Here is a 142572-nt window from a genome sequence, read left to right as displayed (position 1 = left end):
CCACAGCACAGGCCCCCCCCCCAGCTGGCCCTCTGGGGCCTCATTTTCTGCTTTGTTCTGTTTGTCCTCCCCGCCTCCAGAGGCCAAGAAGTGAGAACGCGGTCAATGGAGGGAAGCAGGAGAAGGGCAGAAAGATACCCCTCAAAGAACTCGCAGGCTCTGAGCAGCGGCCGGGACGCTGGGAACCCGGGGGAAGGTTCCAAGTTCAGAGGGAAACAGTCTTCAGGCCAGAATTCCTCTCCACTGCTGCTCAAGGACCAGAGAGTCACCAAGGCGCCCTCCTCCACCTAAGGCCTGCTTCCCCCCACCTCCCCACGAAGCCACTGGAGGACAAACCCCTGAGGAAGGAGAGGTCGAGAAGGAGGCAAGGAGGCAGGGCAGGTACTCAACCAGCAGGGTGGCCTCTGGGCCCAAGGTGGTGGCGGAAAGGCCCTGAGAGGAGGCCTCTGGAAAGGAGGTGAGGGCAGAGGAGGGAACAGGAGGGATGTAGGGCGTCTCAGAGGCGTGGGGAACAGTAGTGGGGTGTGGCAAGGGCCCCGTGCACAGAGTGTCCTCTCACGGGGATTGTTGGCCTTCTAGAGGGAGAAGTGTGTAGTCAAAAGTATTTACGTGGTGCACTGTGCACGTGTGTGTGTGTGTGTGTGTGTTTAACTTTCAGATTCTATTTCGGAATAATTTACTCAACATGAAAACGTGTAAATGTTATCATTTTGTTTAATCATACGCTGGGAGTGATGGTGCCTTACAGGGAGTGGGGGTGGGGGGGAAGACAGGTAGGTAGCACCACTCACAAAACGGGGTTCAGGAGTCACCACCGGGGTCAATGGCTGCGGGCAGCCCCTCGGTGTGTTGACCTGGGTCCTTCAATTCTGATGTTTCCCTGTGTTATTTCTTTCCTCACTTCCCTTCTCCATTTAAAGACTTCTAGGATCGGGGCGCCTGGGTGGCTCAGTCGGTCAAGCGTCTGACTTCGGCTCAGGTCATGATCTCATGGTTCGTGAGTTTGAGCCCCGCGTCGGGCTCTGTGCTGATAGGCAGAGCCTGCTTGGGACTCTCTCTCTTCCTCTCTGAGATTTTATATAGACTCTCTGAAGGTTTATTCTGCTCTCTTTTTTGTTTGCTTTAACTCAGAGTTCCCCTTTTTTCCTATATTGGTCGATTTCTTTTGGTCTTTGACTTTTGTGTCAGGCACATATTTGGAGTTGGGGCCTCCGGGTGCCGACGGAAGGTTCTGTGATGGGTGACCCGGAGGTCGGCTCGTTAGGGAGCCCCGCTGTCAGTCTCTGCAGATGACAGTCCTGTGCCCCAAATGACCTGGCCTCCCTGCTGGGCAAGGGGATGGAGCCCCCTTCCAAGGACAGCTCCCTCTTACACTTTCCTGGGGCTGTTGTAACAAGTCAGCACAAACTTGGTGACTTAAAACAACAGAAACCTATTTTCTCACGGTTCTGGAGGCCAGAAGTTTGAGATAATGGTGTGCACAGGGCTGGGCTCCAGCCAGAGGCTCCGGTGGGGGGGTCCTTCCTTGCCTCTTGCCTCTTCCAGGGCTCCGGGTATTCCTTGGTTCGTGGTTACACCAGTCCCTTCTCTGCCTCCATTTCCTCCTCCTCTCCCCGTGTCTTCTGTTTTTGATCCTTTGCGAGGGCGCTGTTCATCGCCACCCACCAGGTCTCATGTCATAGTCCTTAACTTAGTCATATCTGCAAAGATCTGTTTCCAAATAGAGTCACATTCCGAGGTTCTGGGGCTTAGGAGGTGGACTTATCTTTTGGGGGGGGTACCACCATTCAACGCACTATACTCTCCCAACTCCCTACACATCTCCTTTTCCAACAGAAATCCCTGTAGAGTGAGTTCTCTGCAGAGATTTGTGGGAAAAGACGAGAGGATTCAGGCCCCTCTGGGTCTGCAGGGAGCCATCTTGCTCTGTGTCACTGAACGGAAGGATAATAAAGTGTACGAAGGAGGGATCTCTCAATTTGTATTTATTTTTTATTATTTTTTAAATGTTTACTTATTGAGAGAGAGAGACAGAGACAGAGACAGAACATGAGTGGGGGAAGGGCAGAAAGAGAGAGGGAGACACGGAATCCAAAGCAGGTTCCAGGCTCTGGGCTGTCAGCACAGAGCCCGATGTGGGGCTCGAACCCACAAGCCAGGAGATCATGACCTGAGCCGAAGTCGGATGCTTAACCAACTGAGCCACCCGGACGCTCCTCAGTTTGTATTTATTTAATGGGTATTTACATTCTGTGTGGCACCAAAGGGGTACAGTGGCAGACTGGCTTCTCCTGGGTGCCTTTCTATGGTTCCCCTTTGGATGATGCTGGTGCCTGAATCCTTCTCCAGGCTCAAAGACTCTTGGCTGGACCTTGACATTGGCCTTGCTCCCTCCTGAGCTGCCTTCCTCTGGGTCGGCTAGTTGTCTGGCCATCGAGCAATGCCTAGATACTCTCTTGAAATTCTCCTTGAAACCCCGACCCCCGTGATGAGGCACAAATTCATTGCCCTTTCAAGGTGGACATTTCAACAGAGTCGAATCTTATTCCAGAGAAGGCGCCAGCATGATAATTTTAAGGCATGTCTGGTGAGTCAGAGAGGGTCATTTTAGGCAGGTAAGTACTCCTTATAGTAATAAAAAAACACACATGAACCCTTAAAAGGAATGGTAAAAATAAAAGGACAGAAACTGGGTACAGAAAGGAAAGGGGTGGGGGAGAGTGTACCAGAAACCCTGCATTATTCCTCAGAAGTGCTGACATTTTCTGTTTGGGGCCTGTTGCCTAGCGAAATTCCACAACTGGAGCGTCATTCCTGCTGGATCCAGGCTGGTCCAGAAACCTCATGAGACCAACGGCTTCTACTATTTTAATATGTGGGTCAATGGAAAACAGTTGGAAATCTGGTAGTTGGTGAAAATTTCACTGGCCGGGCCCCCTGTTTGAATAGACGCCTTTATAATTCAGTTAGTGCTCTCATAAATTACACCAAGAGGTAGTTAGAACGTTTAGGTTGGGCTTTTGGGGGGGCGGGGGAGTACAGCTGGGAGGGAGCCGAAAGACGGGGGCCCGCACCTCCCTCCCCACGAGGAGCCTCTGTTTGTCATTTGGACCTTCTGCAAAGCAGACTTGAAGGCAGGAGGCCTGCGGGACGTGTTTGGTCCCAAGGGATATTTGTTCCCACATTTGAAAATTCGAGGTCCCACCAAAAGTGTAGTTTGCAGCCTCTCTTGAAATGCTGGAAAATTCTGGTCGCTGTGGGCTGACACCCTTCGAGGAAGCGGGGTGTTCTCTTCAGTGGCTCCCACCTCGAATTAACTATGCCAAACTGGGCTCCGGGGAAGGCTCGGTGGGAGGGTGGAGTCTGAGAGAGGGAGGCCAGCATCTAGGACCCCCGAACTTGTCTCTGGGAGGTATATACACGCACACATACAACCCCCCACTCCAAACCTGTGTGTGTGTGTGTGTGTGTGTGTGTGTGTCTGTCTGTCCATCCATCTGGCAGTCTTAACTGGTATAACTGGAGCCAGTCTGGGAGTCTGGACTCAGATGTATGGACCCCCTTGGGGTTGGGAGAGCAGAAGCTGACCTCCTTAACCCTTGTGGCATTCCAGACCAGAATTCCAGGCTGGGGAAGGAAGGACATGGCCAGCCCTGAGCAGCTGGGACTCCGCCTGAACCCTTTAAGGCTCCAGAAGGCTAAGGATACCTTGATCAGTACCTCTACTGAGGAAACATCCCAGTGAAGTTTGTATATAACTGGTTTTGAGAACCCACATGCTATATTTAATTAAATGATAAATTGGTTAATAGAATATAAGGTAATATAATAAATATAAAATAAAATTATATGTTTATATATTCACACATATTCTATTTATTATATAATATTCTATTTTATATGTGATTATATATGCTGTTTATAATATTTTGTAATTTATATACTCACTTTTCATAAAGCAATTGAGATTCCTTACGACCACACGCAACCCTTTATAAAAGATAATTAAAGTACGAGAAAAGGAGAGATCCGCTGGGGAAAGGGTTACAAGATCGAGATCAAGAGAAATAAAATTTTTTTGAAAATTGGGGGCGCCTGGGTGGCTCAGTCGGTTAAGCGTCATGTCACGATCTCATGGCTCATGAGTTCGAGCCCTGCATCGGGCTCACTGCTCTCCTCGCAGAGCCGGGTTCAGATCCTCTGTCCCCCAATCTCCCTGCCCTTCCCCACTCCCTCTTTCTCTCTCTCTCTCTCTGAAAAATAAAATAGAACATTAAAAAAAAAAAGAAAGTTGGTTATAGATGGAACTGATCACTTGGCCTCTGAGACAAAATTCTTGAAGTGTCAGTCTGTAGAACACGGTCTTTGTGACGCCTTTTTGTAGCCAAGCCCCAAAGATGTTGGAAACAGGGTGAAGACGGCATTTCGGGGGCCTGGCCAGTGGGGTCCCAGGAGGTGGGCCCTGCCCGCCAGTGAGAGCGACGGGCCACGGGCCGCATCGCCTGGGGGCCTCTGCCATTCTGCGCTCTTGGACGGCCTGAAGAACCAAGGACAGGGCACATCGCGGCATTGCAGATTCCTTTTATCAGTTTGGGATGAGTGAAGGTGGTCTTTTAAAACCCACATGTGTCATCGGGATGTCGGTGTAACCGTAGCTGCCATAACTCGGAGTCAACAGAGTGACACGGTGTTAAGGCCCTGCTGTCGACCTTGTTCCGGGTCCGGCCCCTCCTTGCCCACTAAGGGCTGCTGTGGTGTTTCTTCGTAAATAACACCATCACGTGCCCAGAGCATACATTACGCGGATCGATTCCAATTGTCTTAGACACCACTAACTTAAAAAGCAGCTGTGTCACCAAAATAATCCCAATTATAGACTTGCTTTTTTGTCTTTTTCTTTTCCTGCCGTTGTATTTTAAATTCTTCCAGGGCTGGGGCTGGGGCTGGGGCTGTTTGCTGTGCCGAGACATCAGCCCCTAGGCTGTGCCGACAAACAGTAAATGCCCAGTGAACACTGAAGAGTTAATACTGCGTTGTTCTGACGCACCCGTGCGAACCCCTTTCCTCAAGGATCCCTTGGTGAGGGAACTCAGCAGCTGTCATGGCTGGAGAAGGACGCCGGTTCCCTTGGCACCTTCTGTGGGTTTGGGAGGAAGGCTGGCTTCCATCGGGCCAGCCGGACGCCGCCCACCTGGGGATGCGATTCCGGGGATCTTGGGAGGAAGCCGCCCCGCCTTTGCCCACCTTCTCACCCAGCAAAGATAGCCCCTGAGGGTCATAATGGGATGAAGGAGGGCGGAGAGGGAAGCTTCTGGAAGGCACTCCCAGGTCTTTGGAGTCATTGTTAAGTTCTAGTGGCCTGACAGAGATGCCTCTTGAGGACTGGTCCCACTGCAGGGCCTCATGGCTTCCCTCCTGGGGGGATGCGGGGAGACAGCAGGGACAGCCAGCAGGGGCTGTGAGAGCCTCCAATCACGGCTGGTGCAGCAGCATGACCGTCGCGGGCATCGTGAGCCACTGCAGCCGCTCCAGACCTGCCACCTCCCTGCCGTTCCAGCCACACAGGAGTGCTTACAGCTCCGTGCACCCGCCGAGCAGTTCCAGACCCCGCACTCCTCTCGCTGTCCTCTCTGCTGGAGAGGCCCTCTCCCCGACTGCCTCCCCCTGTGGACAACTTGCTCTCCTCGCTGCAGACCCTGTGCACCTGTGCAGTATCTTCTCCTCCGGGAAGGCTTTCTATGGCCCCACCGTCTTGGCTGCTGGTCAAGGGTGCAGGTCCCCAGAAGCGACTGAGTTAGACATTCAGGGGTGAGAGGTGGCATTGGAGGGGAGCTAACGTTTTTAATAAGTTCCCAGGCGATTCTGACTGGCAGCCGTGTTTCCAATCACTGCTCTGCTCGGAGCAGCCTGCAAAGGCCATGTGGATTTATGTACTTATTTCTGGGGTAAGCTTCATCTGTGCTTTGTGCTTTCTCCCTGGAAATAAACGTTCGGCCTCAGATGCAGGCTAAGAAAATGCCCAATGCATGTGCCTAACGTGAAAAATAGGTACACGGCTGGTTTGACCGCGATGTTCTCTAGGGAGAGGACTGAATGGGTAGCGGGTGTGTGATACATGGCTCCGGAAAGGTCGCCTACACGTCTCAGAGTGAACAACCGACTCTCAAAGGTGCTTCCTGTAGGCTGGGGTTTGCCCCAACCTCTTCCTGTGTTCACACACACACACACACACACAACCTGCACAACAACTGTGTCCCTAATTTATAGAGGAGGAAACGGAGTCTGGAGAGGTTAAGGACCTGGCCCAGGTAAATCTCTGCAGCTGGGATTTCATGCAGATACCTTGGCTCACAGCTGTTTTGGGTCTGGCTCCCTGCATGTGGGTTCAGTGACGCCCCTGGAGCACACGTAGGGGCTGCTCTGGAGTGCTTTGGACCCCTGCCTCCATCACCCTCTGGCTTTGGGGCTCCCCTCTGGAGGGGGCACGGCTCCCAGCATTTCTGGGCAGGTGACTCCCATTCATCGGGGACAAGCCTGCAGAGATGCTGCAGGTGACAACCTTTATGAGCTGTGGCTGCTGCTTTTTGGATGATGGGCTTTCCCTGGGATCCCAGGGGCTGGGTGGAAAGCCTGACGGTGTGGCTGTCAGAGCCCTTTGCCCTAAGCACTCTGCAGAAATGTACCCCATCCCTATAGATCTAAGCAATTGTGCGCTGGGAATTCTTCTGGAATTTTTCCTGGGCTCCAGCACCTTGGCCGCGGCAGCCACCGACAGGTCCGATCGCCAGCTACCTGGAGGGGATCCTTCCCTTGCGAATGAGAAGGTGACAGAAGGGTGTCCTGAGAATCTGTAAGCCTCCCTTGGTGCTGAGAGCCACATACATTTGTCTGTGTTTTGATTCTCTGGCTCCTGGCAGGTCCCGACAGGTAAAAACCCTCAGGGGTGGCTTGCTGGTGTGAAGGACGAATGGATGAGCGGATGAATAAATGAATGAAGCAGTGAATGAGTGGATGAATGCATGAAGCAGTGAATGAGCGGATGAGTGAATGAATGAACGAAGCAGTGAATGAGCAGATGAGTGAATGAATGAACGAAGCAGTGAATGAGCGGATGAATGAAGCAGTGAATGAGTGCATGAGTGAATGAATGCATGAAGCAGTGAATGAGCAGATGAATGAATGAATGAACAAAACAGTGAATGAGCGGATGAGTGAATGAATGAACGAAGCAGTGAATGAGCGGATGAGTGATGAATGAACGAAGCAGTGAATGAGCAGATGAATGAAGCAGTGAATGAGAGGATGAGTGAATGAATGCATGAAGCAGTGAATGAGCAGATGAATGAATGAATGAACAAAACAGTGAATGAGCGGATGAGTGAATGAATGAACGAAACAGTGAATGAGTGGATGAGTGAATGAATGCCTGAAGCAGTGAATGAGTGCATGAGTGAATGAGTGCATGAGTGAATGAATGCATGAAGCAGTGAATGAGCGGATAAATGAATGCATGAAGCCTTGAATGAGCAGATGAGTGAAGGAATGAATGAAACAGTGAATGAATGCATGAAGGAATGAATGAGTGGATGAGTGAATGAATGAACGAAGCAGTGAATGAGCGGATGAGTGAATGAATGAATGAGGCAGTGAATGAGTGGATGAATGAATGAATGAAGCAGGGAATGAGTGGATGAATTAATGAATGAAGCAGTGAACGAGTGGATGAATGAATGAATTAATGAAGCAATGAATGAGTGGATTAATGAATGCCTGAAGCAGCGAATGAGTGGATGAGTGAATGAATGCATGAAGCAGTGAATGAGCAGATGAAAGAAGCAGTGAATGAGTGCATGAGCGAATGAATGCATGAAGCAGTGAATGAGCGGATGAGTGAATGAATGCACGAAGCAGTGAATGAATGAATGAATGAAGTGGTGAATGAATGGATGAATGAAGCAGTGAATGAGTGCATGAGTGAATGAATGCACGAAGCAGTGAATGAGCGGATGAGTGAATGATGAACGAGGCAGCGATGCCCCCATCCTGTTGCCACCGGTCTCCCCGGCCGTGCGGCTGCTGGGAGTCCTGCTGGGGACTTCGACACCTCCATTTCCGCCCCTTCTCCGTCTGTCCGGGAAACGGGCTTGCAGCCCACCCCCTGCCTCTGCTTGGCTGGTAGCGTCGACCTCCGTCTCCGGTGCTTCTCCAGGATGCGCCTGCGGCAGCCGGGCGAGGAGCCTCCGCTCGGGGCCGGAGAGGTCAGGCGAGGGGAGGGCGCGGTGGGGACCCACTGGCACGGTCACCGTTACTGGGCACAGCACCTAGTCTGTCGCAAACAGTGGAAAAAGGACTTCACCGTTGCTTGTACACCATGAATCAGCGGCCGCCCTTGCTGACGGCGTCCTCGGTGAGTCTCCCATTACCGAGCCCTCGGAGGAGGGCTGGGATGGCAGCCCGAGAGGGCGTGGCGGTGCCACTGCCATGAATGGCTGGCTGGCAGCCTGCCGGCTCCTCTCGGGACGCCTCGTCCACCCCGGCTCGGTGCCCGGCCCCTCCCGGTCTGTGGCTGCGGTGGCCGGGCTGGAGGTGAGCTGGCTCCCCACGCCTGCTTCCACCCTTACTCACTGCCGCGTCATCTTCCGGGAGCGTCCCCACCCACCTGTCACCTTCCTCCCCGTCACCTCCCACCTCTATCCGCCTTCCCCGCGGAGGGTGCCTGGCACCTTCTCCCCCGGTGCTCACCCTCCCCTCCCAGGCCTGTCCGTCAGCAGCGAGCCGGGTCCCTTGGCCAGGGCACAGAGGTGACGACAGGGAACGTTGAACACAAACCCACCGGGGTGCCGTGGGGGGGGGGGGGGGGCGCCCTGTCGGGTGCTAAGAGGAGGTGATAGTTGCAGGTGTTCTGGGCAGAGAAGAAGGGAGAGGTAAAGGCACACTTCCAGGCAGGGAGAGCAGTAAGAGAGGCTCTGAAACGCCAAGGCTGCTTTCCTGTCACTTCTGCTAGACCGTCCTGCAGCCTTGAGAACTCCCTCACAGACTCTTGTCAACCAACCTCCACGGCAGCCCTGCGGGACCGGAAAGATGGGCGAATGACTCTCATTTTACCACAGAGAGAACTGGAGCTCAGAGACAGTAACCGGCTCAGAGTCCACGGCCACAGTGGTGGAGACGGGTGCCTACGGTCCGAGTCCCCTCGTCCGGTCCTCTGGTTCTTGCTGGCCCCTTACTTCTTGATTGCTTGGTCACTACAGGACCGGTTCTATCCTTTCCTATCCCATCCCATCCCATCCCATCCCATCCCATCCCATCCCATCCTATTCTATTCTATTCTATCCCATTCCATTCCATTCCATTCCAGTTGGTTTTTTTGAGGACAGAATATTTTTTTTTAATTCATTCATTTATTTTAAGAGGGCAAGGGGCAGAGAGAGAGAATTCCAAGCAGGCTCCACACTGTCAGTGCAGAGCCTGACGTGGGCTTGAACTCACAAACCCTGAGATCATGATCTGAGCCAAAATCAAGAGTTGGACGCTTACCTAACTGTGCCACCCAGATGCCTCTATTCTATTCTATTCTATTCTATTCTTTTTTTATGAGAGAGAGAGAATCTTGTTTTTTTTTTTTTTAAATCTTTTAAAAATCTTTCCTATAAGTGGAATCATACAATACATGGTCTTTTGTGATTGGCTTCTTTCACTTAGCATAATGTTTTCAAGCTTGAGGGGCGCCTGGGTGGCTCATTCGGTTAAATGTCCAACTTTGGCTCAGGTCGTGATCTTGTGACTCGTGGGTGTGAGCCCCGCGTCAGGCTCTGTGCTGACAGCTTGGAGCCCGGAGCCTGCCTCGGATTCCGTGTCTCCCTCTCTCTCTGCCCCTCCCCCGCTTGTGCTCTCTCTCTCTCTGTCTCTCAAAAATAAATAAATGTCAAAAAATATTTTCAGGCTTCATCCATGTGGTAGCTTGTATCAATCCTTCATTCCTTTTTAAAAGGGTTTTATTTATTTATTTTTGAGAGTGGGAGAGGAGCAGAGACGGGGGAGAGAGAGAATCCCAAGCAGACTCCACACTGCCAGTGCAGAGTCCAACCCGGGGCTCAAACCCACGACCTGTGAGATTGTGACCTGAGCTGAAATCAAGAGTCCGTTGCTTAACTGACTGAGCCACCCGGGCACTCCACCTTCCTTCCTTTTTAATGTTGAATAATCCATTGTATGCGAAGACCACATTTTATTATCTACTCGTTGGTTGGATTGTTTTTGCTTTCTGGATACTATGAATAGTGAACATTTTGTGTGGATGTATGTTTTCATTTCTTTCTGACATAGGGCTAGGAGTGGAGTTGCTGGCTCATAGGGTGGGTAACTCTATGTTCAAGCTTTTGAGGGGATGCCAGACTGTCTTCCCAAGCACTCAGCAAAGTGGTGATGTTTCATTCCCACCAGAAGCGCATGAACATTTCACGTTTTCCACGTTCTCACTTCCTGTCTAAGCCATCCTTGTGGATGTGAAGCGGCATCTCACTGTGGTTTTGATTTACATTTCCAAAATGACTAATGATGTTGGGTCTTTTCATACGCTTATTGGCAATTTGCATGCGTTCTTTGGAGAAATGCCTATTCAGATACTTTGCCGTTTTTTTAAAAATTGAATTTTCTTTTTATTGTTGAATCATGAGGTCATTATATATTCTAGATACAAATCCTAGTTAGATATATGATTTGCAAATATTTTCTCCCATTCTGTGGGATGGGTTTCCACTTAAAGGTGTTTGTTTTTCAAAGCATGAAGGTGTTTTCAAATCTTTTTTTAAAGATTTTATTTTTAAGTCATCTCTACACCGAATATGGGGCTTGAACTTACAACCCTGAGATCAAGAGTCACATACTTTACAGAATGAAGCAGCCAGGAGCTCCTCAAGGCACAATAACTTTTATATTTGATGAAGTTCAATTTATTTTGCTGTTGTTCTTATTCTTTTAGCGTCATATCTAAAAACCATTGCCTAATCCAGGTTGTTAAGATTTATCCCTAGTTTTTTTTTTTTTTTTCTAAGAGTTTTATAGTTTTAACTCTTACATTTAAGTCTTTGGTTCATTTTGAGTTAGCTTTTGTAATATGATGTGTTACGATGGGAGGTAAGGGTCAAATTTAATTCTTTTGGATGTAGATATCCTGTTTCCTGACACCAGTGATTGAAAAGATGACTCTTTTCCCTTGAAATTATTTTGGTACCTTTGTTGAAAATCAATTGAACATAAATGTATGGGTTTATTTCTGTACCCCATTCTGTTCTATTAATCGATATGTCTATCCTTATGCAAGTTCCATACCATTTGATTACTGGTGTTTTGTAGTTAGTTTTACAGTCAGGAAGAGTTTTACAATCCAGGTTTGTGCTACTTTTTCAAGATTGTGTTGACTGTTCCAGATCCCTTGCAAATATCTATGAATTTTAGAATCAGTTTGTCAACTTCTACAAAGAAGTCATCCAGGATTCTGATAGGGATTGCACTGAATCTGTAGATCAGATTGGGGAGTAGTGCCTCTTTAACAATATTAAGTCTTCCAATCCATGAACATGGGATGCCTTTCCATTTATTTAATTCTTCTTTGATTTATTTCAACAATGTTTTGTTGTTTTCAGAGTATAAGTTTTGCACTCCCTTTGATACATTTATTTTTAAATATTTTATTATTTTTGTTGCTGTCTTTAGGGTTTTCTACTTAGGTAATCATGTCATTTGTAAACAAAGATAGTTTTACTTTTTTGGTCTCAATTTGTATATCTTGTATTTCCTTTTCTTATCTTATTAGAACTAGCTATCACTTTCATGAGATGTTGAATAGGAATGGTGAGAGAGGACTTCCTTGCCTTGTTCATGATCTTACCGGCAAAGTGTCTAGTTTCTCACTACAGATTATGATGTAAACAGTAGATTTTCTGTAGTTTCACATTATTTATAGTTTGTTGAGAGTTTTTTTTTATCACAAAGGCTGTTGAGTTTTGTATAATATTTTCTCTACATAAATTGGTATGACAATGTGATTCTCTTCTCTAGCCTATGGATTTTCAAATGTTGAACATGTTTGCATTTCTGAAATAAAGCCTGTTTTATCATAGCGCATAATTCTTTTTATATATTGTGTTGGGAATTCTTCATCTATGTTCAGGAGAGATACTGGTCTGTAGTTTTCTTTTCTTGCAATGTCTTTATCTAGTTTTGATATTAGGGTCAAATTGACTCAATATAATGAGCTCCAAAGTACTTTCTCTGCTTCTATTTTGTGGAAAAATTTGTGGAGAAATGGCATCATTTCTTCCTTAAATGTTTGGTAGAATTCAACAGTAAAACTATCTGGGACTAGTATCTTCTTTTCTGGAACAATATTAAGTATTGAGTTCATTTCCTTAATAGATATAGGCCTGGTTAGATTATTTCTTTCTTTCTATGGAAGTTTAGTAGTTTGTGTTTTTCAAGAATTGGTCCATTTTACCTAAGTTATCAAATCCGTGGGCATGGAGATGCTCAAAGTATTCCTTCATTATTTTTGTAATGTCCATGAGATCATTCCTGATGGCACCTCTTTCATTTCTGATATTGGTAATTTGTGTATTCTCTCTTTTTCACGGTTATCTTGTCTAGAAATTTACACATTTTATTCATTTATTCAAAGAACCAGCTTTTGTTTTGATTTTCCTTGAGTTTTTTTTTTTTTTCAAATTTCATCAATTTCTGCCCCAGTTTATAGTATTTATTTTCTCCTGTACTGAAAAAGAAAATTAAGTTGCTCTTATTCATTTAATTTCCTGTGGTGGAAACTCAGATGATTGATTTTACATCTTTCTTCTTTTCTAATACAGGCATTTAGAAGAACACATTTCCCTCTAAATACTGTGTTTTACTGCATTGCACAAATTTTTTATAAATTATATTTTCACTTCCATTTAGTTCAAAACATTTTTAATTCCTCTTGATGCTTCTTTGACCTATGTGTTTTTTAAGAAGTATGTTTAATCTCTAAATTTTTGAAGGTTTTCTAGAAAATTTTCTGTTATTGATGTGCAGTTTAGTTCCATACTTGGTACGATTTCTATTCTTTTAAATTTGCTATGGTATATTTATGGCCCAAATAAATGTGGTCTATCTTTGTGAATATTCCATGTGAGCTTGAGAACAATATTTCTTCTGTTGTTTGATGGAATATTTTTAACATATCAATGAGATCAAGTTAATTGATAGTGATGTTCATCTGTATCTTCACTGATTTCTATTACCTACATCTTATTGATTATCTGTTTAAGTGATTTATCAATTACTGAAAAAGGGGCTGTAGTCTTTAATTATGATAGGGGATTTAGTTTTTCTCCTTGCATTTCTATTAGTTTTTGCCTAACGTATTTTGATGCACTGCTGTTGGGTGCATACATGTTAAGGATTGTTATCTCTTCTGGGAGAACTGGGTCTTTTATCATGTAATGTCCCTCTTTATCCCTGAAAATTTTCTTTGTGTTGAAGTCTACTTTGTCTGAAATTAAGATAGGTATCCCAACTTTCTTTTTGTAAATGTTAGCATGATATATCTTTCTCTGTTCTTTTACTGTCCATTTATCTGGATCTCTATATTTAAATTGGGATTCTTACAGAAAACATATTGTTTGGTTATTTTTCAATTCACTCTGACAATTGCTATCTTTACTTGGCACACGTAGACTATTTCTATTTTTTTAAATGTTTATTCATTTTTTGAGAGAAAGAGATATAGAGTGAGTGGGGGAGGGGCAGAGAGCGAGGGAGACACAGGATCTGAAGCAGGCTCCAGGCTCCAAGCTGTCAGCACAGAGCCTGATAGGAGGCTAGAACTCACGAGCCATGAGACCTTGACCTGGCCGAAGTTGGATGCTTAACCTACTAGGAGCCACCCAGGTGCTCCTAGATTATTCCTATTTTAAGTGATTATTGACAAAGATGGATTAATGTCTACCACGTTTTTAACTGTCTTCTATTTATTGTACTTGTTCTTTGTTCTCTTCCTCTCCCTTTTATGCTTTAAAAGCATATGCTTTTATGCTCCCTTTATGGCTTTAAATGAGCATTTTATATAACTTAATTTTCTCTCTTCCCTCAAGATATCAATTATACTATATAAAAAACAAACTTAGTGGCTGTTCTAGAGTTTGTCATGCAAATTTGCAAATAATTGGCCCAATTTCAATGAACACTAAACTGTTTCACAGACAGTGGAAGTGTCTGATTTCCAATCCTTCCCTCCTGCACCTTACAACTTTGCTGTCGTGTGTTTCATAACCATAGGCCATAACCATCTCATCCATTGTTGCTATTATTATTTTGAGCAACTATCAACTATATCCATGAAGAGTAAGAACAATAACAGATTTTGTTTTACCTTCATGCATTCCCTCTTTGATGCTTTTCCTTTCTTTATGAAGATCCACGTTTCCAATATCCTGGCCTTCTCAAGCCCAAGGGCTAAGGTCAGGCTGGCACGGGAAAAGTGTTAAGAAAGTCAGGTGCTACGGAGACCGAGGGATGGGCAGGGAGGGCAGGAGGTGATGGACTCCACTGGGGCCTTGGGGTCATGCTTGTTTTGGTTGAGTGGGTTAAGGACTCTGACAACCCCCAGAGTCCAATAGGGCTGTTCAGCAGCCTTTGCTAGAAGTTCTCACCAGTTTAGGACAAACTCATGCTTATTTTGGGGCTGATTGGAGAAGAGAATTTTTCCCTCGACCCTGCACTTATTCTGCCCTCAAATTTTGCACATCAAACTTGGATAACATACATGCTCATCATCTTGGAGGCTTGTGACCCCGAAGAACATTCTTAAAATTTGTATGGAAACTTCAAGTTGTTCTAATCTTGGATATGAATCCAGGGCTGGCAAGCTAGCAAGGATGGGCAAAGGAAACGTCTCTCTTCCCCCTTGAGGCTTGCAGAGATGTGACTCAGAGCCACTTAAGTGATGTGGGTGACATGAGGAAAAGTCAAGGTTGATTTGTTATGTGGAAGAAAAATCTCATTACAGTATATCTTCCGACAAAGACCAAAAATAGTGAAAACTGCCTACATTTTGAGGCTGAAAATAGACAGACTAGAGAAAAACTTGATGTTCTTTTCAGGAAGATTGTGGTTAGGGGTGAGAGAATAGAGCAGCCCCTAGGGGGAACCACAGAAAAATGAGAAGGGCGTTAAGGGAGACCCTGTGACTTGCAGGGCTGGGGAACCAGGAGGCTGAGTTCTGGAGCTGGCTGTGGTGCCAGCTCGTCCTGTGCCTGAGGAGTCATGATCTTTTCCTGCCTTGGTTTCCTCATCTGTAATGTGACGAGTTCGTACTAGATGCTCTCTCAGGGAGCCTTCGATTCTCAAATTCTCTACTTCTCTGGATTGACACATTCTGACACAGTATGAGTTTCTCTTCTTTTGTTGCACCAGCAGCTGGAACGGACTCATGGGGAACGAGAGGCGTCTATTGGACTGAAGGGCAAGCTGAGTTAACATTTCTCTCCTTTGCCGACTCACAACATCCAATTAAACCATGAGAGAAGTGGTTTTGGTTGGCAAAGCGTGTGTTCCCTTGGTAGGTGTTGAGGAAGCGGGCGTCCTTCGGGTCTCTTACAGAATCAATCAGGGCAGACGTCGTGGTGTGTGAAGAGAAGGGAGAAGTGAGGAGCATCGGGAAAGTTATGAATGGAGAAGGAAAGCAAAAGCCAGGGCTGGGCTCTTGGTACCGTCTGCCTGTCCCAGTCCCAGGTGCCTTTAGGGCTGAACTCTGGACCCAGCTGTCTTTCTTCATATCCTCACCTTGCCGTGATGTTCAGGGCTCAACTGTCTGGGTTCACACCTCTTCCCTGCCATTTATTAGAAGGGTGAGCGTGGGCAAATGTCTTACCTGCCCCAAGCCTTGCTTCCCTCACCTGTAGACGCCAGAGGTGCCAGGGGTACCTGCTGGAGTTGCAGTGAGGTTAGGTGAGGCAAAACATGTGATGCCCTTGGCATTGGGCCTCCATTTGATGGCGGTCATTATCACTTGAGGGTGATGGCAGACGTCTCTACCAGAGTGCTCAGAGAGCCTATGGCAGATGAGGCTTCCTGACCTTGGGCGCCCCCATCCAGGGACCAGGCTCCCCCACAGAGACTCAGAAGGCTGAGAAAAGGATGAAGGCTCAGGGAGGCTCCTGATGGTAGACGAAGAGTTGGCATCATTGGGTGGTGACCAACACCAAGATCAAAACCAAGCTTCAAACTGGGCCTAAGACCTGAAACTCAGCCTGCCTTACGTCCTCCATTAACAGGGCAGAGCAGAACAGTCAGGACTGTGTCTTTATAGAAGACTCCCAGCTGTGCTGAGGGCCCAGGAGAAGCTTCTGGCACTGAGAGGGAAAGTTGCTTTGGGAGGAGGTAAGAAAGGGGCTCAAGTCAAAGGGATGCCTTAACCCCCCCAGAATGGCCAGGAAGGACCACTGTGCCTTTGAGTCGCAGAAGCCGTGAGAGCCAAAGTACAGATGTCACTGGAGCCAAGTGGTAGGGCATGTGGGAGGGTCTGGTTGGCACAGCCTCCCTGGGATCCAGAAGCTCAAGCGTGGGGACTGGCACTGAACGTTGATGAGCTCTGAGTTGGTTTGCAACTCTACATCCTAACTCCCTTGCAGATGGATGGCATCCATGTCTGAGGAGTGGTGGGTCATGACAGGATAACTCCTTGACCTGTCTTCCCTTCGGGGCTCTTAAATATATATGGGATATATGTACATATTGTAAAACACAAATTAAATCAAAAGTTGCTGATCTGGAAAGTTACTATGACATAGAGTGACTGGTAATATCATGTGACAAACCAGGGAGAATCATTTAAAAAATTTTTTTTAATGTTTATTTATTTTTGAGAGAGAGACTGAGTGTGAGCCGGGGAGGGCCAGAGAGAGAGGGCGGGGGGAGACACAGAATCCGAAGCAGGCTCCAGGCTCCGAGCTGTCAGCACAGAGCCCCACGCAGGGCTCGAATCCACAAACCGCGAGACCATGACCTGAGCTGAAGTTTGTTGCTTAACCGACGGAGCCACCCAGGCGCCCCCAAGGGAGAATCATTTTTCAGTAAATAAGTTCTTTTTTTAAAAATTATTTGTTTTGAGAGATAGAGGGCGAGTGAGCGGTGGAGGGGAGAGAGAGAGAGAGAGAGAGAATCCCAAGCAGGCTCCAGGCTGACAGTGCAGAGCCCGATGCGGGGGCACGAACTATGAGATCGTGGCCTGATCGAATCAAGAGTCGGATGTTTGACTGACTGAGCCACCCAGGCTCCCCCAGTAAATAAGTTCTTTCATTGGAAGCTTTCAAAGAGCTCACCAGAACAGGAGGTGCACAGAAAATGTGACGGGTAGCATTTGACTTCGAGGAACACGAAGCCGGACACATTTAAGGAGAAGGGGGCATACGGGCAGATAGAACACTTTTATCTTAGGGAATGGTCTTCAGCCGTCTTTGCAGTACGTAACTGTTGCAGTTACTACTAATCTAGTCTATTCAGCAGCTGTGTTATGATAACAACCCATCCTCAGATCCCAGTGGCTTTCGACACTGAACGCTTATTTCTTCATCATGTTGCATAAAGGTGGCCATGGGTGGCTTGCCGAGGCTCGGTGCCACACGTATTGCAGTCTGGATGAACCTAACCTGGAGAAACGGCAATTTTGGACCCACCGGTTTTGCAGCAGAAGAGAATGTTTGGGTGTTGCAAAACACACCGATGCGTTTCCGTTCTACCTTAGCTACTCATGCCTAGCTCGTCACCCCCCGACAGTGGGGTGGGGGTTACAATCTGCGTGAGAGCAGGTGCTATAAGTCAACGGCAATGGGAGGGAATATACACTCTTCTCGTGGAGAAGAGAATGAATATCGGCGGGGAAAACGATACACTCTGATAGACCCAGCAGTTTTCCTCTCTTCCTTGTAGACAAGGGAAAAAGAGGAGACTACTGGAAATTTCAGACTGACTTTGCTTATGGCGGAATGAGGGGATCATTAGCTGGAATCCTTAAGTCAAATGCAGTGTGTCCTCTTCTCTAAGCAGCAACAGTTTCTTGGAACGCAGAAATGGCCGTTCGTTTGGAATTAATGAAGACCAGATATTTTTAGCCATGTTTAGAAATGGAACTCTTCCCTAAATAAGCGCTTTGTCTCAGAAGGATGATCGAAACCCTTCTGGAAGGCCTAATGGCATGGCTGGCACGTCTCTGTCCATGTCAGTGTCAGGCACGGTTTGCAAACCGCGTCGCTGTCCTGTGCACACCACGCGCCCCGCCGGTGTCCCCAGTAGCCACTCCACACACCTGCTTCAGACGAGCCTGAAGTTCGCTTATCGGTTTGTAGTAAGGTTGGAATCTGTTTCACGAAACACAGTCTGTTTGAATCGGGACAGAGACTCGGTGGCAGAGGAAGCGAGGAGAGGAAAGTCTTTTCAATGAAGATTCTCCCCGCTTCAGCCTCCTAGAGGGCAAATCCCCGAAGCTGAGACATCAGGTCACAGTAAAGCATTCCTTGGCTGTGTTCAGGTTGTCTCTCACGATTACCTGCTTCTGTTTTGCAGGGCATTATGGGCTTCAAGAAAGGGTGCCAAGCCTTCTTCTCCTTTTCCTTCCTCTCTTCTTTTTTTTTTTTTTAATGTAAAAACATTTTTTGATGTTTATTTATTTTTGAGAGAGAGAGACAGAGACAGAGACAGAGCATGAGTGGGGTGGGGGGGCAGAGAGAGGGAGACAGAATCCGAGGCAGGCTCCAGGCTCCAGGCTCCAGACTCCGAGCCGTCAGCACAGAGCCCAACACGGAACTCGAACCCACGAACCGTGAGATCATGACCCGAGCCGGAGTCGGACGCTTCACTGACTGAGCCATCCAGGTACCCCCCCTTGTTTGTAATGATGAAAACAAAACAACTATGTTTACATAAATTTATGCCTGGAAGTTTATTTTTTAATTTTATACATTTGAGAGAATCAGAGAAAGTGTGAGTGGGGACGGGGCATAGAGAGAGGGAGAGAGAATCACAAGCAGGCTCTGTGTTGGTAGCGCAGAGCCCGATGCGGGGCTTGAACTCACGAAACCGCGAGATCATCACTGGAGCCGAAACCAAGAGTCGGACGCTTAACCGACTGACTCTCCCAGACGCCCCTGTTGCCTGGAAGTTTTAAACTCTAAGCCAAAAGATCCCTTTCTCCAAACTGAAAAATCGTGCTTCAGGACGCATCAACTCGATGCTGTGGTTAGGAACCCCCTCCTGCTTCTGCCCTCTCACCGTGTTCAGAAAATTTGGAAGCTAAATCTTTTTTTTTTTTTTTTAATTTTTTTTTCAACGTTTTTTATTTTTATTTTTGGGACAGAGAGAGACAGAGCATGAACGGGGGAGGGGCAGAGAGAGAGGGAGACACAGAATCGGAAACAGGCTCCAGGCTCCGAGCCATCGGCCCAGAGCCTGACGCGGGGCTCGAACTCCCGGACCGAGAGATCGTGACCTGGCTGAAGTCGGATGCTTAACTGACAGCGCCACCCAGGCACCCCGGAAGCTAAATCTTAAACCCAGAGCTAAGTTATTTGATTTTCTTTCTGATTTTGTTTTTTTTTATTATTATTTTTTTAAAAAAGGATGTACTTTTTTTTATAAATTAAAGTTCAGCTACCCTCTGTCCCACCCTTCCTGAAACCATTTTAACTCATCGTGTTCTTTCTCGTTCTTCGTTCCTCCATCTATCTGTGTGCGATGACTGTACTGTTCTCAGTGTTTTCAGGACCAAGTTCTGACCTCCTGCTGCAGACGTAAGTGCGTAGCTCCCTTACCCACGCCATCCCCTTCCCCCGGTTGGTAATCATGTCATGTGATTTGGTTCAACAAGTCTTCCATTATTATGAGAGTTATAATGGCCTCTTCTTTGGTTTGCTTCTCTGAGGGCTGATGCGTCTTTCCTCCCCAAGCTTCTTTCAATAACCATCAAACACTTCACTCATCTATGTGTTTTGTAAGTTCCTGGGACCTCCCTTTGGGAGACCCCCCACACTCTCGCTCTGGTCCTGGCCGGCTGGTTTCCAGATGGGCTGCACAAGCTGCTGTCCCTCATCATCTACTTGGAAATGTCCTTTTTCCTGCATCTTCTGTTAGATCCTGCCTCCCGGAGCCCTAGTTTCCCTCTTTCTTGGTTTTCTTTCTCCACAAGGTAGAGCACATCCTTTAGCAGACTCCTGATAAAGGTACCGGGAAATAAGTATTTGAGATCTGGCCTAATGGTGTCTTTACTCTGCCCTTGTACTCGATTAATAGCTGGTCGTGTGTAGCATTCTAGGAGGGAGACATTTACTCTCGCAGATGTTTGAAGGCATCACCTTGTTTCCAACGTTGCTTCTGAGCATGGTTGACAAGTCTTCCGATCCCTAATGCTTTGTATAAAACTCCCCCCTTTTGTTCGTTTTAGCTCTCAGTAAGCTTTTAGGATCTTTTCTCTTTATCAGTGTTTGTGAGATGTCACCATAAGGTGCCTTGACGAGGGTCCTTCTTCATTCACCATTTCATTGTTCAGTCCCTCCGATTCAGGGATTTTTTTTTTTTTTAATTACTAATCTGATAATTTCCTCCCTTTGGTTTTCTGTTCTTTCATGTTGTGATTCTGTTCCTCAGATGTTGGACCTCCTGGATGGGCCTGTAGTTTTCTTGTCTTTCCTGTTTTATTTTCCTTCTCTTTGATTTTTGGTTGTACTTTCTGAGGGATTTCCTCTAGTTAACGTGCCAACATCTTATATTGATTGTTTTTGAAGTTTATTTTGAGAGCGAGAGAGAAAGAGAGAGAGAGGGAGGGAGGAAGCACTCCTGCACACAAGCAGGGCAGTGGCAGAGAGAGAGGGAGGCAGAGAGAATCCTAAGCACTGCCAGGATGCAGGGCTCGAACTCATGAACTTCGAGATCATGACCTGAGCCAAGAGTTGGATCAAGCGTCGGATGCTTAACCGACTGAGCCACCCAGGCGCCCTTCGATTTCTTTTAGTTTTGCTATGACATTTTCCCCAGATTTTTTGCAAATAAAAATTGTATATATTCATGGTGTACAACATGATGTATACATTTGAAAAGATGACCACAATTAGGCTAACTAACACATCCATCACCGAACGTAGTTACCACTGTGTGTGTGTGTGTGTGTGTGTGTGTGTGTGTGCGTGTGTGTGCATGGTGACAATACTTAAGACCAACTCTCTAGCAAATTTCAAGAGTAGTAGACAGTGTTAGTGGCTATCGTCACCATGCCATACCTCGAGTCGAATCCCTGGGACTTATCTTAAAACCAAGTCTGTGCCCTTTGACCAACATCTCCCCACATCTCCGATCCCCTCAGCCTCTGGTTGCCATTGTTTTATTCTCTGCTTTTCTGAGTCTGGCCTTTTTAGAGTTCACAGAGAAGTGAGATTTGTTGTGGTGTTTATAACTTCTGAAAGATTTCTTGTTCAGTAAATAGTCTCATTTCAAAACAAAACACTTTTTCTTGTTCTATGGACGCAACATATATATTTTTTTGCTTTCTGTGAGTATTCATTATTACCCCTTGAAAAGTTTCCTCTGCTCCCTGCATTATCTCTGTTTCCTCTAAGTTCCTTAATTAAATAACTAATTAATTTCTGCTTATTATTTAAGTTTCTGCTTCTGGGGTGCCTGGATGGCTCAGTCGGTGAGGCGTCCAACTCGTGATTTCGGCTCAGGTCAGGATCTCACGGTTTGTGGGATTCAGCCCCTCGTCGGGCTCTGTGCTGACAGCATGGAGCCTTCTTGGGATTCTGTTGCCCTCTCTCTCTGCCCCTCCCCTCCCCTCTCTCTCAAAAATAAAAATTAAAAAAAAGTTTCTGTGTCTTACTCCTGAGTTTCCCTAGAGGCCTTGACTGGTTGTCCAAATTTAAGAACGTGACAATCTAGTTGGAAGCTCTATGTTCACAGGTGGGGCTTGTCGAATAATGAGCTTCACGGGAGACTGAGGACTTACCTGTTTCCTGAGGGACTCTATATATTAGCATCTGAACATATTTCCTTTGGGTCCCTGAGTTTCTCAGTGGAGTCGCTTTCTGGTATCTGCTGGGACGGTGTTACGGGTTGAAATGTGTCTCCCAAAAAAAGGCATGGTCAAGTCCTAGTCCCCAGCACTCAGAACGTGATCTTTGGAAGTGGAGTTGCTGCAGGTGTGATAGGTTAGGAGGAGGGCGCACTGGACAGGGTGGGCCGCTAGTCCAAAGTGACTGGTGTCCTTGTAAGATAGACATGTACAGGGACAGGCCATGTGACAACAGAGACAGAGACTGGAGGAACACTTGCCGTCTCTGGAACCTGGGAGAAGAAAAGCAGGATCCCCTCCTGGAGGCTCGAGAGGGAGGGTGGCCATGTGGACACCTTGATTTTGAACTTCCAGCCTCTAAGACTGAGAGACGTTAAACTTCTGGTGTTTGGGGCCTGCTGTCTGTGGCTCCTTGTGACGGTAGTCCCAGGACACAGTTCCAGAGAGTACAGACTGCTGACCGCTGCTTGCTGTGGAGGCTGAGGAGCCAGCGGCTCGGAAGGGACACGTCCTCAGGACAGTGAAGATCATACTCAGTGGCCCTCGTCCCTTCCGTCGTCACTGTAGGGTCTCACTTTGCCCTATTCTTTTTATTTTTTTTTTTAATAATTTATCGTCAAGTTAGCTAACATACAGCGTATGCAGGATGCCCTCGATTTCAGGGGTAGATTCCCGTGATTCATCGCGTCCATACAACACCCAGGGCTCATCCCAACAAGTGCCCTCCTCAATGCCCATCACCCACTTTCCCCTTTCCCTTGCCCGCCCTCGGTTTGTTCTCTGTAGTTAAGACTCTCTTATGGTTTGCTTCCCTCTCTGTTTGAAGCTATTTTTCCCCTTCCCCTCCCCCATGGTCTTCTGCGAAGTTTCTCAAGATCCACAGATGAGTGAAAACATATGATCTCTGTCTTTCTCTGACTGCCTTATTTCACTTAGCACAATACCCTCCAGTTCCATCCACGTTGCTGCAAATGGCAGGATTTCATTCTTTCCCATTGCCAAGTAGTAGTCCGTTTCGCCCGATTCTGCGCCCCGTGTCCCCAGGACCTGCAGTTTCTTTGCTTCCATGGCTCTTGGACGTAACCTCCTGGTTCCTCTGGAGTGAGGAAGGGGTGATCCTCACGGGGCTGCCGTCTGGGCACCTGCGTCTTTTGCACTCAGACTCCCAGCTAATCCTTGTGTTTTCAGCCTCAGCCCACTCCTGAAAAGTATCCTGTTCATGAGCGACCCACAACCACATGTCAAACGTCCTGTCCTCAAGTTCCTCAGCTGAAGGGAATCTGCCAGGCTTCTGGGAACCCCCCGGGTCTCCCCCACAGAATTGAGGGTGCCCTCTTCTGCCCCCCTCCCCCAGTGTCTACTCCATGCATTCTCCCAGACCTCTTCCTTTGGCTTCCATCTCACTTGGGGTTTATGCAGGGAGGTCCTGGAGGGACGTGTCCGTGTCTGATGCAGCTGGGCATCACCTCTACTTCCTGGCCCAACATTTTCACAGAAGAGCCCCTCAGCACACATGTGTGGAATAAATGAAGGAATTGAGATTGCTAAAAAAAAAAAAAAAAAAAAAAAAAAAAGAACCAATCCACCCATCCTTTCTAAATGGAAATTTATATTTCAAAGTTTAAAAAAATGAGTCAAGATTGGAACTTTGGTGTAGTCTGATAATTGTAAAACCAAACATCTCCTTGCTCAGAGTTTTGAATTCCAATCAACTGCGAAAGTTTCTTGGCTCGTCTCACGTTTGGGTTTGACATCCTTAAAATTAATCGGCTGAGCATGGTTTATAGCTCACAAAATTCTGGGAAGAATGCTATATTTTTCACTGGGCAATTTTACACAGATTTTCCTAGAGCCAGCTCAATGCTGGCGATCTTTTCACTCCCCCCAGACGGAGGGGTCTAACATGCTCCCCCAAAGTTACCTGTTCAAGCTAAATAGAAAACTCTTGGGGCGCCTGGGTGGCGCAGTCGGTTAAGCGTCCGACTTCAGCCAGGTCACGATCTCGCGGTCCGGGAGTTCGAGCCCCGCGTCGGGCTCTGGGCTGATGGCTCGGAGCCTGGAGCCTGTTTCCGATTCTGTGTCTCCCTCTCTCTCTGCCCCTCCCCCGTTCATGCTCTGTCTCTCTCTGTCCCAAAAATAAATAAACGTTGAAAAAAAAATTAAAAAAAAAAAAAAATAGAAAACTCTTTCTGGAGGGTGTTTCTTCGCAAGAATGCACATTGTTTCAAGGTATTTCCTGGGCACTGAAAGTCAAAGACTTGCTGGAGGACTCAACGATCTGCCTCATGTCTCGCTGGGCAGATGCTTTAGTGAATGTCTAATTTCTATTTTTGGCTTTTGGGTCCATGTGCCATGAGCGACAAAGACTTCACTTCCTCTCTGTTTGATTCAAAAACGGTTTTAAGAAAAATCACGGGAAATCAGGATGGGGCACATTTTGACTACTAGCAGAAGTCGTCATGGAACGACCTTGGTAAAGATGCAGTGGGCCAGACTGATCGGCTAGCCCGGGACTCACATTACAAAGTCACCCTGTGGGGGCACCTGGGTGGCTCAGTAGGTTGAGCATCAGATTTCGGCTCAGGGTAATGATCTCATGGTTCATGGGTTCGAGCCCTGCGTTGGGCTCCGTGCTGGCAGCTCGGATTCTGTCTCTCTTTCTCTCTCTCTCTGCTCCTTCCCTGTTCATGCTCTGTCTCTCAAAAAATAAATAAACGTTAAAAAAAAAAAAAAGAAAGTCGCCCTGTGAACCGTTTTTATTTCTGCATCAGGCAGGACTCCTTTGATTACAAGTGTGGGAAACCTGACTCAAATTAGTGTAAAAAATGAATAACTTTTGGCTCACATCATCAAAGGGAAAGTTGAGACGGATGGGGTGGGACCAAACTGTGGGGTAGACTTGTTTTCAGGACATCTGGAACCGGGAAGCTGATGGCACCCTCCCTCTCTATCTCTCCCCTCTGCTTTGCTCTCTCGGGCTGGCTTTCTCCAATGGCTGCAAAACGGTGGCTCCTGGGCTCATAGCAGAGAAAGCCTGAGACTGGCTGGCTCTGGGCACAAGCTGGAACCCCCTGAGAAGAGCTCAGTTTCCACCTCCCGTGTCCTATAGCCCAGCCCTGGATCAGCCAGTGGAGGTGGTGCTGGAAAGTTCTGCAGGAAAACGACAGCTCTCTTTTGAAGCACGTGATGAGAGGGCGCATGGTGAGAGCACATGATGAAGAACACAGGGTTTTCCTTCCTAGCCTCACAGCCTGGTGCTCTCTAGTCATTGGAGGTGAGATGTCTTTTCTCTTTAGACCCTCAAAAATTGTTGCAACAGCGTCGTTTCAGCAGTGGGTTGGAGCAGCGGGAGGGTCGCGTCAATACGCCGGAGTCAGGTGCCTCGGGAGCGCGGCGGCAGGGGGGAGCCAGCCCAGCACCTCTTTTCTATCATTGCCCTTGAGCTCGGGGTTGGGTGGGGCTGAATCTGGAGCATCAGACGTTTATGGCCTGGGGCCGGGAAAGAAGTGGAGGCTAGAAATCAGGTAGAGGCGACTGTGGTTGAGAGAGCCCTGGCTCCTGGAGGGTCGGGGCTAGACCTGTCCTGATGTCGCCCTGCACAACTGCCACGCGGTCTGTAGGCGAGGAAACTGGGCAGCAGAAAGCCGAGCTGACTGGTCCAGACCTGTGGGGCGTTAGCGGCACAGAAGGCACTAGGGCGTCATTCTCACTTCCCGCTACGCCGCTTGAGGAGGCTTGAAACCGGCTCGGGGTGGACGGAGGAAGCCCAGCTACCGTCCGGCCGTGGGGTCAGTGGGAACCTCAAATCCTCGTCTTTAGTCGGTCTCACCATCCTTCTTCTCTTGAAATAATACAGCTGCGTCCCTGGAGCATTTGACGTTAAGCTGCCTCTGGAACCTCACGCACCCCCTGTCCAAGAAAGTAAACTCCAGCCCCGTGGGCAAATCTGAGCATCTAACGACAGGCTCTTGCCCTGAGCTTCGAAAGTGCGAGCTGTGCAGGCAAGCCGGGAAGCCTGGACACTCTCCCTCCATCCACCCTAAGTCCCTTCTAGGAATCTGATTTTTATCTTTTTAAAAAAATTTTTAAAAATGTTTATTTATCCTTTTGAAAGAGAAAGAGTGTGAGTGGGGGAGGGGCAGAGAGCGAGAAGACACAGAATCCGAAGCAGCTCCAGGCTCTGAGCTGTCAGCACAGATCCCGACATGGGGCTCGAACCCATGAACTGCATGATCGTGACCTGAACCAAAGCCGGACGCCCAACCGACTGAGCCACCCAGGAGCCTCCTGATTTTTATCTTAAAGGCAGAAATGCTTGTTAACTTTCCTTTTTGTCCCTTTTCAGTGCTTTCTAAGCATTGGCAAGAGCATTTAATGCGCAGGACTATCTGTCCTGAGGAACGCTCACTTCTCTGGCCGGGGAAGAGGTGCTCCCAGGAGAGTTTTGACGGGAAATGCTCGTCGACTGTGTGCCCTGACCCCCCACCAAGGAAGATGCAACTGTTTGCCCCTCTAGTTGATGTCTTTGTGGAGGTGCATGTGGAGCCGATGACAATGTGATCATCTTTTCATTTTAGGGATCTCGTGATCTTAACATCAGGGCAAATTATGCCCAAGTGGGACTCCGCCTATAATGCTGTAGTCTTCCTGTCTGCTTGTTGTTCGCCGAATCTATTGATGCTTCTGGGAAGATCCTTTTGGTCTCAAGCAATATCCTTGGGGCTGAGGAGTTGAGGGCGTGGGCTGTGACCCAGAAAAGGCCTTTGCAAGTGTGGAAGGCAGTGAGGCACCTTGTGACTTGCCAGGGGATCAGGAGATCATCTCTCAACCGGGGACAAAGGTCACGGTGATGGGCTTCCCTCAATTCCCCAGGTGTTAGCCCAACACGTTTCTTAAAAAAAATTTTTTTTAAGTTTGTTTATTTTTGACAGAGAGAGAGAGAGAGAGAGAGAGGGGGAGTGTGAGCCTGGAAGGGGCAGAGAGAGAGAGGGAGACACAGAATCCGAAGCAGGTTCCAGGCTCTGAGCGGTCAGCACAGAGCCCAAAGTGGGACTCGAATCCACAAACCGTGAGATCATAACCTGAGTTGAAGTTGGACGCTTAACGGACTGAGTCCCCCAGGCACCCCAGCCCGTCACGTTTCTGAACATTCCCACAAACGAAATGGGTCTCCATGTCAACTGAGATACAGCATTTACCACCTCAGGGTCACGTCCATTGTGTTATTTACCCTTTCTTCTCCGTCGGCATGGACTTACTACGTTGAATTAAAATGGTTTTTGAGGGGAAATCATTTCACATTAAAAAAAGAAAAGAATTACAATTCTACTTAAGGGCATTCTTCCACATTATATTACCACATAGATGCGATGGTGAGAGTCATTATAATAGTCTGGACCTCTGGGCAGATTTTACGTGTTTGCTGGTTTGATGGGGACTGCAAACGGCAGATGGAACCGATCAGAAGAAATGCCATGGGAGAGGTACCAACAGAACAGTAAGAGAGGCCGTCTTTTCAAGAGAAGAGGCTCAAAGCCCGAGAGGCAACCAGGACCAGGAGTCCTGTGTGTGACTGAGCTGGAGACGAAGTAAATACAATATGGCATCTTCAGTCCCGTGTGGGTCCAGCAGTATTTCTTCTTTGTGTCTGTCACACGATACACATAAACACAGCTGTTGGAACTGAAAGAAACTTCAGAGCTGATGTACTAGGTCTGTACTGGTCGGGGGTCTGGACAGGGAAAAGAAGCACTTCTAGCTGTTATGGGCAGAAAGGGTTCCATTGTGGGGAAATTTGGGAGGGTCAGTGGAGTAGGCTTGGGGCTGGGCCTCCGGGAATGATTCCCAGGACTCCCTAGTCTCTCCCCTGGCCCTTTCTGGAAGGTGGGGACACAGGGGCTTCCCTGGAGAGCCTGTGTGGCCACCACCTGGGGTAGGAACGGACAGGGGTTGGGGAGGGACGTGGACACATCTTTGCCTATTGCCTGGAGGCTGGAATGTGGACTCTGTGATGCCCAGCCCAGCTGCCCCTGCACCCCCACCACCCCTTGGCACCTGGGAAGCTGGAGTTTCCTTTAGAATTCTGTCTACCCTCCACACTCTGACATTTCCCGAGGAGACAGCTCCCAGCAGCCAAGGACAAGCCTCCAAAATGGGTGCGGGTGTGAGCCATTAACGGCTGACACCCGCTTTGGCTGAGGTGGGGGCCCCAGGCCACGAAGGGTCTGGAGGAGGCTCCCTAGCACCCGCATACTCTGCTTGCCAGCAGAAAGTCTCCGGTGTGCATCCCTCCATTTTTCCCACGTCACACCAGAACATCCACATGGGGAAGCCTAGCTCCCACCCAGAGCCCTAGAAACTAGCAAACCTGGGAATGGGACGTGCAGCTCTCTAACTTGTGCCGAAAGGTATGGGGAGAGGTGCCGAGGTCAGTCCAACGCGACCTTCAGTGGGAAACTGAACTGAGAGCTTCTGTGGCTTATGAGGTCCCTCAGGTGGCCGGGACCCAAGACCCTCGATGTTCGGGTCAGTGCTGACATTTGAGATGGTTTCCTCCTGGGACCAGGTGGGGGAGAGCAACTTAGACATTTCAGTGACAATCATAAATCCCAGTGATTAAGGGAGGAAAAAAAAAACTCATGGAGCCTGGGTTGAGTTGCCATCACCTGCCACCAGCTTCTAGAAGTTTCTCTAGTCACAAGCAGTGTTGGAAAGGGTCTAGATCACCTGAAAGTAATGTAACCTTGCGTGTCAACTATGCCTCAATAAAAAAAACAAAAAGAAAAGAACCCCCACGAATTCCTAAGACCAAGCAATATTTGAAAGGAAATGGTTGTATTCTTTTAAAATTTTTTTTAATGTTTTTATTTATTTTTGAGACAGAGAGAGACAGACCACGAGCAGGGGAGGGGCGGAGAGAGAGGGAGACACAGAATCCGAAGCAGGCTCTGGGCTCCGAGCTGTCGGCACAGAGCCCCACGCAGGGCTCGAACTCACGAACCGCGAGATCATGAGATGAGCTGCAGTGGGACGCTTACCCTACTGAGTCCCCCCCAGGCGCTCCGGAAGTAGTTGCATTCTTAATTGCAAAGAGAGAGTGCTGAAAGGGAACGTCTAGGACAGGCTTGTCCGGTTAACCTCTGCGGGGCCACACTGCTTGGGACAGGAAGTCTTAATCTGAGGTTGCCTTATTTGCAGCAGGTGATGGCCTTGGACCCAGGGTTCCCCCCAGTGCTGAACTTGCAGACACCAACCAATGAAGTGCAGCCAATGTCCTCGCAGCATGGGGCCCGGTCCGCGGCTGCCCTGTGCGGTGGGGTCGCAGGTGGGAGCACCGGCGTCCCACGGGTAATGCGGTGGCCACGCTGAGCCTCTGCTCATTTCTTATTCATCTACAGGCGCTGGGCAGGGAATTGCCACAACCAGGCCCCCATCTCTGTCCCCTAGGCTGACATTCTGCCAGCTGAACCCTAAGCTGCGGAGGAGAGAGGCTGGCTGTGTGCATGGAGGTCTCTGTTCTTGGTTGCCTCGTGGAAGATTTCCATGAGGATCTGGGCTCGAATACAGGCAACCAGAAGGAAAGTAGCAATTGCACAGCTGCTTATGAAGGACAGTACACTCTCAAGGTGGGAGAGAGGGCAGGTCCAGAAGTGGCCACTGCCCTGAGGCTACAGGGGTCTTTTCTTTTTATGGAGGTGGGGGTCTTGGGCCACAGGATGGAGTGATGTCTACTGGGGGCTCCTGCCAATCATGAGGGAGAGTTTTGGACCCTACAAGGTTTGCACTGCCTCCCTCCCGGCAGCCTTCCCCCATGGAGGGGGCAGACTGAAATACAAATGCATTATAATGAACCTCGGGGGTCACCCTGGGGCAGAAGTTCAAGAGATGAGCACAGGTTTTGCACCTGTGGCTCCTGGTCTGCCAGCCCCCTGGGGTGTTACAAGCCTCAAGGCCATGATGTTGAAAGCCACAAAGGCAAGATGTTGTACCCTCAGGCTTGTAAAGTGTCGCCCCGGGTATCACAGCCCAGGCCTCCCAGCTCCTGTCTAAACTGCCTACTCTTAAGAGGAGACAGGCTTGGTTTCCTCCAACTGTCTCCCCCTCTTCCCTACATTTAAAGGGGATAATCTGTGGAGAGGAGTTAATGATATCTTTACTCTCTACACTTGGCTGGACTAAGATCTCAAAGTCATAAGTATCTGTTAGACGTTTCTTCATCTTTCCCGTTAATCTCACAAAGAGCCCCATGATGCAGAGCAGGGGAGGCTTGGGGGTGTTGGAGGCCAGGGTTTGGGCTGAGCCCTGCTCTGGCCCCCAGGGTTTTCTCACCTATAAAAGGAGGCCATAATCTCGCCTGACAACAAGAAAAAGTAACAAATATCTATTTAAAGGTGGGGGGTGGTGGTGATGTTTGAGATAACGGAGGTAATGTGTATTAAAGAGTAGTGAAATGTGCAAGGGGCGGCTGGGTGGAGGGTGGTGATGTCGGGGTAACCCACATAATATGTATCAAAGTGTAGTGAAATGTGCAAAGCCTGGCAAGTTGTTTCTCAAGAATTTTCTTGCAGCTCTGAGCAAGGAAAGCGCCCTGTGTCCCCTCGGATGTGTCCTAGAGTGGCACCATCGGCCGCAGAGTCAGAACCATTATGTGGAGAACTTTTAAAAAAGAAGTCGTCCCATTTTCTTGCCTTTTCACTGGCGAACAGAGCTTTGCTCAGCAGAAGGCGGGGTGGGGGGGGGAGAGATGTTGATTGCTGGGTTTTCTATTTGAAAGGGAAGTTATTAGGAGAAGTCCCGATTCAGAAACTTCAAGGAGAAACGGGAGGGCGTGGTGAGGGTGGAGGGGGGAGATTGCATTTCCTGTTTGCCTTCCAGATGGTGTTGGAAAACACTGCAGGAAAACCATGGATACCCACGGAAAGAAAAAAAAAATTCCAAAACTCATTCTCTTTGCCACCAGGGGCCCAGCCCTAAAGGTGACGAGTACAAGAGGTGGATTTCTTTTCAAGAGTCATCGTTTGCGGGAGTCCAGCTAGAGGCTTGTAGGGTGAAGACCGCGTTGGGAGGGCAACATCAGCCTGCAGCAGGGGCCAGAAGCAACAGAGCTCAGAGAGTCTGGTTTTCATTTACAGTTGGGTCAGGCCCTGCGGTGGGGAGGGGGAGAGGAGGGGTCGGGAGGAGGGGAGGGGAGGAGGAGGGGGAGGAGGAGGAGCTGGAGAGAGCCCTGACTGTATCCCTGGATCCGGTCCAGTTCGGAGCTCAGTCTTCCACTGAGGGCCGCCGAGTTCTCCTGCACTCCAGCCTCCAGCGAGGACCCGGAGGGCTTTTTCCTCCTCCGCCCGGAGCCCCTCTCCGGCAGAAAGGAGAGCAGACACAGTGAGCGGGAGAAACATGCATCGGATTCGACCATAAGTGAACGCGGGAGCCCAGGGACACACACGTCTTCAGGTTCGCTCAGGGTGAGTGCGATTGCCCCTCTGCTTTCCCGAGTCTGCGGGCAAGAAGGAAATGCTTTAAACCCAGGGATCGTCTCCAGGAGGCTCTCCTGTTCACTTGAGTCCGTTTTCTGGACGCCTTCTCCGTCTCTGGAAGATTCTGCTGAGTTGCCTTTCTGGCTTGGTGGCCCCTGGGTTTCTCCAGCTTGGGTAGGGCCGCAGCTTGCCCGAGAGCTCTGGGCTGCCGTCGGGTGGCGCCGCGGGCTTTCTCTGCCTGTCCCTCGCCACCACCCCCCCCCAACTGTGGTGGTGCCGGGCTCGCTGCCGTCTGTTTTTGACGGCACTCGGTGGGGACCTGCTCTGTTTTTTTTCTTCTTTATTTAATTAATTAATTATTTATCTTTAGCATGAAATTTATCGTCAGATCGGTTTCCATACAGCACCCAGTGCTCTGTGAGCAGACGTGTCTTGGCTAGAGGATTCAAGAGCTACCTGTTGAGCAGTTCTCTGGGGGAGATTCTCTCTGAATTTTCCCAGCTGGGGGTGTCGGGGGCGGGGGGGGGTGCTTTCCGCCTGGGGCCTGGCGTGGGCGGGGGCTGGTGGAGCACATCTGTGGCCTTCGGGGGTGATGTTGGTGCCCAGGCTCGGGGCGAGTCAAGAGTTCCCCAGCCGGTGCCACCGGGCCGACCTCTTTTGAGGAACCTGAGGTCACTATTGCAGTCTTTACCCTTGGGGGTTGCAGAAAGGAGCTGCTGAGGTCGAGGTCGGAGGAGGAGAAAGCATTTGGTGTCTGGGCTGTGTGCCCACTGGATAAGGCAGGCCTCCGGGGGCCGTGGGCCCGGCCCGTGGTGCCCACATGTGCTGCGGGTGCCAGATTGGGACGCCCAGAGGCCTGTTCCCTGGCCGGGAGGGCGGGACGTGGGTCCTCGCTCGCCCACGATGGAAAGTGTCTCCTGAGAGCTGCCAGCCAGCTTTGGGGACCTGTTTCAAGAGCCTGGTGTGTTAGAAAGTGGGCCGGGGTTGAAGCATGGGTGGGGTTCCTGGGCAGGCCCAGGGGAATACTGGGTCTGGGGTGGGGGGAGTGTAGAACAAAAATCAGCAGCTCACAGCCTAGCCCCAGGAGCAAACTTAGAGGCTGGTCCAGACACCCAGACTGGCCTGAGTGTAGCGCTGTGCCCTGCACCCAGAGGGAGCACAGGGGTGCTGACCCGTGCCCGCCCCTCCTTGCCCTGCACACAGCTATCCCCACACGACAGCTGTAGGATCCGAGAGCCGCAAAGGTGCTCGGAGCTCATGTGGGCAGATTTTTCCCCTGCCTGGGATCCCCCAACCTCCCAGGGCATCCATTCTTAACAGTTGCGAAGCCTGAACAGAAATGGCTTCAAAAACCAAACATTCTTTGTTCCTAACCAGCGTTCTATTGGAAAGCAGTTAGCTGTTGGACCGTGTACCAGAACTTCTGAGTTCTTTGCTGGGCGAAAGGTAATGGCAGAGATTCTTGGTTGGAAGCCACTGAGGTGTGGCCTGCTGGTTTTAAAGATGCAGAATCAGGGGCGGGGGCCCTGAGGTGCCAAATTATTGCTTACAGAGGCCACAGAGCCAGTACGTGGTGGAGATGGTGGGTAAAAGCATCACCATTTCAGGAAAGCAGATGTCCGAGCAATGGAGGATCCCAAACTCACTTAACATCTGAACTGGAACGGGCTCTTTGATTTGTTTTCCCCAGAGGATAGTGTCCTTCTGTCCTGTTCTGTTCTAAGTAATGGGACAATGGGTTTAGGCCCCCTAAGGCTCTCCCAGCCCAGCGGAGGGAGAAGGAGGTGCTAGGAGCTGGCAGGGACGTTGGCCGTACGACCTGAGAGCCTGAGGAGGCCTCCTTCATTCAGGTCACCTCTGGGGCTGGGGCCCAGAGGGGTGGGAACTGTATTTTACTTGGTTCTTAATGTGGGCTCCTTGCTGAGGGTGAAGGCACGGGGATGGGGAGGTGAGGGGCTTTTGTAGGAACTCTACGTATAGGAATGGCCGTGTGATCTTGACCGTCTTTGTGGAGGCCAGGGATTGTATTGCCGTGAGGCTGAGTTTTCTCTTTTCCTACTCCAGCAGGGAGATAGCCATTAAGAAGACACTGGGTGGAGAACAAGACCTGGGAGGGGATGGCACACAGCAAGGTGGGGAGGTGTGGTCATCCTGCTTTTTTCTTAGGGGGGAATTGGAGGGTGTGGCCTGAGAAACCTCTAGACAGTTAGCCTGTGGCCCAGGCTCTTCTATTTCCTGGGAGGAAGTGTGCCCCTCTCCACCATGCCGTGGCTGTCCGCTGATGGCCTGTATGGCAAATGTCCAAACGAGGGGTCGTAAGGACCTGTTTGATACCAAATCTTTCTGAACAGAAAGGTCTTTTCTTTCTGCACCTCCCTTTATAACAAAGTGTTTAGCATTCATATATCTGACTCTGTCCTCAGGAGCCCCTTTTGTCCTTTTTTTGTTGCTTAGAACCTAACACGTCACTGGTGATAAAGCAGGAGGAAACATCTCTAATCGATGATCAGTGATTGATTCCTATGAGGCTCCCCCTCCGACCGTAGTTTGGGGTTAGGAGGCCACAGAGGCCACCGCTGTATGCCAGCTTGAAACCAGTCTTCTGTCCCTTTTGAGAGTCGGAGAGGGTTCCCGCCCTGGGAGCTTGCTCAGCGTGTTTGGACAACCAGATGAAGTATGGTCCCTCCCAGCAGCCTGTACCACCCGCCACTGTTATGTGAAATTCCACATTTAGGGTTTAAAAGTCACCGACAAGCCACAAATTCTGCCCCGTGTGACCGTCTCGCAAGGCATGCTGATGGCCTCAGCCTACACTTGTGTTTGACCATTGGTTTTGTCACTGTTCTCTTTGGAACAACCTGGGGATCTGTTATCTTTTGGAGAAGAATCCCAGGCTGTTTCCCCATCTGAGTGGGACACGGTGAGGCAGTCCCTTAGGGTTTATGTGCCACGGCTGCGTAAACATCCACTGCCGGAGGCGTGACCTGACATTAAAAAAAAAAAAATCCTATTAGTAGCTCTAGCCGAGGAAACGAAAGCCTTACTTAATTCAAATTTTAAAGCAGGGAAGCATCAAAAAGTTCCTGTACATTCAGACAGCTTTGAGCAAGACAAGGACGGTTCTCTTCATTCCCCACACTTCCAGACATGGCTTCTGTCTTTCCAGTGTGAAAATTCTGGAAGGTTCTATGCTTTAAAGAAAAGATGCTCTTGGCTCTCTCTGCAGCATGGGCAATGGCCCCCGACACCTCACACTCAGCACACACTGTGTCCTGATTGACAAAGGGGGGGGTCTCTTCATGATGTTAATCTTTGGAAGCACAGTTTTTAACACCTTCTGGTCTCCTGGGTCTGTTCTGGGAGGAAGACGAAATTGTGGCTTAGCACATTCACCCGGGTGTAGCCTTTCCTGAAAATGCAGTGTGGTTTTCTTTCCTCTAGAGGGCGGTGTATCTTTCCGAGCCCCAGAAAAATCTCGCAAGGGGTGGGAGTCCTTCAGGGTGGGGTTTCTGGGTTTGCAAGGGTTGATAGACATCTCAACAGGGTTCATGGGTAACTTTACACTGTTTAAACACGTATATTTTTAAATGTGCCCGTAATGTCTGAAGTAGATATAAATTTAGAATTTTATTTTATTTTTTTTTTCTGTGCTCAGGTATTGAAGTGAGATTATGCATTGAAACGAGGCATTCTGTACTCTAAAATAATTTCATTACAAGGGCACTAACCATATAAGAACTTACAAAGGAAACATTTTACCCACATCTCCTAAGAAAAGTTTAAATTAACAGTAAGTTGTTTCAGAACCCAAGTGAATTTGCATGTTCATGCCTTAATGTGTCCACATAGAATTTTTGAACGTAAAACAGGCAGTAATAATGTTAAGGTAGTAAACTGATCCAGTAACTCTCAGACTTTTCATTATCCGCCCTTTGCTGCTTCCCCCCAAAGGGTGACTTGTTTGAACATATTTTAAAAAATGCACACAGACTACGATAATTATGAACGTCCCATTTTAAATCTTGGTTAATAAAAAAAAACCACGTATATTATTGACTCTCAGACTTCTCGTTTGCCGAGCTATCCACTGTTAGGATCCCGAAGGACAGGATCCCAGCTCCGAGAGGAGGACCTTAACCTTGTGCTCTGTCCATCTGTTCTCCTATTCATTCAAGCTGGATAAGCCTTGCTGTACTCATGGCATGGAGCTTTGGGGTTGAGGGAGGGCACAAGGGTGACTGAGACATAGACCCTGCCCTCTGGTTGGCAAATATGTGATTGCCATTGGGCTATTTTAAATATCATAAAATAGGGCCTCTGGGTGGCTCAGTAGGTTAAGCACCCGACTTCAGCTCGGGTCATGATCGCACAGTCCGTGAGTTCGAGCCCCGCGTCGGGCTCTGTGCCGACAGCTCAGAGCCTGGAGCCTGGAGCCTGGAGCCTGGAGCCTGCTTCAGATTCTGTGTCTCCTTCTCTCTCTGTCCCTCCCCCGCTCGCACTCTGTCTCTCTCGAAAATAAAATAAAAACATAAAAAATTAAAAAATAAATAAATATCAAAAAATTACCACCTTGGTGGATACTTTCTCCACACCCTTGATATTTCAGATGAAGGAATGGGGCACAGAGAGGTGAATTACTGGTCTGAGGTCACAGTGCTAATAGTAGAGTGAAATCAGAATTTCTGGGCACCCCTGCCCACGGTGATGCACGCCCGTCAGCAGGTGTCCGGGACCAGGAATATCCAGGGAGTAAAAGTTGTTAGAGAATATTCTAGAACATCATGTGGAGAAAGGCACTTCTTCCCATTGACCCGTCTTCCGTGGAGTAGCATATTATCACAAGTTTAGTTGGCAGAGGGGTAATTGTTACTTTAAAAAAAATCTGGAAAGAAAACGGAGAGGAGAAAAGTAAGACAAACATGTAAAGTCCTGCCAAACCCTTTCCCAAAGGCAAATTATTAATCTTTTGGAGGGGTCTGGCTGCGTCTAGCATAGCATAATCCCTGCCGTCCTCCTGAATTCGAAGACTCAGGAAATAACCGGGAAACATTTGCGGGTTAACAGCGGCCAGGGGAAAGCACAGTAGGAAACGGTTCGGTAACATTTCCCCAGTGTGTGCTGTACATTTAGTTTTCATGGACCCAGAGCATCGAGAGTTGGCCGCTGGACGGAAGAGCCCCCCGGGTGAGTTTAATTTGAAAATTAAAAATCGAACAACAGCTGGAGATGACTCAGGTCTCAAGGGAAGCCATTCCAGGAAACTGGTTTTTCTCTTCTGGAATCTTCATCAGTTGATTCAGCAGCCGGGGGCCAGCCGCAAGAGCAAGTGCCAGCTCAGCTGAGGCCCACAGATTGCCCAATGTGTCCCTGGGGGACTCTGTGTTTCTCGTGGGGGCAGCAGGATCCCCATCACTGGTCCCGCCCAGGGAAACAGAGGAGAGGAAATAGTCTCCGAACCTTGTCTGTCAGAGCATCAGCAGTTAGCCTTATTTTACGCCTAAGATAAGTGAGCCTGGAGAGATCAGCTGATCATTACTGATAGAGAGGAAAGGAAGTAGGAGTTTTCCAGGCTCTTACACTAAATCTGGTGTTGAGGATGTCATATCAGACGTCTCAGCTTAAGGATTTAAAAAGTCTATTTTAAGTGACTTTCTCTTCTAGACTTGATCGTGAGTCGGAGTAGAAAACAAACAATGTTGAACTTTTCCTTTCAATCTGAGAGCGCTTTAGCCACTTCGAATAACCCAGCAATGGAACGCCATGGGTTTGGAGAGGCCAGTAGCCCCAAAAGTCCGTGGCCAAGAAAGGAAGAGGCGGATGGAACCCGGCACCACGCTTCACGGGGCTGGAATGAGATGGGTGTTTGCACAATTTCTTCTGAAGCAATTTCTAAGGCATTCTCTTCCTTAATGTTAAATCCAACCTAGTCTCTGCTCAACGTTTATAATTAGCAGTATAAATGGAGAAGTCTCGTCTGGCTGCCTTCTATGTTTGCATGGTGGTGCCTAGCTCTCCCATCTACAGCAGATGTAGAACCTTCTGCTTCACGGTTATTGCCTTGGACCCTAGGAATATGTCTTCAAATACATTTCCAAGTATCTGGCACTTAATCTGAAGGATCTTCATGCTGCCTTTATGGGGGGGAAGGACGTGAACCCTGATGGCGCTCAGCACATGCTTGCACGTGACCTCCATGAGGGAGGAGGCTGCTTGCAAGGGGATGTCCAAACCCCCTCCCGCTTCCTTTCTTGCTCTGTTTAGAATTGTTTAAATATTTTTTCAAATTTATTTTTGAGAGACAGAGAACGAGTGGGGGAGGGGCTGAGAGAGAGGGAGACACAGAGTCTGAAGCAGGCTCCAGGCTCCGAGCTGTCAGCACCGAGCCCGACACGGGCCTCGAACCCGTGAACCATGAGATCGTGACCTGGAGTCGAAGCTGGTCGCCCAGCCGACTGAGCCACCCAGGCGCCCCTGCCTTGCTCTGTTCAAACACAGGAGCTGCGGAACTGGTATCGTTTTACTTGATTTTGCCAGGAGGGGCCAGACATCAAAGATCTTGAGTTGGCTCTTCAGTGTCTGGCAAGGACACTGTGGGTGGCAGTGAGGCCAGGCCAAAACACATAATCAGAAGAGTTAAAATTTTGCTATCACAGGAAACGTGTTCAGAGCCTGGGTCAACCAGATAATTGTTTGCAGACGTGGATGCGTGGCTGATAATTCTCTTCTCTGGTGCATTTTCATAGAATGGAAAGAAGAGGTTCAAGAGGTTGTAAGATAAACAGTGAAAAAAAAACCACCTCCTGACTTAGAGGGGCCTTCTTAGTGTTCTCCAAATCGCTTGAGGATCCCCCAAAGCTCTTTCAAATGGCAGGCATATAGTAAATTCTATCCTCTTCCTTCTCTGGGAGCCTAATGAATCCTTTCAGTTTTCTCCCTGGGGACAAGGATGGGGACTCCTTTCCCAGGATTCAGGCAAGAAGGGAAGGGGAGTAAGGGAAAGAGAGAGAACCAGGGTGGCAGCCAGCTCAAGGTCCCTGGGGTTTCCTGAAGTGTGAGTCACAGCAGATAGGACGCACTCCCGCCCCCGCGTCCTACACTGCTGTAGCTCCCCTGTGAAACGGGACACCAGGAGTTAACAGAAGTCCTAGGACTCGGTAGGAGCACCAGCCTGATTTTAAAAAGCGGTAGTCGGAGAGGACGGAATAACTGCCCTCAAAATGGAGCCTCTGGAACTCTGGAAGTATTTAAGCCTTTGTTTCAAAATGATTTCCTTGTGTGCATGTGTGTGTCTCTTTCTTAAAAAAGCTTCCCAGACATGGAAAATGAAACAGCTTTTGAGTAGACTTTAATGAAAACTAATTTCACGGGGTTGCTAAATAGCTCGGGAGAGTCTTTGGAGTATGACCGAATACGATTGCAAGTTGGAGGTCCGGGGAAAGCAATCTTTGTAACAAGAGCTATCTTTTTAAGTTTCAAATGGGCAGCTACACAAAGGAAAAAGGCACCTGGAATCCTTTTCAGAATGAGGCGGAGTGAAAAAAGGAATTACTAATGCTCAATAGAAAGATGAGAGTGAGAACTTAATGAAATTCTATTATTGAATCTGTTGCCCTTTGGACACAGACTCTATGACCCAAAGGAGCACCTCACTCCACCCAACCCAAGGGGCTCAAGCAGCCGGTTGGGACTTTTTTTCATATTTAAAAGAATGGCAACAGTCAAATGGATTCTGTCGACACAGAATCTGTTACCAGAGAAGTCTATTTTTGACCAACCCAAAGGGATGGGGAGTTTCCTTGAGATCTGGGCCAGGCCTGGCTCAGTCTCTCCGGGTTTCCTGGGGTCCTTTCCATGGGCTTTGCAAATGTGGACTTTGGTTAGGATTCTGGGTCTATCTTGTTGCATCCATGTGGCCTTGGGCACATCGCTTTGCCTCGCCTGGTTTTAGTTTCCCAGCTATAAAATGGGGTCAGGGTAGGGGGGAAGCAGCCACTGGGCCATTGGGAGGAGGGCATGAAATCCTACCGTGAGACAGACGCACAGTAAACCTTACTTGTGCTCTCTTGTCTCCATTTCCTGGGGGGTGGGGAGAGGCTGGCGCAGAGAGGGGTGGGTAATGAGGGCGTGGCTGCCTCCTTCCCCCTCTTTGAAATGAGCAAGCTCGGTGATCACCGGGGGAGACGACGACATTTGATGTCTTTCAAAAACTTCAGTTTTAAAAATTGGGACTCCATGGCATGATAAATAGAATAGATTTAATTGCAAACGAAAATATTAACAAATACTCAACAGCTGGGCCAGGAACACTTGAGCCACGAGACTGGCTCCCAAGCGTGATGGCAAGAAAAAGTTTTCCCACCTGGGAATTCAGCTCAGCCAAGCCACGTGAGCTCATCGGTCACGAGCAGAGCTTGGATAACTCCTTACCGTGGCACAAGCATCGTCTCCAGAGTGGGAAGAGCTTTTCCCTTCTGCCCTCGCTGCCCTCCTCTCCCCACCCTTCCCTTCCCTTCCCTTCCCTTCCCTTCCCTTCCCTTCCCTTCCCTTCCCTTCCCTTCCCTTCCCTTCTCTTCCGTAACTGGGCACATTTTGGAAAAGAGAATTCCTATGCGCTGTACTTTGTGTCTCAATTGGGTAGCACTTTGTTTAGGGGGCTTCTTACCCTTAAAGATTAATATCTTGGAAATAAACATTTTTACATGTCACTTTCAACCAACTTAAAATTCCTTTTCCTTAGAGAACGGGTGAAGTAAGTAATGCCTCCGGAAGATATTACAGATTTCATCCCATTTCCATTTAGATGTTACGAGCTTTATCAAAGATGAGAAAACTATATTTTAGAATTTCTCAGTAGAGGGTCCACTCAATGTTTACCCTATGAGAGGACTGGTGGATTCCAAGAAGTCAGATGTGAGGCCCTGTGAGATACAGAGATGGTTAAAACGCCATTAGCAAACTGCTGACCACACAACACATCCCATGGGTCCAGGTTGCCTGCAGGGGCCTGTGGCTCGCCCGTCCAGCACCCAGCAGTGGGTGGGCAGATCTTTGTCTCACGTCCTGTTTTTCTCGTCATGCATTACACAGTCTAGTGCTTTCCAACGAGGCCCTGTGATACTCTCTCGCTCTAATTCTTGAACAGAAGTACTCCTTAGAATGTTGCATCTTGTGCATGGATCAAATCTTTCAAACCATTGATCTGGACTCCCCAGATGATTTGCATCAAAATTTTTTGTGGAAACGGTACTGCTTACACTTTAGGGGGGAGGTAGAATGGACGCTTTTAGAGTCACACGCGAATGTGGATCCTACATGTACACAGATAGGGTTTTGTACACGTTTGTGGGAGGTTGACAGACCCGTGGATCCCATATTTAAAAAAAAGTTCTCTACCAATTGTAATATTACAGGTTTTTTTTTTTTTGAAAGGACTTTATATTTTGAAAGAATCCAGTAAAATTTAAATAGTGTGGACAATTTTCCTACAAAACAGTTTTCTAGTAGGATGCTTACTGCTTATAGGAAAATCCAGTGTTTGCTGTAATCAGGAGACTCATGAATAGCATGTATACAATGTACTTTTACATTGTTCTAAAGCGTGTATTCTCAATTTATTGAGAACACACATACACAAATGACAGACATTGCCTTTACTTCCTCCCCCTGCCCCCAAAACTCAGGAATAGGCCTAGCAGAGTGTGGGGGAGGGAAAGTATGGCTGGATGGAAAGATCTGGAAGATTCCCAGGGTGGAGCATGGGCTTGAGGGATCTCTAGAGCGCGGAGGCGGTGATGGTGGGGCTGTGTTAGAGGGTCATCCTCGGTAGAGAAAACAGACCGACCAGCCAAGCAGTGCCTGTGGGGACTGTCCTGAGCACCAGCCAGGACTCAACTAGGACTTGGGGACATCGTGGAACCAAAGCACTGGGCACTGGGGACTGCCCTTCTCGGTTGTATCAATCCGTGTCTAACGTGTGTTCACCGTTTCTAGCCAAGGTGGTTGGGCTGTGCCTTTGAAATGTTGCCATTCTCACCACTCGCTGTCACCTTCTCGTAAGAGAGAAAGATGTCCTCTTGATGACTGGCCTTCCCATCATCGTTAGAACATGTCCTTGGCAGCTGATATATTTCCAAGAGAAAGCTGGATCGACAGGTGGTTCTATTTTAGCTGCCGAGAATGTCTTCAGGCTCTCAGAATTGGAGTCACAGGGTGGTCTCGTCACAGGTGATACTTTCTGTTGACTTTCCTTGGAAATGCAAAGGCACAGTGGATCTTGGAATCTCCTCTCTTGTTTATGGTTTTATTTTTCTCGAGTCCTCCAACTTTTGGCAGGCTGGCCTAGGGCCCACGCTCTGTGTCTTGCTGTTCCTCCCAGCTGGGCCACAAGATTTGGACTCCAGCTTCTCCCTCTGGGCCTGACCCCTGGCAGGCACGACCGTGGGCCTGAGCTCTGGTTTTCTTTGTGCCCCCTGCACCCATGTGCTTAGGTGGCAGACTGCATAAGGGGCTGTCTCTTTGTTCCCCTTGGCCCTCGATGCCGTCTCGCTGAGCAGTTCAGCCGGGCATTGGTCCTATGCCAAGGCCGCATCACTAATCAGTCAGACTTCCCTCTGCTATTGTGAGTTGTGTTGTTCTGTACGACAGCATTGACAATACCAGACCGTCCTTAACGTTGGCTTCATTAGCAATGTGGGTGGGGAAGGCGGAGCTCCTGCCTTGCACAGCGGACAGCTGTGAAGAGAATCTCTGGGCCCATGGAGTGCCTAGGGGCAAGAGGAAGGTCACGCTAGAAGGTCAAGCAGGTGCCAAAGCTTAGGCCTTAGGTGGAGCTCATTTCATAGCTCAGCTGGGACTTAGGGCAGAGATAATTTTCGCACCAGGTCTCAGTGTTACATCAGATTTTTTTTTTTTTTTAAGTTTAGAGAGACACAGAGTGTAAGCTGGGGAGAGGGGTAGAGGGAGAGAGAGAATGCCAAGCAGGCTCCATGCTTAGCACAGAGCCGGATGTGGGGCTCAATCCCACGAACTGTGAGATCGTGCCCTGGGCCGAAACAAGAGTCAGATGCTTAACCGACTGAGCCACCCAGGAGCCCCTGTTACCTGTTTCTGATCGTTGGCTGTGTCCCGGAAGTGGAGTCTCGCGGTATGTGTCTTTTTGGAACTGGCTCATTTCATTTATCCTAGCGTCCTCAGGGTTCATCCACGTTGTAGGGATATGATAGGATTCCCTTCTTTTTAAAGGCTGCATGAGATTTCATTGTATGCGTACATCGTCTTTATCCGTATCCATTCACCCATCGATGGGCATTCATGTTGTTTCCACCGCTTGGCTGTTGTGACTTGTGCTGCAGTGAATTGGGGTGTTGATGTATTTCTTTGCAATCCTGTTTCATTTATTTTGGCTATATGCCCAGAAGTGAGATTGCTAGTTTATACAGGAATTCTATTTTTGATTTTTTGAGGAAGCTCCATGTAGTTTTCTCTAGTGGCTGCATTGTTTTACATTCCCACCAACAGGGCACAAAGGTTCCAATTTTTCTGCCTCCTCATCGATAATTCTTGTTTACTATTTTTTTTTCATAGCCGTCATTCTAATGGGTGTGAGGTGATAGCTCATCGTGGTTTTGATTTATTTGCATTTCTCTGATGATTAATGATGTTGAGTATCTTTTCATATGCTTAACGGCCATTTGTGTATCTTCTTTGGAGAAATGTCTGTTCAAGCCCTTTTCCCATTTTTATTTTATTTATTTATTTTTATTTATTTTTTTGAGAGAGAGAGAGAGCGCGCGCGCGCACATGAGTGGGGGAGGGGCAGAGGGAGAGATGGATTCTTAAGCAGGTTCCATGCTCAGTGCAGAGCCTGACGCGGGGCTGGATCCCACGACCCTGGGATTGTGGCCTTAGCCGAAATCAAGAGTCAAGACGCTCAACCCGCAGAGCCACCGAGGCGCCCCTGGCCCTCTTCCCATTTTTAAGTCAGATTATTTTGTTGTTGTTGAGTTGTGGGAGTTCTTTATATATTCTGGATTTGAACCCTCATCAGATATATGGTTTGTGAATATTTTCTCCCATTCTGCAGGTTGCCCCTTTCACTCTGTTGGTAGTTTCCTCTGCCGCACAGAAGTTTTATACATTTGCTACAATCCCATTTGTCTGTTCTTGCTTTTGTAGCCTGTGCTGTTGGTGTCATATCCGAGAAATCATTGCCAAATCCACCATCATGCGGACTTTTCTATTTTCTTCTAGGAGTTTTATAGTTTCAGGTCTTACATTTCGATCTCTGACCCCATTTTGAGTTCATTTTTGTGAGTATTATAAAGGAAGCGTCTAATTTTGTTCTTTTGCACGTGGAGATGCACTTTTCGCAGCACCATTTGTTGAAGAGACTAGTCTTTCTTACTGTGTCGCCTGAACACCCTTATGAAGGATCATTTGGCCATATAAGTGAGGTGAGAGTTACTTCTGGCATCTCTGTTTTACTCTATTGGCCTACATGCCTGTCTTTATATTCTATTACCATACTGTTGTGATTACCATAGCTTTGTAATATGTTTTGAAATCAGGAAACGTGAAACCTCCAGCTATATTTTTCTTTCTTAATTTCTCAAGATCACTGTGGCTCTCTGGCTCTTTTGAACTTCCAAATGATTTTAGGATGTTTCCCCCCGGATTTCTACAAAAAAGGCCATTGGAATTTTGACAGAGGAGGGTGCCTTCTGGTTTGGGGTGAGGAGAGGGTTTTGTTTGCGGGGCAAAGATCTGCCCATCTGAACATGAGCGTGGCTGGTTGGAAGTCACGCTTGCGGCCACCAGCTGGTGCGTGGGGACGGGAGACCGCGCCACCAGGCGGCCCGCCCTCAGGTCTGGCTTCACAGGCTTGTTAATTCAACGGCCCTGGGCTTCTCATTCTGAGATTGGTGGTTGGCACACAGCAGGATTTTGCTGGGAAAAAAGTGCTAAACGGGAACAAGGGCGGGGCGCCTGGGTGGCTCAGTCGGTTAAGCGTCGACTTCAGCTCAGGTCATGATCTCACAGTCCGTGAGTTCGAGCCCCGCGTCGGGCTCTGTGCCGACAGCTCAGCACATGCTCTGTCTCTGTCTCAAAAATAAATAAAAACATTAAGAAAAAATTAAAAAAAAAAGCAACCGGAACAAGGGCAAGATTTGCAGTGGTCCCAGAGGCCATGGCCGTGTTGGCACACGCTCTGATTTGGGCAAAGCCCATTCTCTCCATGAACTGAAGATTTCCTGGGGGATTCTTTCAGACACCATCTACAGTTAAGCTGGGTGTCGCAGACCCACCACTTTCTGCGGCCACAAATACCTTTACCCTTGACTCTCTGTCTCTCCCTCTCTCTTTCTCCGCCATTTTCTGGGTGACATGCTGTTGTGGCCTGCCTCAGTCTGAGAGGAACGAAGGTTTAATTACCCATTTTGTTTGGTTTTGTTTTAGGTACGACCAAAGGAGTACCATCACGGGATTCAAAGATTTTCACTGACTGTGTAGTCAGCACTCCTTTTCGTAGAAGGGCTAAATCCTTGGTGCAGTGGTTTGTAATCTGAGCACCAGAACTGATCATTTTGCCTCCACCCTCTTTTCTTGTTTAGGTTCCCACTTGGTGCTTAGACACGTTCAAAATGAGGAAACATCGACATTTGCCCTTGGTGGCCACCTTTTGCCTCTTTCTCTCAGGCTTTTCTCTTACCCGTGCCCAACAGCAGCAAGCAGGTAAGATCCAGAAACACTTCTTACTTTTATTCAGAGGAAGGTGCTCTCTGATGTTTTGATCTTAGACCTCGTGAGTTTGAGCCAGAACTTAGATGTGACGTAGGGGATGGTGGAGCCCTTTGTCTCAGGATGTTCGTTCAATGCACAGACTTCTCCAGATGCTCTGTATCCAGTGAGAGATGGCCTACTTTTACTAACCCTTGGGTTGATATCTTGGAGTTGGTTCGCAAGTGGTTTGTTTTGACACTGGGTATGAGCAGAACGTTTGTGTCACAAACATTTCACCAAAATGAAGGGCTTTTCCGCACTCCTGGCCCTGGTTTGATCTCACGGCACCTAAAACCAGGATGAGACAATTATTGAGAGTAAGCATTATTTTCCTTGAAAACAAAACACCCAGATCACCCTCTTTGTATAATTCTGGATACAAAAAGACATTTTTCATCTAGAATCAAGTCTGGAAAAAAAACATTTCCCCAAATGATGAAAAAAAAAAAAAAAAGATCCAAATGAACCCTCTTAAGAATTTGCTTGCAGAGTTTTAGAAAACTTAGAAATGCTTCACGCACTATGAGTTTGGAGGGATGGCCTTGAGTCTCTCTCTCCTTTGCCTGGAGAGTTGGGTCTTGGGCAGGGATTCTCCCACTGGACGCGGTGGTCCTTAGATGGTGGGAGGCGAATGCCACCTCAAGGAAAGGGGAGCATTGCTTGGGGCATCAGGGAAGCCTGAGGTAAGTAGAGTCTGGGAGCTGGCTGTGTACAGCCAGCCTGGCCCACAGCTGCAGAAGGGCCCTCCTCGGGCACCCCCAGCCTGGTGCCCTGAACTTCCTGCTCCCACTGTCTTTGAGAAAGATAAATAATATCCCACATCTGCAAAGACTCTTCTGGCCCTGAAAAATATATAGTGACTAGCTAGGGTGCCTTTCTTCATGCCAAAAAGTCTGGGAACAATGAGACCTTTCCTTTCTCTCCAGTTATTGAAGTCTTCACGTAAGGAAGGCCTACTTGCCATGTGTATTTTTCTGGCAAAGTACGCCAAGCATCGGACGCTAGTTAACGTAAAGCGGTCATTTTCACTGTTCCTTCTTCTCGAGGCCCCGTTTCAGAGCCAAAAATGAAGAAGGAATTTTTAAAATGGCGGTTGGTTATCTCTGATGGAGTAGCCTGGTCTCATCAGGTGGGTGTCGGGGCTCAAACTGTCACAGAGAATCACGCTTGGGTTAAAAGACACGCCAGGGAATGTTTTCTCCCCCATTCTGGAGCCTGCTACTGGTTCATGGATGGGGTTCGTTGCATATGGAAGTTGGGCCAAGGGTTGCTGACCAACAGCTGTCCCTGTGCCCAGGTCCCTGCCCCTCAGGTAAAGTCCTCCCGCCTGCCCGTAGTGCAAGCGAGGTGCGGGCCACTCAGTTAACAGCACAGCGTAAGCCGAGTTAGGTTAGGAAGGCTTTGCGCCGATAGGAAGTAATTGCCGAACAGGAGAAAAATCTAAACCAATGTCTTTTTTTAAAGATGTCAAAAATGGTGCCGCTGCCGATATAATATTTCTAGTGGATTCCTCTTGGAGCATTGGAAAGGAACATTTCCAACTTGTTCGAGAGTTTCTATATGATGTTATAAAATCTTTAGCTGTGGGAGAAAATGATTTCCGTTTTGCTCTGGTCCAGTTCAACGGCAACCCACATACCGAGTTCCTGTTAAATACGTACCGTACTAATCAAGAAGTCCTCTCCCACATTTCCAACATGTCTTATATTGGGGGAAGCAATCAGACTGGAAAAGGATTAGAATACGTAATGCAGAATCACCTCACTGAGGCTGCTGGAAGCCGGGCCAGTGACGGAGTCCCTCAGGTTATTGTAGTGTTGACCGGTGGACACTCGGACGACGGCCTTGCTCTGCCTTCAGCGGAACTTAAGTCTGCTGATGTTAACGTGTTTGCAATTGGAGTTGAGGATTCAGATGAAGGAGCGTTAAGAGAAATAGCGAGCGAACCGCTCAATATGCATGTGTTCAACCTAGAGAATTTTACCTCACTTCACGACATAGTAGGAAGCTTAGTGTCCTGTGTGCAGTCATCCGTGGCTCCAGAAGGGGCTGGAGGCACAGAGACCCTTAAAGACATCACAGGTAATGGCACCATTGCCAAGCTGCTGCCTGCCTCGCTGTTCTTTGGAGATAAGCTTGGCAACTGCTGGCATTAAAGCAACACTGTGGCTAAAAGATGGGGGGGTGGGGGGGGGCGGGACCGGGAAGAGATGGCTGTTCACAGGTGTAAAAACAAAGGTTTGACCACGCTGTGTCGCCTCCTTCTAAGGTAGTGTTTTCACCTGCATCCAGGAGGGTGTTTTCTGAAACAATTACATTTTATTTTATTTAAAAAAGTTTTTTTTTTTTTTTAAGTTGACTTGTTTTGAGAGAGAGAGAGAGAGAGAGAGAGAAATCGAGCAGGGGAAGGGCAGAGAGAGAGAGAGAGAGAAGGAGAGAGAGAATCCCAAGCAGGCTCTGCACTGTCCGCACAGAGTCCGATGTGGGGCTTGAACTCACGACTGTGAGGTCATGACCTGAGTCGAAACCAAGAGTCGGACGCTTAATTGACTGAGCCACCCAGGCACCCAGAAACAGATTTTAATTCTAAAAAACCCCATTCTCATATTATGACCCCACGGGAGGGACTTCTGTGATCCTTAGCCAAGGAAGCGTGGCCAGGCGGGCAGTTCACAAAGATCCCTCCCATCTGTTATTGGGACAGAGAACCCGTGTCCTGGAGAGAGAGCACCGTGTTGTGAACGCACGGCAGGGCTTGCAAAGAGAGAGTGATGGAGGGGCAGGAGGATCTTCTTGGGAAGGAAATCCAGAATGGTGGCAAGTGAGTTCCTGTAGCAGCCCATGAGGGGGTCCTGCCCGGTGGGGAGGAGGGGGACGAGCTCACGGGGGCCAGGAGGGGGAGGAGTCCTAGAGACCTCTGGTCATGGGACCTGGGGGACGCTGCCACCACAGCGTATGGAGGGAGACCAAGGGCACATCATGGGGGTGCAGTAGTTTTGCGAGATGCTCACGGGGTGGCCCTCACGTGCGTAGGGCACGGTGGACAGGGGGCCGCTGGGGACCTGGGAGGCCGGTGCTCAGGAAGGTTAGCCACATAGACGTTAAAGTCTCTGGAGAGGAGCACAGGTGTGCCGTGTGGCTGCAGGCTGAGTGGGATATAAGGGAAACCCAAGGAAGGCTGGAGGTCCCTTCAGCGCGCTTAGCTGGGGAGGCGGGTGATTGTCTGAATGCAAGGGGGTGAAGGGGACAGGCAGCCTCCGCACCGGCCCCAGGAGGTGATCACAGGAGCGGGATTCACAGCCCGCTTTTCTCCTACGCTTTCAAAAGTGGTTGCCCCCCAGAGGGCTCAAAACCAGGAGGCGGGAGGCAGGGTGACATGTTGGATGGGGCAGGGAGAAGCAAGACTGGGGATTTTGAGACATAAATTGGCCAATCTAACTTTTTAATGCCTATTTATTTTTGAGAGACAGAGAGCACGAGCTGGGGAGGGGCGGAGAGAGAGGGAGACATGGAACCCGAAGTGGGCTCCAGACTCTGAGCTGTCAGCACGTCAGAGCCTGACGTGGGGTTTGAACCCACGGACCACGCGATCGTGACCTGTGCCGAAGTGGGACGCTTAACCGACTGAGCCCCCCAGGCGCCCCTAAATCGGTCAGTCTAAAGGGCCACACAGGAGGGGCTTGTGGAAAGACAGAAGGGGCACGTGGAGTCTGGAGAAAGGGAGGGCTTTCTGGACTGCAATCAGGATAACGGGGGAATTGTAGGTAAGCGGTATGGACGTCAGGTTTTTGTAACAGATTCAGAAAGCAGGGGTTAGGGAACAGTATGACTAGAGGTCAGGAGAAGGAACCAGTCGTCCTGGGCAGGCAGAGCTTGGATGGGAGAAGGGTTTCAGAACTAACCACCCACAAGGCATGTCGGGAGGCTGTTCATAAAATGGTCCGCCCAGTGGTTGCCCATGATTTCAACTCTGACAGCGGTGGGAATGCTAATGTCCTGCCAGCGGCTCTGCTTCTGACAGAGGAGCGGGTGACAGTCTGGATTCTGCCCGTTTAACCCCAAAAAGCGTTCTGTGCTACAAGTGACATGCCTCACCCGTGTTTCATGATACGTGTGTTGATCCTGCCAGATTATAGGAGAAGAAGGTGGGACCCCCCCCCCCCCCCAGAGCATCCCAAACCAAAATCTCCGGGGAACAAGGGGATGCTGTGAGGCTGCCTATACTGACTTTTCACCGATCATCACATTTCTGAATATAGGGATGATAAGTGATCCATGTCAGAAGGGTGAAGGGGTCAGTGGAGACACAGGACATCTTTTCTTTATTGCTGTTTTGGCCAAGTGAGGGAAAAGAGCGGACAAGTTTGCTTTTATGTTTAAATGAACAATCGTATTCTTACATGAATGCTAACTGAGCCTTTCAACATGGTACGTTTCCACACAGATGAAAAAAAACCTTTGTTTTTATGCCAAGAAAGCATCTCTGTCTTCTAGTGTCCAAGCCACTAGCAGCTCCGCGGTGGAAAATTAATCCGTTTATGTTGTCTTTTCTGATTAACTTCACTCTGCAATTCCTCCGGTATCACGTACCATTGCATGTTCCACAGCATAAACGTAAAATAATAATAATCCTCTGCTTCCAGAGGGCATTCTAGAGATTGCTAGTGAGTTAGGGCCATTTCTTCCCATTACCTGTCCGCTGGGTAACTCTTCCCCATAGAGTGTTCTTGACCGAAATCTATGGTGTGTATAAAACGTTAATGGTCCCCCCTGTTCTAAATGAACTCTACTCACATAATCAGTCTCTGAAGGTGGTGTTCTTTAAAATCTCCTTGTCATCCTTTTATAAATGCACATCACTAAAATGCATATCACTAAAATGTGCTCTGAAGTGAAAGCCCAAAGTGGTCTGTATTCGGTGAGGATTTCAGTGTGAGCCTTCTCTTCTTTGCAAAAGATGAACATTTAGAGCACTCACGAAATCAATCTACAGTTTTGTGTTTGCAGAGGAAACACACATATGATCTCTTTAATTTTTCTTAAAAAAAAAAAAAAAAGGAAGCATCCCACGAGCTGAGGAAGGCATTGTGCCCACATCAGTGTGCTCCAGAAAAGAATGTTTCCAACAGTGTTGAAGGAGCCTGACTTTTCCATGGACGCGGTGAAAGTTTTCTATGGAAAATGCCAGAGAAGGGTGTGTGTGATACGTGAGCCACGAAAGCGGAAAACCAGGCAACTTCACGTTGTAAATTTTAGTTAGAGCTGATTATCCTTAGACTTAAAACTGGTCATCGGTACGCCTTGCTGTACACAAGAACCCACAGCTCTTGTGTCTGTTTGAGGCTTCAGCTCACCTGGATAACACAGCATGCCAATGTGTGTCCCATCATTGTGTGCGTAAGAGGACAATGTTGTTTTTTCAGTGATGACAAATTATCCAACATTTTTCTATGACCTGCTGCAGTTCAGCCTTTAGGAGGAGAAAGGGTCAAGGGTTTTCCCACAGGGTTTCTCTTAATTTGTACACTATTATAAATTGCAACCAAAAAAGATAATAAATTAATTAAAAATTAATAAACGAATAAGGGATGTGTCATCCTATGTATTAGGTTATCGTTTCTCTCTTCCTGAGGACCCTAGGCTCCTAGCTAATCCTTCTTTTATTGGTATGCACATCTTTTACGGTCTCTCAGGGTCATCGGTTCACGCCTGGGAGAGGTTGAGGGATACAGTGGTGTGATGGACAGAGCCTACGGCTCATATGATGATGTGGGCCATTTCTATGGCACTGCACCCTCCCAAAGATCCTTCAGGAATCTTATGTTTTGGCTAAAGAAAAAGCAAATGCGTTGGGATTCCTAGCAAAGGCCCACTCTTATTTCATACTTTTGTGTGACACTTACTAAAAACACAAGATCTTAATTACTGTAGCAAGAAATTATCCTTCTCATTAACCCTCATGTTTCCAAGTTCTTATCTTTCCCTGTGCAAGGGATTCACCTGCAAGAACGTTGTCAGGGATTGTGTGTGAGGGGAGGAAGAGTTCTTCTGATTCAGGCAACCTCTGGCTCAGCTTTCATATGAGGGAACTTGAGTAAGAACATAGTTTCACTGTAGCAGAATTCTTTAATTTTAGGAGATAAGATTTGTATCCTGTTTCCACAGTGAAAATGGGAGCAACTTTTTCTGGACAAGGAAAAATTAATTTTAAACATAAAATGTTCACTGTCATGAGAAAGATCAGAACTCATGGTTTTACATACAGTGTTGTGATTATATCCCAAATATAGCTTCCTAAAATCTCAGAATATAAATATCACCTATGCTCACATACAGTCTTTTCCTGTTCCTAACACACACTTAAGTTATTAAAAAACATTCACCAGAATAATTTTTCTTTTCCTCTAGTTTTAAATCAGTCCAATTTAAATTTTCTAGTGGAGCCTTTGAAATATTTCACTCAGGTTTATAGATTATTAATTGCTACTCCTTACCCAATGCTTCTGTGAAGTCCCCATTTTCCATAGTGGAATGGAAGTTTCTAGTTTGCCATTGTAAGGAGGAAAGAGGCCAAGGTCCCTGTTTTTTTGTCCATCTGTGATCCAGGGTTTATTAGAGGCTCATGGTCTCGCTAGGCAGTCAGTTTAGGACGTCATAAAAATAAGGTTGGATAATTATGTCATGACTGGTTTCATATCACTCTGCTTAACATTGTTCTGCATTATGTGATTGAATACAGAGGCAATAAGAAAAGTACGTGAACAAAACATCTAGCCTAATCCCAGACCTGCATGTGAGTTCCATGCAACTCAATATCGTATGAGAAGAGAAGATCAAACCAAACATTTATCAGATATTTTTAAGATTAAAACTTGAAGTGTAGCTTGAGTTCTTCCTTTCAAATTCACAAAGTTGCGTGCAGGCCGCCATCTTGGTTTTTAAAGAGAAGAAACAGTAGTCATTCCAGGAATCAGGTGTTCAACATGCTGGGATGATAAGTCACCAAACCCTGACTCTGGGCTTCTGTTTCGTAGCTGTGGATTTGGGCCAAGAAAATTCCTATAAGCACTTGAGGATTATGAGAGAAACATCCAAAAACTAGAAATCATGTTTGGACCTCCTGTAGGTATGGTAACGCACAATTCCACGTAACAACATTTCCCTCCAAATTTAGTAGAAATTTCTAGAACACGTACTCACGATTCTTCCCCCGGAAAAGTGAATATGATGTTTTGAATTGTAACCACAAAGACGGTACAAATGAACATTTGATATAAATGTTCCTATTTTACGCCACTGTTCGCGAGGAGTTGCCTCTTATCCATTCAGAATGCAGAACTAAAAGAGAATTTCACATTCCTTAATCAACATGTGTTTTGTTTGTCTGTATTTCGTGTTTCTTATTGGTTTCCAAAGAAACATGTCAGAACACTGAACAATGCATGTGGTCACTTGTTCTAACGCTTTCACATTTTTTGCATTTCTTTCTTTTAAAGCACAAGACTCTGCTGACATTATTTTCCTTATTGATGGATCAAACAACACCGGAAGTGTCCATTTTGCAGTCATTCGCGACTTCCTTGTAAATCTCCTTGAGAGACTCTCGGTTGGAACTCAGCAGATCCGAGTGGGGGTGGTCCAGTATAGCGATGAGCCCAGAACCATGTTCTCCTTGGACACCTACTCCACCAAGGTGCAGGTTCTGGATGCAGTGAAAGCCCTTGCGTTCACTGGTGGGGAGCTGGCCAATATCGGCCTGGCCCTGGATTTCGTGGTGGAGAACCACTTCACCCGGGCAGGGGGCAGCCGAGTGGAGGAAGGGGTTCCCCAGGTGCTGGTCCTCATAAGCGCCGGGCCTTCTAGTGACGAGATCCGCGACGGGGTCATAGCACTGAAACAGGCTAGCGTGTTCTCGTTTGGCCTCGGAACCCAGGCCGCCTCCAGGGCAGAGCTTCAGCACATAGCTACCAGTGACAACTTGGTGTTTACTGTCCCGGAATTCCGTAGCTTTGGGGACCTCCAGGAGCAATTACTGCTGTACATTGTTGGCGTGGCCCAAAGGCGCATTGTCTTACAACCGCCAACCATTGTCACAGAAGGTACGTATGCTCTCCTCGCCATCTGTGTGGGAGTGGGGTGTTTTGTGTGTTGGTTTTTGTAGAAGCAAGGCAGGCACCTCCAGAACGCTTCGCCTCAGGAGAACCTGTAAGTACCCACGGCGGGGTCCTTCTGAGATAGGCTAGCTCTCGGGGGTGCAACACAAAAGATCCATGAGTGAGTGGAAAGCTCTCGTTAACACGTGCGTTGTCGAGGAAGTGTGCTTTTGAGGTGAATTCAAGAAAGCCGGTACTTGGAGACTATTCAACATCAATTGTATTATTCACTTGCGATCCAGTCATCTGAAAAATGGATCTCAGGGGCTCATTACAATTCTGAGAAAATTAGTCCAGGACGATGGCACGGCCTCTAAGCCCGCGTGTTACAAGCGCCCTTGCAGGTAGGTGAGGGCCGCCCCGTGGGGCCCTTTCTGTGCTGGGTATTGAGAGCTGCGCTTCTGAAGGTAAGAAACCACACGACGCTCACTTGGCGGGATATTTACGAGAAACCATTTTCCTGTCCGTCTCAAGTTTCGGGGTAGTTGCGTTGAGTCGCGAGGTCATGACGTACATCCATTCAAACTGAGGGCCTTTGGCAAAATAGCCCAACGGGACTCGTTTATAAACATCAAACGAATCGCATCACGTAACGAATACGCATTTAACAAGTGTGGGAGGAGAATGTGTTTTTCAAAATGGAAATAAGAATACGGTTTTGCCTGGCGCTGAGGCAGCTGAGCCTCAAGGCAGATCCGGTCGTGCCAACTTACATTAGTTGGTGATCTCCCCTGTCTGCCAGAGGTTACCAGTGGCCTTCTGCGTTATCACCGGGTAGGGAAAATCAGAATTGATGCAGAATTACATCCTGAAAATTCGCTTGATATTTCTAGACCTCCCTCTCACCGGACTACAACTTACCAAGGTTGCTCCAGGCTCGTGTGCGTGTGGACACACACGGATGGTTTCCATAGCTTTTGAAAACGATGAGGGAGCAGTAGGGCTGTAGCCGGGAGACCTGGCCTTCGGTCCCCGCTCTTACGTTAACCAGCTGTGTGATCCTGGGCAGGCTGCGCAACCACCCTGGGCTTGATTTCTTGAATGTATGAGAGAGGAGTTCCCCTGGATGAAGAGATTTCTGTTCCAGGAGAAGTTTCAAATTCTTTCTCCTTTTTATTTGTGGCAACACGTTGCTCACATTTCAGTTTTCCCTAGCTAACTCGAATATTACCTCCTCACACGCAGACAGCATCTTTAATCCTTGTGACCGATTTGTAATAGTTAACAAATGTTCCTGGCGATCTGGTCTGAGCTGGATACACAGTGCTTGCTGGCGGACGAGAGAGATGTGGCCGCCGGCCTGTTGCGGGATAATGGGGAGCTGGTGGAAATGGGGGCCAGTGTCCAGACGCAAATATTCTGAGGGTCAGAAGTTGTGTGGGGCTGTACACAGAAGAACAGGGGGAGAGAGCTTTGGACAGGGTGGCCGGGGAAGGCCAGTTGGAGAAGCTGCAAGATAGAAAGGGGGCAGCAGGTGAAGAACAAAGGGACGGTGTTCCAGGTGCCGTGGCTCTGGGGCACCGAGGAGCCTGGCTGCTTTCCAGAACTTTCAGCAGGCCGTGGGGCTGGAGCTCGTTTGATACATGGAGGCTGGAGAAGCAACCAGTTTAGGGGGTGAGCGTGAAGCCTAGTGCCGAGGCGTGTCTCAAGGGCTGGAGAGGTTGCCAGGGCCCTGAGCTGCTGAGAAGCTGAGGAGAATGAGACCAAGAGCCCCACTGCGTGTGTCCACACGTGCAGGTCACTGTGGCCCTGGCAGATCAGTGTCACTCCAGTGCCAGGGGCGCGTGGAGAGGAGGGGTGGGAGAAGCGGGTGAGGGCAGAGGACGCACCCTGCAGGGGGTAGTGGTGCAGGTGAGGCCAGCAGCCCACTGACTGGCAGGACCTTCAGTTTCACCTCCCAACAAGGGTGTTTCAAACCCAGTCCGAGCAGAAGACAGCTCTGTTTGGGTTGGCATCACATGCCAGGAAGGGGGACGTCGCTTACTGGAGGTGGGGGGGGGCTGCCACTCAACAGCTGAGTGAGTCAGCCTGCTGGTCGGGGTGACAGCTGACCTGTCTTTTTATTCATCTCCCGTGTATATTGCATACATATATGCCTATACAGGCATGGGATGCCGGAATCTCAGTAGCACTTCTACATCAGTGGTGTAGGAGGGCTATGTGTGTGTGTGTGTGTGTGTGTGTGTGTGTGTGCCTCCAGGCAGGTTCACTATCCATGTGTGCATGAAATGCCACACATGTGGTTAACCGTGCATACATGCATATGTGTGCATATATGTATGTCTTTTACGTACATGTTGAGGGAAGGAGAGGGCAGGGCCGTGTGGCATTCCGTGTCTTTCGCACGTACATAGAGGGAGAATCCCGCGTGTATGCACGTCTCTATGGAGAGCTTAAGGACTTGGAATTCATTCTTTCTACCATAAGCTGATGTCAAAGCAGTGGTCTCCATGTGCCTGTCCTTGTGTGCTTTGCATCTATGTGTGCATTTACGTGTTTTCTCTTTTCATAAAAATTCTTTTGATGTTTTATTTATTTTTGAGAGAGAGAGGAGAGAGAGAGAGAGAGGGAGAGACTGAGCGCGAGTGGGGGAGGGGCAGAGAGAGAAGGAGACACAGAATCCGAAGCAGGCTCCAGCCTCTGAGCTGTCAGCACAGAGCCCGACGCGGGGCTTGAACTCATGAGCTTTGAGATCATGACCTGAGCTGAAGTTGGATGCTGAACCAACTGAGCCACTGAGGCGCCCCTACGTGTTTTCTCTTAAAGAGGAGAGTTTGGACGAGTGATGTCCGTATAGTCAAACGTCAAGGTATATAATCCATCCGACAGTGTGGAGTATTGGAGGCCTCCTCACGTCCAGATACTTAATAAACTGTAAGCACTCCTCCCTCTATATTCTTGTGAGTGTTGGAAGTCCTAGCAGGTTTTTGGATTGGGTGTCATGCCTGACACGGTACTTTGTGCCCACAGCTCAGGTGGGCGTACGGCAGGTGGACACAAGCTTAGAGTCACAAGCTAGTGACCTTGCCCAGCTGTCTTTGCTTTGTAGTTTATCACAGTCCTGATACGTAAGTTGCACCTTCATGGTGCAGGTCTCTTAAATGAAAATCCTTCTGTGCCTCTTGCTGGTTTTGACATCGATTTCCTTTTTATAAGTTTTGTGATGTCAAGGAATTGTTTTTGTTTTTTTTTTTTTCATTGCCTGAACAACCCAGGCACGGAGAAGAGAACGGAAGGCAACGGGGGTGTGCCTGCTCTATACTTTTGTACTTGGCAGTGGGTGTTTATGAAGTCACAGTTGTGAGATGAAGCGCCCTCTGTGTAGACACTGATCGCTCCTTTAAGTATTTAAGATCTAGCTTCATTCTGGACCCTAAAATCTAACCTACAGACTTTTGGCAGAAAAGGGCTTCCTGGCTTTTTTACTGACAACATGCTGCACAGGTGGTTGCTAAAGCTCATTTTGTTTTTGTGCAACTATTTTGTCAAAGGTACTAAGGGGGTGGGGGTGGGTGGGTCAGGAGCCCTACCTGCCACCCCATAGGGAGGATGCAGCTGTCACTGATGTGTGTTACGACTGGTTCTTCGGGGACTCCCGCTGACCTCACACTGGCCAGAGCAGATGGGAGTGCCCCTTGAGTAGCGTTAGCTGTAGAGACGGTCGTAGTTGAATGTGACAGGTAAGGCCATTGTACTCACCTTATAACGTTGCTACCTACAGTCATTGAAGTCAACAAGAGAGACATAGTTTTCCTGGTGGATGGCTCATCCGCACTGGGACTGGCCAACTTCAATGCAATCCGAGACTTCATTGCCAAAGTCATCCAGAGGCTGGAAATCGGACAGGATCTTATCCAAGTGGCAGTGGCTCAGTACGCAGACACTGTGAGGCCAGAGTTTTATTTCAATAGCTACCCCAGTAAAAGGGAAGTCATTGCCGCCGTGCGGAGAATGAAGCCCATGGAAGGCTCGGCCCTGTACACGGGCTCTGCTCTGGACTTTGTTCGGAATAACCTGTTCACTAGCTCGGCTGGCTACCGGGCCGCCGAGGGGGTCCCAAAGCTTCTGGTGCTGGTTACAGGCGGTAAGTCCCTAGATGAAATCAGCCAGCCCGCCCAGGAGCTGAAGAGAAGCAGCATCATGTCCTTTGCCATTGGGAACAAGGTTGCCGACCAGGCTGAGCTGGAAGAGATTGCTTTCGATTCCTCCCTGGTGTTCATCCCCGCCGAGTTCCGAGCCGCCCCTTTGCAAGGCGTGTTGCCCGGCTTACTGGCGCCTCTCAGGACCCTCACCGGAACCACTGAAGGTATGGTGGGGAGCAAGTCAGATGCACAGCAGGGTGGTCTCCAGGTAGAGCCTTTGAGCTTAGATGAGAGATGGCTCTTAAATGATGGGAACGAGAGTGATAAACAGAATTTATTTCGGGCTTCCTTTAGTTGGGGATTGTGTGACTTAAATGCCATATGATACGGATGTATGTTTTAAAATACCATATGATAAGAATTGTATGAACTTTCCAAATCATCAAGTAGAAATCTTATGACGGAAGCTATAGGACCAGGACCACTCGTCCTTACTGCTTCTGGCCTAGGAGGTCACTTCTCAGTTGTTACCTCTTGTCAGATCCCAGGGCTCTGTGTCTCCCAGTGACTCCTGTCCAGCCTCCTTCTGCCACCACCAAGATGTGGCCTGGCTCTTGCTTTCCTGAGCTGACAGTCCCCTCTCAGTGGCCCAGCCCCGAACGGTGCAGAACATTAACCCTCTCTCCTTTTTCTAAGGGTCTTTCCTTCAGTCAGTGAATGGGCATGGAGACAAAAAGCCCAGTGGTTTCTAAAATCTTTCATTTAATATGATTGTCAGGGAAAAGTTATTTTGAAAGACACGATAGCGGTCTATGAGCTTACAAGTGGATGAGTACAATTCGCCGTCCTTAATGAAGATGAATATCACGGCAACCGGCTTTTCCGCCACACAAGTGCACCACTGGAGGACTGTTGGATGCATGACTCACGTTGCATGATGCATGCTTTCTCCCCAGGCTCTCTGCTCTTCCGAAAGCCTCCTTCTCTTCTCCTTACCTCCTGCACACTTCCGGTCCACACTTTCATGGCCAAAGTTGATGGATAGACCGTAGGATGAAATTAGTTGTTAGGTTTAAATTTTAGGGAGACACCAGGGACGAGAGGGGAGATAATTTTCCTAAAGGCATGTTGTACTAAATGTGTTGCTACGTATCCTCTAATTTGAGCACTCTACTTGTGATTCATCGTGTGTATAACCTCAGCCAGACGTGGCAGCTAGTCTTTTTGTACTTTAATGTGTTTCCACGATGCTATTATCTCACCTTGGAGGAATTCCCACGGGCTCTCCGTTGGATTATTGCCCGACAATGCCGTGACTCCCCACAGAAGAAGGGTACCGGTAGAGAATGACAAAGGGCTGGTCCTAGGAATGCTTCAGGATGAGAACGTTCCAGTTTTATTATTATTTTTTTAAACCTTCAGGATCTCATGTTCTCAGGTGGACTCGGGCTAACACTCGTAATCTATCTGTAAGCGGAAATCTCTCTGCAAATGTGTAGAGGTGAATCCCGGGGACCCCCGTCTCACACACGTAAACCTGACCGTGACCGTGGTCATAGATAGGACTGAGGCAGAAAGGCACAGGTCCCTGGTGGCGTTCGCTTCTAGGGAAGGAATGTTCCACTTGGAGGATTCTGATCATTTTTGTTGGTTGCAAACGTCCTAACTTTGGCACTGTATCTTTCCGCGAGCCAACTTGGTTTCGTCAACTTGGCTATCGATATGCCTCACAAACACCAGCCGCCACCGGTGGAAAATATGCAGCCCTCTGCCATATTTTACGAGATGGACGTGCTTTGCCTCACCGACTGTCTGTGTGTTCTGAATGTTGGCATGTGTGCCCCGTGTCGCAGGCACACATGGCATGCCCTCCGCGGTTGTCTGTGTCTCACTTTGTTTTCTGTGCTCCACTGCAGTTCACGTAAACAAAAGGGATATCATCTTTCTTTTGGATGGATCGCTCAACGTTGGCAAGACCGATTTCCCTTATGTGCGGGACTTTGTAATGAACGTAGTTAACAGCCTTGATGTCGGCAGCGACAATATCCGTGTCGGTTTAGTGCAATTTAGCGACACGCCGGTAACAGAGTTCTCCCTAAACACATACCAGACAAAGTCAGATTTGCTTGCTCATCTGAGGCAGCTGCAGCCCAAGGGGGGGTCGGGCCTGAACACCGGCGCGGCCCTGAGCTATGTCCATGCCAACCACTTCACCGAAGCTGGCGGCAGCAGGATCCGCGAACACGTGCCACAGCTCTTGCTCCTGGTCACAGCCGGGCAGTCCGAGGACTCCTATGGGCAAGCTGCCAACGCCCTAGCGCGCGCAGGCGTCCTGACCTTTTGTGTGGGAGCTAGCCAGGCGAATAAGGCAGAGCTTGAGCAGATCGCTTTTAACCCGAGCCTGGTGTATCTCATGGACGATTTCAGCTCCCTGTCAGCCTTGCCTCAGCAGCTGATTCAGCCCCTAACCACATATGTTAGTGGAGGTGTGGAGGAAGTTCCATTCGCCCAGCCAGGTAAAGCTCCCCAGCTGCGCGGGGCTCCCTTCCCCCAACACCTCCCCGGTGGCAGGTGGCCCAGCCTGAACTCCAGCGTGCGGTGAACTGTAGAAGGAAGAGCGGATTTCTGTGCTTGAAGTAATTTGGGGGCTTGAGACACTGTACCAGCAAGTTGAGGTTGTCTGTCTAAGGTTCATTAATGAAAGAAAGGTCTGGGAAATGCAGCTTATGTCCCTCCCATCTTATCCCGGCTCCCCCCACCACCTTTTTTTGCCCCAGTGCCCGTGAAGTTTCTGGAACACACATCCAGACGGAAGGGAGAGCGCGAGGGATTGACGCCCTCTCGTATCGGAGAGTGCGATGGGGCCGGTTAGAAATATTAACTAACTTAAGTATAGGAAAAGAAAACAACAACAAAAAAAGACACTGACATTTTATTTATATGATTCTTTCATGTTCAGAATCTGCTGTATACACAAAAGTTATTTTTTACAAACCCAACAAGGGCTGCATCTTTATGTGATGATAAAATGATTTCCAAAGGAAGTCGGGAATATTCCTGTTCTTGCAGATTAATGCGGTGCTGAGGCCCGCATGCGTGGGACCTGCCAGCTTGGGGACACCACACAGAGGGGGAGCAAGACTGAGCCAGTTTGAAACCTAATCAAATACCTTCAAGAACCGTTTGACCTGAAAATTATGTTCCCGTTACATGCTACATGTTGTGGCCCCCTGTGGGCCTTCAGCCCTGTTTTCTGTTGGCTTAGTGTAGCAGATTGGGATGCACTGACAGACAGCCTGACCCACAGAGCAACGATGGGTGCTATTTGGGGTCCTGGCCCATAACTTCAAACTTAGTGAAAAGAAAATCCAGTTAGAGCAGATACGTGTCGACTCAGTTATCTATGGGTGGCTAACCCACATCAGCCTCTGGCGCTAAAGACTGGTCAATTTTTAAGACAAAGGACAATAAGGACCACGTTTTCCGTAGCTTGATTTATAACGGCTTGAAAACACTGTTCTCTTACAGTGATTGCCACCAAGAATAGGACCCTCTGGGGCTTATGTTGTTTTGCTTTGTGGAAGAAGCACGGTGCGGGATCGGGTAGACCCCTCCGGTTCTAGGCCTTGGCAGATATGAACTGCTCTGAAATGGGGCGTCTTAATGACAGCTGGTGCTTCAGGCTTCGACAACGGGTTTTCTCCCCTCTTGCTGGTACAGTGATCATTAGATGAATTATGTGACCCCCCCCCCCCCCCGTTACCAAATCCTAGTGGCGCTGGGCTGAAGTCACTCTGGTGCCCGTCAGGTTCTCATCCCTCACTGTGTCCTAACCTACTTCTGTTGTAGAAAGCAAGCGAGACATTCTGTTCCTCTTTGACGGCTCAGCCAATCTCGTGGGCCAGTTCCCTGCTGTCCGCGACTTTCTCTACAAGGTTATCGACGAGCTTGACGTGAAGCCTGACGGGACCCGGATTGCGGTGGCTCAGTACAGTGATGATGTCAGGGTGGAGTCCCGTTTTGATGAGCACCAGAACAAGCCCGAGATCCTGAATCTCGTGAAGAGAATGAAGATCAAGACGGGCAAAGCCCTCAACCTGGGCTACGCACTGGAGTACGCACAGAGATACATTTTTGTGAAGTCCGCCGGAAGCCGGATCGAGGATGGAGTGGTTCAGTTCCTGGTGCTGCTAGTTGCAGGAAGGTCCTCGGATCGTTTGGACACACCGGCACTCAACCTGAAGCAGAGCCAGGTGGTGACCTTCATACTGCAGGCCAAGAACGCAGATCCCGCCGAGCTGGAGCTGATGGTGCCGTCCCCCGTCTTCATCCTGGCCGCGGAGTCACTCCCCAAGATCGGAGACCTTCAACCCCAGATCGTCAATCTCTTAAAATCCGTGCAGGATGGGGCGCCGACACCAGGTACGGCATGGGAATTCTGGTTGCTTCTGCGGCCCGGTACTGGAGGGTATGAGTCACAGTAGGCCGCTGACTCTTTCCCCACTTGAATTGTCTAACGGTCCTCAGGGCAAAACAGGAGAATCCGGGTGACGTGAGAGTATTTCATCATTAGGGTCACCTGGTGTGGCTCAGTCGGTGAAGCCTCTGACTTTGGCTCAGGGCACGATCTCACGGTTCATGAGTTTGAGCTGTGCGTGGGGCTCTGTGCTGACAGTGCGGAGCCTGCTTGGGATTCTCTCTCCCTCTGTCTCTGCCCCTCCCCTCCTTGAGTGCTCTCTCCACCCCCCCCCCCACTCTGTATCTCAAGATAAAACTTCAAACAAATTAAAACAATAAGTTAAAAAAAGAATTTCTCATAATTAGGTACATAGTAAAGATTTAGACATACCAGTAGTTAAAGATCCATTTAAAAACACTATTTTTACTATAAGCACAATAAAAGCCACACCCGTAGATACATTACAGCTAAAACAGTCTTCGTCCGTATGATCTACCAGTGTCTTACTTTAAGCGGGTCTCACCGTGCTGTAATTCATCCACAGTCCACTTACCAAGAATACAAGGTGTGATGAGAGGGGGGTAGATCCACACCCTAACTGCCGACCCAAAATTTCCAGCTGCTACCCCACGTTACCATGACTTGGTGTTTAACCGCTTTCCGTTTGTTGGTAAAAATGCGGTGAAGAAAGTCGTTAATTGCACCTATAACCCTTTGGAAAAAAACCCCGAGAATTTCGAACCTCTACATCGACTACGGGGCCCACACGCTGTTGGCTTTGGATGGTAACCCAGACATCTGGTCTGTATGTTTCCCTGTCGCCCCGCTGTGACTTAACAACAAATCATTTGAAACCCCCTCTGTGCAACATGCTAATGGGCAGGCAGGGTGTACCGTCCTGTTTCTCCCCTGCCCAACACCGTTTCTTGAGGACACCTTGGAAAGTTGACAATGCTGCACAGGCACCGAAGGTTCTGAATTAAAGGCCTGTCCTTCTATCTACCTACCTGTCTGTACTGCTGTATTCATCTTTGATTTCCGCTGTGCCAAATTACCATAAATTTAGTGGCTTAAAACAAAATGAATGCATCGTCTTCCGTTTTCAAGGTCAGCAATCCGAAGCCAGTTTCACTGGGCTAAAAGCAAGGTGTCAGCCAGATTGCACTCCTTTGGGAGGCTCTGGTGGGTCATCCGTTTCCTTGCCTCGTGTGGCCTTCCCTCCTTGGCTTGTGGACCCTTCCTGCATCTTCAAAGCAGCAGCGAACCCTCTTCTCTCTTCTCTGATCTCTGCTTCTACCTTAAAGTTCTTCCTTGAACTCTCATCGTCTCCTCTCCTTCTTAGAGGGACATGGGATTGATTACACTGGGTCTGCCTGGATAACCCAGGATAATTTTCTCATTCCCCAAGCACTTAATTCAGTCATACCCGCAAAGTCCCCTTCACAAGTTCTGGGGATTCTCGATCGGCTACCTTTGTGGGGCCATTCTTCAGCCCTCCACGATCTGTGGGAGATGGTCCCTCTCGGGTCCTGTGTGTCATGGATGCTGTCTCTCTCCCAGTTTCAGGTGAAAAGGATGTGGTGTTTCTGATAGATGGCTCTGAGGGTGTCAGGAGCGGCTTCCCTCTGTTGAAAGAGTTTGTCCAGAGAGTGGTGGAGAGCCTGGATGTGGGCCCAGACCGGGTTCGTGTGGCCGTGGTACAGTACAGCGACCGGACCAGACCTGAGTTCTACCTGAATTCATACATGGACCAGCAGAGTGTGGTCAGTGCCATACGCAAGCTGGCCCTCCTGGGAGGGCCGGCCCCCAACACCGGGGCCGCCCTGGACTTTGTCCTGAGGAATATCCTGATCAGCTCGGCCGGAAGCAGGATAGCAGAAGGTGTCCCCCAGCTCCTGATCGTCCTCACGGCTGACAGGTCTGGGGATGACGTGAGGGGCCCCTCCGTGGTCCTGAAGAGGGGAGGGGCAGTGCCCATCGGCATTGGCATCGGGAACGCCGACATCACAGAGATGCAGACCATCTCCTTTATCCCCGACTTTGCCGTGGCCATTCCCACCTTCCGGCAGCTAGGGACCGTCCAGCAGGTGATCTCCGACAGAGTGATTCAGCTCAGCCGGGAAGAGCTGAGCAGGCTGCAGCCAGTTTTGCTCCCCCCAACGAGCCCGGGTAAGGAGGGGATTCCTTGGGTCATTGTTTCTAGAAACATCCGGGGCTACTCGTTTGGCCCGTGGGCTCTGAGTGTTCTCTGTTGGTTTCCTCTGCCTTGTGGGGTGGGGGGCGGGGACTGGCTTTTCATGAAGAATTAGGAGCCGTGTGCCTTTGGTCTCAGTGGCCGGAAGTGGCACAGGCCTGGGGACATGCTGAGATTCATGTTTGGGGCCAAATTAAAGTTTCAAAGAGGGGCAGGTGCATGCTTTAGTGCAGACCCCCCACGTCTGTGTAGAGGCTTCTGCACAGATATCAGAAGGGACAGGGCCATCTAGCTGGTGGCCCTAGTTCAATGTCAGTTCTGTGCTGCCCCTGGAAGGTCCAGTCGGCAGCCTTCTGTGATCAGGGAGGGAGCTTGACCATAGGGTCCACCCAGCTGGGGGCACAGTCTCTGAAATATTGGTGTTTCTAGAGCCCAAGAGTGATGATTGCTTTTGACTTGCCTGGTGCTAAGAAGTAAATGGATTAACTGGCAGTATCCCAACTTGCTCTTATGACTGCAAGATTTATTCTATTTCATTGTTCCTGTGCCCCTTTTCTAGGCCTGGTTACAGTAAACTAGAAAACAGTGGGAGCCTGGCCACTGAAGGGGCACTAAGATGTGTCCGACCCCCTCAAAATACCCACTGAGTGCCTGCTTCCCCAGGGTACTCAGGTGGGGAGGCTCACAGTGGTGGAAAGCCAGCAGCATCCTTGTTCCCTGTGGTTTACATCCTACATGCCATCTGAAGCCTCATGGCATGGAGAGGGGGAAAAGGGAAAGGCAGGGGGGAACAGAAGGAAGCCAAGAATAGCAGAAGCAAGTGAGAGAAGAGTCAGATGTCAGATACGGTGCCCTTTGGGTGAATGAAGGAGGTGAGGGTGACTGACTGGTGTTGTTAAAAAGGGCCGGCGTTTCCTCGCTGGTGTCCAGGACAGAGTGCGGCAGGCCCCACAGGCCTCCGTGGAATGTTCTAAATGGTTTGTGATCAAATAAGTTTGGGAAACAGAGAGAGAGGTTCCCCCCTCTAATTGATGTGTTTTGCATATCTCCAATACAAGAATGACACGTTTCCAAAACTTATTTGGCTGCAGGGTCCTTTTATCTATGATGCCTCCTGAGGTACCAGTGTTCCCAAGAACGCACTTTGGAAATCTTGTCATAGTGCATATGCAACTTCTTTATTTTAAACACAAGCATATATGTCTATAGCGTGGCTGCTCTCCCACACTTCAAAATGAGTATTTTCTACCTTCACCTTCTTCCTTTCCCACGTCTTCTACACTCTTCTTCTTACCAGAACTTCTATCCATATCTCAGCCCTGACCTGTTCCCAGGTGAGCTGTCTCTGCCTCCAGGACACCTGCCCCTCCGAGCAACCCAAGGGCGCCATTCACCATTCTCTGTCCTGCCTCACTGGCTCCCCAATGAGGATGGGAAGGATGATTCCCTTTACAATATAAACATATCACTTTTTCTTCTTTCTTAAAAACTCTCTCTTGATGCCTGCTCCCCTCTCCAATAGTGCCTGAATCTTTTAAAAGAATCCTCTCAATCTTCACAATTCCTCTCTCAGCCCACCCCCATCTGTCATTCACTGTAGCCACTCCACAGAAAGCGCTCTTGTCAAGGTCTTTACATCTGGAAAACCCAATGGTCAATTCTCAGATGCCCTTCTGCTTGACCTAAGAGAACCCGATGCATGTCACAGTTAAGATCACCTCCTTCCTGAAACACCATCCCTGTTTGGTCCAGACATGGCTCTTGTGTATCTACTCTCTGCCTCCCTCAGAGTTTTTCTTCTTTATCCTTTTCTGGTTCTTCCTCTTCTCCCTGGCTTGTAATCACTGCAATGCCAGGACTAACTACCGGGACTGGTATTTTAGCTAGCCAGAATTAGGATACTTTTCCCATCAGGTGGTGATTCCATGACAGACTGGGAGGTGGTTCATGAACACTAAGAATTGGGTGCCAACAAACGTGAAACCCGTGGTAACATGTGATTTGCAGGTGTCGGAAACAAGAAGGATGTGGTCTTTCTCATCGATGGGTCCCAAAATGCTGGCCCTGAATTCCAGTACATCCGCACCCTCATCGAGAGGCTGGTTGACTACCTGGACGTGGGCTTCGACACGACTCGGGTGGCAGTCATCCAGTTCAGCGAGGACCCCAGAGTGGAATTTCTGCTGAATGCCCATTCCAGTAAGGATGAAGTACAGAATGCAGTGAGGCGGCTGAGGCCCAAAGGCGGGAGGCAGATCAACATTGGGGGTGCCCTGGAGTACGTGTCAAGGAATATCTTCAAGAGGCCACTGGGAAGCCGGATTGAAGAGGGTGTCCCTCAGTTCCTGGTCCTCATTTCTTCTGGGAAGTCTGATGACGAGGTAGACGATTCCGCGGCAGAGCTCAAGCAGTTTGGTGTGGCACCGTTTGCGGTCGCAAGGAATGCAGACCAGGAACAGTTGGTTAAGATCTCCCTGAGCCCCGAGTATGTGTTCTCGGTGAGCACCTTCCGGGAGCTGCCAAGCCTGGAGCAGAAACTGCTGACCCCCATCACAACCCTAACCTCAGAGCAGATACAGCGGATCCTAGCCAGCACTCGCTATCCTTCTCCAGGTAAGATGGGGTATTTATTGTTGCTCTCTGAGTATTTTTGATATAAAAAAATAACAGGTTCAAAGATCCATAGTACTCATGATAAGTTAAATTAAAATAAAGGGACACCTAATATTGAGCCAGTTATGTCAGTGGCTTGTTGCAAGGAGGGAGGATGCACATGACAGTGAACCACGGAGCATCTCAGTAGAGGGTGTTAGGTCTTAGGATAGGATCAGAGCCTGTGGTAGGCAATTTTGTGGGAGGCTTAAGGAAATACGATTTGGCCTGGATTGGATATTGTGAAGAAGTGGAAGTAATTCTATGATTTGGTATCTTTCTTCATCTTATGGCTAAAGCTGTAATTGGTGAAGAAGCAGTAGTCGTTCCTATTAGCAGGGAGGGCAGGTGTTTGGTTATTTTCGTCTTCTTTTTGTCAGTGTGGACCTATGACTCTGATGTTCTGTGAAATCTTTTGTGTTCTACAGGAGAACCCAAGGCCTGGCTCTGTGTGCTGGGCCAGCTTTTCTCTTTCTCAATGTAAATGGCTGAGTTCTATGACTTGCTCAGCTTTTGCTGTGCTGTGTTTCCATTACAAGTAGCCCTACGATTTATGAAGCAAAAGACAGGCCGAACTTGTTGAGTGGCAACATAGGACTAGTTGATAAAATAGCCTCCAAGAAGTACCTAGAATTCTAACTAAAAGGAAAACATGGCTCATCTTTCCCAGGACTTTTGGATTAGTTTTGTAGCTAAAAATAGACTCACGTAAAGAAAATAGGGGAATTAACAGTGAAAACAAAAAAAATTGTATAAATGCTAGGGATATGTGGGCAAGAAGAAATACCATGGATCAAACACCTGGGGAGCTGTTGTGGCACACTGGGAGACAGTTGGCATTCTCCGGGTGTCACTACCTAAGTGGTGGCCTTGGACAGAGAGGACTTTTGACCTTAGCTGGCTCCCTCTTCTTGTACACCAATGATGTTCTGGGAGATCTTGATCCCTTCTGGTAGTAACAGCTCATGATTTTGTAGATTCTGGTAATCCAGTTGCTAAATGCTGTTTACATTTTTAAAACTGGTTGTAACCCAGACTTCAAAGCCATAATTAAAATAGAGTAAACTTAGAAACTTTTGGAGAACTAAGAAGATTTTAAGAAGTGGAAATTGTTTTGGTGAAAAAAGCTCAATTTTTAATGAGGAGTTAAAAAAATTTAATGTTTATTTATTTTTGAGAGAGAGAGAGAGAGAGAGAGAGAGAGAGCAAGCAGGGGAGGGGCAGAGAGAGAGGGAGACACAGAAACCAAAGCAGGTTCCGGGTTCCAAACTGTCAGCACAGAGCCCGATGTGGGGCTTGAACTCATGAATCGAACTGTGAGATCATGACCCGAGGTGAAGTCGGATGCCTAACTGACTGAGCCACCCAGGTGCCCCTTAATGATTAATTTTAAAAAGCTCAAGAGATAAACACGTGTGCGTTAGCTTGTAACTTTAATGCTAGTTAACACTGTGCAAGATAGTGCAAGATAGTTCCGAGTTCAGAAACAAAAGCAGAAACAAAGCCAAAGAAACACCAGTCACATACTGAGTTTTCCTCTTCCTTTCCTTCTATCCACAGATGTTGAGAGTGATGCTGCAGACATTGTCTTCCTAATTGATAGCTCTGACAACGTCAGGCCAGATGGCATCGCGCATATTCGGGACTTTGTTAGCAGAATTGTTCGCAGACTCAACATTGGCCCCAACAAAGTGAGGATTGGGGTTGTACAGTTCAGCAATGAGGTCTTCCCAGAATTCTACCTGAAGACCCACAGATCCCAGGCCCCTGTGCTTGATGCAATACGTCGCCTGAGGTTCAAAGGGGGGTCCCCGCTGAATACTGGCAAAGCTCTGGAATTTGTGGCAAGAAATCTCTTTGTCAAGTCTGCTGGGAGCCGGATAGAAGATGGTGTACCCCAACACCTGGTTCTGTTTCTGGGTGGAAAATCCCAGGATGATATTTCCAGGTTTTCACAGGTGATTAGCTCCTCAGGGATTGTGAGTTTAGGGGTAGGAGACCGAAATGTTGACAGAACAGAGCTGCAGACCATCACCAATGACCCCAGACTGGTCTTCACGGTGCGAGAATTCAGAGACCTCCCCAACATAGAAGAAAAAATCATGAACTCTTTTGGACCTTCCGGGATCACACCTGCACCTCCAGGAGTGGACATACCGTCTCCCTCACGGCCAGGTATGACCTCTGGGACACATAACCACAGAATGTGACATCTGTTATTTTTTAATTGAAAAAAAAAAATGCAATTAGCATGTATTTTAATAGTTTTCTTCTGTTATGGTCGTTGCTGCATATAGTATTAGAAACTAAATCCTGGAAAAATGACTTAGTTGAAACTGTAGAAGGAAACATAACCCAGAAAGCATAGGGTCACTAATTCTTCCGTGAGGCTTCTATGAGGCTAGTTGTAGCCCCGCTGAAAGGTTCTATGGAGGTGCATTGAGGACTAACCACAGATTCACTGGCTCTCAGAATAGGACAGCATCTTTGAGGTTGGCCAATCCATACCCCTCTTTTACTCCAGTCTTCATTGTTTGATTATAATTAGGAAATTACCATCAAATGCCTTTCATTTTTGGCGGGCTTCTATGGAGCTCGTAGCATGCTGGCAGGCAGCCCTCCAAAGGTGTATAGGGTCTACTTCCTATTTCCAGTCTATTTCTCCCAGCCCTTTTTCGTTCTGCCTCTAGCATACCTCTCCCAACACCCGTCAGACACCATTGTTTATTTCTGACCAGAAGGATCATGTTTAGCGGCATTTCCTAAAACATCTGAGTTCATGGGCCGTTGAATCTGCCGTAATGCCCTTTTGCATGGGATAACCAGGACTCAGTTCTCAGTTTCCCTGAGTCCTCCTGCCTCCTAGCTTTTTGTTCAGATGACTTATCATTTATCTTCTTGTTTTGAGCATGATGGTGGCTGTGAATTTGGGCCCTGTAGAGGCATGGAATAAAACAAAGGTGTCTGCTGTGAACGAGTTATAAGAATGCCTTTTTCCAGTTAGTTTACACTTTGTGTATTTGTTCTGGATATGGAAACCAAATTTCTCATTTCCATTTTAACCGCTTTTAGAGAAAAAGAAAGCAGACGTTGTGTTCCTGTTGGACGGCTCCATCAATTTCAGGAGGGACAGTTTCCAGGAAGTGCTCCGTTTCGTGTCTGAAATTGTGGACACACTGTATGAGGGGGGCGACTCCATCCAAGTGGGGCTGGTCCAGTACAACTCTGACCCCACCGATGAGTTCTTCCTGAGGGACTTTACCACCAAGCAGCAGATTATCGACGCTATCAACAAAGTGGTCTACAAAGGGGGGAGACACGCAAACACCAAGGTGGGCCTCCAGCACCTGCGGCTGAATCATTTCGTGCCGGAGGCGGGCAGCCGCCTGGATCAGAGGGTCCCTCAGATAGCATTTGTGATCACGGGCGGGAAGTCGGTGGAGGATGCCCAGGAAGCCAGCCTGGCTCTCACCCAGAGAGGTGTCAAAGTGTTTGCCGTGGGCGTGAAGAACATCGACTCAGAGGAGATTGGGAAGATCGCATCCAACAGCGCCACGGCGTTCCGTGTGGGGAACGTCCAGGAGCTGTCTGAGCTGAGCGAGCAAGTTTTGGAAACTCTGCATGATGCGATGCATGAAACCTTATGTCCGGGTGTGACCGATGTTTCCAAAGGTAACCAATCCCCTTTAGGTACATTTTCATCCTGTCGTGCCAATGTGGAGCATCTGTTGAGAGGGAGAGAGAGAATCCCAAGCAGGCTCTGCACTATAAGCATGGAAAGCAGTGTGGGGCTTGAACCCAGGAACTATGGCATCGTGACCTGAGCTTAAGTCGGACACTTAGCCGACTGAGCCACTCAGGTGCCCCTGGACCTAGTTTAGATATTTAGATGCCCGCTGCTGGCCTGTGGATTCCTTGAGCCTTTGGCTGCTTCAGGCATTCTGCTTACCCAACGGTGTGGGTTGGCTCCTGGTAACCACTTAGCCCCTGTTATCGATAAGGATATCTTATCTTTCAGGGTAAGAGTGGAAGTCTGTATTTTCCTGATCTTATAAGATGTATTTCCCCCCTCTATTCTTGAGTTCCCCAAATTACTCAGACTTACCGATCCCTGTTTCTGTTTATAGGCTCCTTAGATCAACTATCTGAGTTCAGAGTATTTGAGCCTCAAGTGCATTTCATTTAAAGCACAATCTTGAGATGGATGTAAACACCTGCTGTAGAGCAGGCCAAAAGTGATGAACACTCCAGAAAAGCAAACACTTTAAAGTGGCCTACGCTTTCAGTTCCTAAGAGTCAGCACTGGTGTTCCCTGAGAGAGAGGCAGACTGAATGGCTTCTCAAAGCTCATACCTAGAGGATCTCATTTTGCCCTCGAGCGTGATGCCCGGTCCACGTCCCGGGGCTGTGCCTGTGTATTGGACCCATCTCGGCCGCCTCGACTTAGAGCTCACTGCCTCCTTTCCTTTTTGCAGTCTGTAATCTGGATGTGATTCTGGGGTTTGATGGGTCAAGGGATCAGAACGTATTTGTGACCCAGAAGGGCCTTGAGTCCAAGGTGGACACCATCTTGAATAGAATCAGCCAGATGCAAAGAATCAGCTGCACCGGCGGCCAGATGCCCACTGTGCGCGTGTCGGTGGTGGCCAACACGCCCTCGGGCCCCGTGGAGGCCTTTGACTTTGCCGAGTACCAGCCGGAGCTGTTTGAGAAGTTCCAGAACATGCGCAGCCAGCACCCCTACGTCCTCACTGCGGACACGCTGAAAGTCTATCAGAACAAGTTCAGACAGTCCTCGGCAGACAATGTAAAGGTGAGCGTGGGCTCCCCCCTTGTTCCAGGTTCCCATGCAGTTTCTGGACTGGTACTGGTCAGGAGGAGCACCTCCGTGTCCAGAAGCCCCTTAACCCCCAAGTGTTCTTCTAGAAGCGCTTTTCATGCGTGATGGGGTTGGTGGTGCCTGAACGTAAAAGTGCTTTATCGTCAACTGGTCATAAAAGTCCTAAATGTGATATCTGTCCCGTTTCAATCGTTTTACTTATGCTCTAAAAAAATCCTGCAAATCAGTAATTAAGCTTGATTGAGCTGAATTTACGATTAATTCCTGTTTGATTATTGTCCTACCCGTTGAGTACATCACGCTCTCTTCTCTCATTCTCTCTGCGTGTATGTGTACCTACATACAGATACATACATATATAGTGTGAATACGCACACACACACACACACACACACACACACACACAGCAGTAGTCTTCTAGAGCTGACAAGACATATTACTACAGAATGGGTGGCTTAAACAACAGAAATGTATTCTCCCAGTCCTGGAGGCTGGAAGTCTGAGATCAGTCTCTGCTGGGTTGGTTTCTTTGGAGGCCTCTCTCCTTGGCTTGCGGATGGCCACCTTCTCCTTCTGTCTCCATTCGGGCTTCCCTCTGTGTGTGTCTGTGTCCCAATCTCTCTTAGAAGGAGACCAGTCACATCGGATTAGAGACCACATGGTCCCAGTGGCCTCACTGAATTTAATGACGCTTTAAAAGCTCTATCACCAAATACAGTCATATTCTGAGGGACTGAAGTTTAGGGCTTCGACATACGACTTTTGGAGGGACATGGTTCAGCCCGTAGCGTGCACGCACGCACGCACACACACACACACACACACACATTTCTAGAAACTACATCACGTACATAGGAAAATGAGATGAATACTGTTTTTATTTTTATTGTAATTTTTTTTTTTAGTAAATCAAACACCACCATATACCCACTTCGCTTATCCCTCCTTTAGTGCATGGTATTAAAGAACCATGAGTGGGGGTGATTGTTTCTCAACGTTGGCCCCAGTCTCCTCAACTGTGGATGGAGGGTTTGAATGGGCCTATCTCCCCAACCCCCGGGAGGTCATTTCTTTGTAATTTTGGCTGGGGTTTGACACCTCTTTTACTTTTAGGTGGTCATTCATTTTACTGATGGGGTGGATGGAGATCTGGCTGATTTACAAAGGGCGTCTGAGGATCTCCGACAAGAAGGTGGGTCGTGGGCTTTCCAAACAGGAGAAGTTGGCCTGGGTGAGGCAGGGACACCACGCTGCCGGAGTCCTCTGGGGGACCGGGGGACTCCTCCTCGCAGCCTGGCCCTCTGTGGCCTCCCTGGGGCTACCGCGGTTCCCCTCGTGCCACAGTCGGCTTCCTCACCAAATCCTGACCCAGGACCCTCAGGCTCTCAGACTCATTCGGGTGGTAGAACGTCTTGAAAGCATGATGCTTTTGCAAAAGAACATGACTTCGTGATTACCGCTTGAAAACATTACAACTTAAAGCAGAAAATGCACTTTGCTCTAAAATAAACAATGAAACCACATCTTCCAGATTTAAGGTAACTAGACAGACAAGGATGCCTAGTATCAGATGTAATATCTGTTTATTTGGTTTGGAATCTGGTCGCACTGATTATCACAGAGTGAATGCCAACACCAGAGGCTCACAAAAAGCATAACTTATCCTAAGAGTGTTCTCTTTATTACTGGCTTTTCCTGAGCCAAGAGGACGAGATTGCTACTATCTGGTGTTGGGGGTGTGGTGTGGCAACTGTCCCCGAAGCACACCTGAGTTTTGTCAGAGTTGGAGAATCTACGTATGAATGCGTTTCATGGTGTCACTTCCTGTATTTCTGCTGATCAGTTTAGTTACTGACATTCCTTGAACAATTGCTAGAGAATTCCAAAGTTCCAGTATTTTAACTCTTCAGAGAAGCTAACTGGTTTGATTCAGCATGTTTTAGGTAAAGGTCACATTTTATACTGAAGTTTTCTTTAAGGAGTTTTTTAATGTTTATCTTTGAGAGAGAGCGAGAGAGCGAGAGAGTGCGAGTGAGCATGAGCAGGGGAGTGGCAGAGAGAGGGAGACACAGAATCCGAAGCAGGTTCCAGGCTCTGAGTTGTCAGCACAGAGCCCGACGCGGGGCTTGAACTCACGAACCGTGAGATCATGACCTGAGCCGAAGTTGGACGCTTCACCAACTGAGCCACCCAGGCACCCCTGAAGTTTTTCTTTTAAAAAAAAAGTTAGGAGGGAAAAGCCATGGTGGTTCTGGAATGCCCAGCTGAGCCGCACTGAATGTGCCTCCCCCTGCAGGTGTCCAAGCTCTGATCCTGGTGGGCCTTGAACGTGTAGCCAACTTGGAGCAGCTGATGCAGTTGGAGTTCGGGCGAGGTTTCATGTACAACAGGCCCCTGAGGCTTAACCTGCTGGACCTCGATTATGAACTGGCGGAGCAGCTCGTGAGTTTTTGTGTCTCTACACACAAAGCGGTCAAGACACCAATTTTTTCTGTCATTTAAGATCACGAAGGCATTTTTGTTTGTTTGTTTGTTTGTTTGCGAGGTGAATGGCAGAGGGGCCTTTTGGGTGGGTATTTCGGTTTATTTAATTCACTTGGGACCTGTCTTGTGGCCATCCCAGGCGTGAGTCCAGAACACGGAGGTGTCCAAGAGCTGGGAAAGCAGCGAGCTGGAAAATGGGTCTCTAGGCATGCTGGTGGTGTTACCTGACAGTTTCCTCTGCTCCCTTTCGTGAGAACCTTTCCGTTCATAAGATGGCTGGGAAGGCAAGACATCAGAGTGACTGTCCCCAAACAGGAAACTGTCCTCAGCATCCAAAAGTTACATGTGAAAATAAGACGATGCAGGAAAAGAAAGACTGTTTCTGGGCAGAGAGGCACCTCCCTTGTTTTCTCTCCTAATTTCCTTTGGAGCAAATAAAGGTGCCCTCATGAGGCATCCTAATGCTGAGGTTCAGCCTCTCTCGGCTGGAGGTGCTAGCCCTGGGGCCGGGAGTGGGTGGGCTTTTTGGGGGACGTGGGGCTGAGTGGTCAACTCGGAGATTGCTTTCTGGTGGCAACAGTGAGCTGGAGGATAAACTGACTGTTCCTTCTTCCCTCCTGCATTCTTCCTAGGGCTGGAATTGGGGTTTTATTTTTTTATTGGGTGGAAGGAGGTTGCGTTAGTTGATGCATCCAGGCCATGGAGGAAATGAAAACTCTAGGAAGCTCGCTGTGAGAAAGGTGTTTGAGCACCACGAGTTTAGCAGATGGAAATGTTGGTTGGGCATGCGCTTTCCCAATAAGGTCAGGGGTTAGGATGGGAAGGGAACGTCGAGGGTGTGTGATGAGTGTGGCCGCACTGGTGGCCCAGAGTGGCGGTGCTGGTGGCCAAGAGGCGGGGACCACTTGTGTGTCGGCCCCACACCGCGGCTGTTCCCAAGGTCTCCTCCCGGCTGGAGCCAGTCTGTGCTCTGACCATGGTCCTGAGGAAGGGTGTACGGATCTCCATTGTGGAACCGCATTCTGTCCCGGCCGTATGCAATTTATTTGTTAGGTCTTGCTCTTCGGGGTTTTAAAAATATGTAAGTTATGCTTAACATTTGAAATTTGGATACGTATGTTGGAAACTTTTAGAAATAAGGCCGAGCCTGCGGTGACACCGTGAGTATGGTCTGTGTTACTTTGGTTGCTGTCCGTGCTCCTACGTTGGTGGCTTCCCTCTGCCACCCTGACTGCTGAGCAGTCTTGGAGGAAATGCTCTGCGGGAAGAAGATCATCTCTCACCGTGAAATCCACGTACATCGATTTTGACCTTCACGGCGTATTTATGCTTTTTTTTTTTTTCCTAGGCATTTGTTCAGACTTGAACTTTCTTTTCCTTTTGGTAGGACAACATTGCTGAGAAAGCTTGCTGTGGAGTTCCCTGCAAATGCTCCGGGCAAAGGGGAGACCGTGGGCCCATTGGCAGCATCGGGCCAAAGGTAGGCTGGCTTTGCCCTTCTCTGACGTCTGGGACTAGATTTCAGGAGAGTCCGAAGGGGTGCAACATGAGGCCTGAGGGGTGCTGAATGCCTGCTGCCTTTTCTCTTTCCTTGGGGTGAGGGGGTCTGTTTATCATTTTATAAAATAATGTTAAAATCAGGGGCCCCTGGGTGGCTCAGTCGGTTGATTAATCGTCCGACTCTTGATCTCACGATTCTTGAGATCGAGCCCTGCATCGGGCTCTGCACTGACAATGCGGAGCCTGCTTGGAATTCTCTCTCTCCCTCTCTCTCTGCCCCTCCTCTGCTCTCTCCCTCTTTTAAGATAAATGCAGGTAAACTTAAAAAAATAATGTTAAGATTAGTGGGCATCACTGACTGGCATCCTCATTGTGGATGGTCAGCAGGGATTCTTAGTAGGTGTTTCTAAGTTACAGGAAACTGGCAGGATTTCTTGGTGGAGACGAGCCTTAAAGATTCTGATAAATTATGCTGTAACAATAAGAAGAAACCCCAATTCAAGGGGACACCTAAAGCCGTGCTACATGGTGGCATCGCTCTACCAAGAAAGGGGGGCAGGGCGATACTTGGAGAACAAATAAAACTATGAGCTTTAACTGAAGCATGAACTTACTCTGTTCTAGGGTATTCCCGGGGAAGATGGCTACCGAGGTTATCCTGGTGACGAGGGCGGACCCGTAAGTACAAGATGGCTTGTTCTTTAAGCTTTTATCGCCTCCTTGTTCCTCACTCATTGGGGTTGAATTGTGGGGCTCATAATCTGTTCCATTTCCAATGACTTTCCTACTGGGATAACATCAGTTTCTAACCTCCTTAGCAACTCCACTCAGATTTCTACACTGTGGAGAACAGTGTGACGTCCCCAACAGGACAGATGTGGACATGAAGTGCAGGGACTTTGCTGGTCTTATTTCAGAGGGAGAGACTTAATGGCTTCTGAGACTGGGGGCCACCGAGTGTGGCGTACATACCCAGCAGACCCAGACATCCAAGCAGAGAGGGGAGTGAGCCGGAGCAGGGGCGCCCGGGAAACCCAGCCAGGGTGGTCGTCGGGGTCATGCCCTTTAAGGGAGGTTTGCTGACTTGGGTCATCAGTAGCCAGGGGGTCCGGTTGGGGGTTTGAGAAGCAGTGCCTGGGACAGATGTGGTCCGAGAGGCTTTGAGACACTAGAAAGAAGCCCAGCCCTGGGACGGGGATACAGGGTCCATGGGGAGTGAGGTCACAGGGTCCCAGCTGGCAGTGCTGGGTGTCAGGCTGGCCCCCGGACCCACTGGAGAGCCGGGAACAAGGGACCATGCAGAGGAACTGTCAGGCCCGGGATTCTGTGGGCACCCGACACTCACGCACACCCAGGACCCAGTGACCTGCTCACCCTGGCACCCTTTTGAGCTGCAGACCCTCCCTGGTCCCTCCAGGGGCAGGAACTGCAGGTTCAAGGCCAGGCCCGGGCCGGGGGGTGCAGGAATGCTGGAGGCCCCACCGGGATGGAACAGCATCCCCGCCAGCCCAGCGAAATGCGCTTTCTAGGCCACACCCTCCCGGGGCTGCGCACTCAGAGGAGGCGTGGTGGCCCGGAGCTCCACCTTGTGACTGCCTTCGTTTCTCCCGCAGGGTGAACGGGGCCCTCCCGGCGTGAACGGCACTCAAGGTTTCCAGGGCTGCCCCGGGCAGAGAGGAATAAAGGTACCGTGTGCTGAGCCCTGCCTGAGCGTGGGGACCGCAGCACCAGGGCCCCGCAGGCAGAGGCTTTCAGTGGCGCGTGCAGAAGTGAGGCAGTTTCCCCAGATGCCTGGTGGGGAGGAAGGCCCCCGGGGCCTTTGTGTCGTCCATGTGCAGTGGCCTCGCATCGTGGCGGGAGGGCGCAGTCTGGCGGGTCCGCGGCACCGGCTGCGCCGGGAAGGGAGCCTGGGAATGAAGGAAGCGTTTTCTTTTTCTTTTTTACTTTATGTGTCTTTGTATTTTTTTTTGTATTTTTTTTAAATATGAAATTTATTGTCAAGTTGGTTTCCATACAACACCCAGTGCTCCTCCCGGCAGGTGCCCTCCTCGATGCCCATCACCCACCCTCCCCTCCCTCCCACCCCCCATGAAGGAGGCATTTTCTACGGCGTGTAGAGCAGCCAGGAAGGAGTCACAAGGACAGAGAACACGGGCCGGGGGCGGGGGGCAGCGGCTCCAGCCCCCGGGGCCCCCCAGAGGAGCCAGGGTGGTGTCCAGGCGGGGTGGGAGGAAGCAAGAGGGTGGCTCGTGCTGGAAAATTCCTTGTGTGGAACACTTGAATGTGCTTTCTCCTCTGTTTGCTGAGGTTTGAAAGCAGGTGCTGAAGGGAAAGGGCCAGCATGTGGCAAAGTCACAAAGGGGTCTTGTAGCCGGGTCCCTGGCTTTCAGGACCCACCCCTCCTGACCAAGGAGCCAAGAAGGCCACCTGCTCAGGGCCAGGGCAATTAGCCTCAGGATCCCCCACGGGATGGAGAGGGGACAAGGCAGACAGATGAATCCCCGGCACTGAATTTCAGACTCAGGGCTTTCAGGTGGGGTGGGCCCCTCCCTCCACCCCCTGCTGTTCTAGCCTCTTCTCTTTGGCCTTCAGGGAGGAGCTAATGTTTCCCCTTTCCTCTCCCTTCCAGGGCTCTCGCGGATTCCCAGGAGAGAAGGTACCTACGCTGGTTTTCGTTTTTGAAATTTATTTATTTATCTTCAAATTTTTTTGGTGATGTTTATTTAATTTTGAGAGAGAGCAAGAGCGAATGGGTTAGGAGCAGAGAGAGAGGGAGACACAGAACCCGAAGCAAGCTCCAGGCTCTGAGCTGTCAGCACAGAGCCTGATGCGGGGCTTGAACCCACGAACCGTGAGATCATGACCTGAGCCGAAGTCGGACACTCAACCGACTGAGCCACCTAGGCGCCCCTCGATTTTGAAATTCAAAGCGTTCCCCGTTTTGGTCATTTTTCCTTTACCGGATGGCTTTCTCCCCTCACCGTGTGTCTTGTTCCCGTGCAGGGTGAATTAGGAGAAATCGGGCTGGATGGTCTCAACGGCGAAGATGTAAGCAATTTCATACTCTTAAGTCCCAACCGTGTCCGGTCCCGAGCATCCCTGTGACTCATGCTTCAGTCTACGGTGGAAATTGTGCCAGGAGTGACGTTTTCTTGTTGTCTTTGACAGGGGGACAAAGGATTGCCCGGTTCTCCTGGAGAGAAAGGGAGTCCCGGCAGAAGGGTAAGTATGTTTCCATAGTGTTTCTGCTATGGAAAAACTAAAAACTTCTCACCTAAGAAAAATTTTTTTTATTCTTGTATGTAAAGACTGCTCCCTCCAGGCGGCCTTCCCTGATGTCCTCTGGGGGTGCTTCTGTGGTGTCTCCTGTGTCCTCTGTCCGTTGTGACAATTACATCGTATCTTTTAGTCTGAAGAGTATATCTCCTAGGGCAGGGACTGACTGTGTTCTGTTTAAATAAATCCCTGGTGCCTGGTCCAGAGTAGGTCCTAGTAAAGATTTGGGATTACCTGAACAAATTGGAAATATTTGGAAGTAGATTTACCTTCATGTAAACGAGTAAACGGGAGATACTCTTCTTTTTAAGATTTATAAACTGAAGAACGTGATTTTTAAGGGGGAGATACAAATTTGAAACATTATCTAATTTTTGTCTCTGCTGGTATTTTTTATTTAGGGTGACAAAGGACCCAAAGGGGACAAAGGGGAGAGGGGAGACGTTGGAATTCGAGGTGACCCGGTAAGGGAGCTTTCTCACGGACAGTTTGGGACCCAAGTCTGGAGAGGGGGGTCGTTGGGAAGTGAGTTGGGAGGAAGAGCTTTTAACCAGAGTTTTGAAATTGCTTTAGAATGTGTTGATAATGTACATGGCTTGTCCTCCTCCTACAGTTTTGGAGACACGTTTGCTCTCTAGCTGCAAAGATAATGTTTGCAAGGCCTGTCATACGAAGGCCTCAGGAATTTCCCTCAAAGGTGGTCTCAAGGCGCTTTAATCTAGCGGGGTCAGGTGCTCAGAAAAGTATCAGAGGTGACAAAATTGTAGGACCCTGAGGGGCCACGCCTTGGCCACATCCCCCATAGCCCACCCATCTCACTCTGACAGCCTGATCGTGGGGTCCCAAACCACTCTCAGCCCTGGGCAGTGGGCAGCGGTCCTTCCTCAACAGGGAGAATAGTGCCTCACCATCCCTCTTGCCTTGTTCTGGCCTGGAGGAGGGAGGCTGGCCGGGTGGGGAGGAGGGAAGCTGACCTGGTGGGGAGGAGGGAAGCTGGCCCAGGAGGAGGGAGGCTGGCCCAGGAGGAGGCAGGCTGGCCCAGGAGGAGGGAGGCTGGCCTGGGAGGAGGAAGGGAGGCTGGCGGGGCGGGGGGGGGGGGGAAGGGGGGCGGTAGGGAGGAGGGAAGCTGGCCCAGGAGGAGGGAGGCTGGCCCAGGAGGAGGGAAGCTGGCCCAGGAGGAGGGAGGCTGGCTCGGGAGGGGGTTGGCCTATAGGTTTTGTAGAGCCATAGACTGAGAAGGGTGGCAGACTCTTCTGTTTACCTAAGGTGAATTTGAAGTGCCTTTTTCTTGCACACGTGGCTCATGTCCCTGACCTGTGTTGTCTGCAGGGTGACTCAGGACGGGACAGTCAGCAGAGAGGGCCCAAAGGAGAAACCGGAGACATCGGCCCCATGGTACGGTGCTCTGCATCCCCGGACCCCCTTTGCCGAGGGCTCACCCCCAGCCACAGGGGCCACAGAAGTGGTCTTCACGGCTATGGGCACACGAGGTCGGGTGTGGACCGTGTGCCTGGGAAGGCAGTGTCCACCTGCTACCCAGAGGGGCTCCTTTTCTGCAGAATTTATGCCCCTTAGGTATTTACGGAAAGCGCTTCTCAGGCTTGTGCAGACGGCATGACCCCCGTCTAAGGGGTCCCACCAAGCATCCCCCGGCCTCTGCCGTGTGTACAAGCAACCCCCTTTCCCGTGGTCTCTGGCACAATATGCCAGAGTTGGATGAGAGTCTTATGCTGATTTTTTCTCCATGTCAGGGTCTCCCTGGGAGAGACGGGGTATCTGGAAGGCCTGGAGAAACCGGGAAGGACGTGAGTGCCTCTTGGGGCTCAGGGGGCTTTGTGGGGAGTCCTAGCAAGTGCCTCCTGAATCACCAACACGATCTGGGGCAGCGTTACTCAGCAACTTTTTACTTGGGGGCTTTGAGGGGGATTTCAAACATGTGGCTAGGCTCTGTCCCGCTAAATATTTAAAAAATCCAAACAGAAGCACAAACTCAGGAGGGAGTGAGGGAGTGAGGGGCAAGAAGGCTGATGGGTTGTATGCTTGTGGGTTTAGTCATTGTTTGTTGGTGCGGCTGTGATTCAAGCGACGACACCAGATTGTGTTTTCTAGTGAATCCCATCAGGCGGTTGCCTTTTCGAGACATTTCGCGAATGTCTGTTGCAGGAGAGCTCATTGCGTCCCTAATCTCTGAGTCCCCTCGAAGAGCTGCTAAGACCAAAGCTATGTGCACGACCCTTGGGAAACCCTTGGCAGCTCCCAGGGCCCCGGGGAACACAGAGCGTGGCTCCAGAGGGGGAAGAGGGTCCCTGCACGGGGGAGGAGTGGTCTGGAAGTTTGTAAGGCGTCAGGGGCAGTCAGGATGGCTGTGCTCACAAGCTGAGAGAGCAGAGCGGCAGCAGGCTGGGTCTGGGCAGCCAAAAATGGTACCTCCGCCGTTTCCCCAGCACCAGCCACGCGGTGAGGGATCCATCAGTGGCTGGACCCTCAGGGGGCTGTGCCCTGAGATGGGGGCTTTTGGAAGGGATGACTCTCACCCGTGATTACATGGTATGCTAGGGGCGTAAGTTTTAAAACTGTGCCTTTAGAATTCAGAGGAAAACAAAATTTGAAAACGCCATCTTAGAAGTTCTGAGTGTTACTGCGAGCGAACTGCAAACTGACCAATGAGGAAAGACCCCGCTGTTATAATGAGCCACCCACTCAGCGTGTGATGGAACCAAATCTTGTTTTCACGAAGTGACTTAAAATAGAGTCCTGCCTGCAGTTTGTTTTATTTCTGCGCGCAAGGTGGAGACCTCGGTTCACCCTTGATGGAGTCAAGGGCTCTTGTCCACGCTCTTCTTCCCTTGCGCTAGGGTGAGGCCTGGCCGGGGGCCTCCGGTTCCTTCCCTTAGGACCTCGCTGTGCCCGGCTCAGGCCAAGGTGAAACGTGTCCTTCCCACCGGGCCACCTCACGTCTCACACAGCCACACTGTGTGAGGCTGCCTCTGGCCTGAGCACTGCGTCACTGAGCACTTAGCCTCTGGTCGTACTCCTAGTTGTGCCCTTTGGGGGAGGCCAGGCACATTGTTACTCTGAAGGAGCCGCCTGGCCCGTCTCCTTCTCCACTTGTCCACGTGTCATCCGTAGAAGGAGGCCAAGGCCTTCTGTTAAAGAAGTTTCCACCACCGTGAATAATGTTAAAACAGTCACCCCAGAAGGTCTCTGGGCTGGCCCGTTGGGAGTAGAGAATGTCTTTCTTTGGTTGATGCCACAGATGGGCCAAGCCCCATGACAGAGCTGGTGCCTTACAGTGTCCAGAACACTAACCCTTCGCCTCACAAAGATACACCCAGGACCTTCATGCATTCCCGTCCCAAACCTTTCCGATGGAGAAGAAGCCATCACAGAATCGGAATGAAAGCATTGCTTATGCGATGGGCCCACATTTATTTGAATGAAGGGTCACCTCTGGAACATCGAGAAAGATGCTGCCAAGTCATGAGCCCAGACTAAGTACGGTTGGGCTTTTTAGGTTCACGTATGTGCACTCCCGATGCTTTACTTAGCTGAGTGTGTGTTATATTTGGCCAGGAGCGTTTGGAGAGTTTGGGACTCCCTTCCATTATAATTGACGTATTTCATTACTTCTGCCTGCAGTTAGGAAAATGGTTGAAAAACAGACAGGTTGACATTACCATTTTTACATCCTTTTTTGAAATTGGCTGGGATCGTGCAGCCAGAAGGAGTCATTATTTTGCTTGGCAGGTTGGAAGTAACTCTGAAAACTCCCATTTGGGTGGCTAACAGGGCAGCGTGGAAGCAAAACTTGGCGGAGAGGAGGGCAGGTGGAAGGGTGTCTCTCTTGAGTCTGCTCAGGGCCGGCCAGGCACATTGTCTGGCTCGTGGCGACTCATGTTGCAGAAAGCCCCGGGCTCCGTCCCCAGGCTCCCTCTCAGTTTGTGTGACTCCTCCACAGGGCGGCTTTGGCCGAAGGGGACCAGCGGGAGCTAAGGTAAGTCTCTAATTTGGTGCCTTTCTTCTGCCATCACACCATGACTCACCACGTGCTCTCAAAGGGCAAGAATGCAATCAGCCTGGGAGCCAAAAGCTTTGTCCCTCTGCCTTCAAGGCGTGGGCCTCAAACACCGGCCACCACCTTCTGTACCGACTCCGTGCATTTAGCCTCTTCAAACGACTTGTGAAACCTCGTGGCTGTGGGGACCAGGGGCAGAGACTGAGGGGAGGAATGGAGCAGGGGGCGTCCGGGCGTCCCTCGTCCCTAACGCGCCCGCTGACCCACTCGTCGGCCGGTCTCTGCGTCTTACTGTGTCTGTCTGCCCAGCTGTGCAAGGCAGGTTTGGATTCAAAAATCCTGATTTCACAACCATCCTGAGCAGAGGTGAGGCAGGTGTGGGGAACCATCGTAAGCGTGCAGAATGGCACTGGCTGTACGTGCTGAATGTCTCATCCTGGGGCCACTGCCCTGGCGGCCTCCACTCCCCTGTGGGGCTGCTCCCCTACCCCCTTTGTCCAGACGTGACTGTCGAATACACAGCTGACACTGGCCTCAACCACTCTGACCCCCGCCCCCTTCATCTTCTTTTGTTTCCAAGGGCAACAAGGGCGGCCCGGGCCAGCCGGGCTCCGTGGGAGAGCAGGGCACCCGAGGTGGACAGGTCAGTACTCCCAGCGCGGCCGTGCGCCTTGTGATGTTTGCCCAGGTGCTCCAGTATGTGTTTTTAAATTGTTCCGTGTGTTTATTTTTAAATGTTTATTTGTTTTGAGAGAGACAGAGACAGCACAAGCAGGGGAGGGGCAGAGGGAGCGGGCGAGAGATAGAATCCCAAACAGACTCCACGCTGTCAGCACGGAGCCTGACCCAGGGCTTGAACTCACGAAGCGTGAGATCGTGGCCTGAGCTGAAATCAAGAGTCAGATGCTCAACCGACCGAGCTCCCCAGGAGTCCCCAGATGGTTTTCAATTTGAATGAGGTGACAGCCAGTTTTATATAATCGAACCCAGAATTAACTACTGAAGAGTTCAGTGGCACATAATACATTCACAGTGTGGTACAGCCATTAGCTCTACATAGTTTGAAAACATTTTCATCATCCCCAGAGGAGCCCCCGAGCCCTTAGGCAGTCATTCCCGTATCCTCTCCTGCAGCTCCTGGAAACCACTGATTTCCTTTCTGTCTCTGGCCTGATTTGGGGCTCAAACTCACAAATCCTGAGAGCATGACCTGAGCTAAAATCAAGAGTCAGATGCTTAACCGACTGAGCCCTCCGGGCTCCTTGTATTTTTCTTAAGCTAACCTCCCCCTTAGTGTCCCGGGTTGGAGCTGCTGTTAACAGCTGAGACAGAAGCATGGTCTCTAGCGGTCTTTTTGGCCGGTGGGAGCGAGGCTCTGGGCTCTGTGCAAAGTGCAGGTGTCACCCCGACGTTCCTCATGGAACGCCACCTCAACGCAGCACTTATATTGGCCTTTTGCTTCTTCAGGGTCCACCTGGTCCCACGGGTCCCCCAGGCCTGATCGGTGAACAAGGCATTTCTGGGTCTCGGGTAAGTCCGCTTGATCCCACCCCTGTCTTTAGCTAAGCGGGAGCACGGCCCGCACAGGCTGAGGTCCTGCGGATGGTGTTATTGCAGGCAGACTTCTCCCTTCGCCTCCCCCCTGCCAGCACAGACCCCGGGTCAACCTGGGTCCTCACGGCGACTGGCCAGTTTGCCTGAGGAAGTAAGAGACCCTTTCTCTTGGTGCTCCAGGAGCTTCTGAATCCCAGTGCTGCTCCTTCCAAACATTGGCCAGCTGGGTGGTGAGGCCATCCTGCACTTCCAAAGCCTGAGGCTGGACCTTTGTAAACTCTAAATCTGCCCCAATTCTCGGCTTATGCCAAATTGCTTCATATGTGGCCCCTGGAGTTTGCCTTGTGGTTCGGTATTTGGTATAAGGCATTCCCCACCCTCAGGTTCAACACTGAAGCTGCTCCTTAAACTTGAACGACCACAGGCATGGACATGCATCTCGGGGCTCGGTGACCATGAGCAGAAATGAGTTAGCTGTGTGGGGCCCGGGTCCCCAGCACTGCACACTTGGTGTCTGTCCTGTCTGACATGCTGTTCAGGGAGCCACCCTGTCATGTGTTACAGAAAACAGTAATAACCGAAAAGTGGCAAAGAGCTGGCTTGTTGCTACAGAAATGGACAAAAAGGTGTTGCAACCAAGTAGGGACTTTGTGAGATCCCTTGTTGGCTTAGACATTCCTTTCCCGGTTCGCCGTCTGATAAATACCTATTTTCAAAGCTTTTGTGGGTTTTAGTCAACATTATTTAAGCTCTCATTAGTTAAGAGTCTAAGGTGGAGTGGGGGTGAGGTGAAACTCTTCTAATAGTCACCAATGACAAAGAGCTCCTACCACCTGTTTTTTGCACGTTCGTGTGGGTCATTTCTGGGCTCTGGAGGCTGCACCCCGTTTTAAGAGCTATGTTTCTTCATTATTTACTTACTCCCTCAGGGGATACGTGTACAGGATTCTGCACCTGTATAATCAGGTGTCACTGTGGAGGTGTGAAAAGGGAGAGGAAACAAAGTCCCACAAAATCTGGGTTCTTCTCTTCTAGTCAGGGGTTCGGGATACTAACTGCAACACGGGTTGGTTTGTGGAGGCTGGTTCCGAGCGGTCACACGGATGTGTTAGATTTGCACAAGCCGTGTCCGTGTGCATTTGGGTCTCCGGCACCGCACTTGGCACTGAGTGCTGCAGGGTGGGGGCCGAGTGCAGGGCCTCTGGCTGGAGGGTGAATATTTCATTGACATGCTCCTCTCCCTGCTCCAGGGAAGCGGAGGGACTGCGGGTGCTCCTGGAGAACGTGGCAGAGTCGGTCCCCTGGGAAGAAAGGTTTGTCTTAACCAAAGTAGAGCTCATTTCCTGAGGTCAGGGCCCAGCCATACCCTCTGTGGCCTTCCCCTCATCTGTCCGTGTGCTCACCTGCTTAGTCTGCATCCTGCCTCCCCAGCTGCCAGCCCGGCTTGGCCAGTGGGATCCCTGTCCTGTCCCACCTGAAGGGAACTCACGGGCTAGACTCAGCGGGTTGGCTTTCTTGTGGCCAGAACCTGCCAGCAGCTGGTGGATTCCCTGATCTGTTCGTGCCTGTGTATGTGACGGGAGTTTGGCCTCCTTGGAGTCATCAGAGCGGATGGGAGGCACTTAGCACAGCCCCAGTGTTGCATTGAACGCACATTCTTTAAACACTGGCGCCGCAAGCACGGAGCTCTGCTGGCCATATTTAGCTAATCCAAGAGGCCCAGCTCCCCGACTCTTTTGGATAACAGCAGCTTGTCATACGAAGACTGTCTGAGAACCGCCTTTCCATAAGCCTTAAGAAAAAACACAATTTATCAGAACGGGCCTCAAAGGGCAGCCTTTTCTCAGTAAAGGAAATGTGTTCGTGTGAATCCACGGTTGTCTCTCGGTCTCTTGGTGGTGGTGGGGGGTTCCCCTGGCGTAGTCAACACCCGCTGACTTTACCTTACCGCCGGCATCACGCAGAACAGAAATTGCTTGGAATCATGTTTTAAATGGTCTCAGCCCCACAGCTGTCTCAGCCTTGTTTCTCGCGTGTAGGGCGAGCCTGGAGAGCCGGGACCAAAGGGAGGTGTCGGAAGCCGGGGCCCCCGAGGGGAGACGGTAAGATCAGGATGTGCTGTGGCCAATCCTTTGCTGGAAGGTGCGAGGCAGGGGGAGATGGGGCCTTTCTCTGGGCTAGCCTTTCTCGTTGCAGATTGGGTTGGTCCTAAACAGGTAACTGGATAGTTGCCCCTTGTGTCCTTGGGGATATGACCGAATGCAGTGAGACTGACTGCTTATAAATAGCAAATCAATTTCCAAATAAGTTTCGTTACATCGGGGAAGAGTGGGGAAAGACATTTTTTTCTTGTGTTTTTCCTGGTAAGTGAATGTGGGGACTCACTGAAGCTTGAACCACCTTCATCATCGTCCTGCAAATGGTTTGTGACCATGACTAGATGGAGTTTTTCTGCAGAGAAATAAATGTCCTTTGGTTAAAATGGAATCATATCTGATCAGGTCTCAATGCAGATTGAAACTGTTTCCTTTGGATGAGACATCCTAGGAATAGAAGTTATTACCTTGATAACTCATTTTTTAAAATATTACCTAAAGACAATCTGACTGCTCACGAACGATACTTTTTCATTTTTTTTTTAATTTTTTTTCAACGTTTATTTATTTTTGGGACAGAGAGAGACAGAGCATGAACGGGGGAGGGGCAGAGAGAGAGGGAGACACAGAATCGGAAACAGGCTCCAGGCTCTGAGCCGTCAGCCCAGAGCCCGATGCGGGGCTCGAACTCACTGACCGCGAGATCGTGACCTGAGCCGAAGTCGGCCGCTTAACCGACTGCGCCACCCAGGCACCCCAAGGTGCCCCCTTGAAAAAAAATTTTTTTTTTTTCAACGTTTATTTATTTTTGGGACAGAGAGAGACAGAGCATGAACGGGGGAGGGGCCGAGAGAGAGACACAGAATCGGAAACAGGCTCCAGGCTCCGAGCCATCAGCCCAGAGCCCGACGCGGGGCTCGAACTCACGGACCGCGAGATCGTGACCTGGCTGAAGTCGGACGCTTAACCGACTGCGCCACCCAGGCGCCCCACGATACTTTTTTAATACACACTTCTGTACAGGGCAAAGAAATCTATAGACTGTTTTAAGAAAGTTTTGAGAACCCGGTTGATCTGATTTATAATCCCAAACTTTAAAATATTTTTTTTGTGTGTGTGTATGTAACCTCTCTGCAGAAAACTGAAGTTTGAAGGATCCGTTTCTGTTACTTTCAGTTTCAGAAGCAGAGGGGGAAAAATTAGGCTTTAAAATCTGTTCAGACCAGAAGGAAATCTCTTGATGGTGTGTCCATAAATTTGGGGGCAATGGCTCTTTAGCTGTTGATGTTTGCTTAAAACTTTAAATTAACTAAATAGCATGTTCTGCATATGTTTTAGAGATATCAGTGTATGTATTTCACACATATTGTTCTGATTCTTTTGAAATAGTCAATGGAGTGCAGTTCTGAAAGTCTCCTGCGAGGGTGTGATGGGACAGATTGGAGAGCATGGGGGGGGGTGTTTGGAAAGAAGGCAGTCCAGTGGCATGACCTGGAAGGAGGGGGGGGGGAGCCACGGGGGGAGAGGAGAGAAGGTCTGAGCGCAGGAGACTCAGGAGGGCGTGAGAGACTGAGTCCTGCGTTCCTGCTAGAATCAAAGAGTCAAGGATGCACTTTGGCAAGGTGACTTTTGGGAGTCCTTTCTGCTCTAAGAGTCTCAGAGATTCCGCGGGCCTTTGATTCCACACCCAAGTGCTGTCTTTCCCGGTGGCTGTCAGATGTTCTTTTTATTGGTGGCACAGCGGCACCATTTTCCCGAAGGAGTCCATGAAGCCCACTTACTTGCAGACGGCTATCTGGTTTACACCTGGAGGATGGGGTGGGAGCAGGAACACTTCCTTGATCTGGGAACCCTTCAGGGACCCAACGACCCTGTGCTCCGGGCTCTAGACAGAGTGGTTGTGGGGTGCCCAGCATGGCGGCCTGCAGTAATGCTCCCTTTCCACCCCCAGGGCGATGATGGCAGAGATGGGGTTGGCGGTGAAGGACGCAAAGGCAGAAAAGTGCGTATCTGCTGAGGATTCCTGAGCTTCTGGTGTCTTGTGTCTTTAGAGAAGTATTTCTCAAAATTTTCTTGGGATATCATGAGTTTTTTTTTTTGTCTTGGTGACTCCGTGGATGTATTTGTTTCTGCTCAAGAATAATTTCTTTTAGATGCAGGTAAATTAGGACCCAAAACTGAGTTATTTATTTGTCTCTTACAGGGAGAAAGAGGATTCCCTGGATACCCTGGTCCAAAGGTAAATAAATATTCCCCTGGTGGTGAAACGTCACCATTTTGGGGGGCTGCGTCTGGCATGTTCATGGGCTGAAAATCGGAATATTGTGGTGTTAGTGTGGGGTCAGCCGCTTACGAAGGCCCCGCCCTCTCTGAGATACTCCCTCACCCGTTAAGTGGAGGTGACAGTGGACAGCGTACTTGCCTTGGGCCTCGCGAGGGTTGGATCATGACATGGCAATCACACACTTTGTAAACTTGACGTGCTCTGATCTGTATGACATCGTCATCATGGGGGCGGTAAACTAAGGCTGCATCTGTGGAGGACACAGACGTACTAGTAACCCAGTGGAATGTAAACCAGAGTTAGCCATTGGGCTGCCCTGGGGAGTGTGGTCCAGATGCCCGGGGGCCCTCCGCTGGACCCTCCGTTTCAGAACTTAATGTGCCTCTTCCTGGCTCTCTTTGCAGGGTGCCCCTGGCGAGCCCGGGACGGATGGAGGACCAGGACCCAAAGGCATCAGGGGCCGAAGGGTGAGTCTGCCCTCACCTGGCTGCAGGTGGGGCATGAGAACACGTGTGGTGAACATCCTCCTTCTTCCCCGGCAACCTGGCTGGTGGCATGTGGGGTACAAGGAAAGGAGTCCTAGGCCCCAGGCCAGCATCCTCAGGACCCCTTGTGGTTGTCTGCACTGCCTTCTTCAGCCGTGCTGCCCTTACGGGGAGGCCCCGGGAGCCCTTCTGCTAACACATCTCAAGGATCACCAGACCCCGCGCTCCCCGCCTCCAAGGCATAACAGTCCTCTTCCTGAAGCTGCTTTTGGCTCCAAATGACTGTCTTCAGTGGATGTTTACTCATCCTCTTAAGATTGCACCGAGTCCTGAATTAGCATGTCGCCGTCTCGATGTGGGAAACGGTTATTTTTAGCTTGAAATATAGTTAAAATCGTCATATGATCCTGTTAATTTGCTCAGTGGAGACAAACTGCATCATTTACTTTTCCAGGTGGTTTTACCACGTTGGATTGGTTATCTGCACCGAGCGCTGGTCTCACTGATTGCCGTTTATTGCATTCTTGCACATCCGTGGATCGTCTTTTTTTTTTTTTAATTTTTATTTAAAAATTTTTTGACGTTTATTTTATTTTTGAAAGAGAGAGAGAAAGAGAAGGGGGGGAGGGGCAGAGAAGGAGGGAGACAGAATCCGAAGCGGGCTCCGGGCTCTGAGCTGTCAGCACAGAGCCCGATGCGGGGCTTGAACTGACGAACTGTAAGATCGTGACCTGAGCCGAAGTCAGGCGTTTAACTGAGCCCGCCAGGCGCCCCTCCATGGATAGTCTTCTTAATCGTTCTTGGGCAAGCATCTCACTGTTTGTTCTGCCTTTTCTAGGGAAATTCAGGACCTCCAGGGGCAATTGGGCAGAAGGGGGACCCTGGCTACCCAGGACCATCTGTAAGTACCCACCCACCCAGTTCCAGTCCAGCCATGGGCTGGAAGCTTTACATGTGTCCCTTTGTAAACTTCCTACAGCCTCCCAGAAAAGACGTGCTGCATTTTTGTTGTCGTTGATTTTTTTTTTTTATAAACCACTTTTCTTTTGATGTCACAATGGAGAAAAGAGCTTTTGAATTTGAGACTAACCAGAAACGTTCCAAAGAAGTTTCTTGTGGAACCTTGTGGTCTAGGGTATATTGTAATTTGCCTTTATAATTTCCTGGGGTAGGTTTGAGGTTTGTGTCCAGGACAAAAAAAAAAAAAAAGAGAGAGAGAGAGAGAGAGAAGACAAGTTCTAATACCTCTTGGTTGCATCTTGTAGAAATAGTATAATTTATGTCAGACGTCGGTTTGTGAACTATTTCCTGTGGTCTATAAAATCCCCAAGACAGCTTCTGATTTATGGTTTAAAACCCACGAGTGCTGGGCCACCTGGGGCCAAGAGGGCGACCTTCTGCAGCTTTTCCCTTGCATTTCTTCATTATGAATATCTTCGTTTCCTTACTTGCATTTCTCCCTATATTGTCTCCCTACGTTAAATTTCATGAGGTTCAAAGAATGATGGACAATCACTCGTATAAGGAAAGGTGGAGGGATTAGGCTGGTCAGACTTGGGTAAAGGCTAAGTCAGCTGATTTCTGCCTTTAAGAAAGTGAAGCATTTAACGGAGAAAGTTAAGGCAGTCTGTAGTCTTGTGGAAACGCACCTGACTGGCCCAGGAGACAACTGCTTGGCTGTCAGGGCGGCTGTGTATTGTGATAAGACCCTGAGAGCAGCCATGGGTCTGTCCTTGGACCTCCTCTGGGGTGGTATCCAGCCAGTGTGCTTTAGATCTGGAGCTGAGGCTTAGCTAAGTGACGCGTCGCTGTCCCTTCTGTGAACAGGAGATACTAAGATCGCAGGTGGAAAGAAAGCTCTACTCTCAGGAGAAGTCATGTTTAGACTCGAGCCCAGATGTGTGATCCCTTTGATTTGTCACAACCTTCCAGGTTTTCAGGGTGTGGAGCTTTTTATTTTGCAGGGGAAACACTTCTGTCCTCAAAGTTTTCCCCTCTCTTTTGTTCCTTGAGCAGTAAAGTCAGATTTACAGGGAGAGCCTGAAAATGGTCAAGGGCAGCCCAGACCCACCTTTGCTCCCTCAGCCGTGTTTCTGTCACGTTGCTGGTCCCGCGCATCTGTGGTGCTTCTCACCCTCTCCTTCTCGTTCCACAGGGTCCCAAGGGCAACAGAGGTGACTCCATGGATGTAAGTTGCATGTGTGTAACACCAGTTGTTGAGCCGTAAGCCTCTTGTCCGCCCCCCTCACGCTTCTTTCCTTTCTTTTTAAAGCAATGCGCCCTTGTCCAAAGCATCAAAGATAAATGTCGTAAGTACATGATCTTTGCTGTCTGTGACGCACGTCTGCTCTCGTGTTTGAAATGCTCATGCGGTACCTGTGTTTCACTCCTCTCTCTGTTTCTTTTCTAGCTTGCTGCTACGGTAAGTTGACTTCAGCCATCTGACTTTCTCCTGCGGGAAGAAGACCCCTTTCCTGGTAAGTAAAGTTTGTCTTTGAAAACCCGCCACTTCCCACAGGGCCCCTGGAGTGCCCCGTCTTCCCGACGGAACTGGCCTTTGCCTTAGACACCTCGGAGGGGGTGACCCAAGACACGTTTAGCCGGATGAGGGATGTGCTCCTGAGCATCGTGGGCGACCTGACCATTGCTGAGAGCAACTGCCCGCGGGGGGCACGCGTGGCCGTGGTCACCTACAACAACGAGGTGACCACGGAGATCCGGTTTGCCGACTCCAAGAAGAAGTCGGTCCTCTTGGACAAGATCAAGAACCTGCAGGTGGCTCTGACGTCCAAGCAACAGAGTCTGGAAACGGCCATGTCCTTCGTGGCCAGAAACACCTTTAAGCGTGTGAGGAACGGATTCCTGATGAGGAAAGTGGCTGTTTTCTTCAGCAATAAGCCCACGAGGGCGTCCCCACAGCTCAGGGAGGCTGTGCTAAAGCTTTCGGATGCGGGGATCACCCCCTTGTTCCTCACGAGCCAGGAGGACCGGCAGCTTATCAGCGCGTTGCAGGTCTGTACCCTGTGGGCACAGGTGACATCTCCTTCGGCTCTTCTTGGGCTCTGAGAATGTTCTCGGGCACCTGGTGCCTGCTTGATGGATTCATGCACCATAGTTTCCAAAAGCTCCTGGATGAGGCTGTTGTGACTGGCAGCTACTTGAGCGATATTTCCGGGACAGCTGAGTGGCTCTGGCTCTAGAGCGACATCCACATGCCTGTGATTTATTCCCACTGGGTCCTTCCTCACCTGCTGGAGGAGACTCTCCCAGGGCTGACCCTGAGGCTGCCAGTGCCCTAGGGAGGTCCCCCAGACGTCCATGCACCCCTGTTCCAACCTTTCTTCAGCCAGGATGGTCAGCCTTCGCTGTGAAGCCGCACAGTGCTCCCTTGTCGTTTGCTTAAATAGCTGGTTTAATTGTGACAGTGATATATATCATAATTGGCTAATTCATCACTTAATATTTACTCAGTGCCAATGATGGCTGCATTGCTCAGGCCGAGTGGGCAGTGGGCATGATGGGAAAGAGCCCTTGTTCCAGCCTGCCCACTTTCTAGCTCTAAGTCACCGAAGTAATATGGTCATGTCACTTAACCTCTCTGTGTTTTAGGTTTCTCGCCTGTGAAAGGCAAAGTGGGGGAGGGACGGTCCCTACCGTCTTCCCTCCAAGACTGGGTATTCTATGGTTTTACCCCTGCCCACGTCAGCGAAAGACGGTCTGGTCATTGGTACCGTCCCTCAGGGTTTATTCTGCCAAACCACAGGCCAGTTTGAGCACACAACGCTGGGCCTGGGAATCCAGCTTGGGCTTTCAGCTGTCTGCCCTCATAAGGGGCTCATTTATGTACATTTTCCCTCGTGTGGGCTGAGTGACCCAGAACCACTTGTGTTTCTTAACAGCAGTGTCCCAGCAAGTTCGAAAAGTCAATTATTCATTCATTAGTTAACTTTACTTTTACACGCAATGAATACTTAGTGATGGGGTCCCAAGGCACCGTGATGAGCAGGGCTTCTTGAACCTTCTAGAAGCGATTTCACTACCTGCCTTGTGGTTAAATCCCCTTCTGGGAGAGTTGGGAGCTAACGTGTGTCGGTGGCTGTTACTGTGGCCGAGAAAAGCTGTGCCATTCAAGTGCCCACTATTTCCTAGAGCTATAGCAGCCATTTCCCACGCGTCATGTAATTGGACATGGGGAATTTAACATTACCCCCATTTTCGGCTCAGGAAATTGGACCTCGGAGAGGTTAAATAATTTTCCTTCGGGCCCAGCGGAAAGTGCAGGAGAGGGATCTGAACTTCAGCTCAGCTCCACAGAAGAAAGCCTGTGTTTTCCTATTAAGCTCAGCACCTCCTCCCAAACCCCACCAACACCACCCCCGAGAAGAGGGGGTGATCTGTTGGGAAGCTTATTTTATGGACACGACTCGACTCCCCTGCTCCATTTTCAAGTGGTTACTTATCACGGACACTCCTACCAAGCATTTCCTTTTGTTTGAACCAGATCAATAACACCGCAGTGGGACACGCGCTTGTCCTGCCCCCTAGGAGAGACCTCACCGACTTCTTGAAGACCGTCCTGACGTGTCACGTTTGCCTGGGTAAGGGCTTCTCGAACAGGACAGTCTGTTACAAGATGTACTGTACTATCCACGGGGCGACATTTGAACGAATATTTGTCATCCATGTAAAGGGCCTGAGTTACATGAAGATTCATCACGCCTTGCGTTTGCCAGTGTAATTCCTACATAAGTAGTTTCCATATTTAAAGTGGAACCCCTCAGGCAGAGCTTCTCTTTGATAGACAGGAAATAAAGGAGAAAGTAGGCTCTGCTTACATTTTGACCTTGGAGTCCAGACTTCAATGATCTGGCTTTGTGCCTTTCTAGAACACATTTCTTCAGCGTGGCAAAGAAGTAGTTTTCTTCCCTCCCCTCCCCTCCCCTCCCCTCCCTCCCCTCCCCTCCCTTCCCCCCAATTCTTCTTTCTCCCTTCCTCTCCCCCTCCTCCCCATCCTTCTACCCCTTCCCTCTCCCCCACTTCCTTCCCTTCCCCCTCCCTCTCCCTCCTCCACCCTTTTTTCCCTTCCCCGTTTCCCTCTCCCTCCAGCATCTCCCCTCCTCCCTCTCCCTCCCCCTCCTCTCCCTCCTCTTCCTCCTTCTAACGCCAATACCATAGTATCAGAATGAGGATTTCAGCTTACTGATTTGTTTGATTGAGTGTTAGGTGATGAAAACTGAAACCTGGCCACAAAAAGGCAGCAAGCTATGAATAGGCTTCTGTATTATGTGACGATTTAATTACCCCAGACTCCCAACAGATTAACGTACAGTCTTGCAGTGGGAGGCACAGAATAAACGGGCTGCCCGTCTTCTCTCTAGACATCTGCAACATTGACCCGTCCTGTGGCTTTGGCAGCTGGAGGCCTTCCTTCAGGGACAGGAGAGCGGCGGGCAGCGACGCGGACATCGACCTGGCTTTCGTCTTAGATAGCTCCGAGTCCACCAGCCTGTTCCAGTTCAATGAGATGAGGAAGTACATAGGGTACCTGGTCAGACAGCTGGACCTGAGCCCAGACCCCAAGGCCACCCAGCACTTTGCCAGGGTGGCGGTGGTGCAGCACGCGCCCTATGAGTCGGCAGGGAACGCCAGCGTGCCCCCCGTGAAGGTGGAGGTCTCCCTGACGGACTACGGCTCCAAGGAGAAGCTGGTGGACTTTCTCAGCAGCAGAATGACACAGCTGCAAGGCACCAGGGACTTGGGCCGCGCCATCCAATACACCATAGAGAACGTCTTCGAAAGCGCACCCGACCCGCGGGACATGAAAGTCGTGGTTCTGATGCTGACGGGAGAGGTCGACAAGCAGCAGCTGGAAGAGGCCCAGGGGGTCATCTTGCAGGCCAAGTGCAAGGGTTACTTCTTCGTGATTCTGGGCATTGGCAGGAAGGTGAACGTCAAGGAGCTGTACAACTTCGCCAGTGAGCCGAGCGACGTCTTCTTCAAACTGTTGGATAAGTCGACCGAGCTCAACGAGGAGCCGCTGATGCGCTTTGGGAGGTTGTTGCCGTCCTTCGTCAGCAGTAAGTCCTTCAGGGGACAGCGTGGGCCTGGGTCAGGGTCTTCCTGCCAGCCCATACCCTCGGGCCATCAGGGACGTGGGGCCACGGGCGCGGAAGAGATGTCTAGCGTGCTGATGCCAACTTGTTCGTTCATTCAACACACATACGTATGACACCTGCCGTATCTCAGACACACTTTAGGAGCCAAGGTTGACAGTGAACCCACAGCTGGACATCCTGTCCTTGGTGACTCCTATATTCAATCAAGTTTGATGGGCGCCTCCCAGCCATAGACTCTGCGAGTATACCGCGGATCAAGTGCCCACTTATTATGCATGACATAATAAATGGGGAAGCTCCTAGAAGGAGTTGCATTGATCTGGGCTTAGCCGCTAGCCCCATACTTGGAAAGTTCTGGGCCTTTGCTCATGGGACTCTCCTCCCTGGGATCTCTCTCCACCTGTGCTTTAGCGGCAAACCCACAATCATCCTCAAAGCATATCTCTAGTTGCCCCTACTCACCGTGGATGCTCCCCACTCCCAAGGCTTTCCCATCGTTAGTCTGGATGCTAATTACCGTATCTATCCCAAGGCCTGCTGGTTATTCATTTGTGTGATCTGTGGTCCCAGTAGAATGCATGGTCCCTGAGAGAGGGTATCGTTCTCCTGATGCCCCAGGGCCCGGCCACGGCTCATGGCCCCAGGTCAGCGCAGTTCATGGCCCCAGGTCAGCAGAGGAGAGTGTCTCATAAATGAGGGAGCTGTAGGAAGTAGGAACAAACACGCATGTGTGGAGAGTTTATTATTCAAGGGAAAGGTGAGCTCTGTGAAAACAGCATTCTGGTTTGTGAAGGCCTGTCCCTCCAGAGTCTTAGAGGAAAAACATGAAGCAAAGGTAGGCTAGCAAGTTCACACTTGGAACACCGTCACTGCCTTCCAAAGATTAAAAACAAAAGTTTTATTAAACACAGCATTGAGAAAATATTACAAGTAATTCGATCACAATTTGATGTTCAGGAGCTTGGAACCTGTTAAACTCTGTGATTTTTCTTTGATTCCTACCTTCCCTTCACACTGAGTGAATCTTTTCTTCAAACCTCATCACCCAACTATTGCCAAACAAAAGATTTTGGCTTGAGATGTTTTATGGATCGAGGACCGGTAGGCTTACTGTTTAAATTGATTGGACTTAGCTTGTCTGGGGGAATGAATGAACTCACCAAATACACACGGACTGACTGCTGTGGGCTCCACTGAACTCGTTAGCAGATTAGTTTTAATTTGCATGTGATCTACAGGCACTTACAAGATATTTTTTTCCCTCTCTTTCTCTGCAGGTGAAAATGCTTTTTACTTGTCTCCAGATATCAGGAAACAGTGTGATTGGTTCCAAGGGGACCAACTGACAAAGAATCCTGTGAAGTTTGGTCACAAACAGTTGTAAGTATCGTCATGATTGTCTTGAAAACTACAGTGCTAGAGAGAGGGCGGAGGTCCTCCAGACAATGTCTAACTTCATGACGGGGACATTGAAATCTAGAGACTGTGACTTCCCGAGGGACACGTGAGCATGCTCTGCAGAGAATCTGTTGTATCCCTTCGCTTTTGCTGCGGAGCAGACTGCCCGAAACTTAGTGGCTTAAAACAACTGTTTATTTAACGCGCGGTTCTGTGGGTTAGCAGTTTCTGCTTGGGCTCAGCTGGGCTCGCTCACATGTTTGTGGTCATGTCAGCTGTCGGCTGTGGACGGTGGTCAGGATGGTCTCGGCCAGTTGGCTCGCCTCGGCTCCACATGGCCTCTCCTTCTCCAGGAGGCAGTGTTGGCAGTTGGCTCCCAGGTGGATGGGAAGGGTTCTGTGAGAGAAGGCAGAGGCCGTGAGGCCTCTTGGGGCCGAGACTGGAGCCAGCGAACGGTTACTTCTGCCGCAGTCTGTTGGCCAAGGCATGTCCAGTGGGCCAGCCGGTCTAGATTCAACAGCGGGGGACTACGCTCCATGGGAGGCCCTGTCACATCACACTGTGAAGGGCATGGGAACAGAGAGGGTGGGGGGTTGGGGCCATGTGTTTAAACAGTCTACAGCACCTGGTGTGAAATGACCTCGAATGGAAGGACTGAAGACATTAACCAAGAAATGGGCTCCGAGACTTAAAACGATTAGTGCCATGATAACATAGGTGATGGTGGTGACATCGGGAGGTGACGTGCGTGTTCCTCCAGGAAGGCAGATGAGAGGGTGGGGGCTGGGGGGCTCGTACCCACGGGGATGCTGGCTCAGCTCTGTCTTTGGTGCCAACTCCAGGAGCGGAGAGGAGGGCCGGGTGGCCGTGTGACAGAGGGCTAGGCGATGGCCACGTGGTGGCAGGAACTGAGCCCGGCCGATGTGCCAGCAAGCTGTGCCCCTAAAGGGCGTGCCACGGACTGTCACGCTTAGTCGGGGAGCAGAGGGTTCTGCCTGTAGCCCCCAGAGGAGATGCAGACCCGACTTAATCCTTGAAAAATGAGTATGTGGCTTTCTCCCGGCTGACCTCCAGGGTGGGGACAGAGAACCGCCTCCCTCTACCAGCCCTTCTGTCCTTCAGCTCTTGCCCTTGTCCCTGGAGAAAGGTACTCCGTTCTCGGGCTGAAAATCACCGCTGAGGGCGCTGTGACCCTTTCTGGTGTCGTGCTGTGTGTCCTGCTCTGTCCAGGTTCAGGGGCTCTCTTTCCCTCGCCTTAATTATCTTTGGGATTCCTCTCAAACATTCTTAACCTGATCTTTAGGAAGACAGAATGGGCAATATAACATAGTATTTGAGGTTTTATGACACCAACTGAAAAATCTACTGCCGAACACATGGAGCGTGACGGCTCTAGGAATTCACGAGTGCCCATCTCGGGGCCGGAAGTGGACACAGGGTGGATCCGTGCGGCTCTTGGTGGATCTGTGTCTCCTTATGTTGCCGTTCTTTCTAGAGGTTCATAATAGATCAAGACATTGTGAAAAAACAAAAACAACAACCACACACGCGAAAATTAATGCAAACAAACACACCCAATAAGGTCTGGGAGTGAAAGTATACACCGACCTTAAAATTTTGAGCTCAGCACAGCATTTGGTTGAATGGATATTTTCTTATCATGAGAGTAGCTGTTAACGGGTTTTTTTTTTTTTTTAATTCTTGGTGTATATGTTTCAGTTGGTCAATTTTTACATTTCGAATGTTGTTCAAGTATTATTACTGTAATTTTGCTAACAAGAATAATAATTAAAGTATTTATTATTGTCTCTTTACATTCTCCTGCCCTTATTGTTTTTTTTTTTTTTTAATTTTTTTTTCAACGTTTATTTATTTTTGGGACAGAGAGAGACAGAGCATGAACGGGGGAGGGGCAGAGAGAGAGGGAGACACAGAATCGGAAACAGGCTCCAGGCTCTGAGCCATCAGCCCAGAGCCTGACACGGGGCTCGAACTCCTGGACCGCGAGATCGTGACCTGGCTGAAGTTGGACGCTTAACCGACTGCGCCACCCAGGCGCCCCCTAGGCTTCACTTTTTAAAGGAATAATTTATTTTGAGAGAGAGAGAGAGAGAGAGAGAGAGCAGGGAGAGGAGGGGCAGAGAGAGAGAGAAAGAGAGAGAATCCCAAGCAGGCTCCCCACTGTCCGCACAGAGCCCCGCTCGGGGCTTGAACTCACCAACCGTGACATTACGATCTGAGCTGAAACCAAGAGTCAAGATGCTTAACTGACTCAGCCACCTGGGCGCCCCTGTGGGCTTCATTTTTAATGATTCTATTACTTTATATGCTTTTCAGTATCTTTTCTGTGGCACGATTCTAAAAGGAAAGAATTTAATATAAGCAATACTGATGTGTAATATCAGAACTACTGCGTGCATTTTGATAAAGCAGCAAATTTCACATAGCTCGTGGGATTGTGTTTTTGTAAAGCGTGGATAGCTGGCAAAGACATGCAATGTTTAACAATAGTTAAATATTAAACAATATTTTATTATATATTCTATAATATTACATTTATATGTAATATGTATATATGTAATATTATAGAATATATAATATACATATTTTACATATGTATTATGTATATGTACATGTGCATATTATAATATGTAATATATAATATAGAAAATATTTTATATATTATATATTTATAATATATAATTATATAATTATTATATAATATAATATATTTATATATATTATATATTTATATTTATATATTTTATATATTATATAATATTACACTAATTTATATAAATATATAAATATACTTATATTACATGATAAATTAAATAATTAAATATCAAACAACAATAATATTAAACAGTACTTAATTTGTCTTAACAGAAACATTCCGAATAACGTGACTTCGAGTCCCGCATCCAAACTAGTGACCACAGCGAAGCCAGTGGCCTCCACAGAAGCGGTGACTACCACGACGAAACCAGTCACAGTAGTAAACCTGCCGGCCTCTAAGCCGGTCGCAGCAAAGCCAGCTGCACCCAAACCGGCGGCCTCGAGACCGGTGTCTGGGAGACCCGTGGCCGCCAAACCCGAGGCCACCAAGACGGCCACAGTCAGACCCGCGGTGGCCGCGAAGCCGGCGGCCGCGAAGCCGGCGGCCGCGAAGCCAGCGGCTGTGAGACCCCCTGCCGCAGCCAAACCAGCGGCCGCCAAGCCCGAGGCCGCCAAGCCCCAGGCCGCCAAACTGGCCACCAGCAAGACAGACGCTGCTAAGCCCGTGGGTAAGAAAGCACCGTGAGGGCCCAGCTGTGACATCCTTATTCCCTGTGCTCAGGGCACGTCCTTCGAAGCCTGTTTATAAAGCAGTTGAAATGCCGTCACTGAGCTGGGATTTGTGCATCTAGATGACGATGCGTTTTAGAAGGTGCCGGTCAGAGCGTGCGATTGTCAAAGCGTTTCTTTTTTTCTGTTAGGAAGCAGCCTGTCTCTTAGCTCTGTGAGGCTGGGGAGCTCCTCTCAAAAAGCAGGTGAAATGGGTCTCCGCCCTCTGCTGCCTCCTTCCCCCACTGCCCACCCTGGGCCCTGAACCCCATCTCGGGTTTTCCCGTGGGAAGGAGGCCCCAAATTGCACGCTGTGGCAATATTGGGATGTTTGGTTTCATCAGTTGGCAAGTCACAGCCTGGACGATCAACCCCCCTGCCCCACAAATGCCGTCCATGGGGAAGACACCTTCCAGATGGAACGAGATATGAGGGTGGGCGGGCTAAATGAGATCCAGAATTTGTTTTATCTTTTCCTCTGATGCTAGAAGATACTAGAGAGTCACAAACCATATAGAAAGGTGAAGGTGGAATGAGTGTGTCTGCGAAAAGGTAGAAATTGTCTTCATTTGATGAACAGAGAGAAAGCAGGGATTCCTTTAAAAGAATTTCCTGTCACGCCCTGGAGTTTAAATTTAACACATTCTAAATTACGGAGCTCATTCTGTTTTGGATGTCTCGTTTCAGATTAGCACACTGGACTGTGTGTTTTCTTTTCCTTTTTTTTTTATGTTCATTTATTTTTGAGAGAGAGAGAGTGAATGAGAGCAGAGGAAGGACAGAGAGAGGGAGACACAGAATCCCAAGCAGGCTCCAGGCCCTGAGCTGTCAGCACAGAGCCCGACGTGGGGCTCGAAGTCACAAACCGTGAGATCGTGACCTGAGCCAGAGTCGGATGTTCAACCGACTGAACCCCCCCAGGTGCCCCTGGACTGTGTGTTTTCAAAGTTTCTCCTTAACAGCACAGATTCCCCATAGAAAAGAAATAGTGATGCATCTTGCTGATGAATAATGAGATTATGAATTCCACGTTTCGTGTATGTCGGTAGCTTACGAGACTAACGGTTCTCAGGCGCTCAAACAAGAAATGAGTTCCTTGCTCACCCGAATTCCCACCCAGTTGCCTGCTGGTACATCGCTTCTGTTCTTCTGCTGCCTGTGTGCTACAGTCACATGGGGTTTAAGTTTTATCCCCACATTCTGCTTCCATCTGTTTTCCAGGTAAGGCGTCCCGGGAGGTCCAGGTGTCGGACGTCACAGAGAACAGCGCCAGAATCCACTGGGAGAGGCCCGAGCCCCCCAGTCCTTACTTTTATGACCTCACTGTCACCTCGGCCCACGATCAGTCCCTGGTGCTGAGGCAGAACCTGTCGGTCACGGAGCGTGCCATCGGGGGCCTGCTCGCTGGGCACACGTACCACGTGGTGGTGCTTTGCTACTTGAAGTCTCAGGTCAGAGCTGCCTACCAAGGAAGTTTCACTACAAGTGAGTACGTGAGCCACCCTGAGCAGCCAGTACCTGATTTCCGCATGGACTGTCAAACAGGACACAAAGCGGATGGCTCTTATTCACTGGATCTGAAATGAGGAGGTTGTCCTGGGTGTTTTGGTTGTGCCCCGTTTCGTAAATTAATCCCGCGGAAGATGGGTTCCTTGTGAACTGTTGTCCTGCCGTGGGGGTCCTGGGATGCTTTATGGGGGAAGCCAGATCCGTTTGGCCTAAGGTGAAGCCTCTTCTCTGGGAGAAAGAAATACATTCGTGGACCCTGACTGGGGCCTTGACTGCCCACCACGACCGTGTTTCTAAAGTTTGTTTGCAAGTTCAGTGAACAGAAAACACCCCCCAGAGTCACTGCTTCTCAGAGAGGAACCTAGGAGTCCCTGCTTCTTACCACCCTTAGACCAGGGGACACGCACAGCCAGGTGCAGAGGGCATCACATTCCATCCCCGGATCACCAGGCTGTGGCTCTGCCCTCCGTGGCCTCTTGTCTCCCTGGCTCGGCCTCGGCACCGAGGCCCTCGACCTGCCCTTGCATGTGTTTCCAGGCTCTGTTAGCTACGATCCCACCATCCCCCTCCCCTTTGAACCTTCTCCCGGATTCCCCCACCCCCATGCCTTTCTATTTGGGCTAGCGTAATTCAGGTCAAGGAATTATGCCTGAAGAAAGGGAATTCCCATCAGTCACCATGTAATCTGTGAAGATGTGGGTGCAAAACGCCTTCCACGCTGGGGCTCCATTTTCATGGACGGAACCATGTGGATGGAAGAGGTTACATGGGAAATGGGAGGATTTGTTCAGAGTTCAGAGATTCCCTCCATTTGCCCAATGAGATGAGTGGACCTCGGGAGGGTCTGTAGAGACTTGGCCTGTCTCTGTGTGTCGGTGGCTCGCCCTTGCATGAGATGGTAACCCAGAAAGGCAGCCTGCCTCAGTTGCTGAGAATTCCTAAGCCCTTCCGTGTCTGTGTTTCTTACCAGTCGCGTGTATTTTCTCTTTTCTAGAGAAAGCTCAGCCTCCGTCTCCACCACAAGCAAGGTCAGCTTCTAGTTCAACCATCAATCTGATGGTGAGCACAGAGCCATTGGCTGGTGGTGAAGCAGGTGAGTTGTGAAGTATTGGGTCCATTAACAACACTAAGAAAGCATTCTACCAGACATTAAAACAAATTTTGTTTATTTATTTTGAGAGAGAGAGAGGGAAAGAGGGAGAGAGAGAGATGGAGAGCACGTGTGTGAGCCAGGGAGGGGCAGAGAGTGGGAGAGAGAATCCCAAGCAGCCTCCACGCTGTCAGAGCACAGCCAGACTTGGAGCTTGATCCCACGAACCATGAGATATGACCTGAGCCAAAACCAAGAGTCAGATGCTTAACCAACTGAGCCAACCGGGCGCCCCTCTACCAGACATTTCAAAGCCTTTGAAGCCTCCACTGTGGGTCATCCACTGGGATTCTGATTCTCAGGCAAGTCTGGCTTCTATGGGAATGTTCCACCTTGGCTCTTTGTGGCCCAATGTGGTGTGATTCTGTGTAGTCCAAGTTGTAAATAGTGACTTTCCTTTCCTGTCACCAGACTCTTAAAAGAAAGCCAGATGGCCGTTGCTTTGGGGCTATAGCCAGGAGTTCATGTGTCTATTCATTGGATTCCCCTGAGCCTCCTGTTGGGACTAGAGTTGATTTATGGTTCATGAAGCTGGAAGCATAGGGATTTGTCCACTCAGTGACTTAATCTAATGACAGCTGCTTAAAAGAACACAAAACAACCAAGATTAGAACCCGTGAAAGGCATGCGTTTGGAAGCGAACCACGGGAAGGATGTTCTGGTCCTCATTCCCTAAGCACACACCTTGGCTTACCCTATCATCCCACTGTCCGTGTGCCTGAGCCCAAGTGTGTGTACCCTTACGTGAGTGACGAGTTCGACCTGTTTCTGGAACCAACAGCTGATACGTGCTTTTGTTCCTGGGCAGTGGGATTCCGTGATCCTTCCAGACCTTCACCCTTGTCCAGTGGACCCTGAGCTTAGACTGTTCTCCCTTGAGAAACTGATTATTGATATAGTTGGTGTGCTCTGCGTATATATAAGTGTTCTTCAGAAGATGTTGGCACCGGTCTCCGAAGTCAACATTCCATGGGCATTTACCTATGGTATTGTTTTATAGACCCCCCTCACTGTGAAGACAAGTCCTTATTCTTTGATATGCTGGCCGCCATCCGGAGAAGGAAGGCGTTCCTCTTTACAATGTTTATTTCTGCAGTGGACTCTGATAGAAGGCATTTGCCGAGGCACGCTGCCTTTGTTCTGGATTTAAAAGCTCTGTGCTTTCTCAATACTCATGGCATTGTCAGAAGCAGCGACACATTGTTTTCTGAACCATTAGTGAGGATTCTTTCTTCTTTTCCTCTTTCTTTCTTTCTTTCTTTCTTCTTTCTTCTTTCTTCCTTTAAGAGAGAGAGAGAAAGAAAGTGCACAAGCTGGGGAGAGGGGCAGAGGAACAGGGAGAGAGTCTTAAGGAGGCTCCGTGTCCAGGGCGGAGGCCGACACGGGGCTCGATCTCATGAACCGTGAACTGTGAGATCATGACATCGAGTGTTGGACACTTAACTGATGGAGCCACCCGGGCACCATGAGGATCCTATCATTTTACTCTTTGCTCTGCAAGTTTTGAAGATGATGTCTGTTTCTTCACCTCCAGTCTCTACCTTTCTGTAGAGACTGCATCCCATCCCATCTGTGTGTAAATAATATTGGATGATTTCTGTCTCCACACCCCCGTCTCTTTGTGGCCCCTCGGGAGGAGAGGCCTCTTGATTCTTTTAGTTGTTTCTAGAGAGAATCTTCTCTTTTTTTTTTTTTTTTTTTTTAATTTTTTTTTCAACGTTTATTTATTTTTGGGACAGAGAGAGACAGAGCATGAACGGGGGAGGGGCAGAGAGAGAGGGAGACACAGAATCCGAAACAGGCTCCAGGCTCTGAGCCATCAGCCCAGAGCCTGACGCGGGGCTCGAACTCACGGACCGCGAGATCGTGACCTGGCTGAAGTCGGACGCTTAACCGACTGCGCCACCCAGGCGCCCCGAGAGAATCTTCTCTATTGCTAGAATATTTTATGCCATCAGTGGACTTGCCCTGTAGCCGTGTATCTGTGCACACATATATCAGTGATTTATATCTGTACCTTTACATATCTGTATCTGTATCTATATATGTATCTATACTGTATTATGTCTATATCCATCTATCTATCTCTCTTTCTGTCTTCCATTAGTACAGCCACAACCCCTATTGACAGGTGGCATTGGGAGTTTACTAGAAATAAAGTAACTAAGTCAGTGCAGGAATTGTGGAACTATCATACACATAGTTGTGTAATTACTGTAAAGAAATGAATTACATATAGAACTGGAAAAGGTTTAAAAAAAATCTGCTTTTGGAAGCAAGTTTAGGAATTGGTCTATGTTAGAGGCAGCCATGCATTTTTCAAACTCTTGCAGCCTTCCCACTGGAAAGGTTGGCTGAAAAACAAGACGTTCTCTCCTCTTGATATAAATTTATGGGAAAAGAGATCTAGAAAGAGATATCGAAGAGAATGAGATGTGGAAAAGAGGTATAGAAAGAATTCAGGAATTCAGGGTAGATAGGGTAATTAAACTTGAACTTGTTCGAGATTGTATAAAAGGATTTTATAAAAGCTTTTAAGGTTGTAATTTTCAACTCAGACTAACAAAAGGAGAAGTATGTGGAGAAGACATCTGTCTTTGCCTCTTTGATTTCTGCACATAAGGCGTCTTCTGAGTCTTGCATGAAGACACGATGGTTGAGCCTTTGTCCCTTGCACGGGGGTCCTTTCAGCTCCTGTCCCCCTTCTGCTCCCTTCCTGGGTCACCTCCATGGTGACTTGGTTCCCAGCATGGTGCTCGAGCTCAGAGAGAAGCGGCAAAGAACTCACTAGGATTTCCCCAAAGATTTGGGTCAGGGAAGATGAAATTCTGACTTCAAAGTAATTGAAATCTGTCTGTTATTTCCTGGTCACTGGTAACTTTACCCCTCATAGAGAGTAGAGATTGTAAAATTCCTACAAATTCGGTGCTTCATTGAGAGAAAATGACTGAGAGTAAATTCCATGGCAAGACTTGGGGATGTTTTTGGTTCTTTTTTTGTGTGGCCCAGAAGGGACAGGAATATATAAACAATATTTAGTTGATATAAACAACATAATCGTTAAACAAGAATCTGACTGGGCTGTTGTGTTTGTTGCTTAAGACTGAGTCATGGGTTCAGAGTTAGGAAAGTCCTTTTAATCCAGATCTTTAATTTTTTTTAATGTTTATTTATTTTTGAGACAGAGAGAGACAGAGCATGAGCAGGGGAGGGGAAGTGAGAGAGGGAGACACAGAATCCGAAGCAGGCTCCAGGCTCCGGGCTCCGAGCTGTCAGCACAAAGCCCGACATGGGGCTCGAACTCACAGACCGCGAGATCATGACCTGAGCCGAAGTCAGACCCTCAAATGACTGAGCCACCCAGGCGCCCTAATCCGGACCTTTAACACTTAGGTCTCCTTTCACCATGTGGCAGAGAAAAGGGATTTTGGTGGTGCCTGTGAGTCTTTGAGAACTCTTTTGAAGGAAATCGATCAGATACTTACTTTAAAATGTTTAAACCTCCAAATGGGAAAGAAGAATCAGGAGACAAAAGCTTCCCCTGTCTCCCCACCTCCTCCCTCCCCTGTCCCCTGCCATAGTTAGGTCATCTTAGGAATTTTTCCCAGGGGGGTAAAACATTTTTATGATACTCCTATTTTTGCAGGTAAAAAAAGAGAGACAGTGAATCACTTTATTAAGTAACTTTTAAAAATATATTCACTGTATTCTCAGTAGCTGCATCTAAATATCAATTACTATGCATACTATAAATTATCTCTCCAAAGATGTTTTTTCTAGGCAGCGGAGGCAAAGTTAAATTTAAAAACTGGTTTTTATAGGTGGTTGTGAGTACAGTTTAATTTCTCTTATTTTTCGCAGTACCAGTTAATTAGAAACACGGTTTGTATTTACAAAGATGTGTCCCTTTCTTCGTATTAAAGGTTAGATACTTTTCCTTACCTTTTTTTTTTAACCTCCATGAATAAAAGATTCACTGGGGCTTGTCACAAGGAACTGTATTTTGTTACAGCGTAGCACTTTGGATTTAGAACACATGGTGATCAGTGTTGGAACTCATGAACCGTGAGATCATGACCTGAGCTGGAACCAAGAGTTGGATGCTTAACCGACTGAGCCACCCAGGTGCCCCAAAGCTGATAACTTTTAAATGCTACTCATAGACACTATAGAAATCTCAAATTGGGGGCACCCGGGTGGCTCAGTCGGTTAAGCGTCCGACTCCGGCTCAGGTCATGATCTCGCGGTTCGTGGGTTTGAGCCCCCCGTCGGGATCCGTGCTGACGGCTCGGAGCCCGGAGCCTGCTTCGGATTCTGTGTCTCCGTCTCTGTCTGCCCCTCCCCTGCTCATGCTCTGTCTCTCTCTCTGTATCAAAAATAAATAAAACATTAAAAAAATTTTTAGAAATCTCAAACTATAAAAAAGGCAAGATTTTCAGTTGAACCCTTTATGTGTTTCAAAGAGTAATATCTCTTTCTAATTATAAAATCATAGATATTCGTTGTGGAGAATCCAGAACTTACAAAAAAAACCTAAGAAAATATGACTCCCATAGTTGAAGCATTGATGACCGCTGTTAATGACCCCACGCATAGCCCTCTTAATTTTTTAAATGAATAGAATGCGTGGGCATGCACGCACACATGTGCACACACACACATGTACACATGCACACGTCTTTCATGTTTCTTAGGACACCTTCCACCCTGTGGTTGCCGTTCTAAGACTCCTAGGTTGGCTCCCATGGCTTCTGTGAACAGGTGGGATTCCCTGGCAGGGTTTTCCAGATGCCCTTGCCTCAGTTTCCTCTTGTATTTGGACGCTCACTGGTGCCCATCGACCAGTTCATATTTCACCGGCAAGTGTCACCAGAGAGTGATCTGAATCCACAACCCTTCAGGTCTATCTTTTCAGATGGAACCTATTACGTGGTTATTCTCAGCAAAAGTGAATCAGGAAAGGTTATTGAAAATGTCGCTCCCTATTGGCCTTCAGGCTCCTGTTGGGTTCTCGACATAAGGAGGAGAAAATTAGTGAGTATGCAGCCTGACCTTCCTGTCACATCAGAGGGGACTCCGGGCTTCTTCCAGGCTTGTGCCCAAAGGGCACACTCATTTTGGAGTGAAAACCTGGACAACTGTTGTGTCCAAACACTTGTTCTGGGGAAAAGCTCAGTGAGGTCCATCTAATCAACACCTCTTTGGATAATAAGACATTTTTAGTTTTGTGTCTTTAAAATGGTTGTTTTAGCACTGACACAGCTGAGTCCCGTCTACATGGCATGTCTCAGAAGTCAGGATGATGGGAATGAAAACTACAAGGCTTCTTAGGACAAAACCTTTCATTTCCATGCTTTACGAGGGAAGAATACCACATTTTTGTCTTCCAACAGTGCAGGGCCCTCATTAATATGTTTCTCTTGGTCTACCAAATATCTGTGTGCCCACGGTGCCAGTGCCCTTATGTCATGCTGGTAAAGCTACAGGGTCTTAGCAGCAACTGTCACTGGCGTAAAGGTTGTGGAATTGCAGGAGTGATAGTTTGGTGATGAACCATTCCGATGAAAACCCTAGGAGGCTGGAGAAGCCAACCAGTCAGGGAACAGAGTGTCCTTCTGCAGGGCGGCCCCTGGGCTGTGTGGCTTCAGGTCTGGGGAGACTTCCCGTGTCTGCTTCAGAAGAGCACGGGGGAACGGGAACAGAATAGCTAAACAGAGGTGGCCAGGACTGATGGCACGTGGAACAAATTAGATGGAACAGACGTGAGCCATGTGGGGGATGCTCAGGGGAAGAAGGAAGGGGGACGAGTCAACCATTTGGCCCAAGCCTCACACTCAAAGGGGAACCCACTGGCAAATGAGGGATAAATTTTGGTGGTTGAAATACTCTTGCTTTGCTCACTTCCCCGCAGGACATTTCTTGAAAGCCAGGCATTTTCCTTTGGTGGTAGGCACATTTGGGAGGAAGAAAATTGTTTTTATAATTGTCGTCATTTTCTTCTGGCTTCGTTGGGTCTTCCAAGGCTCTTGGTAGGGCCACTGGATTTCTGGGCCCTTGAGAGGGTCTGCAACTAGGAGAGACTGTGGAGCCACCGGTCTGTGCCTAGGTGATGGCCTCTCCCATGTCCCCAGGGAATGTTTTGGGCCAATTCTGAGCCTAAATCCTGTGTACCTGAGTCTGGTCCATGACGGTTGACCCAAGCTTTGGTTCTTTACCTGAAGATTTAAGTTTTCCTTTCACTTCTTGGTGCAATCAGACCTGCACGTGCTCACCAGCTCTGCAGCTGTGAGCAACCCACGGGGGTGGGGACATCAGCCCTGCATGGGGAGGGCCCGGTGACTCAGGCGTGTTGGCTACTCCCATAAACATGTAGCACTGTCCCCTCCAGGGAGTTTTATAGAAGGAAGGATTACGTTTTTCAAACTTACAGAAGATGGTTGACATTAATGCTCCTCTTTCCCAGCATGACCTGGAGTTTGCCAGGAGACTCTGTAAACAGATGTTTTCCTGTGGAAGGGCTGTAAACTTTTCTTTGCAGGCGTTGTGCAATGGCTCTGACATCGCCATTACTTTGCAGCTGGGCCACACCAGAAGTATGCATTGAAAACATAAACTTCCTTAACGGGACAAAGAATGCCTCCATGTCTTCAAAACAGCTTTGCGATGTGACATTTTTGCCATCGTGCATTTTACAGCAGCGGTAGCACTTTGCTTGTTTAATTTGGCTGCTCTCGAAGGCTGCCAGCTACACACACACACACACACACACGCACAGGCATACATACGCATGTACTCAGAAAGATGTTTCTTTTCCACGTTGAGTTTTATTTCCCCTCCGCTCGTCTTGTAGTGAGATATACAGCCTTCTGTTTAAACTAGAATCTGACCGAACTTACGTGCCATTTGGCCGAGGAGTAGAAAGCGCCATAGTTTTAAGAGGTAGATTCTTAGCTGGGCTTTAGTATTGAAGGAATTGGACAGTAAATGGTCCTGTGATGGGAAAAGGGGAAACAGTTCATTCCATCTGAAATTATCCAGTAACGATGGCTTGCATTGGGGTCCGAGTAAAATTGGCAAGGTCCTTTCATCGAGGCGACTGCATTATTGCTGTGGGTGAGATTCATGTGCGTCCGACAGCCAGGAGGTGGAGGCGTGGGGAGGGTGACAGGTTTCCCTTCTCAAAACTCTCCTGTTTGCCTGGCCAGCCTTGTGATAAGACCTTCAGCCCCTCGCGCTGGGAGCAGAGTCCTTAGCGTGTCCTAAATGATGCTCTGTTCTCATCCCGTTATTAAAGATATATGTAAGCTACCCAAAGAAGAAGGGACTTGCAGGAAATTCATACTAAAATGGTACTACGACACGGACACCAAAAGCTGTGCGAGATTCTGGTACGGAGGTTGCGGTGGCAACGAGAACAGATTTAATTCACAGAAAGAATGTGAAAAGGTTTGCGCTCCCGGTAAGTGATTGCTTGTTCTTTTTGCGTTTGTGGCTTTTGCAAATCAGACAAGAGGTCCGGGCCGATGATTCACCTTTTTTTTTTTTTTTTTTTTTTAATTTTTTTTTCAACGTTTATTTATTTTTGGGACAGAGAGAGAGAGCATGAACGGGGGAGGGGCAGAGAGAGAGGGAGACACAGAATCAGAAACAGGCTCCAGGCTCTGAGCCATCAGCCCAGAGCCTGATGCGGGGCTCGAACCCACGGACCGCGAGATCGTGACCTGGTTGAAGTCGGACGCTTAACCGACTGCGCCACCCAGGCGCCCCTGATTCACCTTTTTTAAGATATAAGAATTACAATGATTACGGTGGATAGGACAAAGGGGGTACGTTGTATCTTTAGATACGGAAGATGCTCAAATAGAACACGTGAAATTAATTTTCTGAATTATTACTATTTCCTAAAAACATTCTTGTGTACTTGGGTTTTTGCCCACGAAGAAACACAAGACCAAACTATTCTTTCCTGCTCATCTTTAAATAATTTTGTTTCGTCTTTATACTGATGTGGACACTGGGGCCACCCACTATCTCCGTTACGTTGGGCAACTCGACTGCTAACATAGAAAGAACAGCTTCTCCGGGTGCCCGGCTGGTGCCAGAATGGGAAAGTACAGGGTGCCCAGGGGCCTGGCTGGTGATGCAAGGCAGCCGATGGGCTCAGATTGCACACGCAGACCCAGACCCCAGGCCAGGGAGTGCCAGGGGCGCCGTTAAAGGCACTGAGCGGGGAAGAAAGACTGGGGAGGAAAACTAGAAGCCGTGGGATCGTTTTTGTGTCCTTTTGGGTCAGTGATGTGGCTTTTTTCCCTCCTCTTCTCTCCCACCCTCACCGGCCCGCCCCCTCCATCAATGCTCAGCGCTCGTCAACCCCGGAGTCATGGCTGCCATGGGGACCTAAGCGTGGCCGACCAGCACCACATACCTCTTGAAGAAGGAGGCAGCCATTTCCGAGTCGTCTCTGTAGAAGCTCTGGGTATAGACATCCTTGCACTGTTCCATTTCCCGCTTTGATGTACGTTCGAACTTGGGACGAACCGTTCTGCCGCATGACCTATCAATATGGTGCTAAATGTGTCTGTGGACCCAACGCTCTCTGTCTCCAGGCAGTTATATCGTATACTTTGAACGTTGTGTAATAGTTATCCACTGCTGGTGTTTATGTGGACATGTCTGTAAGCTCAGATCCCCTCTGGAGTTTCACGCTATGCCTGTGTCGGGCAAGTGTAAGATCTAGAACGTAACTCCGAATTTCACTGCTACTCTATATACTTCTGCTTGGTTCATTTCTTCCCTCTTGCTTAATGAGCATGACTTAATGAGCATGCTTAAAGAGCATGACTTTAGATGGAAAGCCTGTGTACGGTGAAGAAATACGATTCCAACTTTTTAATCTCCCCCCCAATTTCCTAGATTAGATGTCAAGCTAATTTTCTTTTCCTAAAGCCTCTAACAAACGACCTAGTTAGAAGGAAGCGAAATCCCTGAATCTTGGTGCACTGTTGTGGGACCAATGCCTTCATTAAAGAATGAAGAAAGTCATAATAGAGAATATTTTTGGCATTCCTCTAATGTTGTGTGGTTTTTTTTTTTATGCAGGGTGGGGGTGGGGAGGGGGTTTAATTTTAATTTTAAAGATTTTAGGAAATTTATACAAAGAAACTTTTTAATAAAGTATATTGAAAGTGTTGTGGGCTTGGTGTCATTGGCCGTCTGGTTTTCTGTAGCACTTACTGTCACAGTGACCCCGGGCTGGGGAAAGGGGGCCCAGCCCAGGCCCGTGGTCCTGGGCACCACCCTGTGTTTGCAGTGGGGGATCAAGACTGCCCTGTCACCAAGTGTGGGGACACCGGGGGCTCAGCCCACTGGCACTGCAGTGCTCTGGGACCCGGTGGATCACCTTCCTTGCTTAGGCCCCCTTTCTGGAGTCTGTGATCTTTTGCAGCCCAGCTGACATTTATCCTCTGTTCTGACTTCTGGTGAGACCCAGAGCCATGGCCTCCTTCCCTGCCTGTTCTTTTTATTTATTTATTTTTTTAATTTTAAGTTTGTTTGTTTACTTATGTATTTATTTCTGAGAGAGGCAGAGAGAGTGAGCGGGCAGGGGCAGAGAGAGAGAGAGAGCATCCCAAGCAGGCTCCACACTGCCAGCATGGAGCCCGATGTGGGGCTAGAACTCACAAACCGTGAGACCATGACCTGAGCCGAAACCAAGAGTTGGATGCTTAATTGACTGAGCCACACAGGTGCCCTCCTGCCACCTCTATAAAGTGTTTCTGGGGTTTCAGTTTGCTCTCACCCCACAATGACTGAGAGATGGGACACAGTTGGTCAGGACGACTCATTTCTGGTCTCAAAGACAAAACCTAAGCTTTTTTTCCCTTAAAGACCTTTTTCTCCCGTCTTCAGAAAGAACACAAGACCCAAATAAATACATATTTCGGGGGCACCTGAAACCCACTTAGGAGAGACACTGGATTCCTTTGCCAAAACACATCTGCTCTGACAAGTGCTCCTGACAGATGGCAGGGGCTGTGGGCATGGGCCGAGCTGCTTTGTGTGAGACCAGGGATGACCCTGTCAATCCACGGAGAGGAACGGGAGGTCAGAGAGTGTGCAAAGTTCCCTGCAAGCCACTCCCTGTGACTTCCACCCGGGTCTTTGGGTGACATCTTTAAATCCTCAAAATACCCTCCGAGTGGCCCCATCTGCCTAGAAACTGGTGGAAGAAGTGAGCTGTGTGCCCATATCGGGGTGGTGGACACGTAGAAGCAGAAGGAAGGGGGTGGGCAGAGGAGACCTCTGTTGGGAATTTGCAGGAATTTGAGGGAGGACTCAAGACTTCACAAGACATCCGGGCTGTGAGTTTACCTGCCTTCTTTGGGACTGAGAGGGCCTGGATGGACACCAGGGCAGCTTCAAGGGAACCAAGAAGCTTTGGGAAGCCCTTGGACACTCTCACACTCAGGGCATCCCCCCAACACCTCTACTCGCGTCCTGTGCAGAAGCCCCGTGGGGTTCCTCTCATGCGAGCAATGCACCACACCAACACTTCCCCCCATGGGCCCTCTCTGCCCTCTAAGTCATGCTGACTCCCCCCCCCCCGCCATCTTTAAGGACCCCTTTTAAGGATAAGGCCATCCCAGGGGACTTCGAAGGAGCTCCCTTCACATGGATATTCAACCTGGGTGGGAAATGTGCATTCTGTGACTTTCTTGGGAACAGCTGCCCCCAAAGTCCCCAACCTTAGAGGAAGAGCCCCCCCTTCCCTATAAATAGGCCCATGTGACTCCCCTCGGGCTGCGTGTATTCGTCAAGTTCGTACCATCGGAGCAAAGAAATATTTGCAGTGGGGTCAGGGAGAGGGGGCATCGCAAGTGCAGCGGACGGAACATAAGCCATGAGACGGTCTGTGATCGCTCGCTGGGGCCCCACACACCGGGCAGCTGACACAACAGAGATTTATTCTCTCACAGCTCTGGAGGCTGGATGTCCCAAATCAAGGAGATGGCAGGGCCACGCTACCCCTGAAATCTGTAGGAAATCCTTTCTTCTTCCTACTTTCTGGTGACCTCCTGGCTTGCAGCTGTATTGCTCTGGTCTCTGCCTCTGTCTGCACAGGCCGTCTTCTCCTAAGGACACCGGTCAGATGGGATTAGGGGCCCACCCTATTATGGTATGACTCATCTTAACTTATTATGGCTGCCATGACCCTATTTCCAAATATCCTAAGGTACTGGGGGTTGGAGTCCTGGCATATCTTTTGGGGGGAAGGGAGTAGAAAGTGCACGACTGAGCCCAGAACACAGCACTAGCCGTTCCTGTACCCGCTCCCAACCTGCTTGCTCCAGGGTCTAGCTAGCCCTCCAGTGAGGGCTTTCCGCTGAATCCGATCACTTCCTTTAAAAAAACATTTTTTTAAATGTTTTATTTATTTTTGAGAGACAGAGAGACAGAGCATGAGCGAGGGGAGGGGCAGAGGGAGAGGGAGACACAGAATCGGAAGCAGGCTCCAGACTCTGAGCTGCCAGCACAGAGCCCGATGCGGGGCTTGAACTCACGAACTGAACCGTGAGATCATGACCCGAGCTGAAGTTGGATGCTCAACCGACTGAGCCACCCAGGCGCCCCTGAATCCTATCACTTTCTAGTCGCTTTTGGTTATGGAAACCATCGCTACTGGATCTTAAGGCTGGGTCCCATCCTTTTTAAATCTTAAAGAATATGAGTGGGGAGGGGCAGACACAGAATCCGAAGCAGGCTCCAGGCTCTGAGCTGCCAGCACAGAGCCCTGCTCGAGGCTCGAACCCATGAACCATGAGATAATTGCCTGAGCCAAAGTCAGAGGCTTAACCGACTGAGCCACCCGAGGCGCTCCAGGACTTAAATGTACACTTCACAGCCTTTCGCTGTGAACCTCGCACAGGCTGGATTCACCGGCCTGCGTGCAGTCGGGTGAAGTCTGTGGCTTCTTCCCTTCCCCCATTCGTCTTTGTAGCCAGGCCTGTGGGGTTCTGTGCTGCAGCGCCCTCCTGGCTCCCGGGGCGAGGCTGGCCCTGGCTCCCTGCTGCTGCCCTGCTAACCCGCCCTGCCCTGCCCCGGCCTCCCTGTGAGTCAGGGTCCCCAGTCGGGCTTCTTGAGGCACATACTGGTTCTCTGGAGGAAACTGGGGGCCAACTTCGGGCAGTGTGGCTTCCTGCCACCCTAGGAAGTGAGTCCCTTCCCTTTCCTGTGGAAGGTGAAAGAAGCAAGCACTGCTTTGCCCTCTCAGGGCCACCGTGACCTTGTCCCATCTATCTTGTTCTATCTCAGCAGTGACTCGGGGCAGCGTGCTTTGAGCTGGGCCCTTGACCAAGTCTGAGAGAGCAGGATCTAGCAAGTAGGTAATACCCGTCTTGTGGGAACTCAATGAGCAGAGCGTTCTGGGCCCTGGCCCCCTTCGCGACGGGCTGAATACTGCACTCCCCCATTCTTGGCCTTAGGGGCATCCAGAAGGAAGACTTGAACCCAAGACACTGGAGAGAAGCTTCTCACACATTCCATGGCTTACGCCATACAAGTGCCCTTTAACAAGCTGCCTCTGCCCACCTCCAGCAGCTGCCTCCCGTCTCCCCCTCCTCTTCCCTCACCCAGAGGTGTATAGCCCTTTGTGCCCACTGCGGTGCTGGTCCGCCCCCTGGCATGGGCACTTCGTCTGGGAAAGCAAAACCCCAAGAGATGGGGAATGGTGGACATTGTGCTTCCTGCACTGTTCCCAGGACGTCTATTCAGCCCCCACCAAAAAAAAAAAAAAAAAAAAAAAAAAATCAACTTTATGGGGCATCTGGGTGGCTCAGTCGGTTAAGCATCCAACTTCAGCTCAGGCCATGATCTTGCTGTTCATGAGTTCGAGTCCCGCGTTGGGCTCTGTGCTGACAGCTCAAAGCCTGGGCCCTGCTTCGGATTCTGTGTCTCCTTCTCTATTTTCCCCCGCTGGCGCTCTGTCTCTCTCTCTCTCTCAAAAACAAATAAGGTTTCAAAAAATAAAAAAAAATCAACTTTGCATACAAGAAAACACATCCATTCATGCATATTGTTTGCTGAATTTTGACAGATGTTCCCATGGCATCCCCCCCATACTCACGATGTGTAACATTTCCCCGGGTGCAACTTTGCTCCCAGTAAATTTCCATGTGGAAATTTATCCCAAGGAAGCAATCAGGTGCACACAGATTTTTGTCCAAGGATATTCCATGCAGCATTATTTGCGATGACAAAAATGAATTTGAGGCCATCAAAATGGGTAACGAGAGGGGGATGCTGAAATTCATCATGCTTTGCTGACAACAGAAAAGGAAAAGTAACCTTTAAATAGGTCATAATGTTGGTAAGTGGCCCAGGCCGCTAATCAGTTGAAGTTTATGATAGAATATTAAAAAATGATACAAATCTGTATATTTAATGCAATAATAGCACACACACACACACACACACACACACACATACACATGCACACACACAAATATGTGTTTCTTTCTAACAAAGGGAAAATATATTAAATAGGCAAATGCGGCAAAATTTTCCTGGCCAGCTACAGTGCTGTCCCTTCCCTCACATCCAGACCCTAATCTTCTAGCTGTTTCTCACCCCCATATGAATTACAAGATAGAGCCGAGCAGTCCTCAATGGGCTCAGCCACACCAGATTTCCCATTTTAGCACAAATATCTCCTTTCTAGATGATTCTGTTTTGTTCAACCAACACTTGGTTATGTTCAATCATTTTACAGACATTGAACACATCGTGTGTGTCCCTGGGGGTTCACGTTCTCATGGCGGGAGACAGACAAGAGTGGAAAGTGGGACAAGAAGCGAACGCCAGCCAGGCTGCTATGGGAGCTGGCCCTGCTGGGGCGGGGGGGGGGCACCCAATTCCAGCAGGGAGACCTGGGGGCCTGGCTGGGGAGTCCGCTGTGATGGAACACGTGGGGATGTTGAGGGAGGCGGCCAGGTGGCTAACTGAGGAGGGTTCTGGGAAGAGGGGACCATAGAGCACAGAGTCCTCCTCTCAAGCAGAAGGAGGACCACCAGGGAAGACCATGGCAGGGCTGCGGTTGAGCAGGGGAGGGCCGGAAGGCACGCCAGTGGCCCCATAAGCCCGCTGGCCTATACTCTGTGCCACAGGAGGCGCTGCTCAGCAGCTCCATCAAGGGGCCTGCGTGCTCTGCTATGAATCTTAAAGGGTCCCCTTGCTGCCTTGCATGGACGAGACATCCGAGCAGCGAGACGGTGGCAGCAGTGATGACACTATGGCAGAAACTCAGGTGACAGTGAGAGGCAACGGTGGCCAAGACAGAGAAATAGTAGAGGAGGCGAAGTGTGGGCTCTGGGTAGCTTTTGATCCGAAATATGCAAGAATGGATGTAATTTCTGTGTTCCAGTTTTTCGCATTTATTCCCACCAAGGAGCTAAAATAAATTCCTGCGTTAGATCATCTGTCCTGAGCTTGCGTTCAGCAAAGTGTGGTCTGAGCCGCAGGAGCCCTGACCCCTGACAGCTGTGGACTTCTTTCCAAGACCCGTCCTTTTGCCAGCCCATGTCACAGACGCTGTGTCCTTCCTCGAACCCTGGTGGGCCCCAGATCCGAACGTCCACGTGGTTCTTTCTGGGGTAGCGTCAGAGAACTGCCAGATCGGCCGTCTGGAGGTGGCTTGCCACGCCTGTTTTGGATTTTGTGAGCAAGGACTAAACTTCTACAGGTAACGCACTGAGGTTTGGGGCTGTCCTAGCAGCTCGTGTGACATTAATAACAACGCGTCTCTATCCAGGAGCAGTTGTGTGTCAGGCAATGTACGAGGTGTTTCACACACACTAACTCACACACACTCCCTCGGGCAGTGCTGTCTGGGCGTGGTCATCACTCCGGTTTTCATAGATGATGCAGCAGGGGGGGTCCCAGTGGTCCAGTTCACCCAGCTAATGATCTAATGGAGGCTGAATCTGAGCCAGACGTTGTGACCCAGATGCGCTCCAGAGTTTCTGAGGACATATTGGTTCCTGCAGGACCCTCGCCGTCTTCTCCAGGGGCTTTGGACTGCTTCCCTGGGGGTTGGATTTCGGCTGTGGCTCTGTCTTCTCCCAGCACAAAGCAAGCCCTACCCAGCACCCTACTCGAGACCTGGTGTCACTTTCCGTGGACAGAGGTTCTCTCTCTGTCCTGCCCTCTTCTGTGTGTTATAATTGTTCTGTCTTTCTCATTATCCAGAGCTTCTCTGCTCAGGGAAGGACTCAGAGAAGCTAGACGTTCAGCTCAAGTTTAGGGCCTGAGTAGGGAGGATGGCCTGCTCAAGCCTCTGCGGCCAGGTCACTGGGACATCTGTTTGGACCCAACTATTAGCACGTTTCAGTCCGTATGTCATCATCTTGGCTGGATTTGTGAATATAAGTGCCTTCGACTACCCTTCTCCAACAACTTTCTATATAACTTAAAAAAAAAAAAAATCACAACAAGCATGAATGGAAGCCGGTCTTTTTGGAGGAAGCCAGTTATCATGAACTCGGAAGACCAATCTGAAATTTCGTCCCCCATGGTGATTCATTTTTAGGGAACAGTTCAGATTTCCCTGCCAATTCCTTGTTGTCGAACTTCCAGCTGGACCTGGCTGCTTCCCAGGAGCCAGGTCGTCCGGGCCCACCCATGTGGGAGCTGCTTCCAGAGAAGCTGGGGGCTGTCGGTGGAGTGGTGCCACCGGGCCACGGTCCAGGCTGCCCAGTGGCCTGCTCCTTCTCCAGCTTCAGTTTGCCGGTCTGAGCTTTAATGCTGTCTGGGCCTCCCACCTTCCCCCGAGCTGACATGATGGGCTGTTCTTAGCGCCACTGGGTTCTCGGGGGGGTGGGGGTGTCTTCCTGCTTGTTCGGAATCACGACTCCAGAGCTGGACAGTCCTTCAGAGGTTCGGAGGCCCAGTGTGGAGCCAGTTCACAGATGTCTTTCTGCATTGTTCCTGATCTTGGAGGCCCACATGGGCAGGCCAAAGAGCGAAATACCGAAGAAGGGGTATTTTATTTATTTATTTATTTATTAAATATTTTATTTATTTTTGAGAGAGAGAGAGAGAGGAAGCTAGGAAGGGGCACAGAAAGAGCGAGACACAGAATCCGAAGCAGGCTCCAGGCTCTGAGCTGTCAGCACAGAGCCCGACACGGGGCTCGAACTCACAGACCGTGAGATCATGACCTAAGCCGAAGTTGGATGCTCAAGCGACTGAGCCACCCAGGCACCCCAAAGAAGGGGTATTTTAAAGTTCAGTTGTTATAGCCCAGAGACTTTGGGGGGGGGCGGGTAATGGGGGAACAGCCAGGGGAGAAAAAATGGCCAGTCTGTGCATAAGGGCAACACCTTCCAAGTAATACTCAACTTGGAAAGTAGATACTCTTTTCCTGCCTTAAGTCACCGGTGTCTGTGAAAACCCTCAGGCCACGCTGTTGCAAAATGTCATCTCGTGGAAGGGGCTTGGGCATCTGTAGATGGAACTCGCCAAGCAGGTTTGAATCCGACAGGAATGCTGAAGTTCCAGGATTGGCACTAATTTTCCAGGAGATGTTAGAAACAGAAATAGCACAATACAAAAAACAAAAACAAAAAACGGTGAAGTCGATGCACTCGAGGAAGAATACTTCTCCTTGGAAAGACCCAAGTTGGAGCAGTTGTGCTTGATGGGAGCAATTCTGGTTTAAGCAGCTCGTGGTCATTTGTGCACCAGTCTTTGTTCAGGTGCCTCTAAGAGCAGACCCTGACTGCTGGGTTGCAGGTAGTTGGTTCGGGAAAGTATGTGGGAAGCGCAGCTGAGGGAATTGAAAGGAAGTACAGAGAAAAGTCAACAGCAGGTGCGTTAATTTTGGGCAGGCTCCCCCTCTGGGTGGGGTGGCCGTGGACACCTGGGGCTTCATCCTGCTGGGGAGCCGCCAGGAGCCGGGGAGAAGTGTGATGAGGGAGGGGAGATGGGCGCCTGTCTCTCGACTCTCACCTCTCGTGGTTGGGGCTACGATGGGGGCGTCAAGTCCCAGCACTTCTGGGTTGCCTAGGCCCGCGCTGTTGCTACAGAAAGTCCTCAGGCCAAGAAGCAGGGAGACGTGGGCCCTTGGGGTGGAGAGCTGTTGGCACACCTGGACCCGTCCACCGAGCTGCTGGCACACCTGGACCCGTCCACCGAGCTGTTGGCACACCTGGACCCGTCCACCGTGGCTGCGGGGGTGCTCACAGGTGGGCTGAAGAGTGTGACATAAACAGCAACGGCTAGCAGCCTGGTTGGACACGAACCCATGGGAGCTCAGTGGAGACAAAAAATCGAGCCGATGAGAGAGGATTGTCAGAGAGGACGGAGGGGATGCTCTATTCCTGGCCACTCTAGTGGGAGCAGTGATTGAGCAGATACTCTGAGCTCTCCCCATAGACCCACATGGGCCCGGCACTCCACCGGGCTGGAGGCGGCAAACTGTCTTGGCGAAGGCCCATCCGGTGTCCCTCGGTGCAGGAGCTCTAGAGAGAGCCATGGTGCTTGTGGTCTGCATTCTGGCTGTTTCTCCGGCTGTTGGGGATCCTGTCCGTTTTGGGAAACGAACTGGTTTTCTAAGTCTTCCCGTTGTTGCTGCTAGCTACTCGATATCCTTCTAAGAAAGTAGTTTTCTGTGTGTGTTCACCAGAGTGAGTTTCTGGCACTTGCAGCCTAGAAGCTGAAGTGGGACAGACTTTTGTGGAGTAGCTACCATGTGCCAGGTGCTACACGAGGCCTCCAGACGCAGGACGGACGGTACACGCTCCCTGTCTCTGCAGCAGTCAGACTGTGTGGAAGTAGGGATGCATCACGGGGGGCCCAGAGGGTCTGTGGGGTTAGGGCAAGCCTTCCTAGCCGTTGGTTTATCAGCCGTTGGTTTATCAGAAAGGCAAAGAGGGAGCCAGCCATGGGAGGACCTGGAAGAACATTCTAGGTGGAGAGAAGGGCCGGGCCAAAGTCTCTCCTGAGTCTGGTGCATGGACTCTGGTACTTGGGAGAAATAGCAGCGTGGCTGCTGTGGCTGAGGCGAACACGGGAGCGGGGGTCTCAGGAGCCGTGGCCCCGGTTTAGAGAAAATGGAGGCTTGAACCAGGCGTTGGCCATGGCAGTGGAGAAGAGAGGACGGGTTCGGACTTATTTGGGGGATAGAATCCACACGACATGCTTACGACTTAGACACATGGGTCGGAAAAGAAGCTAAATGGTTGGTGATGCCTTTTACTGAGACGAGGAAAAACGGAGGGGGAGGGGGAGCATCAGTGTTGCTTATCTGCAGAAGTGCGGTTGGGGAGTCAAGAATTGTCTCAGGTTCATTTTATTTTATTTTCATTCCTTCCTTTAAATGTTTATTTATTTATTTTGAGAGAGAGAGAGAGAGCGCGCATAAAGGGTGAGCGAGGGGCAGAGAGAGGAAGAAGGAGAGAGGGAATCCCAAGCAGGTTCCACACTCTTAGCGCAGAGCCTGACTCGGAGCTCCGTCCCATAGAGCCGCAAGATCATGACCTGAGGCGTAGTCAGGAGTTGGACGTTCAACCAACTGAGCCCCCCAGGCACCCCCCTCACGTGCATTTTAATGCAGGAAGCCCACCCATCTTCGAAGTGGTGTCAGGAAAATAGATGCAGCTCCAGGGAGCGGTTGGGGCGAGGGGTATAAATGTGGCAGCTTGGGAACATAAAATCCTTTGAGCCATGAGTCGCGATAAATGGCCTGGTCTGCAAGTAGGTAAGGAAGGGAAAGGGAGTCAGGAGAGGCCTCTCGGCTCGTTGACAGTTCGGGCCGAGCGGAGGAAACAGGCCAAGCCCAGGAGGGACGGGGGTCATGGGAAGCACGGACGCGAAGTGTTTCAAGGACACGGAGACTTTTGTTGCACTGAGTCCTGCTGAGACCGGGCCGGGGAGGTCTGGAGAAGACCCGTGCGGATGCTGACGTGTGCAGTATATGTTCTCAGCGGCCGGGAACTGGAGTCCTGTCTCGAATTGGCTTGGGCCCTAGGAACAGCCTTTGCCTCCGCTGCACAGAAAATCTGGAGCCTGGGCTGCGCGACTGGCCGGTCAGGTGGCTGGATCATGCCTCTGAGGGTCCAGGTTCCATCCTCGTTGCGTGCTGTTCTCAGTTTGGGCTCACCCTCAGCCTGGTACCAAGATGCTCTCATTTGGACACGGCACCATTGCAGGGAAGATCAGGACCCGCGCTTCTGTGGCTTTCTCGGGAGCGAGGGAGTGTCTCCCCACAGCCCCCAGCAGACATCCCCAGTCATTGGCGGGACGACTGGCAAAGAAGCCCCCCCCCCCCCTTCAGGCCCAGGAGCCTAAAGATAGGTGGGATGGCGGTCAGGAGGATGTGGGTCGACTGTATCCACTACTGTATCTATCCATCACGGTGCGAGTCTGCGTGGATGCATCCACGGCTCATGACGGTATGTGCCATTTAAGAAACCGCATATAGTTCATCCACTCGTATGGTAAAACCTTGGTTTGCGAGCACAATTTGTTCTGGCAACATGCTTGTAATCCAAAGCACTTGTACCTCAAAGCGAATTTTCCCATAAGAAATGATGGAGACTCAGATGCTTTGTTTTGCAATCCAAACATAGTCGTATAAAAATGATTACAATACTGTCATATAATCTGAAGTAAAAAAGAAAATACAAAATATAGAGAAAGACACAAATTAACTCACACTTTGAAAACCTTCGTGGCTGGCACGAAGGAGGCAAGAGAGAAGAGGGTTGTTGTGTAGGACGACTTTCACTATCACTAACTGATGTTGACTACAGAATTGTATGAATAAACTCGTGTCCTACTGTATTTAATGTAATTGGAAATAAAGCGGGAGAGAAAAGGGTCTGTGTCTGCTGGAAGCCTGACCTAGAATGAAGCAAAGCCTCACTGAACTTACTCTCACGTGGAAAAGCAAAGGAGTGTCCATAGGTGCTTTGAAGTGACAAAAAATACACTCGTGCCAGTTATGGGCACCTTCCAACGTTCTGAAAAATCACTGATTTCCACCAAACACCGTGGCCTGAGACCAAGCATCTGAGCACGGGAGACGATCACCTACAGTCTCGGAGAGAGAGAGAGAGGGAGAGAAGAACCATTGGCTCAGTTGTGATCATGTGGTGTTTGATGTCACATACTACTCGATTGCAAAAGACGTCGCTCGTTTATCAAGTGAAAATGCATTAGAAATGTTTGCTTGTCCTGCGGAACACTCGCACAACAAGCTACTTGCGATCCCAAGGTTTCACCGTACAAGGTAGATTCTCCTCGATGAACTCGCTTAACGTTTTCCAAAGGAAGAGCAGAATAGCAGAAACGAAGCTTTATAGCTTTTGTTAAGGAGGAGCACTTGAGCTAATAGGACTTACTGACATTTAGTTTATTGTGGCTCCATCACGGTGGCCCAGGAGAACTCCGGACTGTCAGCTCCACTGCCTCTACGAGGCACCTTTCACTGCGGGTCTTGATTTGGATGTCGGGGGTCTCTGCCCAGCACTCCAGCCCACACCTAACTCCCCACCCTCTCAATTTCCTGGCAGCCTTCACTAACTCCTGGGCCAGGTTTAATGCTCGTGACCTACAGCTAGGTTTTGGCAAACAGTATGGTGGTTGAACGGGAGTCTAGGGCTGTACAAACGGCTTCAAACATTTCCCCATCTATGTTTTTCTATATCTAGTGGGGCAACAGAGGGCTTGGCCTCACGCACAATAAATGGTTTGTTGAATTTCCGACCTCATCAAGGGAGTTAATATTACTCACGATAAGACACAACTTCAGGATATCAAAAACAAAGATTAACCACTTCCAGAAACACAAACTTAGGCAGATTTCACTGTATTCAGAATTAAGGTAAAAAAGTTAGAAATACTCTAATCCTCGGACGCCTGGGTGGCTCAGTCGGCTAAACGCCTGACTCTCGATTTCAGAGTTTCTTGGGTCCGATCGTGATCTCATGGTTGGTGAATTCAAGCCCTGCGTCAGGCTCCGCCCCGACAGTGTGCAGTCTGCCTGGGGGATTCTCTCTCTCTCTCTGCCTCTCTCTCTCTCTCTCTCAAAATAAATCAATAAAAATTTAAAAAGAAAGAAATATTCTAATCCTAATTCTATTCTGTTTCTATTCTATTCCATTCTATTCTATTCTATTCGTCTTGGAACATATTCTGAAAACTATTTCCTTCTGTGACATTGCCCTGGGAAAGGCGTGAGCTGAGGACGGGGTCTGTTTAGCATCAAGCTCTAACCAACTGGCCGGGCGAACAGCTTTGATTTGTAAAGTAAATGTCTGAAGGGGATTTATGTGAGTGACTCTAAAGTGTCTGCCACAAATGAATCACACGAGGATTGTCTTTCCTCAGACTGTCAGAATGCAACGTAGCTGTCGGCTCAACTCTTCCTCCGTATCTGAGTTTCAAAATAAAAACCTGTTTTCACGTAAAGGATGCTCGTGCCCGGGCTCCCTTGCTGGGCCCAAAGAGCCCTCTCGGATGGAAATCTGTCCTCTGCGCGGGGTCCGTGCTCCTGTCCCTGTGGCCACCCGATGTGACTTTCTCAGGCCTTTTAAGGAAACGGACTCAGCGTCTGGAAACATTTCAGCCGCTCCGTTCCCGTTTGCACACATGGAATCCATTGCCTGCCTTTTAGCAGGAGAACATCTGCCAGCGTGGCAGAGAGGAGGGGCTAAAAATAGCCCGGGGTAGTTCACTAGGCTTTGCGGCCGCAGCCCATTTATATCTACTGCGAAAATATAGCAACTGTCTCCTGGGTCTCGTTGGGACCCTAATTCTCTCATTTGGCAGAAGCTGTTACTCAAGCCCCACCCCAAATTGATTTTTGTTTTTCAGAGAGGGGCCCCCCCAGCATGGAGCCCCTCAGGTCGGTTGGGTCTGTAAGTGCCCTGGCAGTGAGGGGGGTCATGCCTCCTTGGCGTCTGGGCCCCCAAATTCCCCCCCTTCCTCACTACGGGGTTTCCAAGTGGGCAGAAAAGACCAGGCCACAGCAGCCGCCGTGACCGCATCTCAGAGACCACCCTCAGGCTCCGCCCCTGAGTCTGGAGCTCACGGGGTGTGCCAGGTTTAGGCGTGGTCACAGACCCCGACCAGGGTCACAGATGACTAAGGTCAGAGGACAGGCAGAAGGGGGGACTCGTCTCTCTCACAGGCACGCAGTTTTGATGACTTTAATACACGACTGCCGAATAAATGTCCTCTAGGCAAGAGTGGCCCTTGGGCCACCAGTTTTCAATCTCTGGTTCAGAGACACCGAGTTAAAATTCAGTTTTGCTGCGTCCGGTCCGTCGTATACGGACCGTGCAACATTTTGCAGCCGTGGCCTGGAAATGGAGTCCCCTCGACCTTAGGGTCACTGCATGTGACCCCAACAGAGGTACAGAACACATGGCAGGGCCTGGAGGGGTTCACCCTGTGCCCGACTAGGACGGTTGCCAAAGTTGTCCAAGAATTCATTACATTCGGCAACGCTGCTTTCGTATAGGCGCAGCAGGGTACCTGAGGGAATCCCCTGCTCGTCCTGGATGTGCTGGGCTTCGGGGCCCTGAGGAGAGAGAAGAAAACGCCCGCTATGGGAGCCAAATGCCAGAGACATTTTCATAAATGAAATTCCCGGAGGAAGAAGTTTCTGGAAACAAAGCTACAGACCAGGTCCCCCTTCTCAACCTGGCCTTGGGTTTCGTCTCCTTCGGTCACCGTCACAGCTGGCAGCTATAAAATCCATTCGGATCTGGGACAGTCCTGCTAGAGCACACTGGGGGGTGGGGCGGGGGGGAGGTGTGAGTTTCACTGCCCGGCCCCTATTGCGGCTGGTGTCTGTGCTCCGTGCCGTGTGCCGTACGTGTGTCATTCTGCTGGACTCGGCGTTGACAGCCTTGGACACGACAGAGCCTTCTGTGTCCGGTCTAGTCGGGGCGGCAGATAATGCACACGGCAGTCGCAGTTATGTCTGCAGGGCCCCTGTGAGCCAGGCCCCGTGAAAGGCAGCCGGGATAAGAAAACAGAAAGTCTCGGCTCTTGCCCCCACGTAGCCTTCAGAGGTAGACACATCGGCAAGTGAACACAGGTGGGGTTTGCTCTAGTGGAGGTGACAATGAAGAAGAGAGGAGCTAAGGAGAAGCGCGTCTGAGTCTGCCCCGGGCCCCAGGGGCAGGTGACAGCAGGGCTGGTGGCTCCAAAGGCCACAAAGGACGCAGCGTGGGCACCTGAGCGCCAAGCAATGCTTGGCTTTGGAGGGAGGACAGTGTTCAGGGGGACATGAGCTTTGTTATCGCTGACCTTCTCGAGACGGTGGAGATAAGCCGGGACTGAGAGTCTCAGAGTAGGTCTTGAAGGGCCCAGCCTGTCATGCAAAAGAGTGTTTAATACGGAGCAGGTGAAGGGACATCGACTAAAAATTTAAGCGGGCAAACGGCACAATTACGTTTCATGGTAGCAGGACAGTCTACTCCCCACCGGCTGTCGTCATGAACTGTTTGGTTTCCGTCGAGGGAGGCAGGAAAGGAGGCTATGAACGGTCTGGCTGGAAATGACGAAGACCCTGATAAGGGCCGAGTGCCGGGGAGGAAGGAGTGGTGGATGGAGGAGACGTGGGGCCGGAACGAGAGGGCCGGGTGGCTGCTTCGATGGGGCCGGTGAGGACAGCAGGGGGCCGATGGTGGTTTCCAGGCCCGGGTTACAGAACGGGGTGCGAGGTGGAGCCATTCCTCGAGACGGGGAGCACATGATGGGTTATGGAATGGTCGGGAGAATGACGACTCATGGTCTTGAGGCTCTTATGGTGCACAAGCTGCTAAGCAAGCATCGGCCACACAAGAGAAGCAGAGGAGGGAAGTCAGTTGGACGACAGATTCAGGAGAATCCCTGTGCAGTGGAAACCTTGGGCACAGATGCTGTTGCCCAGAGAAGACTGTGGATCGAGCAAAGGGAAGCAAGGCAGGCGCCAGGCGCTGGGGAACTGGGTGGGTAAGGAGAGACCTGGACCCAGAGGTGGAATCTTCGGAAGGGTTCACCGGGAATGGGGGATGGGAAGCAGGAGTCAGGGGAGTGGATTCTGCAAACAAAGGGTGACGGACGAGAGAATCTCAAGGGGAGAGAATATTTAGTTGTCACCTACTAAACAGATCACGATGGTGTTTCTGGTTACCGATCAGGACCCTAGAGCCTCCTTTTGACGCACCTGTGATCTTTCGCACCTCTGCATGACCCACAATGATACCAGCTCACTTTTCCTTTTTTATGTTCATTTATTCTGAGAGAGAGAAAGAGAAAGAGAGAGAGCGAGCATGAGTGGGGGAGAGGCAGGGAGAGAGGATCCCAAGCAAAGTGAGGCTCGATCTCACGAACCATGAGATCGTGACCTGGGCTGAAATCGAGTCGGATGCTTAATGTACTGAACCACACAGGAGCCCCCCATCAGCTCGCTTTTCGAAACACCCACATTGTTTCTACTTTTTCATGTTAATAAATAACATGGTGGCAAGTAACCTTGTGCATGGATCTTAACCCAGCTCTCTTTTTGTTCCTGCAGAATATATGGTAAGAAATGGAATATATGGTCAGAGGGCCATTCTCCGTCTTGTTGTTTGGCATGCATCCCCAAATTGCCCACGAGAAAAGTGATACCAATTTGTACTCCTACTTATGCGCTTTGAAATGTTCCATCTGTCTGTTAGGGCTATGTTGATTTCATGAACTCTTTGCCCATTCGATATGTGAGAATTTATGTTGCATGATTTTAATTTTAAAATTATTAGAGAAGTTAAAATTTTAAACATTTAGAATGCAGTCTAAACAGTTGCAAAAAAGTCTAACGGTAACAGACACAATGGCTTTTCCAGGCCAGAGACTGTGCTCCGTATCTGGAGCCCATTGCATTGCATTCTTCCAGTAAAAATGCAAGTCACCCAGGGGCACCTGGGTGACTCAGGTGGTTAAGCATTTGACGTCGGCTCAGGTCATGACCTCACGGTTCGTAGGTTCGAGCCCCACGTCAGGCTCTGAGCTCTTAGCTCAGAGCCTGGAGCCTGCTTCGGATTCTGTGTCTCCCTCTCTCTCTGCGCCTCCCCCCCTCGCACTCTGTCTCTCAAAAATAAAATAAAAACATTTAACACAATTTAAAAAAAAATGCAAGTTTTTCATTTTGTAGGCAGGGCGACGGAGGCTCAGAGAGGTTTTGTAATTGCCCTGAGTCACATAGCCGCTAAACAGACAACCTGACTTTTGAATTCAACACAGTCTGAAAGTCTGCCTTGCTATCTGTGCTATTTTTCTTTTGGCCTATTTATTGTTCTATTTTAAAGATTTTTTTTTTTCACTCATTGAAGGACTTTAACAAATATTGCACATTTTCAAGTGTTCACCCTTTTCCTGGTATTTTCATGGCTTTAAATTTTTATGAGCTCATACCTACTGTTTTTTTTCCCCCTTGCAAATGTCATCCCTGCTGCCATGTATATAAACGTCATCTCTGTCTCCAGGTTAGAACACCGTGTAGCAAATGCTGTCTGGGCATCTGCCCAGGCCCCTGGCTTTTCTCCGGCAGCTGCCCCATAGCCCCACCTCCTGGTGTCAGAAGCCATGTCCTAATCAAGGAACCCCAGCAAAGGGCAGACTCCCTGGGGTCCGTTGTTAATCATAGAAGCAAGGTGAGTTTCGATTGTCACATCTGGCAGGCAAGCGTTTAAGAGTGGTTGACTCCTAGATCTCAGGCTGTGGCCTGAGATCACCGTGCGTATGTATCGCAAACCGAAATTGAGAGGCAGCTCACCAAGGTTCTGTTGCCAGGGAAACCCCAACCAAATGGGGGCCTCGGGTTTCTTAGCATCTCGGGGCATCCTTGGGCCCCAGAGCCAATGGGCCGACCGTGGCTCTACATGACTGCTAGTGGAGAAAGAGCAAGGCCTCTGAAAGTGGGGACCCAGCACAGGAGTGCCATGACGCAACACCGCACCTGTGCCCAGCCCCGCCTTGCTCCCGGCAGGATGCCCAGACCAGGTGCCTTTCTTCCTGTCCTCGGTGTGGGGCATGGGAGAAATGGCCACTGGTGCCACTTCCGTCTTGTGTTTCTTGACAACATCCCAGGGTTTATTTCTTCGCCTTTTGTCAGGGTCTGGAAGAGTCCCTTATTTGGCTGAAACATGCAAAGCCTGGGAGTATTGAGTTTGGCTGCTTACAAGTTCTACCAGAGCCCAGGAGCCATGCGGCAGAGGCCCCGGGCTGCTTGGTGGGAGGCTGACAGCTCGGTTAGTGGGAGGTTTGGTCATTCATCACTGCTGGAGACTCCTCCCACACGCTCTCTGCGCCTCCTAATTAGGCTCCAACCCCTATTTCTTCCCTCTTTTCTAGATCTTTCCACTGTGCCTATTGGGTCACCTGTATCATGGCAAACTCCCCTTGTATTCTCAAAAAGTTTTCAGAATATTTTTTTTTTTTTCTCTTACTTGCCTTACCCTAAAACTGGTTTTCTGCTAAGGGGAATGCTCTCTGCCTCCGTTCTTTCAAGGGTTTTTCTTTGAATCCCTGCTATACCAGGGCCAGTAGGATGGGTTTGCCTTCTCTGCTCCCCATCACCATCTCCCAGAGCTGCCCCCCACAACCTCATGAAAACCACTCCGTTCCATTTGATTGCCGTCATCTGCCCACGTCTTTTCACTCCCCTCACTGAAGCCTCCCCCACCCCCAAAACTCTGACCATCCTTGGAGATGACAGTGTTGCTCCCCAAAGCACGTTCCAGTGGCTTCCTGCATGCAGCTCTCCAACTCAGATGCTGGTTCCATGAGCCTCACCTGTGTCAGTAAGAAAGCACCTGTGGCTTGCTGCCAGGAGAGAGATCTGGTGACCAGGTGTTTGGAGGGCACTTTTCCGGTGAAATGCTCTATGTGCAAGGCATTGCCTCCTATGAGCCCATACGTTTTGGGTAAAACCATAAAAACGGGACACCATGAAGTTGATTAGTTCAAAGTTGGCCTGAAACCAAAGTAAAGTCACACCATGCACATGGGAGGACATCAAGACTGGAGGCCAGTGGGGTGCAAATAGCCATCAGCTTCATTACTTTTCACGTGTGACTTTTATTCCTTTTTTACTGCCTGAGACTTTGGGAGCAAGGGTTTGGATTAGTGTGTGCATGTCTCTCGAAGCCTCTTGAGAGCCTCTTGCTTAATGCGCGTGCACAGAATGACGAGTGCACGTGTGCATGTTGGCTATAGGTAACGAAGGATATGGGACACCTCTGGGGACGTTTGGGGTTGTGTGCCAAAGTCCTGCAGATGGTGAATTTATCTCAGCTATGAAAGTTGCCAGCTTCCACCTCCTTGCTTGGGTACGGCAGGAAGCCAAGTATGTGATTCAATGCCATCTTGAGAACATGGCCTGGTCTCCTCACCAAGCTGGGGGTTAGAGGGGTTGTGTATACCATTAGGAGGATTCTTCTCATATTAGTCTAGAAAAGCCCTGTAATTAGAATTGTTGAGTTATTGTGTTACTGTCTCTCCATTATTTGTATCTTGTTTCCATCATCCTCAAATTATTTTCATTTTATTCCTCTCGAATCATGCTAAGACATTATCTTTTATAATCTCTGAATCCTTTTTAATGGCATCTTCCTTGTTGATACCCTCAGCGTATGCTATTTCATTCTGCCTTTCCGAATTTAAAAACTTTTTCAGTTGTTTATTTTTTCATTGCTTTGAAAATTAACTTTGTAAACTTCAGGATTTGTGTCTTTCAACATTTATTTTTACTGCTATTAGCTTATTTTCTTTAGAGACTTTTTAGTTTATCATAAGACAGACACTTGGAACAGCGCACGGGGACCAGCTGCGAGGCCCCTACTATTGCTTTGATCCACCACAGAAAGCCCCTCTGAGACTCCGTGAGGGGCCAGTGACAAGCCTCGACTGGACAGAGTCACAGCGGAGTTCCTGTGGATTTTGGAACCCATCCACATCCCCTTGAGCACATAAGGGCTCTTCTTTTGGAGATGGCTTCTGTCATGCCAGGGACATGAGGTGGCCATCCCACGTAGGCTGCCAGTCATGGGCCAGGTGTTGCCCCGCCAACCTGCCACGGACTCAGGTGAGTCCAGCTTTGGCTCCATCCATCAGTGGAAGATCTGGGCTGGTACAAGCAGAGTCTGTAGACACAGGAACTTGGCACGAGCTATTAGGCGACACTCTTACTTCTCTCACAATGTGGCCTCTTCTTTAGCCCACATCTGTGACTATTACAGAGGAGAAGAAAAATGGAGCATGATCTATCTATCTATCTATCTATCTCTATAGGTACATAGATAACTGCAAATTGTGTCAGTGCCTTGTGACAGTGGACTGATGCTGTGTGAAGCTATTTGTTATTCAGGGTACCCTGAAGAAGGAAAGCAGAAGGGAAGAAGCTTCTAAAGGCAGAACTCTGAGCAACCATCTTGTCTACTTGGTGTGAAGTAATCTTAACAGGGAGGAAAATCACAACAAATGGTGTCATGTCCTCAACACCAACTCCATCCGTGGCAACCAGGGGTGAAGAAGTGGCGGGTGATGAGGAGCCATACTGATTAATGGACCATGACACGGAAGTCAGAGCCCCAAATGAGCAGGACTGGAGGATTAGAGACAAAGAGATTTGGGGTAAAAGCCTGGGCCTTTTGAAACGAGCCCAGAAGCTGAGAATAGTCATCTTACCTGAAAGGCCACCCAAAGATCCCCACTGTAGGGGGTGCTCTCAGTCATCAGGCAGATGGGATGACTCACATCGGGGAGCTTTTTTAGCTTCTTTCTTCCAATGATCAATGGCTAAAAACACCCACGTGGCCCTAGAGCTTATGCTAAAGCCTATGATTGGGATCCATGATAGAGACTCTTTTATTAGGGCTGGCCTGGCCATTGCCGCTGTTGTGTGGTTTACTTGCCGGCAAATTATGCAAACTTTATCTCCCCATATGGCGTCGTGAGGGACCAACCAACAACTCCATATGGCAGGTTGATAACATTGGCCCATTGCACCATGAGGGAACAGTGATGGGTCCTACTTGGGACAGACCTTGACTCCAAAATTGGCTTTGCTTCTCCTGGTTACTGTGCTCCACCAGCACCACCATCCATAAACTTACTGAACACCTTATTCACTGCCTTGTCTCTAAAGGGAATCACTTTACAACGAATGAATTTCATTGGTTTTATCATGTACCCCATGGCCCAGAAGCAACTGAGCTTATAGAAGAAAGGGTGAGTTGGTGAGGGTAGGTTGGTTATGGTGAAGAAAGAAACAAACCCCAACACAACCATGGGTTGTTTCTCACTCACATTTCAGACCCAGCCCCGCCTGAACTCTGGCTGGTGGAGGCTTCATCCTGACAAATGTTTTCACAGTTACCAAGGTAAGAAAAAAAAAAGATAAGGCAACGCATTCCTTGCCGGGAGTTAGCACTGCCACTCCTATGTCATTGGTCACACTGAGGCACAAGGCAAACTTAAGTTCCAGGGAAGGAGGAAGGACTTTACTACTAGGTTGCTGGAAGGAGAGGAGAACCAGAATATATGCGATCATCCTAATGATTGATATAAACGGTGTGCTGAAAATGCAGATGTGAGCCAGCTGGGGAAGAACGCCTTGTGATGTTATGATGTTGTTCTACAGGCTGTGCTTGAGACCCATATACAGTGCTGCTTCTTTCATAACTAACACATACGGATCTAAGAACAATGAGATGGAAAGGAGCGTGTCATTTTCCGTAAGTATCCCTGATAAACTGATTACATTTTTCTCTTTGGTGGCCATGTTGCTGGGATCTTCTGCGTGAGAGATTTTAGTACTCTAGAAAGGATAGCTTCTTCCATCCACCCAGCGGGAAATAATGCTGCTACTTGGCCATTCAGGGCTCCTCATGCTACGGAGCTAACCAGCAAAGGAGTGGATTATAGTGCCTGCATGATTGATCCCGCTCCTCAAGGGTGAAGGAATTATTCGCTCAAAGTGGGTGGAGGGGAATACAGATGAAGGCCCCAGGGTCCCTTGCTGTGCCTCCCTGGACCACCAAGCACACTGCGATTAAGGAAAAATCATCACTATTCCACAGAGGCAGGACCACCAAGAGCTCAGACTCCTTGCCACAGCGGGTAAGGCTCCTCCCTGGCTAAGAGCCTCAGCCAACTCCATTCACCAATGATCACAAATGTACCACATTAACGCAAGATGTTCAGAATGGGGAAGCTCTGTGTGTCTCAAAAGGGGGTGTAAGGGAACGCTATTCAGTACTTTCTGCTTGGTATTTCCACAACCTAAAAGTGCTAGAAAAAAAAAAAAAAAAGAAAGCCTACTGATGCCAAAAAAAAAAAAAAAAAAAGAAAGAAAAGCAAATACCAAAACCCCCCACGACAAATGGGAAAAGATTAATCGGGGGGGGGGTGTGTTCTTTCGAGACGCCCATGTAAAAGGCATTTGGACCTTGGGTAGCTGATGAGGTTTGCTCCCTGGACAAATGCCATTTTTTGGCTACTCAGCATTGTCCGCTGTTCCAAACAGCATGCTTCTCTCTTTGCTGTTGGGATGGCAGATCCAGTGACCATCTCTCTCCACAGTAGCCAAAGGGGCAAGAATGCCTCCCTGACCTGGTTTGGTCAAGGGATGGCCATGATAGTCACGGAGGCAGATGATCGTGTCATGACCATGACAGAGCTGCCCCCCCACCCCCTCTAGGGTAGGTGGGACCACGTGATTTGCTTTGGCCAATGATAATGTGAGTGGAACTTACACACTCCGCATTGGGATAGAAGTTTGAAGATGGCATGATGACCCACACTCCCAGGAAGTGAGTAACAGTGTGGGCCTCCTTTGGCCCAGATCCTGAGATCTAGGGCAAGCAGGGCTCCCTGGGTGGACCTCAGGACATGCAAGAAATACAGTGGGGGTCGCAGTAGGCATGCTGTGTTGGAAGCATCAACTGCCACTTAACCCCGACCAGGAAAATGCGAGCCTGAGAACACCTCTGAGTCATAAAGGATTGAAATGCAAGTCTGAAGGGTGAAACTAAGGGGAGGGCATCACTCCCACTGTATACTGAGATGTGTGCATGTGTATATATTTTTATTAAAGTTTTTTAAAGTTTATTTAAAAGAGAGTGAGAGCCAGCACAAGAGAGAGCGGAGGAGGGGCAGAGGGAGAGGAAGACAGAGAATCCCAATCAAGCTCCGCATCATCAGCGAAGAGCCTGACTCGGGCTCAAACTCACGAACCATGAGATCACGACCTGAGCCGACATCAAAGAGTCATTCACTTACTCGACTGAACCACCCGGGTGCTCCCCGCCCCCACTCAAATCTATACATTTAAAAGCAGGCAGGAAGGGCTCACCACAGGAGTACCCCAAGCGATGATGGCAGGGTGGGTGATTTTTGCTTCTTCTCTGTAGGTTTCTGTCATCAGATTCTCTTTTATTTGGATAGTTTCATATTTTATTCATCATGGGTTGTGTCGGGTTTATTTTGATTTTTTAAAATTTTGCATTAAAATGCCGTTTACTGGATTGCTGAGGTGTTTGGGGCCCCCTTCAATCTTGTAACCAAGGTGAGTGGCTCACCCGCCTCTCCTGGGTTCCCACGCTCCCTCTGCTCAGCGCCAGGGTGCTGTCACAGCCTGTGTCTGTCCTTGGGGGCAGAGTCCAGGTCTGTTTCACATACCATCGAATAAACACCACCTGGCACAGTGCCTGGCCACTGTAGGAACTCAGTGAATCTTTGCCAATAAATGAGCATGTAATTTAATAATAATAAAGCACAGTGTTCAAAAGGCAGAGATGAAGAGGGTGATTGGGGCGGAATGAGCCGCCCCCCCCTTTTTTTGAAATTGACCTTTTCTAGCTTTGCTCAGCAAGACCTCCTCCCTTGGAAGAATCAGTTCTCCTCCTTCCTGGGCCGGTTCTGACCAGGGCAGGAGATACGCCAGCATCCTTGGCTCACCACCTGGCAGGGTCCAGAATTATTCTTCTATCTGGGATCCAATTCCTGCTTCCCCAGCATGTTCTGAGTGGTATGACTGAGCCCCTCCCTAGTCCCTGCTGGATGCCGTCATTGACCCTGAGTCCAGAGCTCAGTTCTTATCCCAGTCTCCTTTTTTTTTTTTTTTTTTGAATGCCAGGACTTTTTTTTTTTGATATGAAATTTATTGTCAAATTGGTTTCCATACAACACCCAGTGCTCATCCCAACAGGTGCCCTCCTTCATGCCCATCACCCACTTTCCCCTCCCTCCCACCCCCCATACAGTTTATTCCCAGTATTTAAGGGTCTCTTATGGTTTTCCTCATCCCCTCTCTGTAAGTTTTTTTTTTTCCCCCTTCCTTCCCCCATGGTCTTCTGTTAAGTTTCTCAGGATCCATATATGAGTGAAAACCTATGGTATCTGTCTTTCTCTGTATGACTTACGTCACTTAGCATAACACTGTCCAGTTCCATCCACGTTGCCACAAAAGGCCATATTTCATTCTTTCTCATTGCCAAGTACTATTCCATTGTGTATATAAACCACAACTTCTTTATCCATTCGTCAGTTGATGGACATTTAGGCTCTTTCCATAATTTGGCTATCTTTGAAAGTGCTGCTATGAACGTTGGGGTACAAGTGCCCCTATCAAAATTGGCAAAGATGAAGTCACGCCAGTCTCCCGGCTGAGGCCTGGATTCCTGCTTGATGGCTGCTCCTTCCACCACCACAGAATATTGACTCCTCTGCTCCAGCCCCTGTCTGTGGATTACGGGGGCCGAGGAGCACCAGCTTCCCCCATTCGGGATGCAAACTAATTCACTTTGTGAATCCACCTGATGGCTTTTCCTTGGATAACCTCATCTGCTGGGATATGCCTCAATTTGGACACAGGGCATGAGTCTTCCTGGCTTTCTCCAGCCATGTCTGACTCTTCTTCCCTGACTCTACAGCCTGTGTGGGTAGAGATCGGAAGCAAATAGCTGTACTTCAGAGTCTAGGGTTAGAGGGAAGGCACACGGGCTCTGGGGTGTGGACAGTAGGGTAGGACCTTGGCACCGAGGAAGCCCCTTAGCATCTCTAAGCTTTAGTTTTATCACTGCAAAAGGGGTTCACTGAGCTAACGTACATGGAATGTTCTTTGTAAACTACGTAGTTCAATATAGTTTTTTTATTTTAAATCTTCTGTGAATACCTCCTTTTGTTATGACAGAACATGATTTTTTCCTCATTGTCCAAAGGTGTTACAAATACTATCATTAAAGCCGGAAGCTACTTTGCATTTCTACAATTTTTATCTTAACTCAGCGTGCTTCCACTGCTCTCTACTTTTAAATTACTTTTCATCTTAAGTTTGATAATTTTGTTATTGCAAACACTTGTCAAGTTTATTCTGAAGCGCTTACACATTATATAAGGTTTTCTTATACCTACAAGGAGATCTGTTGGGGCTCATGATATAATGACGGAAAACTGACACACTGACAAATGTTAAGCTTGAGATCAAAGGCAATGCTAAGTCATCTGTGGACATTGGCTTTGTATGAATTAGCCTTGATTTATGTCAAAGAAAACATTTGCTTCTGTGTGAGTCATGGAAGATCTATGCTCCAGCTTGGCTTTGGTGTTGGCAATTTCACGTATGTTAATTATTTCACTCACCCTTCACGACAGTTTTCTATAGAAGGTACAATGGAGGAGAAGGTACGATGAAGAAGGTATGAAGGGAGAGAAGGGACCATAAGCCTATCTTACAGATTAGGCAACTGAGCTCTGAGATGTGGGGTGGCCAGGTCAAGATCACACACTTGATGAGGGTGCTGGCTTTTCCCTGGGGTTCTTGTTTTACCACATTTCACACACCTCCAACCAGCTGCTGTGTGTGTCTGCGTTGACCATTTCTTTGGTGATTGCATGGCACCAAGTAGCAGGTGTGGTCACACGACGTCATGTAGTAGATGAAGGAGAGGGATCCCTTCAGTGAGATTGGCTCACTCCTTTCTTTGGATGATCCATCCCAAGGGCACCAGAGCCATTTCCCAAAATACAAGTCGGGTCATCAAGTGTGAAACTTGTTCTGTTAAAACAAAGCGTGATTAACTTCCTTCTGGGATTAGTACTATGAATGTTTTCGGCTATATCAATTGTTCCGAACCTCCAAACTGTATGTAGTTGGTGCATTTTTAAGGAAGTTCTGCAGCTAGAACTTCCCCGAGGGTTGCACCCAGATGTATGGCATTCCTTAGCTGGTTGAGGACATTGAGATGCAGCCAGGAAAGGTGTGCTCAGATGTCAAGATTGTCTCAAGGGCACAGTGATGGAGGACATGTCTGTGGTTTTCGAAGCACATGTTCATGATCTCAGCTAAATTGATACTCATCACAACCCAGAGAGACAGGAAGAACAGATACTGTGTTCGTTTCATTGACAGGACACCGAGGACACTCGGGGGTACGTGCAAAGGTGTAGAAGTCACACCTGGTTATATGACCCTGCTTTTTGATTTTATGTATTTTCACAAAAGTAAGAATGATGATTGCAATTTTTGGTAAGGTGACTTGTTTGAACCCATTCTTATCACTGAGTTTCACTCAGTGGAGGATCTGGGGAACATAAGTACTCTAATGATAGCTGCCATGACCCACAGACATCATTTCCTGCTTTCACGGGAGTTTAGCTGGGAAATGTGGTTGACTTAGTGCATAATCCATTCCTCATCAAGTCATTTGATGCGCCTTTTACGATCTGCTTGTGGACATGTTGGAGAATTATGGGGTGGAGCCTGGCATAATGAGGTGAATTACTAAGTGGCTAATGGTGTCCAAAGGAAATGTTGACTCAGTAACCCAAAGATTTTTGGTCTTTGTGTTGCAGAACTCCGTCCCCATTTCCACACTGCTGAGCATTTTTTTTTATCAGCGCCGTGGACAGACATGCCGAAGTCATTATTTTCACATTTATAGGTGGCGTGAACCTGGGAGGTGAGACCTGATGGAAGAAGGGGCTGGATCTATGAAATCCACTTTGATTGGCTGGAAGCACTTTTGTTTGGGTCTACTCACCCGAATCCCACAAATAAACTACTTTCCAACATACAATAAAGTGATAGTATTTAGTAGTAGCATGTTACAAATACCTTAACGACCTTAATATCAGTTAAAGCTGAAGAGATGCTGTGGCATACCCAGCGAACAGGGAGTTTGATCTCAGAGAGTTTATAGAAGCACGGTATCTAGGTGAGGATCTGATTAGGCCACTCTCAAGGAATTGCCACTCTGGAAGGGGCCCATCAGTGAACAGTAGTATGGCAGGAGTGTGCCCTGAGTGTGGGGGTGGAGCGGGTCCCTGGCCTGGGAGGGTGGTTGAAGAAACCAGATCTCTTCCATGCGGTCAACAGAAGATGTGGAGGTAAAGAGGTCATCATTAGTCATTTCCTGTGTATATGTGAAAATCTTTCTCCGAGAAAAATTATTCTTGTTCTTTTTAACTTTAAGATTTAAAACCAAATGGCTAGATGGTATAAAATGAGGTGGGCTACACAGAGTTGGGATTGGTTCTTTATTCCAGATTCTACAAACCCACAGAAGGAAAGACTGAAGATGGGGTTTGACCCTATGATTTTGTTGCTCACTAGGAGAGTTTACTTGGGAAATGTTTCTTAGCAGAGATTGAAGTCATGCTCAGCTTTGAGTAATGAGGAGGCTTCGAATTTAGGTTTTCTTTTTAAAATTAATTTATTTAAATTCAAGTAAACTAATATACAGTGTAGTATTGATTTCAGGAGTAGAACCCAGTGATTCATCACTCACATACAACATCCCAACAAGTGCCCTCCTTAATGCCTGTCACCCATGTAGTCCGTCCCCCCTCCACCTCCCTCCACAAACCTTCAGTTTTTTCTCTGTATTTAAGAGTCTTTTATAGTTTGCCTCCCTTTCTCTCTTTATCTTATTCTTTCCTTCCCTTCCTCTATGTTCACCTGTTGTGTTTCTTAAATTCCACATATGAGTGAAATCATATGATATTTGTCTTTCTATGACTTATCTTGCTTAGCATAATACCCTCTTGTCCGATCCATGTTGTTGCAAATGGCCAGATTTCATTCTTTTTCATCGCCAAGTAGTATTCCAGTGTGTGTGTGTGTGTGTGTGTGTGTGTGTGTATTTATCTCTATCTATCTATCTGTCTATCTATGTATATCTATCTATCTATCTATCTATCTATCTATACACACACACACACACACACATCATACCTTTTTTATCCATTCATCAGTCGATGAACATTTGGGCTCTTTCCATAGTTTTGCTATTGTTGATAGCACTACTATAAACATTGGGGTGCATGTGTCCCCTTCGAATCAGCATTTTTGTATCCTTTGGATAAATACCTAGTAGTGCAATTGCTGGGGTGTAGGATAGTTTTATTTTTAATTTTTCGAGGGATTTCTATACTGTTTTCCAGAGTGGCTGCACCAGTCTGCATTCCCACCAACAGTGTAAGAGTGTTCCCCTTTCTCTACATCCTCGCCAACATCTGTTGTTTCCTGAGTTGTTAATGTTAGCCATTCTGATGGGTGTGAGGTGGTATCTCATCGTGATTTTTATTTGTATTTCCCTGATGATGAGTGATGTTGAGCGTCATTTCATGTGTCTGTTGGTCATCTGGATGTCTTCTTTGGAAAAGGGTCTTGAAGTACCTCCAGAAGTCACGCAAGCAGCAGGAAGAACAGCATACCAATAAGATGAGAGGTTGAAGAATGTGGCTGTTATGAATGGGAGTGTTATAGGCAGACTCATATTTGAATCCAGCTAGCTATGCACCCTTGCTAGCTATGCAACTTAGAGGTAGATAGAATTATGCCCCCCCCCAAAAAAAAAACCCATCCACGTCCTAATCCTTGGAACATTGGAATATGTTACATTACGTAGCAGAGGGGAATTGAGATTGCAGATAGAATTAATTTTGCTGAACAGCAAATTGGGAGATTATCTGGGAGGATTCAGGGGGAGGGCAATATAATCACACGGGGCCTTAAAACTGGAAGAGGGAAGCAGAAGATCAGAGTCAGAGAATGAGAAGTGATCATGGGAGAAAGGTCAAAGCCATGGCTAGCTTTGCAGGTGGGGGGTGGAACCAGAAAATGCTGGTGGCTTTTAAAGAAGGGAGGGGCAGAGAAACACTCTCTCTAAGAGCCCTCAGGAAGGAAGTCAGCCCTGCCCACCTTGATTTTCTCCCAGTGAGGTCCATTTTGGGAATTCTGACTTCCCAAACTGAAATAATACGTTTGGGTTTGTTACAGCAGCAGTAGAAAACTGACACATTTGGGTTAGCTCGATCTCTCTGAGATAGCTTTATTTAATGTGTAGAGATATTAATAACTAATAATATGAATCTTAGCATTCTTGCAAGTAAAGTATCTAGTACCCTACTTGACATATTGTGTGTGTTCAGGAAAAAGATAGTCATCATTACTATTACGAACGACAATTTTATGTGTGAGTTTCCCCCCAACATCATTTAGGGGCCACAAAAACCCATAATAGTAATCAAAATACTCCTTGCAGGACCTCCTAATACAATCATTGCTTCCCCTGTATCAGAAAACATCATCACTAAAATACAGATCCAGAGTCACCTGTCTTCCTCAAGCCAGTTTTTGGAGAAAGATTAATTGACCCAGCTGTCCAGTTTGGGTCAAGTACCTACTTACCCACTCTTAATATGACTGACTACATGAATAACAGGAAAGGGTACTTTCCAGAAAAGTAGTACTAAGCAAATTGTCTAGGGTAGTCTGGAGTCCCATGGTTGGCTGTCTAGAACACACATGCATGTGTGCACATGCACACACACACACACACACACACACACACAGTTATTGCATCCAGAGTTAATAGCACAGAACTGCCACTGCTTGCTAAGTATAGACCCTTGGTCAAAACCATTTCTTCCCATGCATGCTCTTCGAATGTTGCAGATATAAGTCCTCACAGCCTGCAACATGGCGCTAAGTGTCCATCACATGTGATGTGAACTGGTGGAGACAAAACAAGATGGAAATGGCGAAGCACCATCCACTGGTCAAAGGTTCAGAGAGCCCGTTGTTTCCTTCTGGTTCGAAAAAGTAATGTACGTCTCTTTGTTGACGTGTTGCCCTGGAGGTGGATTGAAGCCCTTGGTAAGTCAGTCCAGAGGCCACAGCTTCTGTCTGTTGAATGATTTCCTTGTTCTAGGGCCCTTCTGGACAGACTTGAGAGAGTAAATGAGCAGATTTTCCTGTGTTGTGGATGAGTGTGGACTACTCATCGGTCTAATCCCTTCCGGAGGTGCATCTTGGAGACTGAGGGGGAAATCTCAAGATTCTCTCAGGTAAGCTTGCACCCTACCTACCTAAAATATTGCTAAGATTCCTTTCTCTTGTTTTCGAGGGATACATTTGTAAATTTTCAATGCCAGAAATGTTGAATAATCGTGATTTTTTTATTCATCAGGGCCATTAAAGGAAACTGCCCATGCTTGGGCAACTTTTTAATCTTTTTCATTCTGAATTAAATCATCTATAGAGGTATGAATGGGGAAAATACACAGGGATGCGAATCCTGGGGAACGTATTCTCTAACATGCCCTGGACAGTAATCCCGGACTTCTCAGGTTACATTCAAACCTTCAGACCAAGTTTGTTTTTGTTCATTTTTTCCCCTTCATTTAATATGAATTTGTGGAAAGTCTATTATGTTCTGGGCATTGGGAATATAACCATGAACACAACAAAATTGTTCTTTTCAAGTAGGTTACATTTTAGTGGAAGAACACTAGATCAAAACTGTGAGCTCTTCAGCAAAATCCAGCCTCCCTTTCTTTGGATGCATACTAAAACTCTATTTCTCAACATCGCTTAAAGCTATATATGGCCCTAAAATTGAGTCCTTTCCAATCAAATGAGTAAAAGTGATATATCCCAATGTGGGGACAGTGAAAACCTCCTATGCACATCTCCCCGTGTTTTATTATCTTCTGTTTCCTGGATTTGGGGGATGATTGATGGAGTCACACAATGGAAGGAGTGTGTATCCCTGGACGACTGCAGGGGGGAGGATTGACCTGCTGACTTGAATACCTCCCCAGGTCTGTTATGCGAGCAAGAAATAAAACTTGTATTATGCGGAGACACTGTCTGTTTGAGTCTGTTTGTTATTATGTCAGTTTAGCCTACCCTAGATAATATACAGAGATAGGCAAATAAATATATAATGTGTCTGCTGATGATAAGTGCTGAGCAGAAAAATATAGCAGAGTAGGATAATCGACAGTGATGTGTGTGTGTCAGTGTGTGTGCATGTGTGTATTCTTTATAAATGGTGCTGAGGGAAAGCCTTTCTGGAAAGAAGTCATCTGAGCAGACGTCTGAAGGAAGTGGAGATGTGAGCCAGCCATGAAAATATCTGATGAAAGGAAGGGGTGTGGTAATTAGGGAATATCCCCGGCAGGAACAACCACAAACACAAAAGCTCCGGGATCGGCTTGGCATTAGAAATGGGCAGTTTCACATATGGCATGTTTATGTGAAACTGCATTATTGCATTGCCAGAAATAGAGAGAAACAACCTCCCTTAACAAATGATAAACTTTCTCTGCTGTTTTTT

At 48.9% G+C, this 142572-nt stretch overlaps 1 protein-coding gene across 5 annotated transcripts; it reads left to right on the top strand.

The window, feature by feature from the left end:
• The first annotated feature begins 31280 nt into the window (after window positions 1-31280).
• COL6A3 (collagen type VI alpha 3 chain) lies at window positions 31281-111985 on the top strand. Of its 5 annotated transcripts, XM_030325799.2 has the most exons (44): window positions 31281-31548; window positions 45171-45291; window positions 46804-47421; window positions 52836-53438; window positions 57214-57798; window positions 59491-60090; window positions 61424-61996; window positions 63594-64202; window positions 66235-66840; window positions 68440-69054; window positions 69952-70551; window positions 71355-71692; window positions 72833-72911; window positions 74016-74161; window positions 75591-75683; window positions 76328-76381; window positions 77317-77388; window positions 78333-78359; window positions 78707-78751; window positions 78872-78925; window positions 79381-79443; window positions 80309-80374; window positions 80731-80784; window positions 82938-82973; window positions 83575-83637; window positions 84462-84524; window positions 85799-85861; window positions 86588-86650; window positions 88596-88646; window positions 88848-88883; window positions 89333-89395; window positions 90252-90314; window positions 91569-91601; window positions 91686-91722; window positions 91824-91835; window positions 91932-92425; window positions 93915-94011; window positions 94792-95490; window positions 96807-96909; window positions 99817-100214; window positions 101476-101739; window positions 102758-102856; window positions 110208-110372; window positions 111274-111985. In XM_030325799.2, exons 2-44 carry the CDS (start codon window positions 45201-45203, stop codon window positions 111312-111314), a joined length of 9534 nt encoding a protein of 3177 aa, XP_030181659.1. In that variant the 5' UTR covers window positions 31281-31548; window positions 45171-45200; the 3' UTR covers window positions 111315-111985. The 5 variants fall into 5 exon arrangements, with proteins under 5 accessions (XP_030181659.1, XP_030181660.1, XP_030181662.1 ...); XM_030325800.2 differs by lacking the exon at window positions 59491-60090 and having other exon boundaries at window positions 31282-31548; XM_030325802.2 differs by lacking the exons at window positions 46804-47421; window positions 52836-53438 and having other exon boundaries at window positions 31283-31548.
• Window positions 111986-142572: the final 30587 nt, after the last annotated feature.

The sequence above is a fragment of the Lynx canadensis genome, chromosome C1 (genome assembly GCF_007474595.2).
Source record: "Lynx canadensis isolate LIC74 chromosome C1, mLynCan4.pri.v2, whole genome shotgun sequence".
NCBI lineage: Eukaryota > Metazoa > Chordata > Mammalia > Carnivora > Felidae > Lynx > Lynx canadensis.
Note: the sequence above shows the minus strand (reverse complement) of the source record. Positions and strands in the feature narration are given on the sequence as shown.

Excerpts from the sequence above, each read along its gene's own strand:
- COL6A3 (XM_030325799.2), top strand. The coding sequence starts at position 45,201 with ATGAGGAAACATCGACATTTGCCCTTGGTGGCCACCTTTTGCCTCTTT. Across the intron at positions 69,055-69,951 it reads ACCGTCTCCCTCACGGCCAG|AGAAAAAGAAAGCAGACGTT; the intron begins GTATGACCTCTG and ends AACCGCTTTTAG. Across the intron at positions 88,647-88,847 it reads AAGGACGCAAAGGCAGAAAA|GGAGAAAGAGGATTCCCTGG; the intron begins GTGCGTATCTGC and ends TGTCTCTTACAG.